The sequence below is a fragment of the Leiobunum rupestre genome, chromosome 9 (genome assembly GCF_980474605.1).
Source record: "Leiobunum rupestre chromosome 9, qqLeiRupe1.1.hap1, whole genome shotgun sequence".
Lineage (NCBI taxonomy): Eukaryota > Metazoa > Arthropoda > Arachnida > Opiliones > Sclerosomatidae > Leiobunum > Leiobunum rupestre.
The window spans coordinates 15,469,919-15,582,644 of record NC_143392.1 but is presented as its reverse complement, the minus strand read 5'-3'; the positions used below and the strand labels follow the sequence as shown (position 1 = coordinate 15,582,644).

At 35.0% G+C, this 112,726-nt stretch overlaps 2 protein-coding genes across 4 annotated transcripts; one reads left to right on the top strand and one right to left on the bottom strand.

Moving 5' to 3' along the window:
• The first annotated feature begins 37,328 nt into the window (after window positions 1-37,328).
• On the top strand, window positions 37,329-55,664 carry LOC149926642 (uncharacterized). 3 transcript variants are annotated; one of them, XM_090159448.1, is made up of 22 exons: window positions 37,329-37,516; window positions 37,579-37,645; window positions 37,722-37,804; window positions 39,983-40,084; window positions 41,746-41,916; window positions 42,318-42,395; window positions 43,372-43,451; window positions 43,707-43,815; window positions 43,938-44,015; window positions 45,034-45,120; window positions 45,239-45,364; window positions 45,893-46,164; window positions 47,171-47,220; window positions 47,349-47,421; window positions 47,664-47,745; window positions 48,065-48,309; window positions 49,015-49,129; window positions 49,652-49,840; window positions 52,763-52,862; window positions 53,194-53,300; window positions 53,367-53,490; window positions 55,047-55,664. In XM_090159448.1, exons 1-22 carry the CDS (start codon window positions 37,391-37,393, stop codon window positions 55,181-55,183), a joined length of 2,601 nt encoding a protein of 866 aa, XP_090015574.1. In that variant the 5' UTR covers window positions 37,329-37,390; the 3' UTR covers window positions 55,184-55,664. The 3 variants fall into 3 exon arrangements, 2 of the variants coding, with proteins under 2 accessions (XP_090015574.1, XP_090015575.1); XR_016474120.1 differs by lacking the exons at window positions 53,194-53,300; window positions 53,367-53,490; window positions 55,047-55,664 and having other exon boundaries at window positions 49,652-49,918; window positions 52,763-52,850; XM_090159449.1 differs by lacking the exons at window positions 52,763-52,862; window positions 53,194-53,300; window positions 53,367-53,490; window positions 55,047-55,664 and having other exon boundaries at window positions 49,618-49,834.
• A 1,512-nt stretch (window positions 55,665-57,176) lies between these two features.
• On the bottom strand, window positions 57,177-102,670 carry LOC149926641 (protocadherin Fat 3-like). Its single transcript, XM_090158108.1, has 43 exons — window positions 102,577-102,670; window positions 83,459-83,685; window positions 83,326-83,382; window positions 83,148-83,243; window positions 82,962-83,057; window positions 82,652-82,771; window positions 81,265-81,393; window positions 78,929-79,138; window positions 75,651-75,824; window positions 75,349-75,483; window positions 74,104-74,274; window positions 72,680-72,891; window positions 72,487-72,616; window positions 72,156-72,241; window positions 71,605-71,689; window positions 71,404-71,532; window positions 70,170-70,982; window positions 69,320-69,422; window positions 69,093-69,220; window positions 68,850-68,974; window positions 68,496-68,674; window positions 68,151-68,389; window positions 67,817-68,000; window positions 67,549-67,688; window positions 65,818-67,395; window positions 65,491-65,748; window positions 65,208-65,426; window positions 64,904-65,128; window positions 64,370-64,676; window positions 63,677-63,795; window positions 63,394-63,597; window positions 62,876-62,974; window positions 62,662-62,778; window positions 61,809-62,520; window positions 61,397-61,735; window positions 61,066-61,323; window positions 60,537-60,995; window positions 60,076-60,461; window positions 59,839-60,011; window positions 59,384-59,647; window positions 59,164-59,322; window positions 58,072-58,257; window positions 57,177-57,957 (listed from the first exon to the last, which is right to left on the bottom strand). The coding sequence occupies exons 1-43, from the start codon at window positions 102,650-102,652 to the stop codon at window positions 57,873-57,875; spliced, it is 10,191 nt and encodes a 3,396-aa protein (XP_090014234.1). The 5' UTR covers window positions 102,653-102,670; the 3' UTR covers window positions 57,177-57,872.
• Window positions 102,671-112,726: the final 10,056 nt, after the last annotated feature.

Genomic DNA, 112,726 nt, shown 5'->3' with positions numbered 1-112,726 from the left:
TCTTATTTAAAACTGAAAACTTAATTATTTGTGTGATAATAAGAGTATTGAGTTCTTTATATGACCTACATTAGCTGTGGGTTAATTAAATTTCTGCTCTTGTAATAATAATAATAATAATTAGCTAGACTAATACCCAAGGCACCACCATAGGCCTAAGTGACCGAGTGACTTTTATTGCCAGTATGTTATACTGCGTAGGAGAGTGGTGGAAAACCCGTCATGCCACGCGAACCAACAGCGCCCTACACCTACTATTAGCGATAACATCAACCAGTTTTTATTGAAAGGGGAAACAGAAGATTTCGCGGAAAACCCCTATAACCAGATTCCCTCGCGTTGAAGTACCACGAACGACGCAAAAAGCAGTTTTTCGATAATATTAAATCTGAAAACGTTAATATGCTTTGGACCCATTCGACCGAAATCCCATTCGTTCGAAAACGAATTAACATTGAGTCCCAATCGATCGAAAATAGCCAAATTGTGCGGTTTACAGCCCAATTTTGCACCTAACCTAATCTAGCCTATAACTACCTCCAAGTGACATCGTGGAACCCCAAGCAGAAGTAAAAAAACCAAATAAAAAGTCCCAAAGAACCGAATCCGCTTTTCGGCTATATTTCGGAAACATATTGAATTCGGTCGAATGGGATTTGGATCGAATGGGAATATACCGTTAAGATAACCGAAATTCTTCACCCAACGAGATATGTTGGGTCCAAAATGTTCCCCATGCCAGCGAATCACTCAAATCGCAATTCGGGACCAATGTTCCGCTAATATTTACCAGTTAAATCAGGGCGGCAAACCGTAAACGGTTGAAGTCACTCACCATTTCGCGGTCACAGCAACAAACCACTGGGCGAGTGTTGGGGAGAAATCCACCCTCCGCGCCGCCTGGCGTTATTCCTCGCGCCTCCTTTCTTTTCGAAGCACCCCACGACAGTTCATCCAAACAGTAAAACTAGAGAAAACACAATCGCGCGCACCACTCTCACCGTCTGGCTGGTCCTTCTCTTTCTCTCGGAGTGTGGAGAGTCTCTAGCTACCTCTCGGAGTCTGCCTGCGAAGAGCGCCTCGCACCTAGCGCCCCGCACCGGCAAGAAACGGAACCACCGGGAATATAAGTCTCCTCTGATCGAGGGAGCCTCCCTTTTATAGAACTAAAGTATCTCATTTTTGGAGGAAAGCGCAATCTTGTCCCGACCCTGCCGACTACTTTCACCTGACCCTCTCCGCCCCGACTTTATCACGCAAAAATAGTTTAAAGGCCTAATAGGGAATTTGCAGACCGACGAAAACAATTTCGAATACTGTAAAGCCAGGTTCACACTTACCCTTCAATCGCTTCGTTTTGGTTCAGGAGGCAACTCGTCCAAGTTGCTTCGCTTAAAATCGCTTTCGAAACGACAAGGCGGGGAAGTAAAATTGCTCGTATTTTCCAAAATAATGGGAATAAAATTCTAAATAATGTCAAATAATATTACTGTATGTATAGTAAACATGATTAACTAATTGTTTTGGGCTAGGAGCAACAAACACAAGGAGAACGCAGCCAGCCGTTAAACGCGCTAACGCAGTGTTGTATACAAATTTCATCGGACGAGCCCTTACACTGAGCGTTTTACGGAAAGGGGGAAGACAATTTCGTGATTTTCCCCTTCCGACGGCAGCAGGCGCTAAAGCGTCTAACCAATCAAAACTGTACACTCTGTTTGAAAAGTCTTCGACAGCTGAAATTTTTGCCCTCTTTTTAATTCTGCTAAAAAACTATAATAGATAGCTCGATGAAACCAATTGCAACTTTTATTTATTTTCCAATATCTTTCGTTATTTATCGGTTTCGTCCGCCAAAAATTAATAGTTTGGCGGGAACCGTCGAAACTCATTTTTGACAACTGTTTAAATATTGGTTCTACGGCACTGACTCGCGCGTTTTTGAATTCACAATGGTCGGTTCATATTTAGAAAGTGGAAAAATTATCCCTCTACAACCAACGGTTGAGAAGTTATAGCGTTTCCAAACTTTCCTCGAAACTAGGAAACAGCTAAAATTCATCAAGCGATTATAAATAACGCAACTTCGATGACAATTTGGAAACGCGATAACTTCTCAACCGTTGGTTGTAGAGGGATAATTTTTCCACTTTCTAAATATGAACCGACCATTGTGAATTCAAAAACGCGCGAGTCAGTGCCGTAGAACCAATATTTAAACAGTTGTCAAAATGAGTTTCGACGGTTCCCGCCAAACTATTAATTTTTGGCGGACGAAACCGATAAATAACGAAAGATATTGGAAAATAAATAAAAGTTTCAATTGGTGTCATCGAGCTATCTATTATAGTTTTCTAGCAGAATTAAAAAGAGGGCAAAAATTTCAGCTGTCGAAGACTTTTCAAACAGAGTGTACACGAGAAAATAGACGACTTTTGACTGGTTGCGTTCTCCTTTTGTAGGGTGCTGTGTTTGTTGCTCCTAGGAGCAAATTAGACTTAACACTTTTAATGAAAATTTATGTACTTCCGCGCAATTAGAGTTACACAATGAATTTTTGAACATATCTTCAACTTTCCAAAAAAAAATTGTATTTACAAAATTGACGGCTTTTAAAATTCATTTTGTGCGTCAAAATACCTCTACATGTTATGGGCAAAAAAGCACGCACAGAAGGCTGTGTGCCCAAGACATGTACCTGTAGTGTCGCGCGCTAAAACGTCATTTCAAAATCCGTCAATTTTTATCATAATTTGAAATGCCGTTGAGCCTTGGCTATAAGTGAACCGGGGTGAAGCGATTTCGCACGTGTGTGAATCCAGAATGATGTCGGCGGTCAAATCTGGCATTCAAACCGATCTAAACTGGGTTATAAGCTCTAGTGTGACCGTGGCTTTCGAAATCTATTTTTATATATGGTATATTTTGAAGCCTGGTTTCGTTACTGAACGGTCAAACTAAAACGGGAGATGCGGGGTGATTTAGGTCGGGTCAGCATCGCGTAGTAGCGATTGGAAGAGCCTTAAACCTTATCGAAAAATACGTTTCACTAGATACTGTTTTCTTATTGAAGACCAATAAGAAAGTATTTTCAGCTACAGGGGAGGTCGTTTTTTTTGGTTCTATTTTCATTTTGGAAAAAGGGGAAAAAACCATTTCCCGTACGTTAAAGATATCGAGAAATTCGCAATATCTTTGAGCGATTCTCTCTAGCAACAATTTAACTTTAAAATTGATGGAATTCCCCGAAGACAGAATCGTCTAAAGTATAAAATGGAATGCCTGGGGTGTCTCCGGATATTCAACGAACCTTTGAAGAAAAAAAGATTGGCACGGTGGTACGCGTACTTATTAGCATGACTCGAGGGGACTTCAAAGGTTGCCTTTTTAACTTTACTTTACAGGTAAACGCCAATGTTAAGTATATATCATATAGACAGAAGTATAATAATAATAATAATAATCAACTGGGCTCATACCCAAGGAACAACTATAAGGCCCAAGTCATCCAGCGACTTGTATTGCCATTAATTCAGGTGGCCGGATTAAATTGCGTAAGATGGTGGTGGCAAACCCTTCATGACCACCAGGGGCGTAGGAACGTTCTAGAAGTTGGAGGGGGCAAAGAAAAACGAAAAGTGGTCTGGAGAATGGTTTTGAATTTTTAATGGGGTGTAGCTTCTCCGAATGCATGTGTACGGTTTACTATAATGTAAATGGGCGGGAAAAGACTGAAATTTAAACACAGTTGAGGTTCTATAAACTGTATATGCTTTTAAAATGATAATTTGAGCCTTTTGAAAATTTCAACTGACCAAAATGTTGGAGGGGGCAATAACATTAGTTACCCCTCCCAACATAATTCTAGGGAGGGTGCATTGCCCCCCCTGCCCCTCCCGGTTCCTACGCCCCTGATGACCACACGAGCCAACAGCTCCCTACACTAATTAACTATTACCGTTAACCTCAACAAGTTTTTAAGGTTGGGGAAACCGAAGAGCTCGAGGGAAAACCCCTTAAAACAGTGGGGAGAGAACTTTCAAACTCAATGCGGAAGGAGCTGTTTCGAGTTTTCACCCAGTGCCACAAGCTAGGATCGAACCCAGCTCCTCTTCCTGCGAGGCAAAGTGCTAACCACTTTACCCCCACTAGTCTGTGACTACTAAAATAAATTTAGATAGGAGGCTCACTAGTCAGGCTGGATAGTAAGAAAAATATCCTTAGGTCTGACCCTGAACATTAGCCTCTGATATCGTACTAGTTACTTTTTAATCACAAAACGTAAACATAGATGGCGTTTCTCCGTATGAAAGAGTAGCCCCAAAAGTCAAAGCAGACGAACTTTCGCTACAATGTACGCGAAATTATCCGCAGTTTCTTATTCTTAGGTATTGATTCTTACTAAAATTATTACATCTGAAAATTTAGTCTTCAATTAAGTAAATTTACCAAAATAGTTTAAATTTAACATTTTACAGCACCAGGTGGAGTAATATCCGTGGAACCAGATGTCGATAATGTGGGGAAGTATGAAACGTTCCGTAGAGTCAATTGTAAAAATCGCGTACATGAACGTTTCTCCATAAAGAACATAATTCACTCGAGAGCTATGGTCTTTGTGATGGACTAGCAGCTGCTTGTGATGTCAGCCGCGAAAGTAGTGGCGTCTGACCTTCAGCCGGGGTTTGAAAAAATGGCGGCGACTATTTCTTCCCAGTTTGACCCAGAACTTCAATCAAAACTAGTACAAACAACTGTAAAATAGTATGTATTGTTGAAAAGAGATCATATTTGTGTATGTCCCGAAATAACACAACTCCCCAAGAAAAAGAGGAAATGCGAAGAAAAACTTGCGTTAAATTTAAGCCTTGGTCATAATAAAGCTACTACACATTTCTTAGTTTCAATTTTCATTCAAAGATATATTTCTTAAAGTAATTGTAATATAATATCTACCATCATTTAAATTACTTTATTTACTAATCGAAACCGCTCTCTATAAACTATTAACATGTTTATAGGAGATATTAACGTCACAAAAGTTAGAAACTTATGCTGCTATACCAATTTTTTCTTCTATTCTAATTTTTTATATTTACCTTGCGTTGATGACTCGAGGCAGTACTTCCAAATGGGTTAAGAGATATTTTGTCATAATTACTTAAAAAATTAAGGCTTAGAAAGAAGGACTGTCAGGTCTAAGTTTTCCCTTTGGAAAGTTGAAGATATGTTCAAAAATTCATTGTGTAACTCTAATTGCGTGGAAGTACATAAATTTTCTTTAAAAGTGTTAAGTATAATGTGCTCCTCTATAACTTAAATCACCTTATTTATATCCATAATATCACAATTAATCACTGCACTACACTCTTCCATGTAAAAGCAACTTCAAGTCTCCTCAATGGTGTATTTTTCTCGACGGACCTTGAAGTCTCCCCAGAGTAGACAACCTAGGCAACATCAAATATTATAGCAAACGATACAGACCGCTTTACCGCGTATGAATAATACAAGCAGTAAATCGCTGTAACTCTATACGCGTAGCTCAACGACGAAATAGGGCGAAACTTTGGGCTATTTTCATACTTCCCACCATTATCCACATCTGGTGGAACATATTCGGTTGAAATGTTCCATTTAAATAAATAAATAATCAGCTAGGCTAATACCCAAGGCACCACCTTAGCTGGATACTTCTCTCGTAAGTGCTAGATTATAGACTTCTGATATAAAGAAATGTTTACGTTCGTACTTATAACTTTTCTAACGGCATCTTAAAAGTAATATCTCAATCCTTAAAAATTTGGCAAACCTTTTGTAAAATGACACCCGTACTTACAAGGAGACATCCCGAAGTGTAACCCAGCGATTTTGTTCAAACTCGGGGGATTGGTAAACCTTCGTGTATCATGAAAAATCCTAAAGGGAATTTATTCAATGGGCAACCGTTTTGCCATGGCAACGAAAAATATTTTTGCAAAAACAAAAAATTTAAATTTTCCCATTGAAAATAACATGGGATTCAGACCGATTCCTAGCCCCCCCCCCCCCTGTGAAACATTTTAACAAATTTCAAAAATTCGAAAATGCCAAAAATATAAAAAATTGACAAAAAAAACGTCAAAACTGATCAACTTTTGATCAATTTGAGGTCAAAATCCCATGTTTTTTTCAATGGGAAAATTTAATATTTTGTGTTGTCAAAAACATTTTTCGTTGCCATGGCAAAACGGTTGCCCATTGAATAAATCCCCTTTAGGATTTTTCATGATACATGAAGGGCTACCAATCCCCCGAGTTTGAACAAAATCGGTGGGTTACACTTCGGGATGTCTCCTTGTTAGTGTCCTAATCGATCTCAATCTCTGATAAATTCCACACGTTCAATCGCAATACCATTATAAATATTCATAATAAAATCTCAGAGAATTCCAAAAGTTAAAAAAGAACTGAAGAGAAATTTCCAGAGTATTAACGTCGATTTCAAATTACTAGTGTTTTTAATAAAGAGCAAAGAGAGATAGTACACCATCAGATTCCCGAATCCTCTACTCGGAGAGAGGGGAGAAATAGCATTCAGAAAAAGTTCAATAGGCAGCCACGCCACATATGCAAAAATCTCTCGGCGTGTTCGGTTGGCTCTCGAGGGACTCTTTATTGAAAATTCCGGCGCATTCAGTGTGGACGAATCGGTTCGGCTCGGAGGAGAGCTTTTTTCCCCGCGATTAAAGGGGCAGCGAGAATAATAGAGGCTTCTTCTCTATACGAAGCTGATGCTTGGAACAAAGGACTAAACTCGGAAAAACTGGGCTCCGAAGCCAGCAGAAATTCGGCTTATCTCGATCTCGTTCGGAAGTCTTATGCTAAAGAGAAACCCAACGACCATAGTGGAAAAGCGTCTAAGAGATTGAATGTAGGTGTACACTATATATGGACAATTCCAAGACGCGAAATGTAGATTAGTACGTAGTGTGTATGGGGACCGTAAACTCAACATCCTTCGAATAATGCAAAGGGTACGCCAATGTAGACTTTACATTATTCATGTCAAAGTTCTACTGCTCTATGTTTTAACCTTGAATTTATCTACCATAAGTGTGCCAGTTAGTCAGTGAAGTTAGAGATAATGTATTTATATTAGTGTTGTTAATTTTCCGGAAATATAAAATGCGGAAAATTTTCCAGGAAAATAAAATTTGAAATATAATAAAATAAATTACTCTATTAGGATTTTTAATTTTTTAAACTTTTTATCGATATAAAATGTCTAATATCAGTAAACATATTACAAAACATTAATAGTGTTACATTGTTAATCAGGGTAAACTAGTCTAGAGGGTTAGTTTTACTTTTAGATTCGAAGAAATGATGCGAAAATGCCGCTTTATTTAAATTTGCCAACAATATATTAGACTAATCATGGAATGAAAACTTTTCTATTTTTTTCAGAAAATGCGGAAAAGTTTCTGGAAAAAAGGCCTCGGTCATTTTCCGACTTACAACTAATTTATTTCGAATTAGGGGGAAATAATGACTGTGGTGAGATTTTTTTTAGCTTCGTTTCCAATCCCTTTCAAACTCTAAGAAATTAAATCAGCCCTAAAATTGACACGCCGATGAAAATTGGAGAAAATCGGATCGCCATTATCCTTAAATATAAATAAATACATTCTTTGCATAGATGCGTATGGAGTGGTGAGGAATTTACGTCACACCCAATAGGATAAGTGTCTCAGGCTGTGCGAGTAGTGGTTTTATGCCATCGAGTCAGGTTTCGAGTATTAATACATTTTTCATCGGGTAGTCGAGTCGGACAATATTTTAATCGAGTAGGGTTGTCGAGTATTCGATTATTTCAAAATTTTCCTGGTTTGAGTAGTCAAGTAGTCAGAAAAACCCGTTCGGGTACTTAATCGACGAGTTCTATTAAGAAAAATTTAAAATAGCCTACTAGTTACTATTTAAATGGATTTTGGGTAATTATTTCTGAAATCGACAGGGTTTGTTGCTCGATAGTGGCGGATTTCAACCAAACTTTTTTGTGGGTTTATATAGAAATGTATAAAGCACGTGGGCCCTAATTGAAAAATTTCAAAAGTTATGAATTTTGGTATTGGTTTTTTAAATACGAAATTTGGTATCCCAGGCTAAAAGGAACATCTAAAGTCGATATTGAGGTCAATTTATTTATAGATGTTATAGTTTTTGCAATATGAGCTCATTAGGGGGGTAGTACTTGATGTTTGATTCGGAAAAAGGGTCAACTGGAAATTCATTAAATATTTTAGCTAAAAGCCTACTGATAGAGAGAAAATATACGTTAAAATACAATTGATGGTATCTCAATTATTAAGGTCTGAATCAAACATCAAGTACTACCCCCTAATGAGCTCATATTGCAAAAACTATAACATCTATAAAAATATTGACCTCCATATCGACTTTAGATGGTCCTTTTAGCCTGGTATACCAAATTTCGTATTTAAAAAAACCAATACCAATTGAGATTTTCAATATAATATGAAGACAGTGCGCAAAATCTATTCAAAAAAAGTCAAATTTGAAAAATTCATAACTTTTGAAATTTTTCAATTAGGGCCCACGTGCTTCATACATTTCTATATAAACCCACAAAAATGTTTGGTTGAAATCCGCCACTATCGAGCAACAAACCCTGTCGATTTCAGAAATAATTACTCTTTTAGGTAACAATTAACAAGTTAAAAAAGATAAAAATAATTAATCAGCCTGTTTTTCTACCCGGGCGACTGGCTATGACAAAGAGATTATTGTCGAGTATCCGACGAGTGGTCGATTACCCGAATATTGTCGGTGGGAAAAACAATTCGGCGAGTTTTACATGTGGTTTATTCGAGTATTCGAGTACCTGATTCAAAATTATAAACTTATGTTTTGCAAATGAACACTTGTGTGTAACATAATTATAAACGTATGTTTTGCAAATGAACACTTGTGTGAAACATAATTATAAACTTATGTTTTGCAAATGAACACTTTTGTGAAACATAATTATAAACTTATATTTTGCAAATGAACACTTGTGTGAAACATAATTATAAACTTATATTTTGCAAAATGAACACTTGTGTGAAACATAATTATAAACTTATGTTTTGCAAATGAACACTTTTGTGAAACATAATTATAAACTTATGTTTTGCAAATGAACACTTGTGTGAAACATAGTTATAAACTTATGTTTTGCAAATGAACACTTGTGTGAAACATAATTATAAACTTATGTTTTGCAAATGAACACTTGTGTGAAACATAATTATAAACTTATGGATTAGATTGACTACTTTACTCCGCCTATGTTTCGTAACGGCTCATTTCTCAATTTTGTTACTCGTCAAAAATAGCTTAACACATCGTTTCCACAAAGTACTAAAATAATTTAACTGAATATTAGGTTTTAATATTGCCATAAGCCAGCAAGATATCTTCTTTGAAAGATTAAAATGACTTCTTCATTGGAGATTTAGGCTAGGCTAAAACTGAAGAGAATAGTGATTTGGAATTCTTTTTATAATATTGAACGGCTCCTAGAAAAGCCTGCAGAGCGCCTTTCGAATCGATAGGGCTAATACGCGTATAGCCCTGGCGATCGGGTTTAGCCGCCCGACGAAAAAGCCCTAATAGAAGTGGATGTCCTAAAGGCAGTTTCCCTAAAAGCCCCTTAAAATGAAGTCGCTTTCTTTGAGGAAGGAACTGTAAAAGTGGTAAGACCTTCGTATAAACTATGTTGTGGTAATAGTTCCAGACTAATCCTCGAATTATACTTTTACCAGAAGTTAATAATACATCTCTTACGAGATAAGTATTAATCTACAAAATTCTTGCAGGCTCCAATTGATTTTTCCAAAACGTTTGGGATGAAAAAATAGTGTAAAATAAGGTTTAACGATAGTTGAGTACAGGGGCGTAGGAACGTTCTAGAAAATGGAGGGAAACCAAAAGGGGTCTGGAGAATGGTTTTGAATTTTTAATGGAGTGTAGCTTCTCCGAATGCATGTGCACTTTTTACTACTATGTAAATTGGCGGGAAAAGACTGAAATTTAAACACAATTGAGGTTCTATAAGCTTTTTATGCTTTTAAAATGATAATTTGAGCCTTGCGAAGATTTCAACTGACCAAAACGTTGGAGGGGGCAATAACATTATTTGCCCCTCCCAGCAAAATTCTTGCCCCCCCCTGGTTCCTACGCCCCTGGTTGAGTATCCCTGCGCCGTGATAGCCTAGAATATTATAAATTTCTGATATATTCAGTTGCAACCTTAGAAAATGGTAAAATTCTTATAAGAATATCATTTTTAAATAATACCAGAAGTTTATAATATACTAGCTCCGTATAAGTTAGAATCCGCCATAGATCTAACGTTAACAGCGATTTATCCCATAAAATATCAGACCCAGTATACGTAAAGGCTCGTGACGCTCGTCCAATGAAATTCGTACACAACCCTTCGTTAGCGTGTTTAAAGGCTAGCTGCGTTCTCCTTGTGTTTGTTTCTTTTAGCTGGCACGTAGAGTGGAGCTAGCCCTAACGACGCTTGTTTTCAATTGGTGTTTTTATAAATTAACGTGGCCTTCTTGTTTGAATGTAGGTATTACGTCACAGCTTTAACTTTGGTAATATTACGAGCGCGCGCTGAGAGCGCGAGAAACCTCGGATTTTAAAGCATAGAAATCTAATAGGTAACTAGAATGCTGCCGCCTACGGCCGAGCTTGACGCCAGTTCGCCTTGATCCTTCAGTCAATGAGAGGCCGTAGAGTGGTTCCGCCAAGGAGGATAATAATCCTCCTTGGTTCCGCGTAACTATAGCGGGAGCTAGGTGAGGTCATTCTCTCTGGTGACATTAAATTCTTGGCAGAACCACTCTTTGAGCTCTGATTGGCTGAGATCTGGCTATCGTCTGCCATGGCGTTTGGTCCATTTGCCAGTTACACGGCAGCATTCTAGTTACCTATGAGATTTCTATGTTTTAAAGTGACGATACCTGAGAGCAATAGTCAAGTAAGTCGAGATACGTGACTATTGAAAGAAATTCAAAATAAGAATCCTCGAGTGATTTTAAATTAAGGTGACTCACTACAAAATTTTCAATATATATTTTCACTCTTTTTTTTATCAATTTTTATTATTAGATTACCATTGTTATTATGATAGATTTCGAACTTCAAACTGTTTTTTTCTCAAATAGGGGTTTACAGACTCGCGTGACTCTTGCTCTAAGGTCAAAAAACTCAAAACTATTCTAATAGCAACATAAAAACCAATGACGTCACCTGATACGAATTTTCCAGGTTTTAAACATTTTGTATTAATTTTAAAAGTCGTGTTACTTAATTTCAATCGCGATTTATATTTTAAAGGTTTTTATTGTCGTGGTGTTTTATTTTGAATTGAACTTAACCCGGTATTTAGTGTTATTTCGAAGAAATCTCTATATACAGTTGTAGTTTATAATCGGTTGAAACTAGTTGTTAGTTATCATGAAAATTACGTCATAATTAATTCTGAAACTAAGCCTCAACGATTTAAAATGCCACGTAAGAAAAAATCCAGCACCCCTTCTGTTACTTCCAAAAAACCAATTTACACAGTGTGATCCAAAACCTACATCAACAAAACAAATTCAACATGACAACTCTGAGTTTTAGAGAAACAGTTAAAACTAAAGATGTGTCTACGGAACCATTAGATTTTCAACCACTCCGGGTTGAAAGCACTCTATCGGAAGTTATAACTAAAATACCCCGGAAAATTGTCAACCATATTAATTTAATATCTTGATAAAATAACTATAAATAAGAAAAATAACCTTTACATACCTTTTTCCAAGTTCTAATATATCGCCAAGGCCTACTACGACTTATCTAAATCCTAGAGGTCGGGGATGGTTAACTTTTATTCAATAGATAAAGCTCTCAAACTTATTCGTAAAACGTTTTGATCAAGTAATTTATATTTCTGTATTATCCGATTAATTTTTTGATAAATTTGTAAAATTAATCGGAAAAACGACGTTTTTTTCGATAAAAAGCTGAAATTTTCCGAATAATACATGTTTTTTAATCATTTTCCGAAATATTAACCGGTAAATGTCTTTGTTTACATTTTTCCCCGAAAAAATCAATTTAAACGTGGATAATGATTAACCGTCCCCGACCTCTACTAAATCCCGGGGGTCTGCTAAAAAAACGATCCATTAACCAATCGCCTTCCGTTAGAGGATTTTTTTTTGGCTCATCGCCACTACTTTTCTTATGTACCTAGTAAAGTGGCCGAGAAAGTCACGTGATCGTTGTAGCCGCGTTACCGAACTATTTCCATCCGCGCGAAAGGGGGAAATTACATGGCGCACGAAAATTCTAAGTAGTATACTTTTTGTTTCATTTATATACTTCTGAAAGAACCATTTTACACGGACGTTGAGTCGGCGATGGGTTTGTTGGTTGGTGAAATCCTTGATTTGGGGGAAGTTTAAACGAAGTATCTAATGTGTCAACATTTTGGTAGAATATTTTATTCATTTCAATATGAACGGGTATTGTCGTAAAATATTTTAAATTTTATCTCTTCGCGACAACTCGCGTTAGGCCTAACGAGCTTCGATCCTGTCGTTGAAACGAAACCGGATTTCACAGGCAAGATCATATTTTCGCCGTCAGATGGCGACACGCCGCGACTTCGACGTCTCGGGAAAAATCACCGTTGATGTACGATTCTAACGTATAGGAAGCCTGTATATTATTAACTTATGATAATACACTTTATCTACCCAAATTGAGATGAATAGAAACTACAACCAGTCAAATTCTAAATTTATATTGATTTCTTTGGTAAAATTATTCTTGAAATACTTTCCTAAAGTTGCAGCTGAGTAAAAGGAAAATGTCAAGCTCATGATTTTACGTATATTTTATTATTTTTGTCCTAAAACGCCTGTAGAAGTGTTTCACTTACATTACATCAATGTACTAAGAGAAGCTACCCTCTAAGGAAAATACGCGCGATAAATAACAAACATAGATTTTTCAGTCAGGTTTTCGTTGCGTTTTACGCCGTATTTATGCATAGCAATTAATTATGAATATCACGATGAGTTGAAAGAATCCTATAAAACTAGGTTAACATAATTAACTGTCGTACAACGAACGTAAAAAAAGGCAAAAATTGGGAAAAAATTCGTTTTAAAAGATTTAAAAATATTCCGTCTTTTAGGCTCAGGCCATTTTCCTCGCGTTATCGTACGCAATCCGGGACCTTCAAACAACCAGCGCGCTCAATCATAAATAAATCGTCCTCTGGCAAACTTTAGGATGACACTACTCTAGGTTATGGCCTCTTTCGAAAATAGTCTCTCTTTTCTAGCGGAAGCTTTCGAGGTCTAGCTCGGATCTATTTATAATGTCAACTTAGGAGATTTCCGAAATACACGGACACGAGTGTAGAGCTCTAAGCCGACGCTAGACTACTAAATAATCAATCAGTTTTTTACGTACGGGTAAAGATTACCACAGCGCACGGTACGAGTAGACCTTCCGTGTACGGTGATTTATTTTTATAAAGCAACATTCGACGACAAGCGAGGTGGACGCCTCTTTACCATAAAAGTAATTTTTCGAGTAGCTCGCTCTGACATTTCGCGTCTCTTTATAAAATGGACTAAGGCTCTTTCAAAGGATAAATTCCCATTTTGGAAGACAAGGAGAGGAGACGCTATATACAGCGGATTAGAAATTTACTCCCGACTATTCTTCGTGTTCAATCGACGAGAAAAATAAATTAAAAATTTAAGCAATAACAAAAAAAAGTGGGTGACAAGGGCAGCCTGTTTAATTATTCCACGCTCGGAGGCCAGGTCCAGAGACCTAGAGATCAGGATGAATAATTCATAAGCGAAATAAACCAATCTCTACAACTTTTCAAGAAAGAAGGAGAGAGAAGCCTGGTTGGTTCTGACACCGAAACAAAATTGAATAAAGTCCTTAAAAGCTGTTCTGTGTTACCGGATGTCGAACGTCGAATTAGGAGACTTCCAAATTGAACGATTAAGCTACTTAGATAGCGCTAAGGAAAATAATTCTTAACTTTCCTAGTTCAAAGTCTCTTTAAAATATCTTTGGTCAATTACGATTAACCTTGAAAAATTTAATCCGAGTCCGTGACGAAGAACAAACCTTGACAATTAGATAAAATTTTGGGTTATGGCAAGTAAAACTAAATAAAGAAGGATAGACAAAGCTGGACAATTAGATAAAATTCTGGGGTATGGCAAGTGAAACTAAATAAAGAAGGATAGACAAAGCTGGATAATTAGATAAAATCCTGGGGTATGGCAAGTGAAACTAAATAAAGAAGGATAGACAAAGCTGGAAAATTAGATAAAATCCTGGGGTATGCCAAGTGAAACTAAATAAAGAAGGATAGACAAAGCTGGAAAATTAGATAAAATCCTGGGGTATGGCAAGTGAAACTAAATAAAGAAGGATAGACAAAGCCGGAAAATTAGATAAAATCCTGGGGTATGGCAAGTGAAACTAAATAAAGAAGGATACACAAAGCTGGATAATTAGATAAAATCCTGGGGTATGGCAAGTGAAACTAAATAAAGAAGGATAGACAAAGCTGGATAATTAGATAAAATCCTGGGGTATGGCAAGTTAAACTAAATAAAGAAGGATAGACAAAGCTGGACAATTAGATAAAATCCTGGGGTACGGCAAGTTAAACTAAATAAAGAAGGATAGACAAAGATGGACAATTAGATAAAATCCTGGGTTATGGCAAGTAAAACTAAATAAAGAAGGATAGACAAAGCTGGACAATTAGATAAAATCCTGGGGTATGGCAAGTAAAACTAAATAAAGAAGGATAGACAAAGCAGGACAATTAGATAAAATCCTGGGGTATGGCAAGTAAAACTAAATAAAGAAGGATAGACAAAGCTGGACAATTAGATAAAATCCTGGGGTATGGCAAGTAAAACTAAATAAAGAAGGATAGACAAAGCTGGACAATTAGATAAAATCCTGGGGTATGGTAAATAAACTTTAATCAGGAAGGATGGACAAAACTGGACAAATTGATGCTTTGTGAAGTCCCTCGAAAACAAGCCTGGACACTGGTCTATAGGACCCCGCGAATCTTCGATTGGCGATTCAAATCCGAAAATTTTCCCAAACACGCTATTCAATTCATAAATAAATATGTTATACTTAGACCCGAGATGTGTTTCATCGTACTTCGAATATCGAATCGAATCTTTATTGTTTGGAATTCTCGAACCTCAAATATCAAATCAGATTCGATTCGAGAAATGCTTAAGAAGCGAATGCTTGATTCGTAAGCCCGATTTATGATAATCGAATTGAATCTAATCGTCTAATCATACGGCCCTGAGTATCAGCAGTATTCGAGAAAGTCGAATATATAATCTAATTTAGAATGAAATGCAAATCGAATATTAAACAAATTTGACCAATTTCTATATGAATTGTATATTCGAATAATGAATAAATTTCCATCGAATCGAATATCGAGCCGAATCGAAGATTCATTCGCAACGCACCAATTTCGATAACAAAATTGTCTAGGGTAAATGTAGAATTAAGCCCAGTTCACACTACACACTTAATTGAAACCAACTAATTGTAAGCAAGAAAATTGTACATTATGAACAGAAAAAGTTTGAACAATGGTGACAATTTTTCTGTTCACACTATACAATTAATTGGGCCACTTAATTGAAACCAACTAATTGTAAGCAAGAAAATTGTACAATGTGAACAGAAAAAGTTGGAACAATGGTGACAATTTTCCTGTTCACACTATTCAATTTTCTTGCTTACAATTAGTTGGTTTCAATTAAGTGGCCCAATTAATTGTATAGTGTTAACTGGGCTTTATAGCGTTGATATACGTAAACGGGAAATTTTTATATTTTTATAGGCGTAATATTGAAAACCAATTACAAAAGACATTTTCATTTGTTTATTAAGGTGGTTATACTTACAAAAGAGTACGCTGCACATCAATGGTCTTTAAAAACCTGACTGTAGCACAAGGTATTAACCAAACACGCATATCGCAGTGACAAGCTGTCTCGAATCTACACCTAAAGTGGTTTAGTTTCAACATTGCCAAGTTGAATTTGTTCGAGTCAGTCACGGGTATTGATTTCCTTCGATACAACGTGTAGCCCTTTTTATCAGATATATAATAATTGTTTAATTTTACTACGCTTCGTTTTGTCGTGCTTAAAGTCGAGAAAATTTCTAGTCAAGGTTATTTCTGTAAAAATTATCAACAGACGTTATCTGCGCAATCTTATGGAACTACGTCGCATTTGTGGAGTCACTTGAAACGAAAACACGCGGACCAATATTAAAATGGCAAAGTAGAAAAGGTTTATAAAGAGGTAACGTCCTTATTCAACCAAATATTAAGGCGGGTTTCTACTTTAAGCGTTGAAAAAAAATTGCTGTCTGCTGAAGACAAGGCAAAGTTTGATAAAGCCGTTCTAAACTACGTGGTACGCTTTGAAGCTGTCGCTGGAAGTGGTTTTGAGCGATTATGATCAAAACTTACAAAAAGCCAATACATTCCTCTACATCACACCACACTGTCTCGAAGGCTAGGCGACATTAGAATTGACCCGGAGAAGAAACTCCAGTCATCTCTGAAGACTGCTATTGGAAATTCACGCTTATCAATCACGTTCAAGTAACAACGGAAGAAACTATTTAGTTATCACCGGCAGTAAATCAGCACCAAGGATTGGCTCTTGTCTTCCAAATGCATTTCGGTGTATTCAATCAAAATTCAATTCAATATTCGACTTTCACCTAATGGACACTTTTGCTATTTTATGCTCAATTAAGGGACCTCGAAGAGATAAATTGCTATGGCAAAACAGATGAACTAACAGTATCGGGGTAAAAAGACTTGATTAATTTGTAGTTTTTTAAATTAAGTATTGTTTTATCTGTGAAAATTCAAAGTAATAATACTTGCTATATCCTAGTAACAAAGCATATTTCATTGGGTTCTTAGAGCAACCTAAAATGCTCTTGTGCCAAATGCCTTTCCAATAGAGAAACAAATTTAGAAATACTCAATATGACCCTGACCCCATAGAATAATTTAGGCCTTGCACAGAAGAGCTACGTCTCACGTGCCCCATACACGTTATAATGCCCTGGCTTAACCTGTCTATCCAGCTCAACAAATCGAGTTAATTAAGCTCCGTTTTCGATCAAGATTAAAGTAGTAATAAAATTCATCAGAAGAATCTTTTGTTAAATTCTTAATTCTATCGCGGTTTCGCGATAGCGAATTTTTATCTGCATCGACGATGTGACGATAGTCTGAGAAGAAAATACTAGACAAAGGCTTAAGCAATTCAGATAATATACTTATATATCACCAAGAATAAATTTATTTCTTATTATTTAGAATGACGACGAAGGGGGAAGAAAAACTATCACCGGCGTGTGCTTCAATGGGGTCGGAAGACATCAGTTTTAACTGGAACCAATGATATTCCGGGCAGGATGGATTTTTAAGAAGTGTACATAGTGGCTTAAAGCTAGGAGCACCAAACACAAGGAGAACGCAGCTAGCGTTTAAACACGCTAACGCAGTGTTGTGTACAAATTTCATTCGTCTAGCCTTTACGCCGAACGTTTAACGGGAGGGGGGAAGACAATTTCCAAATTTTCCCCTTTCGACGGCACCAGGCGCTAAGGCGTCTAGCCAATGGAAACTGTCCACAAGGAAATGCACGACTTTTGACGGGTTGCGATCTCCTTGTGTGGGGTGTTGTGTTTGTTGCTCCTAGCTTAAAGGAACTATAAACTGTAATATTTCGGTTCCAATATTGTCCGCTGCCTCATATGGCTTTAGTAGTTTATTGCGGAAGACAACCCCTAAATTTTCGGAAATTATATTTACATTTAAATTAAAATGCTTTAAGCGTTGTGTAACAAAAGAAGAATCGCTACGAGTAAGCATTTGCAAATATATCCATTTGCGTCTAGACAATGCTTACAGCAATAAAAAGGAGCGTTTCGGTGTAGTTCAGAGAACTTCCAACACTATATTTGTCGCAATGTTTACATAGTTTTCCGAAAATGCCTAGAACTTGTATTTTCTAATTGAACTGTACTAGTTTTATTTATTTGAATATCATTTTGTCAGTTTTGTTACTGGAAAAGACATCAATAATTATTTGCGGAATCTCAACTCGGGTTGCAACAAACAATTTGTAAGCATACGTACTAGCTACGTTGTCCCAGAATAGGATTGGTTGAATTTTCAATCACGAGGTACAAAAGGGGAGGTTTTTGCTAATCTGGGAAAATTGTAAACTAACCGTGGGCGTGGCCAAGATTTTGGTTATTAAAAATTTGATTTGTCACCGGATGTATGGCAAAGTGATTGGGATGCACTATGTAGTTGAAAAAGTGCTGCTTTCGGTAAAAAATCCTATTAGGTGGTTATATTGTGATAAGTAACAAGTTAATATTGTTCCTAGTGAACAGGGTGATTACTAAAGCGTTGTAATTAATATTTTGTGGTAGAGTTTCTCTTCCGCTGTTAAAGATTAGTGCCCTGATTGTGTTAATGGACCGGGTGATTGAGTGGTTGTTGTGCGTTTTTAATATACAGGGTGATTCAGATATTGGTTTTAATATACAGAGTGATTCAGATATTGGTTTTAATATACAGAGTGATTCAGATATTGTTATTAATATACAGGGTGATTGAGATATTGTTTTTAATATACAGTGTGATTGAAATAATGTTTATAATATACAGGGTGATTCATATATTGTTTTTAATACACAGGGTGATCAGATATTGTTTTTAATATACAGAGTGATTCATATATTGTTTTTAATATACAGGGATATTCAGATATTATTTTTAATATACAGGGTGATTAAGATATGATTTTTAATATACAGGGTGGTTGATAAAAACGCTCCTGTTCGACAAAATCCCTCTGAGGTTATTATAATACGTTTATAAAGGTAATGCACATTATTTAAAATCTGTTCAATTTTAAATTTAATGTTTAAAATATATTTAATAAATCGGGGGGATTTTGTGTACTCAAATGTCCGTGACATCTTGTTCTCAGTAATATGCTACACCAATTAAATTCTACTGAAACGGCAATTGTCCTATGTAGGTTAATATAGTGATTTTTGTTCAAGATTTTGGGTAATAGGAGACTTCGAAAATGATTTGGCTCGAATTTTTTATTCACACTAAAAATAAATTCTCAAATCTGAATAAAATTCAAATTAAAAAAAATACTAACTCACTATTGCCAAATATTTCCAATAAATAATCGAAATTGTTTTTCGTAAATACTTCGGTTTCTTTATATTTTAATTATTAATCAAAGAATTTCCAGTTTATTCAGATAGGAGGAAAATAATTTTCGAGCTAAGTATCTCTTATTCGTATTTGAGAATATTTAAATTGGAACACAGTTATTCCTTAGGTTTTAAAACTCTGCTTATCTCATTACTATTTGGTTGGTATTTTCTGAAGCGTCAACAATTAAGTCGATTTTCAAAATATATCTGAGGTAGTCTAAATGAAGATAGTATATTTCAAAATATAGTAAGTTTATAACTGAACTTTTTACAAAATCAACGAGAAATAGTTAATTAACTATTTATAATGGTTTGTATAAAACTATAACCGTTAAATGAGTATGATTTTGATCACCAATCCACTATTTATCCAGACAACTAGGTTGGCAGGTTTGCCAGAGAATCCTTTTTTTTAGTATCTCTGTTTCATGAAAAATCGGGCCAAACCGACTGCCTCTCTATACACAAAAGTAAATAACCACATAAGTAGTGTTTTATAGAATGGTCTATTGTTAAATTTACTATTTATCCGTCAACTAAAATCGGTAGTTTTAATTTATTGGTAGTATTAAATGTAAGACAAACGTTTACATAAATTCATTATGGTCGTAAAGTTTTCGTTCAATGAAGTTAATGACTTCGGCAGATAAAAATGAGTCAAGTGCAACTTTCAATTGGGTTTCAAACGAAGTTATTACTTTCGGTCATTTTGGGAGCTTCTCGGATAATTAACTTTGTCGTCATCCCCGTCCTAGTGTCCTTATCGGCGCCACAACTCCGTCCTTTCTCTTTTGTTTCAAGGACCTGCCTTCCCAAAGACCAGACGAATCCACTCTCTCTCTCGTTCTATCTAATTCCAGTATTGTTACGGAAAATAGACCCTAATCACGGCCAAAACGCGAATCCCCGATGGAAAGAGATTGAATGGCCTACTAAAAGATAAGAGTGGATTTCCAGATGCTTTTTTAAATGAACGAATAGATGTCTGGGAATAATTGAAGATTGAATTCAATAAAAATGGTAATTTATACTAGATAACTCGCGGTTATTTTAATGTTGACGATTCTTATCGGCTTACAGAGATTTATTTCAAATTTAAGTCGTACTTTAAAATTTTAACGATAACGGGTTGATTAAAAATAGATTTGCCTAATTCGTATCTAATGAAAATGTTTATATACCAAAGGAGGGGATGCAGTAGCACAGTGTTTCAAAGAGCCCAAATTTTGGCCAAAATTAGAAAATATTTTATTACAAATAGTTTTTACATTTTACAAATAATATTTACATTTTACAAATAGTTTTTACATTTTACAAATAATATTTACATTTTACAAATAATATTTATATTTTACAAATAATATTTATATTTTACAAATAATATATACATTTTACAAATAATATTTACATCTTCCAAAAAAATTTACATCTTACCAATAAGATTTACATCTTACCAATAAGATTTACATCTTACCAATAAGATTTACATCTTACCAATAAGATTTACATCTTACCAATAAGATTTACATCTTACCAATAAGATTTACATCTTACCAATAAGATTTACATCTTACCAATAAGATTTACATCTTACCAATAAGATTTACATCTTACCAATAAGATTTACATCTTACCAATAAGATTTACATCTTACCAATAATATTTACATCTTACCAATAATATTTACATCTTACAGTGTGTCAGAATTTATAGCCCGGTGTACCTAGTAACAGAGACCATACCACCGGAGGACTATCATCATAGTGCCCTACGCCAGCGTCCACCTAGCCCGGACAGGTGACAAATCCAGCATGGGTAGTAGTACCCTACTACTGATGGTAGCCCCTTTGACGCAAGCCACTCAACCTAGCAGAAGGGGCAGCAATGGGCGGACCAATCCCCACTTCGCACACAATCACATCTGACAAATAATATTTATATCTGACAAATAATATTTATATCTGACAAATAATATTTATATCTGACAAATAATATTTATATCTGACAAATAATATTTATATCTGACAAATAATATTTATATCTGACAAATAATATTTATATCTGACAAATAATATTTATATCTGACAAATAATATTTATATCTGACAAATAATATTTATATCTGACAAATAATATTTATATCTGACACATAATATTTATATCTGACAAATAATATTTATATCTGACAAATAATATTTATATCTGACAAATAATATTTATATCTGACAAATAATATTTATATCTGACAAATAATATTTATATCTGACAAATAATATTTATATCTGACAAATAATATTTATATCTGACAAATAATATTTATATCTGACAAATAATATTTATATCTGACAAATAATATTTATATCTGACAAATAATATTTATATCTGACAAATAATATTTATATCTGACAAATAATATTTATATCTGACAAATAATATTTATATCTGACAAATAATATTTATATCTGACAAATAATATTTATATCTGACAAATAATATTTATATCTGACAAATAATATTTATATCTGACAAATAATATTTATATCTGACAAATAATATTTATATCTGACAAATAATATTTATATCTGACAAATAATATTTATATCTGACAAATAATATTTATATCTGACAAATAATATTTATATCTGGCAAATAATATTTATATCTGACAAATAATATTTATATCTGACAAATAATATTTATATCTGACAAATAATATTTATATCTGACAAATAATATTTATATCTGACAAATAATATTTATATCTGACAAATAATATTTATATCTGACAAATAATATTTATATCTGACAAATAATATTTATATCTGACAAATAATATTTATATCTGACAAATAATATTTATATCTGACAAATAATATTTATATCTGACAAATAATATTTATAACTGACAAATAATATTTATATCTGACAAATAATATTTATATCTGACAAATAATATTTATATCTGACAAATAATATTTATATCTGACAAATAATATTTATATCTGACAAATAATATTTATATCTGACAAATAATATTTATATCTGACAAATAATATTTATATCTGACAAATAATATTTATATCTGACAAATAATATTTATATCTGACAAATAATATTTATATCTGACAAATAATATTTATATCTGACAAATAATATTTATATCTGACAAATAATATTTATATCTGACAAATAATATTTATATCTGACAAATAATATTTATATCTGACAAATAATATTTATATCTGACAAATAATATTTATAACTGACAAATAATATTTATATCTGACAAATAATATTTATATCTGACAAATAATATTTATATCTGACAAATAATATTTATATCTGACAAATAATATTTATATCTGACAAATAATATTTATATCTGACAAATAATATTTATATCTGGCAAATAATATTTATATCTGGCAAATAATATTTATATCTGACAAATAATATTTATATCTGACAAATAATATTTATATCTGACAAATAATATTTATATCTGGCAAATAATATTTATATCTGGCAAATAATATTTATATCTGGCAAATAATATTTATATCTGACAAATAATATTTATATCTGACAAATAATATTTATATCTGACAAATAATATTTATATCTGACAAATAATATTTATATCTGACAAATAATATTTATATCTGACAAATAATATTTATATCTGACAAATAATATTTATATCTGACAAATAATATTTATATCTGACAAATAATATTTATATCTGACAAATAATATTTATATCTGACAAATAATATTTATATCTGACAAATAATATTTATATCTGACAAATAATATTTATATCTGACAAATAATATTTATATCTGGCAAATAATATTTATATCTGACAAATAATATTTATATCTGACAAATAATATTTATATCTGACAAATAATATTTATATCTGACAAATAATATTTATATCTGACAAATAATATTTATATCTGACAAATAATATTTATATCTGACAAATAATATTTATATCTGACAAATAATATTTATATCTGGCAAATAATATTTATATCTGGCAAATAATATTTATATCTGACAAATAATATTTATATCTGACAAATAATATTTATATCTGACAAATAATATTTATATCTGGCAAATAATATTTATATCTGGCAAATAATATTTATATCTGGCAAATAATATTTATATCTGACAAATAATATTTATATCTGACAAATAATATTTATATCTGACAAATAATATTTATATCTGACAAATAATATTTATATCTGACAAATAATATTTATAACTGACAAATAATATTTATATCTGACAAATAATATTTATATCTGACAAATAATATTTATATCTGACAAATAATATTTATATCTGACAAATAATATTTATATCTGACAAATAATATTTATATCTGACAAATAATATTTATATCTGACAAATAATATTTATATCTGACAAATAATATTTATATCTGACAAATAATATTTATATCTGGCAAATAATATTTATATCTGGCAAATAATATTTATATCTGGCAAATAATATTTATATCTGACAAATAATATTTATATCTGACAAATAATATTTATATCTGACAAATAATATTTATATCTGGCAAATAATATTTATATCTGACAAATAATATTTATATCTGACAAATAATATTTATATCTGACAAATAATATTTATATCTGACAAATAATATTTATATCTGACAAATAATATTTATATCTGACAAATAATATTTATATCTGACAAATAATATTTATATCTGACAAATAATATTTATATCTGACAAATAATATTTATATCTGACAAATAATATTTATATCTGACAAATAATATTTATATCTGACAAATAATATTTATATCTGACAAATAATATTTATATCTGACAAATAATATTTATATCTGACAAATAATATTTATATCTGACAAATAATATTTATATCTGACAAATAATATTTATATCTGACAAATAATATTTATATCTGACAAATAATATTTATATCTGACAAATAATATTTATATCTGACAAATAATATTTATATCTGACAAATAATATTTATATCTGACAAATAATATTTATATCTGACAAATAATATTTATATCTGGCAAATAATATTTATATCTGGCAAATAATATTTATATCTGGCAAATAATATTTATATCTGGCAAATAATATTTATATCTGGCAAATAATATTTATATCTGACAAATAATATTTATATCTGACAAATAATATTTATATCTGACAAATAATATTTATATCTGACAAATAATATTTATATCTGACAAATAATATTTATATCTGACAAATAATATTTATATCTGACAAATAATATTTATATCTGACAAATAATATTTATATCTGACAAATAATATTTATATCTGACAAATAATATTTATATCTGACAAATAATATTTATATCTGACAAATAATATTTATATCTGACAAATAATATTTATATCTGACAAATAATATTTATATCTGACAAATAATATTTATATCTGGCAAATAATATTTATATCTGACAAATAATATTTATATCTGACAAATAATATTTATATCTGACAAATAATATTTATATCTGACAAATAATATTTATATCTGACAAATAATATTTATATCTGACAAATAATATTTATATCTGACAAATAATATTTATATCTGACAAATAATATTTATATCTGGCAAATAATATTTATATCTGGCAAATAATATTTATATCTGACAAATAATATTTATATCTGACAAATAATATTTATATCTGACAAATAATATTTATATCTGGCAAATAATATTTATATCTGACAAATAATATTTATATCTGACAAATAATATTTATATCTGACAAATAATATTTATATCTGACAAATAATATTTATATCTGACAAATAATATTTATATCTGACAAATAATATTTATATCTGACAAATAATATTTATATCTGACAAATAATATTTATATCTGACAAATAATATTTATATCTGACAAATAATATTTATATCTGACAAATAATATTTATATCTGACAAATAATATTTATATCTGACAAATAATATTTATATCTGACAAATAATATTTATATCTGACAAATAATATTTATATCTGACAAATAATATTTATATCTGACAAATAATATTTATATCTGACAAATAATATTTATATCTGACAAATAATATTTATATCTGACAAATAATATTTATATCTGACAAATAATATTTATATCTGACAAATAATATTTATATCTGACAAATAATATTTATATCTGACAAATAATATTTATATCTGGCAAATAATATTTATATCTGGCAAATAATATTTATATCTGGCAAATAATATTTATATCTGGCAAATAATATTTATATCTGGCAAATAATATTTATATCTGACAAATAATATTTATATCTGACAAATAATATTTATATCTGACAAATAATATTTATATCTGACAAATAATATTTATATCTGACAAATAATATTTATATCTGACAAATAATATTTATATCTGACAAATAATATTTATATCTGACAAATAATATTTATATCTGACAAATAATATTTATATCTGACAAATAATATTTATATCTGACAAATAATATTTATATCTGACAAATAATATTTATATCTGACAAATAATATTTATATCTGACAAATAATATTTATATCTGACAAATAATATTTATATCTGGCAAATAATATTTATATCTGACAAATAATATTTATATCTGACAAATAATATTTATATCTGACAAATAATATTTATATCTGACAAATAATATTTATATCTGACAAATAATATTTATATCTGACAAATAATATTTATATCTGACAAATAATATTTATATCTGACAAATAATATTTATATCTGGCAAATAATATTTATATCTGGCAAATAATATTTATATCTGACAAATAATATTTATATCTGACAAATAATATTTATATCTGACAAATAATATTTATATCTGGCAAATAATATTTATATCTGGCAAATAATATTTATATCTGGCAAATAATATTTATATCTGACAAATAATATTTATATCTGACAAATAATATTTATATCTGACAAATAATATTTATATCTGACAAATAATATTTATATCTGACAAATAATATTTATATCTGACAAATAATATTTATAACTGACAAATAATATTTATATCTGACAAATAATATTTATATCTGACAAATAATATTTATATCTGACAAATAATATTTATATCTGACAAATAATATTTATATCTGACAAATAATATTTATATCTGACAAATAATATTTATATCTGACAAATAATATTTATATCTGACAAATAATATTTATATCTGACAAATAATATTTATATCTGGCAAATAATATTTATATCTGACAAATAATATTTATATCTGACAAATAATATTTATATCTGGCAAATAATATTTATATCTGACAAATAATATTTATATCTGACAAATAATATTTATATCTGACAAATAATATTTATATCTGACAAATAATATTTATATCTGACAAATAATATTTATATCTGACAAATAATATTTATATCTGACAAATAATATTTATATCTGACAAATAATATTTATATCTGACAAATAATATTTATATCTGACAAATAATATTTATATCTGACAAATAATATTTATATCTGACAAATAATATTTATATCTGACAAATAATATTTATATCTGACAAATAATATTTATATCTGACAAATAATATTTATATCTGACAAATAATATTTATATCTGACAAATAATATTTATATCTGACAAATAATATTTATATCTGACAAATAATATTTATATCTGACAAATAATATTTATATCTGACAAATAATATTTATATCTGACAAATAATATTTATATCTGACAAATAATATTTATATCTGACAAATAATATTTATATCTGACAAATAATATTTATATCTGGCAAATAATATTTATATCTGGCAAATAATATTTATATCTGGCAAATAATATTTATATCTGGCAAATAATATTTATATCTGGCAAATAATATTTATATCTGACAAATAATATTTATATCTGACAAATAATATTTATATCTGACAAATAATATTTATATCTGACAAATAATATTTATATCTGACAAATAATATTTATATCTGACAAATAATATTTATATCTGACAAATAATATTTATATCTGACAAATAATATTTATATCTGACAAATAATATTTATATCTGACAAATAATATTTATATCTGACAAATAATATTTATATCTGACAAATAATATTTATATCTGACAAATAATATTTATATCTGACAAATAATATTTATATCTGACAAATAATATTTATATCTGACAAATAATATTTATATCTGACAAATAATATTTATATCTGACAAATAATATTTATATCTGACAAATAATATTTATATCTGACAAATAATATTTATATCTGACAAATAATATTTATATCTGACAAATAATATTTATATCTGACAAATAATATTTATATCTGACAAATAATATTTATATCTGACAAATAATATTTATATCTGACAAATAATATTTATATCTGACAAATAATATTTATATCTGACAAATAATATTTATATCTGACAAATAATATTTATATCTGACAAATAATATTTATATCTGACAAATAATATTTATATCTGACAAATAATATTTATATCTGACAAATAATATTTATATCTGACAAATAATATTTATATCTGACAAATAATATTTATATCTGACAAATAATATTTATATCTGGCAAATAATATTTATATCTGACAAATAATATTTATATCTGACAAATAATATTTATATCTGACAAATAATATTTATATCTGACAAATAATATTTATATCTGACAAATAATATTTATATCTGACAAATAATATTTATATCTGACAAATAATATTTATATCTGACAAATAATATTTATATCTGACAAATAATATTTATATCTGACAAATAATATTTATATCTGACAAATAATATTTATATCTGACAAATAATATTTATAACTGACAAATAATATTTATATCTGACAAATAATATTTATATCTGACAAATAATATTTATATCTGACAAATAATATTTATATCTGACAAATAATATTTATATCTGACAAATAATATTTATATCTGGCAAATAATATTTATATCTGGCAAATAATATTTATATCTGACAAATAATATTTATATCTGACAAATAATATTTATATCTGACAAATAATATTTATACCTGGCAAATAATATTTATATCTGGCAAATAATATTTATATCTGACAAATAATATTTATATCTGACAAATAATATTTATATCTGACAAATAATATTTATATCTGACAAATAATATTTATATCTGACAAATAATATTTATATCTGACAAATAATATTTATATCTGACAAATAATATTTATATCTGACAAATAATATTTATATCTGACAAATAATATTTATATCTGACAAATAATATTTATATCTGACAAATAATATTTATATCTGACAAATAATATTTATATCTGACAAATAATATTTATATCTGACAAATAATATTTATATCTGACAAATAATATTTATATCTGACAAATAATATTTATATCTGACAAATAATATTTATATCTGACAAATAATTATATCTGACAAATAATATTTATATCTGACAAATAATATTTATATCTGGCAAATAATATTTATATCTGGCAAATAATATTTATATCTGACAAATAATATTTATATCTGACAAATAATATTTATATCTGACAAATAATATTTATATCTGGCAAATAATATTTATATCTGGCAAATAATATTTATATCTGGCAAATAATATTTATATCTGGCAAATAATATTTATATCTGGCAAATAATATTTATATCTGACAAATAATATTTATATCTGACAAATAATATTTATATCTGACAAATAATATTTATATCTGACAAATAATATTTATATCTGACAAATAATATTTATATCTGACAAATAATATTTATAACTGACAAATAATATTTATATCTGACAAATAATATTTATATCTGACAAATAATATTTATATCTGACAAATAATATTTATATCTGACAAATAATATTTATATCTGACAAATAATATTTATATCTGACAAATAATATTTATATCTGACAAATAATATTTATATCTGACAAATAATATTTATATCTGACAAATAATATTTATATCTGGCAAATAATATTTATATCTGGCAAATAATATTTATATCTGACAAATAATATTTATATCTGACAAATAATATTTATATCTGACAAATAATATTTATATCTGGCAAATAATATTTATATCTGACAAATAATATTTATATCTGACAAATAATATTTATATCTGACAAATAATATTTATATCTGACAAATAATATTTATATCTGACAAATAATATTTATATCTGACAAATAATATTTATATCTGACAAATAATATTTATATCTGACAAATAATATTTATATCTGACAAATAATATTTATATCTGACAAATAATATTTATATCTGACAAATAATATTTATATCTGACAAATAATATTTATATCTGACAAATAATATTTATATCTGACAAATAATATTTATATCTGACAAATAATATTTATATCTGACAAATAATATTTATATCTGACAAATAATATTTATATCTGACAAATAATATTTATATCTGACAAATAATATTTATATCTGACAAATAATATTTATATCTGACAAATAATATTTATATCTGACAAATAATATTTATATCTGACAAATAATATTTATATCTGACAAATAATATTTATATCTGACAAATAATATTTATATCTGGCAAATAATTTTTATATCTGGCAAATAATATTTATATCTGGCAAATAATATTTATATCTGGCAAATAATATTTATATCTGGCAAATAATATTTATATCTGACAAATAATATTTATATCTGACAAATAATATTTATATCTGACAAATAATATTTATATCTGACAAATAATATTTATATCTGACAAATAATATTTATATCTGACAAATAATATTTATATCTGACAAATAATATTTATATCTGACAAATAATATTTATATCTGACAAATAATATTTATATCTGACAAATAATATTTATATCTGACAAATAATATTTATATCTGACAAATAATATTTATATCTGACAAATAATATTTATATCTGACAAATAATATTTATATCTGACAAATAATATTTATATCTGACAAATAATATTTATATCTGACAAATAATATTTATATCTGACAAATAATATTTATATCTGACAAATAATATTTATATCTGACAAATAATATTTATAACTGACAAATAATATTTATAACTGACAAATAATATTTATATCTGACAAATAATATTTATATCTGACAAATAATATTTATATCTGACAAATAATATTTATATCTGACAAATAATATTTATATCTGGCAAATAATATTTATATCTGGCAAATAATATTTATATCTGACAAATAATATTTATATCTGACAAATAATATTTATATCTGACAAATAATATTTATATCTGGCAAATAATATTTATATCTGGCAAATAATATTTATATCTGACAAATAATATTTATATCTGACAAATAATATTTATATCTGACAAATAATATTTATATCTGACAAATAATATTTATATCTGACAAATAATATTTATATCTGACAAATAATATTTATATCTGACAAATAATATTTATATCTGACAAATAATATTTATATCTGACAAATAATATTTATATCTGACAAATAATATTTATATCTGACAAATAATATTTATATCTGACAAATAATATTTATATCTGACAAATAATATTTATATCTGACAAATAATATTTATATCTGACAAATAATATTTATATCTGACAAATAATATTTATATCTGACAAATAATATTTATATCTGACAAATAATATTTATATCTGACAAATAATATTTATAACTGACAAATAATATTTATATCTGACAAATAATATTTATATCTGACAAATAATATTTATATCTGACAAATAATATTTATATCTGGCAAATAATATTTATATCTGGCAAATAATATTTATATCTGACAAATAATATTTATATCTGACAAATAATATTTATATCTGACAAATAATATTTATATCTGGCAAATAATATTTATATCTGGCAAATAATATTTATATCTGACAAATAATATTTATATCTGACAAATAATATTTATATCTGACAAATAATATTTATATCTGACAAATAATATTTATATCTGACAAATAATATTTATATCTGACAAATAATATTTATATCTGACAAATAATATTTATATCTGACAAATAATATTTATAACTGACAAATAATATTTATATCTGACAAATAATATTTATATCTGACAAATAATATTTATATCTGACAAATAATATTTATATCTGGCAAATAATATTTATATCTGGCAAATAATATTTATATCTGACAAATAATATTTATATCTGACAAATAATATTTATATCTGACAAATAATATTTATATCTGGCAAATAATATTTATATCTGGCAAATAATATTTATATCTGACAAATAATATTTATATCTGACAAATAATATTTATATCTGACAAATAATATTTATATCTGACAAATAATATTTATATCTGACAAATAATATTTATATCTGACAAATAATATTTATATCTGACAAATAATATTTATATCTGACAAATAATATTTATATCTGACAAATAATATTTATATCTGACAAATAATATTTATATCTGACAAATAATATTTATATCTGACAAATAATATTTATATCTGACAAATAATATTTATATCTGGCAAATAATATTTATATCTGACAAATAATATTTATATCTGACAAATAATATTTATATCTGACAAATAATATTTATATCTGACAAATAATATTTATATCTGACAAATAATATTTATATCTGACAAATAATATTTATATCTGACAAATAATATTTATATCTGACAAATAATATTTATATCTGACAAATAATATTTATATCTGACAAATAATATTTATATCTGGCAAATAATATTTATATCTGGCAAATAATATTTATATCTGACAAATAATATTTATATCTGACAAATAATATTTATATCTGACAAATAATATTTATATCTGGCAAATAATATTTATATCTGGCAAATAATATTTATATCTGGCAAATAATATTTATATCTGACAAATAATATTTATATCTGACAAATAATATTTATATCTGACAAATAATATTTATATCTGACAAATAATATTTATATCTGACAAATAATATTTATATCTGACAAATAATATTTATAACTGACAAATAATATTTATATCTGACAAATAATATTTATATCTGACAAATAATATTTATATCTGACAAATAATATTTATATCTGACAAATAATATTTATATCTGACAAATAATATTTATATCTGACAAATAATATTTATATCTGACAAATAATATTTATATCTGACAAATAATATTTATATCTGACAAATAATATTTATATCTGGCAAATAATATTTATATCTGGCAAATAATATTTATATCTGACAAATAATATTTATATCTGACAAATAATATTTATATCTGACAAATAATATTTATATCTGGCAAATAATATTTATATCTGACAAATAATATTTATATCTGACAAATAATATTTATATCTGACAAATAATATTTATATCTGACAAATAATATTTATATCTGACAAATAATATTTATATCTGACAAATAATATTTATATCTGACAAATAATATTTATATCTGACAAATAATATTTATATCTGACAAATAATATTTATATCTGACAAATAATATTTATATCTGACAAATAATATTTATATCTGACAAATAATATTTATATCTGACAAATAATATTTATATCTGACAAATAATATTTATATCTGACAAATAATATTTATATCTGACAAATAATATTTATATCTGACAAATAATATTTATATCTGACAAATAATATTTATATCTGACAAATAATATTTATATCTGACAAATAATATTTATATCTGACAAATAATATTTATATCTGACAAATAATATTTATATCTGACAAATAATATTTATATCTGACACATAATATTTATATCTGACAAATAATATTTATATCTGACAAATAATATTTATATCTGACAAATAATATTTATATCTGACAAATAATATTTATATCTGACAAATAATATTTATATCTGACAAATAATATTTATATCTGACAAATAATATTTATATCTGACACATAATATTTATATCTGACAAATAATATTTATATCTGACAAATAATATTTATCTGACAAATAATATTTATATCTGACAAATAATATTTATATCTGACAAATAATATTTATATCTGACAAATAATATTTATATCTGACAAATAATATTTATATCTGACAAATAATATTTATATCTGACAAATAATATTTATATCTGACAAATAATATTTATATCTGACAAATAATATTTATATCTGACACATAATATTTATATCTGACAAATAATATTTATATCTGACAAATAATATTTATATCTGACAAATAATATTTATATCTGACAAATAATATTTATATCTGACAAATAATATTTATATCTGACAAATAATATTTATATCTGACAAATAATATTTATATCTGACAAATAATATTTATATCTGACAAATAATATTTATATCTGACAAATAATATTTATATCTGACAAATAATATTTATATCTGACAAATAATATTTATATCTGACAAATAATATTTATATCTGACAAATAATATTTATATCTGACAAATAATATTTATATCTGACACATAATATTTATATCTGACAAATAATATTTATATCTGACAAATAATATTTATATCTGACAAATAATATTTATATCTGACAAATAATATTTATATCTGACAAATAATATTTATATCTGACAAATAATATTTATATCTGACAAATAATATTTATATCTGACAAATAATATTTATATCTGACAAATAATATTTATATCTGACAAATAATATTTATATCTGACAAATAATATTTATATCTGACAAATAATATTTATATCTGGCAAATAATATTTACATATTTGTAATAAGGGAAAAATGGAGAGTGACGCAGCAGAAAAAGTTTTAAGCTGCGACCTCTAGCGGTGAAGTTAATTTCCCTGGTGTCATTCGATAGATCTTAGCTAATTTAGAACGTGGAAAACAATTCACAGTTACAAGTTATTTCAAAGAATAGCTACAACTAGTTTAAGGGTTGGAAAAAGCCATTTGATAGCATGTTAACACGCGATTTTTTCAGAGAGCAGCGTGTAGATAACTATAATTTTTTCAATGTTTATTAGTTAACGTTATAATTAGGTTGCTACGGGAAACTTAAAAAAAATTAAATGGACTAATTGTAACGTTAACTTATAAACGTTTGAAAAAAATATAGTTATCCACATGCGTATCTCGGAATAAATAAATAAATGCTACAAAATAGCTTTTTCCAACCCTTAAACTAGTTGTAACTATTGTTTGAAACGAATGGCTGTTAATTTTTACACGTTCTAAATTAGCTAATATCTATCGCATGAAACCAACGACAACTCTGTGCTCCTTCAGGGAAAGTAACTTCACCGCTAGGGGTCACAGCTAAAAACCTTTGGTTCTGCATCACTGTCCATTATTTCCTTATTATCAAAATGTACATAATATTGTAACGGACCATTTTTTTAATTTTTGCCAAAATTTGGGCTCTTTGAAACACTGTGAGTCGGTGTCACGCAAAAAAAATTATAAATAATCTCTAACTTTTTGATTCCCTTTTACACTAATTAATTTATTATCATTTTCAACTTCAAAACTCGATTCTTGAAAATAAAGGAACTTGGCATAAATAAAATCATTGTACGGCTTAGCACACTTCTGGTAGTTCAATAATGAACTTTTGGCATTTGCTATTGTGTTTATCGCTTCACCGTTAAAAAACAATTAATAATAATTGGAAACAAATGGGTTCAAGGCAGAATACTGAAATTCACATTAATGCCTATTTCGTTGTTTTGGAGCCCTGTCAAAACATTTTATGATCCATGTTCATACGACATTTTTGACTCATTAAAACCCTGTATAGGTGATCAAATACACTTACGAGGGCACCGAATGTTATGGTATATATAACACTTACAATAACTACTTAACCTTTAATAAAAGGAACACTTCTTTGAAAGTTCGCCAATTATTATTTAAAGGGAATATAACCTCAGGTTTTAGGTGTGGAACACCAAACTTCGACCATTTCCCGCTCAATCCTATGACTTTAGATATTTTTGGTGCTGTTTAGTGACTTCCCGCCAAAATTGTTTACATAAAAAAGCATTAAAAACATAAAAAACGACTTGAGGTTATATTCCTTTTAATTATTATTATTACTATTACTATTATTATTACTATTATTATTATTACTATTATTATTATTATTATTATTATTATTATTATTATTATTATTATTATTATTATTATTTAAAGGGAATATAACCTCAAGTCGTTTTATACATTTTTTTATGCTTTTTTATGTAAACAATTTTGGCGGGAAGTCACTAAACAGCGCCAAAAATATCTAAAGTCATAGGAGGGAGCGGGAAATGGTCGAAGTTTGGTGTTCCACACCTAAAACCTGAGGTTATATTCCCTTTAATTTCTGCTATAATCTATAACCTAAAATTTTAGACTTTTCATATCGTACTCCGAAATGGTCGCGTCACGTCGTTAAGTAGACAAACCAACCAAAACTTTGAGATCTATAATTTTTATAAAATAATACAGATTAAATATAGAAGCACATTTTTAAAGAGATAATAGAAAACAAGTGTCTGAATATATTAAATGTCAAACAAATCTCAATTAATCTTATCTGTAATATTTCTGAAATATTTTTATTCGCCATATCTCTGTTTATAATATAATTGATTTAAACACGTTTGTATTGGTAAGTACTTTATTTTTTAAAGAGAGGGATAATTCTATGTAAAATAACAAGGGGTTTCAAAAATAGGTGAAAATTTATTTATCTCAGGAGAGATTTCTTCGTCTATGCCGCTACTGAACTGCGACTGGGACTAAAATTTTGTTAATATTTAAAGGGGAACGGCCAAGCTTTTCCAAATATGGCCTTATTTCCGTATCAAAAGATTAACAAGACGTTCAATATACACGTACCTTTTTTTTGTCTTGAAAAAATAGCTTTTGGTTGAAAAGAAAAATAACGCCAAGTATTTGGGTTTGAATTTTCGCCGCCATCTTAGGGGCTGCCGCCAGCGCCCTAACCTCGTATGAGCGATTTGCGAAATATCCTAACTTTTAAAATCGCGCAATTTAGGCTTAGGTCTCTTATAACTGGAACGCGCCGCGCGTGCGAAACATATTTTACGCGTCTTCAGCAACGCGCTCTTTTACGTTGTTTTTCTGTCTCACCGACTTCTCACCAGGTGTCGCGGCGGACGCGCGCTTTTCGATTTCCCGAAATTTCTTTATTTTATTAAAAATTAACCACTCAATATTTTTTGATGCGGTTTTCGCCATAAATTTTAGTTTTTTATGGGCTATAGGGCTATTTAACTGGTTAAAGCTTGACCGTTCCCCTTTAATTAAATTTAAACTTACTCTTAACTAAATATCCGCAAAACAATTAAGACGATAGACTTACGTTAAAACGATCGCTAAACCCGACCAACGCAATCTCAATTTCTAGAAAATTCATTTAACCTTATCAAACTGATTGGAAAATTACCATTTCCTCGTTAAATGCCGCTAACTCTTATCGCTTTTCTTTAGTTAATCGAGAATAAACTGCTGATTGGGTTGGGGGGGGGGGAAAATAATTCGCTGAACGTCAATTTGAAGAAGACATTCATTCACCCAGAGTTCGTTAACAGGTCTGGAGATTAGATATTTTGATAGGCTCGTAGGAATCGAGTATAATCCTAAGCCATGCGGTTGGCCCCTAGGGAGACGGACGCCTTGCTAACGCACCAAGCCGGATTCTTGAGTCAGAAAAGGTTGGCCCGAGGATTAAGACTGAATTACCCTGAGACGGTAGCGTTAATCGCGTCCCAAGTAGGTCAAATTAGCGGCTGTAAGATGGCGCAAAATAGTTAACTTTCACTTCGGTCATTAAGATTCAAGAATTTGCCAGAGATGGACAAACCGTGGCTAGACTTATGGATGTTGGACGACAATTACTGGGTATGACGCGTGATTTTGATACTCTAAATAAGTTTCAATTCGTTTTATCATTTGAAACAAATCGTTGAATATTAAGGAAGCAGACAAGTTATGGCGGGCGTTTCGGACATGATCGAAGAAGTGCAAGTGGAAGCTACCTTTCCCGATGGAACTAAACTAGTATAATCACGAGTTGATAGTATATTTCTTACGAGATAGTATCTATCTCCCTATTCTGCTAGTGGTATTAGATCGAAACACGCAACTTCTCGAGTTCCACTTATGTTTCGAAATAAAAAAATAGTACTTCATTATAGTGATTTTCTACAACCATAACAAAATAAAAATATCAGACAGGTTAAGCCAAGTTTCACCTACACGTTTTCTAGGGGTGGCTTAACCCGTCTATTCTTAGTCATGGCCATTTTAACATTTTGATCCTTGATTACGATTCCAAGGCTTGACGAAAAAAAGGTTTCATTTTCGTTCATTTGGAACTTGTCCCGAGCAAGGTTACGGGTTTAATTTTCGTACATTTGGAACCTGCCCCGAGTAAGGTTACGGGTTTAAATTTCGTTCATTTGGAACCTACCCCGAGCAAGGTTACGGGTTTAATTTTCGTTCATTTGGAACCTGCCCCGGCAAGGTTACGGGTTTAAATTTCGTTCATTTGGAACCTGCCCCGGCAAGGTTACGCGTTTCATTTTAATAGGTTATACAGTGGCGCCGCCAGGATTTTTTCCCACGTAGGCACTACAATTTGGGGCCCCCTCTTGCCCACCAATTTTTTATATATTTACCTTAACCATAAGTAACATAATACACATAAGTATGACACTACCTATTTACCTAATGCATTTTTTAAATAATGGTCTGTTTCGCCATTGTAAATTATTATGTGACTAAAGACTAATATCTCGGCGAATTCCTCTTAGTCTTTGGAAATCGCCGAGTGATACAGCCAAGGCCCATTAAAAATTGAAATTCTTTCAAAAATGTAAATAACGCTTACTATGTGTGAAAATATTTATGCATTATTATATATGGAGATAAAAAACTATTATAAGCTTTAAACATTAGCTAGTTATTTTCGAATTTAAAACATGTGTTTTCGCTGGTATGAATAACCATCTTAAACAATACTACTAAAATAACTAACTAAGTTACTTGGTCAAGTTATATACAGGGTGATTGAATCGTCAGTACAGAAATTTCTGGTGGTTGTAGGGGATGAGCTGAGAAGTATGCAGGTTTTGTCGCGTTTCTCTGCGACGAGTTTAAAGAGGGCTAGAGGGCTTCAAAGTTTGACCTACTACCCCCTGGAAGTAGGCTGCTGTATGTACGCACCCACGAAGCAGGAAAAAAAAATTTCAGGGCTTATTACCTACCCATACGAAACTATCACTATAGTGGACTCAAAATATCGTTTAATAGATCCAGATTGGCTCTTAATTAGAGTCTCTTCCATTTTGCGTTTTCTCCGCTTTGGAAACCAGACGGGGTTTTTCTCAAACTCATTTTAAACTAGGTTGTCTCAAACGAGGTCTCAAAATTAATTTAATCCTACACTATTTTACAATATTTATATGTATATAATTCAACTATGATCGCGAGTTCTAAATTGCTGCTTTATCGTACGAAAACAGACTGGAAAATGAAGATATATGAAAATGGTTAAGGGTTTTTTAGAAATAGGCTCTATAAACCTAAAAACAGACTGTTAACAAAAAAGAGAAAGTGAGTCACCCTTTTTTTTGAAATAATACACTACATGTCTACATCTCTGCCACTGACGGTCATTTCAAAATAGTCGTCAAAATATAGCGAAGAGAACTATATACAAGCCTTAAATCTAAACACAAGATAGCTTGTTGTTTGTTCATTTTTATCTCTGTCGTACCTGTGCGATTTCGTGTTTCGTCTAGCCACGCGCGTAACTCCCCCTCAGCGGGAGGAGAAGTGACAGCCGCGTAAGGTACCCGTTCCGTTTTTGCTTACGCGCTTACCCCCAGGTATTATACAATGGGTATTATCCTTTTTAAATGGAGTAAATATAAACCCATAAAATATGTGCAATAGATGATAGTCACAAGTTTGATATTTTTCAGCAATTTCTCTAAGGAAAATTAACCAATATGAAAATATAGGGCCCCCTTTTTTTAATAAATTTGGGGGCCCCTCTAGTTTTCCACGTAGGCACGTGCCTACTCGTGCCTATTGCTGGCGGCGCCACTGAGGTTATAGATAGATACTTCCGTTGTAAGAGATAAATTATACACTTCTGGAACGTAATTAACCTTTCGAATAACGCGTCATATCGATCCTGGTGAATAATTAACTTGTCAAATCATTTCAAAGGTAACAGTTCACACTCCCATCGCTTTAGAAGATGGCAATCTGACGTTGGCACTTTACGGCAGTTTCCTTCCGATCCCGAACCTCGCAGTTTTTGATAATTACGTAAGTTCGAATAACTTTTTCCCTTCAAATTGTAATACATTGGAGAAAATATGATCGAAGGTCGAATTTAATATAGTATATACAGGGTTTCCACTAAAAAGCGATCCAGAGCTAATAATCGAATAGCTATTTTTCGTAGGAATTTGATATTTTGATATCGCATAGCACGCGCAGGACGTCAATAGATGATACTAAACTCAATGACCTTGAACCATGTCCTGAAGGTCATTCAAAATCTATCTCAATAACCGTTAGGCTTAGAGACTCGGTTTCATTTAGAAAGGTATACGCCATCGCATTTTATGCCCAAGTAACACTGAATCGATGTAAATTAGCCAAAAGGAAGCCATCAAAAGAAACATAAAAATCAAGAAGATCATGAATAAAAATGTCCAAGAGATCATGGTTAGGTGTTAATAATTTAGAAAGTACTTCTGCTACGGCCTAGAAATTTCAGGAAAAATTAACTCTGGTACGATATCTTAAGGCTATTAAAATTCGGTTGACCTTAAACCATGTCTTCAAGGTCATTCAAAATGTATCTCGAAAACCTTTAGGTTTGGAACGTCGGTTCCAATTCGAAAAGTGTGCGTTATCACTTTTTAGATCCTAATTGATTTCCACCGACCTATTTTGAGCTTAAGTTAACTAAATTTTTACGTTGGTAATTATTCGGTGTTGGTCCATTTGATTGAAAAATATGTGATCGACAGTCGATCATAATACGTTACAATTGATCGAAATTCCATTTGATCGAATCCCATTTGTCATTTGTTTCATAAGATCGAACCTTCAAATGATCGAATACTATTTGATCGAATTCAAAAGTATTTATAGTACCAGTTGGTATGTTTTTATTTTACTGAATGGCAATATGAAGTGCAGAAGGAATAATTAATTGCTTAAGTGCAGAAGGAATAATGATGGAATAATTCATTGCTTTAACTGTATTAAGCCACAGAGATGAAGAGATTTTTACTTTATACACTATATGATGGAATTTTTTATGACATCGACGATAACGGCCCGTTGTTTTTGATATATATATAAATAGGGTCAAGTCAGGTTAGGTTAGGTTAGGTTGATGTACGCGATTTACTCCCAAAAACTAGTAGTTTTACCCTACAGTAGCGTTCGATCAAATTTCGTTCGATCAAATGCCATTCGATCAAATGCCATTCGCTCAAATGGAAATTCGATCAAATGGGACCCGTTCGATCATTTGGGAATCGATCAAATAGACTCAAACCAATTATTCATTGAACATTTTAATTTATCACCTTCTTGTTTTGGGTGTTTATATTGTCGGCTTACTATTGGCCAATGTACATCGGTTGACATAAAATGCGATGGCACACACCTTTCTAATTGAAAGTCTCTAAGCCCAACGGTTTCATGATAGTTTTTGAATGACCTTGAAAATATGATTCAAGGTCATTAAGTTTTTTTTATCATCTAAAGACCCAGTGCACGTGGTATATGCGATCTGAAAATATCCAATTCCTCGGAAAAATATCTTTTCGATTATTAGCTCTGGATCGTTTTTTAGTGGACACCCTGTATAATCTCGAGCGGAGGGTACAAGAACAGCTGTTATCGTAGTTTCTCTCTAAACTCTTTTCTTGGCCAATCTAATTTTCTATTTTTGCGCTCTTAACAAGGATCGAAGTTTGGATAAAAAGGAGCAGAGTTCCTTCGCCGACCTACTTGAGAAAGAGACTTCCGCTCCGGGAGATCTATTGGGCAGCGCGAACCCCGAGCCAATTGTCCTGAACCGTGGACGCCGGACTCTGGAATTGACCGTCACCAGTATTTGCGACCGACCCATTCAGGTTGGACGCGTTGCGGAAACCTTTCTCTTATTACCTACACACGCGATTATCGCGTTCCTCTTCAAAGAATACCTTTATATGTTCGCTTTTGTCGAGCTCACACCCACACGCGCGTTTAGTTAACTTATTTACATCAAAGTACGCCGATCCCCGCAACAACGAAGGCGCGAACTAAATCCTAATAACTAAACCTCGCGTCTACCCGTATCGATCCGGAGGACATTTTTAATCAACTTTAATGAAAGTTCCGTATAGCCGTTTCCCTACGGGGACACTACGCTAAGTTCCTGGCATTCCTAGGCCCCAGTTAACAACCCGACCCCACCCGAGAGCTCGAACCCCGAATCCTGACATCTCTTTTAATAGGCGCAAAATGTTTTCTATTTGGCATCCGCGCGCAGGTTGGAAGTCATTATCACTTCATCGAGACGAATAAAGCATTAATCTTCGACCGGAAAAAGGCCTACGGCATGAGATTAGTAAGCAACAATGGCGACAGTGGCGTAGCTATCATAGAGCTGGGCGGTGCGGTGCACCGGGGTCCCATAGCGCAGGGGGGCCCCTAAAATTCGGGAAATGCACGTATTTATTTAACGTGAATACTTCGACGCTTCGTCACGCCGCTAACTGAAACTGCAGCAAAATATGATATTGATCCCCAATTTCAAGTAAAACGGCAGAGAAAAGTTAAAACACATTTTGACGAATTAGCTTCTGACCACCGATTCGAAAAAAATTGAAGATATTTTTAAAGTTACCATTTTCAATAATGTCTTAGATATTTTGATATCTCAAGTAGATCGGAGTTTTACTGGTATGAGAGACATATGTAACCCGTTTGATTTTCTAACGCCAAAGGTTTTAGTAGATATCGACGAAACAGTTTTATTACAAAAATATGATCAATTTCAGTGAAAATATTCTGATATAATAGGACCAAATTTTCGCTTCAATTTCTCAATGTTTACCATTTGCTTCTACCTGAATTAACCGAACCGTGGACTGTTCAACAATTATAAGGAAATTCGGAGTTCTTGAATGCGACGTTACACGGTTACAGAAGTGTTTACTGCAATGTTATTATTTCACACTATACCTGTACCTTCTGCAACAGCTGAAGGATCTTTCAGCAAAGAAAAAATAATTAAAAGTTATCTGCGGAATAGTCTGGGACAAAATCGGCTTTGCCATTTATCATTAATAGCAATCGAGAACAAGTTATTGGTAATTTTTCAAACATAAAAGCGCACAAAAGATTGTAAGTTTTCATTTAAAACATTTTTAAATAGAAAAATAAAAGATTTCTCATTATCTATTTTTTTGGAAACATATTGGTTAGGGGGCCCATTTGTTTTTTTTTGCACCGGGGCCCCTTGCCCTTTAGCTACGCCACTGAATGGCGATGAACTCAGACGTAACTGAAACTCCTATCCGAATGCTTTTTAATTTTTTCAGAATATTCCCGCTGGCACAGCCGTTCGTTTGGAACCTGGAGAGACAAAGAAGGTTGCTTTGGTCGAAATATCTGGCAATAAGTAATAATAGAAAATATAGAGAAACTAGGATGGAAGATGCTGGGAAGGGTGGAGAACCGCGTCCTATTTTATTTCTCCCTCTTCTCCGCTATCCATAACTGGTCTCCCCGTAACCGTACCTTATACCGGGGCGGCCAAAAGGCCTCTTGGGAAATCAATACCAGTAGTAGTAGTAGGCTATATATACCAAAGTTTCTTCTCCCGCCTCCGCTCCCCTTGTTTTTCTTTTTCACTTTCCGCGCGACCGAAAAACAGAAAAGTGTTCGGAGGAAATGGCCTGTGCGATGGACGCATCAATAATACAAATCTGGCTCTGACTATGGAAAAAATCAAGAGCAAGGGCTTCGGAAACAGACACGAACCGGTACGAGCTAACTTATACCACCGACATTTGAATTTATTGGAAATTCTTTTTTTCCATTTACACCCCGCGAGATGAATTTGAGCGAAAAAAAATGACTGAAACACGGATTTTCTATTTGTCAGGAGACGAGTGACGGATCGGCCTACGTCATGAGTCGCTTCTTGTACGCCAGGAGCTATGGACCCACCGTTGGAGACCGGGTACGAATTACGCGTCTCTTTTAAGGCTACACTCTTAAAAAAAGGTGTATTTTCAAACCTTTAAGGGTTTTTTCTTGTCCCATATTTAACACCTTTACAGGTTTATAAAGGATGTTATTCTACACCTTAAAAAGCAGTTTTCCTGCTATTGTGTTTATTTACACTGTTTGGGATGCTTATGTCCTCCGTTTTGTCTCCTTTGTTATACCCTTCAGGGTTATTATCTACTCCCTTTAGGGTACAAGACTACTCCTTTTAGGGTACCAAACGACTCCCTTCAGGGTGTTACACTACCCCCTTAAGGGTTCTATAATACTCCCTTTAAAGTTTTAAACTACTCCCTTTAAGGTTCTAAACTATTGCCTTAAGGGTGCTACAATACTCCCTTTAAAGTGTCAAAATGCTCCTTTTAGGGTACTAAACTACTGCCTTAAGGGAGCTACACCCTACCAGGTGTTAAATCACACTATTTGCGGGGTAATATAACACCCTTTATACACCTTTTCAAGTTTTTAATTTGGGACTATAAAAATCCCTTTAGGGCGTTAAAAATTAACATTAAAGAGTGTTTTTTTACAGATATTACACCCTTAATATACGATTAAAAAACCCCTTTTTTTAAGAGCGTATCTGGGAAGTTTTAGATATGAAACTTTAGTCGAATTTTCCTACAACCTTTGATTATAACGTGTTGGAAATCTCCATTAAGGATTGAACTAACGCCCTAATCGCAATCTTGGCAAACTTAAAAAGCGCTTCGCTAAGCCGTCCAAATAGCAATCCGAATTTCTATAATTTTACCTGGAAATGTCGAGGCATCGCGTCAGATATTCCGAGGGGGGAGTCAGATATGATTAATTTTTGGTCCAAGCGAAAGAGTGCTTTCATCAAAGGTTTCGGAGAACACGTAGAGTTCCGGCGAAAAGGTAGCTAATGCGAAAAGGTCGTTCATTAAGTATAAGCCCGCAGTCTGGCTTCATTAAGCTGAACTCACTGAGCTCTCTCTTATCTCGGCCAGGTCAGATTGGGCGACACTACGCTGGTGATTGAAGTGGAGAAAGACTACTGCGTGTACGGGGACGAGTGCAAATTCGGCGGAGGAAAGGTCGGTATTGATCATTAACGAAGTCCGGCCAGAGAGCGAACACTCTCTCAGCCGAAAATATGACTAAATTCGAGAGATAGCGAGCACCACGCGCACGTCCTCTAATCAAATTTTCCAGGTAATCAGAGAAGGGATGGGTCAACAAAGTCAAGTATCGTGTCACCAAGTTTTGGACACCGTCATCACCAATGCCCTGATCGTCGACGCTGTCTTGGGGATCGTCAAAGCTGACGTTGGCATAAAAGTATACGCCGGTACAACGGTATCTTCCCATTGCGCCGAATCCCATTCGACCGAATTCCGCCAAGGTTTTTGGTGAAATTAGCCAAAAGGCGGGTTTTGTATTTTTCTAATCGACCGACGCAATATTCACAATTGAGCGACCGCAAAAAAAGTTTTTCTTTCTACTCCTTTGGACTTTTTATGGAAGCGTTTTAATATATTTTTAAGTCTGTTAGGTTAGGTTGGGTTACACTGCATGCTGTTCTGACAGATGCTGAAACGGATAAAACCGAATCCTAAGCCCGGATAAGTGCGGGTTTTTCGGTCGAATGGGACAATCCCACTAGACCGAATCCTAAATCCGCCAAAGTGCGGCTTTTTCGGTCGAATGGGACAATCCCATTAGACCGAATCCTAAATCCGCCAAAGTGCGGCTTTTTCGGTCGAATGGGATTGGGTTCGGTCGAATGGGATTCGGTGCAATGGAACAGATTCGGTACAACTGCCAACAATAACCCCCTACAAAAACGGTCAATTTGTTTTGTTCTAGGGAAATTTAATAGTGGGCATTGGAAAGGCTGGCAACCCTGACGTGATGGAGGGTGTGGATCCCAATCTGGTCATCGGAACCGGAACCGAGGTCATCGCTGGAGAGAATATGATACTGACCGCCGGTGCCATAGACGCGCACGTGCATTTCATATGTCCGCAATTAGTTCGGGAAGCGATCGCCTCTGGTGTCACGACTTTATTCGGAGGGGGTACCGGACCCGCAGTCGGCACTTGCGCGACTACTTGTTCACCGGGACCGAATCATATCAAGTAGGTTCAACCGGAAGTAAATGATATATGTCTTATGAGAGGCTATAAATATGGAACACGTAAATTCGCGACCTTTAAGCAATGACCAATGGATGCGATTTTCAGGCCAATTTGCTTATCGCGGTTGAAAATTTATCGCGCCGCTATTGCACTGACCATAAGTAACATAATAAACATAACTATGGCACAGAACGAATTCAGTTAATGATAGTCTGTCGTGGAGTGATTGCGAAATAGGAAATTTCCGAACAGGAAACTCGTCCCTTCCTACTTTTTCCGTTGGCAAAATAGTTGGTTAGTTTGATGGCGAGAAATACGAGCGTACACGCGTTTAGGTATGAAATTCGAAAATAACTAACTTCTGAAATGGAGCCAGTGTTTATAATAGTTATATTCCAAAAGTAAGCGTTGTTTACAACTTTGAAAGCATTTCAATTACCAATAGGCCTTGGCTGGTCCGTCGTAAAGGCTTCCGGTGGACCGTCGGCTATTTTCCGGGCATCCTCCAAATGCTAGGAGCAGTTCGCGGAGAGTTATGGTTTACGTTGTCATTGGCAAAACAGACTGTCCTTAAAAATTCGCATTGGGTGAATAAGAAGTGTCATACTTATGTTTATTATGTTACTTATGCACTGACTAACAATGTGAAATGAAGAATTGACTACGTTGGGATAACAGTTAGGTTACGTCATCCTTGGAAAACGTGTACGGATAACTTGTAGGGTTGTATAGACGTAGCTTGATTGCGTACAATCTTAACTACTACAAGTTATCCTTACAAGCTTTCGAGAGGTGTCCTTAACCTGTTTATTTATGCTTTCCTTCCGAAAAGTAATTTGAAAAAACAACGGAAGCCTGCGAAGCTAAAAGTGACTACTTCCCTCTTAAGAAATATATTATATACTTCTGGTACGAGTTATAATCGCGGATGTAAATCCAGAAACCAAATGCGGTCTAGACGACTAATATTTGAGTTTCCTAATAAACTTGAAACCGAATAATATAGGTACATGATCCAGAGCACGGACGAATTTCCGTTGAATTTCGCCTTTACCGGTAAAGAAAAACTATTATAAAAAGGGGTTTTTCCATAAAATATTTTCATCTACGTCTCTCCTCCACGTAACTGCATCACCGTCTACCGACGACTCCGCTTTCGGGGAATTCCAAAACCTCGACCTCAGGTAAAGGCAACACGTCCCAGTCAGAAGGTCTCAGCCGGGAATTGGTCGAGCAAATAGAAGCCGGAGCTATCGGGTTCGTTTTCTTCCGTATATTTCCCCCAAAACTATCTCTCGTTCGACTCTTCTCCCAAGCCTCCCATATTCGATATCCTCACTTTTGATTAAACTTTCCCGTCGTTGAGAACAGAGAAACGACATTAGGATAAAACATTGATTTTTCCTAGCTTTACTTTTCTTTCCCTTTTTTTTTAATTTAGTATTTTTTTTTCTCCAATTTATTTTTTTTTCTCTATTGGGAAAAAAAAAATCTTTTAGTTTGAAATTGCACGAAGATTGGGGGACAACACCAGCGGCGATCGATTGCGCCCTGCGAGTGGCCGACGAGTACGACGTTCAGGTAATACCAGTGGGACGGGCGGTCGGGGATTAAATGACTTTAAACGAGATCTAGTTAACCCCGTTTCCCGTCGCGTCTTTGGTCCGTTCGTCGAGAACGCGCCGAAGGAAGACGCTGGGTTAGATCAACCGCGATCCAATTAAAATCGATCGTTCCCTTTGGGATATTCCAAAATAACTCTCCCTAAACAGCTACACCCGCGAACCACTCGATATCTTAGAGAATTTCCAGGCCTCGAAGTAGGCTTGTTAAGGATTTAGAGTGGAAATCCAAATATTTCCGTTAAACCATAGAGCTCTACAACTTTATAATTCAAAAGGTAATGATCCATACGGACACCCTGAACGAATCCGGCTGCGTAGAGGAAACCATAGAAGCCATTGGCGGTCGGACCATCCACACCTACCACAGCGAGGGCGCCGGGGGAGGACACGCGCCGGACATTCTCAAAATATGCGGGGAACCCAACGTCCTACCTTCCTCGACTAACCCAACCAGACCCTTCACCTATAACACCATGGAAGAGCACGTTGATATGCTAATGGTCTGTCACCATTTGGATAAGTACGTCTAGAGCAAAATACGCCAACTTCTAATAGCGTCTTCCATTTGATTTCTTTCGAGAGCTCTAGATCGCTCTGATCAACATTTTATGTTCCATTTGCGTGCTTGGATCCGCTTTGATCAAGTTTGGCGTGCTCGGATCGGCTTTGATCAAGTTTCGCGTGCTCGGATTGGCTTTGATCAAGTTTCGCGTGCTCGGATCTGCTTTGATCAAGTTTCGCGTGCTCGGATATGCTTTGATCAAGTTTCGCGTGTTCGGATCTGCTTTGATCAAGTTTCGCGTGCTCGGATCTGCTTTGATCAAGTTTCGCGTGTTCCATTTCCCGCTCTCAGGTGCTCGGATCTGCTTTGATCAAGTTTCGCGTGTTCCATTTCCCGCTCTCAGGTGCTTCGAGAACGCCCAAAACTGCTCTGCCGATTTCGACAGATCAACGGATCGAGATCGACATCGGAGCAAATTTTTCCGTGTTCCTTTTAGATTTTTTGGCAAAATGACAGACCAAGATGTGAAAATTCAAATTACTAGTAGATGTTCCATTAGCGGTTTTACTCTTTCCGATCGGGGCGAGATCTTTGACGTCAGAGACAGATTCGGAGCGAATCTCGAGCAATCAAATGGAAAACGCTATAACTTAACGCAGGAGACATGACTAGGAGTTCACAGCCGGGCGCTCCTGCTTATGAGATATCTTTAAATGGTCACAGAAATCTCAAAGAGGACGTCGCCTTTGCTGAATCCCGTATTCGAGCGGAGACAATCGCCGCCGAGGACATTCTGCACGACATGGGTGCTATTAGCATGATTTCCTCCGATTCGCAGGTAAAACAAAAGGAAATACCGAGCGGGGGCGTCGTACGTAACATTGAGATAAATCGGTTTAGTAGCGGGGATCGATCACTCCAAAAGGGACTCTTTGGTTATTTATACCCATAAACAGCGCATTTATACGGAGAAAGGACCTTTCTCTGACAATGGGAAGGACTGTCAGAGGGAGGTGTTGGGGCTTAGATGGTCAATATATCTTAGGCCCGGCTCGCTTTAAGAGATACGATAGGTTCGGCCCTTCTTTAAAGCATTAGCAGAGTCGCGTGTTCGCGCTCAATAAGAAGACACGAAATTCCGAATCCAGCCCACGTTGTTCCTACTTTTTAGAAATTGCCACCAAAGCGTCCACCCTAGCTTTAAAACCCGTACACCACTCGAACTTCTTAAAGATTGGGGCCAAAATCAATAATTTTCTTTTGGGGGGAAAAACCCTCGAAGAAACTGGGTCTTTACTTTTAATTCGCTTTTATTTTGTTTTAAAGTTTTCTCCCGTTCTTTTATCTTTCTCCGCAAAAGGCAATGGGCCGAATTGGAGAAGTAATAACAAGAACGTGGCAAACCGCGGATAAAATGAAAAAGGTCAGAGGTCGACTCGCCCAGGAAAAGGGCCGGAATGACAATTGGAGGGTACGCCGTTACGTGGCCAAGTACACCACCAACGTGGCAATTAGCAACGGGATGGCCGACCTAATTGGATCTGTTGAAGTACGGTGAAACCTTTGAAATATTTCCGATTCATCGCGGTACCGTTTACCGCTCGACTCTCATCGTCGTCTTTAAAAGGCCAGCGCTTAGATTGCGAAGTGCGTTTTCTAGTTTTCATTCCCAGTCTTTAAGTGCATCGCTATAGAATTATCAGAAAATGGAAGGTTTGTGTACGCAGTTTGAAAGTTTAGTTGCGCCTTATTAATTTATTTTGTTGTCGCCATTTACGTTCGTATTTTAACGCCATCTCTATTTTAATATTTTCGAAAAATGGTGTAGGATTCTTAAATCGTTTGAAAGTTAAAAGCACGTAACATTAATTATGAGATTTTTGGTTTAGAAGAGTTGTTTAAATTCTATGATGAATAGTACCAATGGGGCTGTTCACAAATTACGTAACGCAGAAAAACCACTTTTTGGACTACCCCCTCCCCCTCGTAACAAAAAGTAACAAATGGAAAGACCCCTCTTCTCAAATTACGTAACAAATATCGACCCCCCCCCCCTTATATAATTTTAGTACGTAACAACTAATATGCTGGCAATAAAGTACAATAAGATCAGGTACTACATTTTATTTGTAATTTACATTTGAAATTACAACTGTATTTTTATGCAACACTTTAATACCCACGGGTTTTATTGTGGTGTCTTATTTGGGAACGCTTTTCCGTAAGCAGATATGAGGGACATAAATTTCCATTTTTAACAATGAAAAATCAATCTAAACTGAGGAAAAAATTAAAAACTTTAAAATTTACGTGGTAGATCTGGACTAATCGTTCTCGCACCTTTGTCCATCCCTCTAGCGGGGGGAAATAGGCGAAACTGTAGATCAAGGTGATATGAAACTCTTTTAAAGGAAAATTACACCCTAATTTAATGTTAGGTTCCTTGAAAAGGCCGTTCAAATAGCAATATACTAGTATATTCGAAAAAATTATAAATCATTCATAATTTTAAAATTAATTATTTTCGAATCGAAAATTGAGAACTAGGGTAGCGCCATTTTTTGAAAGCGCTCGTAGCTTCATGCGTGCTGACGGACGGACGTTATGGCGACGCCATCTCATTGGCTAAGAGAGAGACTCGTGAGAGAGGAATATTTTTTAGTTGAAATTTATTTACGTGAGACGTAGATGATGGAAGAGCGGGGGTCGCTTGACCTCCGCTAGTAGTGTCAGGTAAAGTTTTTTTTTTATATCGCAGTCGGCTCTCTGAGCAGACGAACCTTCAAATGTAAACAGACAGAGACGTGCATGATACTTGTTGGAAATGAACGGCGCTCGAGTAATAGTTCGAACCAGAATACTCCCAGGCCGAATTAAATAATAGGCAAGTTGATCAAACTAATCGTTTAGAAATAAATTTGGATGTTGACGATATAAAAAGGCACTGTAACTGCAACAATTGTGTAGCGCCGTGGCTAAGCCTCGGCTTAGAAGCAGAAGAATTAAGGGGCCTAATTGTTCAAAATGACTTAGAATCTGGTCTTGTTTGTTGTCAAACTATACGAAATGCTAGAAGAGCTATGCGGGAAGTGTCTGAAGATACTGGTAAAAACATAAATTGTATTATAGACCATGAAGACTTCGCATCGGTTGGTCTTAATAGAGGAGTATTGATAACTAATTACAGAGGTTATTATCACCTAAGGAGACATGGACAACCTACTAGAGTATTAACAAATAGGTATGGTACTACTAAAATAATTTCGTATAGTTTGACAACAAACAAGACCAGATTCTAAGTCATTTTGAACAATTAGGCCCCTTAATTCTTCTGCTTCTAAGCCGAGGCTTAGCCACGGCGCTACACAATTGTTGCAGTTACAGTGCCTTTTTAAATCGTCAACATCCAAATTTATTTCTAAACGATTAGTTTGATCAACTTGCCTATTATTTAATTCGACCTGGGAATATTCTGGTTCGAACTATTACTCGAGCGCAGTTCATTTCGAACAAGTATCATGCACGTCTCTGTCTGTTTACATTTGAAGGTTCGTCTGCTCAGAGAGCCGACTGCGATATAAAAAAAACTTTACCTGACACTACTAGCGGAGGTCAAGCGACCCCCGCTCTTCCATCATCAACTAAAAAATATTCCTCTCTCACGAGTCTCTCTCTTAGCCAATGAGATGGCGTCGCCATAACGTCCGTCAGCACACATGAAGCTACGAGCGCTTTCAAAAAATGGCGCTACCCTAGTTCTCAATTTTCGATTCGAAAATAATTAATTTTAAAATTAGGAATGATTTATAATTTTTTTCGAATATACTAGTATATTGCTATTTGAACGGCCTTTTCAAGGAACCTAACATTAAATTAGGGTGTAATTTTCCTTTAAACGTGAGTAAGCCAATGAAAATGCTTATGTTTTTAATAATTGCGACTGTTTCTGAAAGTTATGAAAATTTTATTCTACGATGTTAAAAATAAGATGTGTTACGTAACATTTTAGTCGACCCTCCCTCCCCCACGTAACAATTCGTAACGCTTGAACCAACCCCCCCTCCCCCCTACCGCGTTACGTAATTTGTGAACAGCCCCAATGGAGAAATAGCTTCACAAATTAATAAATATTAAGATATTAAATTTTTCGATTTCTCGCACCCTTTTCTTTCAAATTAAATTAAATTATACTAAATTGTAAATTAATATTTTTCAAAAGGATCACCGAAAATTACATGGTTTTTGCTTCCACACGACGTAAGCAAAACGCGATTAAAAGAGTTATTTTCCAAAATTGAAAATATTTTTCGTTAATATTATATTTTCCGAACCAAAATCTTAAATTTTTTTAACTTCGGTACGTGAAAATGTTTTAAGCGCCTTGCCAAAAGCGCGGCATTTTTGTCGCAATCTTTACGCGGTATAGGATTGGGGAATTTAATCCAGGTTTAATAGAAAGTATTTGTCACAGATCGGAAAGATGGCAGATTTAGTTCTCTGGAAACCCGCCTTTTTCGGGGCCAAACCGGAGATGGTCATTAAGGGTGGTCAAATTGCCTGGGCTCAAATGGGTAGGTGAACGGCGTCTCGCGGGTTTAGTCGCTCGTCGCAATTCCCGGTGGTGTCGAACGACGAACAGGGTGGAAGGCGGGGACGGAGACGTTCGAGAATCGCCACTATGGACTGGGGTTTTGCTAGACGGATCGGTGGTCACTTGATACGGTACAAATCTCCGGGGGACCTCTAGCACCCTCGCTTTTAAGGGTTTAGTGTCGAATGACCCTCGATCCACCGACAGCGACTACGCCGCGAGCAGATATCGATCTACGAGTAATAAAAATAGCTCCCTACTCACTGAGTATTTTTCTTTCTTCTCCGGGTCTCGGCGCATCCCTCTTTCAGGTATGGCCAACTCTTCCGTGCCGACTCCGCAGCCCGTGAAGCAGCGCAAAATGTTCGGCGCGTACGGCAAATGCGTCGCCAACAACTCCCTGCTCTTCGTCTCTCAAGTAACGAAGTTGAAACGAACCGAAAAATTGACTTCTCCTTTCATCACGCCACTTCCTTTTTCGTAGTTATCTCTCGATAGAAAGAGCGTCGAACAGTACGGAATTTCCAAAAGGCCAGTGGCGATACGCGGTTGCAGAAATATCTCCAAAAAAGACATGATTCTCAACGACTACTTGCCAAACTTACACGGTAAACGCCGTTTCATAATCTAACGCGCTTGATCTTTCAAAACACTCGCTTAGTTGAAAACACTCTTCTAATTTCAAATTCTAATTCCGCTTGCACTAATCTTCCTTATATCAAAAGTATATAATAAGTATTTCGCGAGAAAAGTATTAATCTAGGCCGATAAAATGCAACGTCCAGTTTTCGATGAGAAAGATTTTCCGACATCACAGCTTAATTTTAACACGTAACGATGTGGAATGTAAAAGTTAAATTTTCCATGGAGTGGACTTATTTATAACTATATTTTCCGATTAAATAGATTTTAGAAATAATGATAACAGCGTATTTCGACCCTCACTGCTTCGAGCAATAAGAAGGTGAATACTTCTTTAAGAAATAAATTATATAATTTTGGATGTACCTATCAACGTGTCATAGAAAGTGGGTTTATCTTCCAAAACACCGTAACTCGCTTTACGCTACAGAAACTAGAAGTGCGACTAATTTCAAATTCTAATTCGTTAAGGGCCTTAAGACTTTGTTTCCAATAGCCCAAAAACTCGACGATGGTGAGCGTTGACGCAAAATATTGTGCAATGCTTAGTTTCCTCTATCCCGCGTCATACTGTATTTTTCTTTACGTGCGTCAAAACGATTGTACGTCCCAATGTTGAGCTAGTAGAAACCAAGCTTTGAGCGTAAAGGCTACTTTTCACTAAAGCAATAATGGCATGACGGTGACTGTCGACGCAAAAAAATGTATTAGGCCTAACCGAGATTTATTGCGTCGACGTGCGTTTCGGTCCTAGGGAAAACCAACCTTAAGCCTTGGTTTCCACTAGCGCGCGTCATGGTGCGGTTTTCAACTTTGTTAGCCTTGGTTTCCATTAGCACATGTAACGGTATGGTTTTCAACATTGTTAACCTTGGTTTCCACTAGCACATCTAACGGCGTGTTTCCAACTTTGTTAGCCTTGGTTTCCACTACCACGCGTAACGGTGTGGTTTTCAACTTTGTTAGCCTTGGTTTCCACTAACGGCCATAACGGTGCGGTTTTCAACTTCCTTAGCCTTGGTTTCCACTAGATGCTCAAATGTTTTGACGCCTAAAGCCAAATGCATTACGAAGCACGCGATAATGGAAACCAAGCATTACACACCCTTTTTTTTGGCATACAAAACATTATAACGCGTGCCATATATAATATTATAACACCTGCTAGTGGAAGGTGAGCTTAAAGGCCAAATTTCCCTATGGCTAAAATGCCTCGATGGTGAACATAGACGCAAAAAAATTGTATTAGGCCTAACGGGATTTTTTTGCGTCCTTATACCTACCAGTACCGCGTTTTCTCTTCATTCGAAAGCAGTTATTTATTTAGATTGTTTTTACTTGCGGCTTAATTTCCGAAACCTTCCGTTCCGCTTGGTCCAAGAAAAATTCGGTTCTCCGTCGTCCCGTTTTGTTTAATTAGGCGGCCTGGCCAACCATTTTTAATCCGATTAAGCGGACGAAGTAAATTAGTTCTTTTCTTTTGTTCCATTTCCATCTCTGTCTCACTCTTTTCCTCCGGCAGTCGATCCCGAGAAGTACCACGTGAAACTGGTCGAGACGCACCTGCATCCGGACGGCACCAGCACCGTCGAAGAGAGCTACTTATCTTGTCCACCCGCGAAGTGTCTTTCTTTGGCGCAACGCTACTTTCTTTTCTAATAATTAACGTTGTTTTCTCTGGCGAACTCGCTCGGTGCTAATCTCCGTTAATCGCGTTAAAACGTGTTAAAAGGAAGATGAAAAAGAAAAAGCGTTTCCCGTTAATTACCGTGAATAACTTACAAACTTTGGAGTCTTTTCAACTGATCGAGCTAGCACACATTTTGGGATAATTAATGACTCTCGTTAAAAACGCTAAGCCTTTTGACAAATTCAAAAATATCTCTTTACACGGTTTCCATTCTAAATAAACAGTGGGTGTTTTACTTTAAACCTTTAGAATTTATACTAAAAAAAATAAAATCTTTTTAAATGTTAAAATATTTTGAGAGCTTGTTTATGCTTGGAATTGTACTTTTAAAAAGGTTGGCAACAGCGTTTGAGATTTCAGGCATTTTTAAGCCAGCCTCTCTAATAAAATCACGTGACTACCATATCACAGCCAACTTCGATTCGGTAACTCCATAGAAATAGAAATGAGACTAGATTGGGGTGAGATGTACGAGTTAGAAGGCTGCCATGAGATTGGAATCGCCAGTATTCTTTGTGGGAGCACGCCATCTATTTAAAAAAAATTAAAGTTTCAATTGTTTTTAATAGATGGCGCACTCCTGCGTGAATTAGTAGCGATTCCACTCTCATGGCAGCCTTCTAGCTTGCCCATTTTCCTTGAGACTACTGGACAGCGCAGTGGTTCTAGTCTCATTTCTATTTCTATGGGTAACTCATGTTCATAGTTGGCCGTGCTACGGTAACTAATTAACTTTTACAAGATGTTTTAAATAATAATAATTGATAAATCGAAATTGAAACCGCCATTAGAAAAATAAAATGAATAATAGTAATTAATTCTTAGGATAAATGGCGTTGCCGTGCTCCACAAAGTCACGTGACCACCAACTTTTCCACCCCCCTGGACATTATAGTTTCGCCTATTTGAACAAACTTGATGCCGCTGTAGTCAAGTTTTGACCACCTAGCCGCACGACAGTTGAGCAAAATTCCTTAAGCACTTGAAGTGGTTAACCTTAAGCTTACTGTGTCAAATAAACCGGTCCCAGATTCTTGGTAATTGATTTAAGTTCTTCTCATAACAGAGCAGACAAAATCTCATAGTTTTTTTAATTTGTAGGATCAAGAATGTATTTTTTTTTTTTTTAGAAGCTCGTTATGAGCGATTGTAACGGGTGGGACAATTCAGTCCGCTCGTCCATTTGATTAATCAGGTGCGAGATATGTGTTACGGCCACGCCAACGGGGGGATACTTGGGGATAGGGTTGGGACACCCGTGGCGGAAGTATGACAACCACCCGTTGGGGGATTAGTGGTCGTCCTCACACGGCCATCCACAAACTCTGCCTCCCGGACGCCTGGGATTACAGGAGTGAGCCACTACTCCCGGCAATGTATTTATTTATACTCAGGGAGAATGAATATGTCGAGATTATTTTTAGCATTTCTCCAATTCCACCCGTTGGAGCCCCCGGTATGCCCCTCCGCTTTAATAAAATCAAATAATACTGCAATCTCATTGGTTCTTAAAAATTACGTTTTTCGACGCGATTAACGCTGCTGCGAGGACGCAAAAAATAAAACCTCCTCCTTTCCCCCCCCCCCCTTAGCGTGACGGGGTTAGGGCCTCAACGTGTCCGTCGATAGTCTCGACATATTCATTCTCCCTGAGTATAAATAAGTACATTCTTGGTAGGATCAATAGTTGATTTTATAAAATGTCTTTACGCTTGCCCAGCTTGTTGAAATGTTGCCCTGGAATAGTTCAGCCAATGTCTAAGAATGAGTTTATAAGCTCTTTAGTGGGAGAGAAAACGGATCCACAGCTGAAGCGGGGAGGCAACATTTCAACAAGATGACCAAGGTTATTTTATAAAAAGAACTATTTGATTTTAAAAATTAAAATAATAATTAAATAAAAATAAAAATAACCTGATTTATGAAATAAGGTTACAATAGTCTTAGAAATAATAGAAATATTTTAATAATGGACACATATTTACAAAAACAAGGAATTTTCCTTTCGTACAAAAATATTGGTAATAGTTCGGGGTTAGCGTAATTGTCGAAGTAATCGCGAGTTCGTTATTACTGGCGCGTTAAATACATCGCGTTTGTCACCATTTTGTTTTATAAGAAAATGCATCACTATATCACGCCACATTTCCAAATTGGGAACTCTTCATTATTGTTCATTATAAAAATTACCTATGTGAGTTCCTTACCAGAGACGCTATATTTATATTATAAAAACGTTTTGTTTTCTCGACTATTTTTATAAAAAAAAACTCGTTACTTTTGAGGATTCTTCGGAATGGGGCAGAGTTGGCAATTGAGCAAGTCATACACAGTTTATTTTCTTTACCACATCCTTGGTCCTCTTCAAGACGACACGGTAAAAATTAATTATACGCGTTAGGGAGTGTTGGAGCTAAGGGTGTTGGGGCTTGGGGTTGAAAATGATAAAACAAAACTCCGCGACGAGTTGGGGGGCTTGGGGGTCACAAAAAGGACGGACGGACGAAGGCACCGGGAAGGAAAATATAATGAGATTCCTATCATCGCGTTTTGTTAATTAAGTTAATTGCGTTTGGGCGAGGAAGGGGGATAAAAACGTAACTCTTTATTTCTCAATGGAGCGGAATAAAAAGAAATATAAAAATAGGGGGGTGGGGATTAAAGCTCGGTGACTGGTTTCCTGCTTCTGGAGTGTCGGGATGACCAACTGGTGAAAGCCGAACTCTTGGAAAAGCCAGTTCCACTAATAGATGAGCAAAGAATGAAGGAGATTGTTGTTAATAAATTATCGTCGTGATTCGCCAGCTCATTTCCACCACCAAATGAAACAGCTCATGCGGAAGTAATCGGAACTTACATAGAGTCCACTCCGTCCCGCATATCGTACCAGTTATTGGTATCGTTCTTGTTGTACCTTTCGAACTGGGACGCCCTTGACGCGTTTATGGACGAGGCGCCGTCGGGTGCCATCATGTGACGCGACTTCTTGTTGTTCTTTTTCAAAGAATTGTCGTCGTTTAAGCTATCACTGTATTCGCCACTACTGTCATACCAACAACAAGTAGTACGTGTTAGTCAAAGATTACGCTTACTTAGATGTAGCATAGGTATATAATTGTGCTCCATAAGCGTGTCAGTTAGTTTATATAATTGTGGAGTGTCGTTAAAGTACTAGCTCCTCTAGTGAGATAAATACGCATCTTTAAGAGATTATAATATTCAACGCGTTCTTTACGAGATACCCCAAAACATTTAGGTACTATCTGCTCAACAAACCACTAACAAGGAGACGACCCGAGGTGGAACTCACCGATTTTGTTCAAACTCGGGGGTTTGGTAGACCTTCATGTATCTTGAATAACCCTAAAGGGAAATGTCTCCATAAACAACCGTTTTGCCATGGAAACCAAAAATGTTTTTGACAACACAAAATGGAAATTTTCCCATTGAAAATAACATGGGAATCTTAACAATTTTTAAAAATTTTAATTTTTGAAAATGCTTAAAATAGAAAATATAAATAAAAAAATAATGAAATAGTTAGAAATTAATTAAAATTTTTAAAGGGGTATACCCTTAAAACTGGTCAGATTCCCATGTTATTTTCAATGGGAAAATTTCTGTTTTGTGTTGTCAAAAACATTTTTGGTTGCCATGGCAAAACGGTTGCCCATTGAATAAATTCCCTTTAGGGTTGTTCAGAAATACTAGAGGTTATATAACCCTAAAAACCAAATCGTTACGCAGTTGTCCGCCAGTCCTACGCCTCGGCACGGCTTCCTATGAAGAGGAGGCAAAGAGCGCGTATTAGGCTTAATGACCTAGTCACTCTAGAAAATGGCTTTCATACTTAGTAATATAGCACGCGGAAGATACGTAACTGACACGCTTATAGGAAAAATAATTATAAATTTATGACAGAGGTCATAAAGTTAGGCTGAACACTTACCCTGGCACTTCACCGTTAGCGTATGTGGCGCTTATATGTGAAATGGAACCGTTTTGTTTTCGACTTCCATACGGGTTACCCACTGTTTTACCCATCAGCGGGTTCTTAATGTTGTAGAGCCTTTGCTGCTCCCACGTCTTTTGATGACGCCTCTGTCTCCTGCGAATGGAACAGTTACAACGGATGCACTCTTTATTTCTTAGGGTTTTGAGTAACGTACCTCTTTTTGCAAGTGGTACAGAGTAAAGTGATGCCCAAAACGGCGCCTAGGAATATGACGCTGCTCAAGGCGATAATGGCCATTTCTGTAGCTCCCATTTGACTGATTTTCTCTTGAACCGACACTCCCTGAATACGCAGAATTCGGAAAGCTTCCAGCTTCTCGACGATGACTTGAGAGTTTTCGCGGAACATGCTAAGTAACACTTCCGTGTCCACGATTTCGTTAGTGTCTTCGTCGACGGCGTACAAGAACAAATCGGTACTGCAACGAAAAATAGTTTAATAATGGGACCCTTTGGAGAATTTACAGTATTAAGGGTTGGATTTTCATTATGGCTGAAACGGTGAGCGCTGACGCAAAAATATTGTATTAGGCCTAACAAAGATATTTTGCGTCGTTGCTCATTGTCGCTTAGGCCTTAGTGAAAACCAGGCCTTAGAATTAAGACTTACGATTCAGGGTCTTCGGAGTCACCTTCATGGTGAGGTTCCAGCTTGGCAGCCATTACTTTGTACCCGGTTAAAGAACTGAGGAATCCAACTATTTCCTTAATATGGTGTTCAATAATCAATGGCTCGCGGCCAGCTACGAACAAGACTAAGCGCGTTTCGGGCAGTACATATACCTGTGGACCAAACACAAGTCGACGTAAATAAGGGAATCTAAGTAGAACTTTGAGCAGTACTTACGAAAACATTAGCGACTGCCGTATTTCCATTTTCACTGCCTTCTCGATCCGTGGCCTTGACGTCGAAGCTGTAGACGTGGCCACCATCCAAAGAGAAGGTGATCATGGATCTGATAATGCCATTGACGGGGTCAATGTGGAATTTCAACGAAGCGTCGTCGTCTTTGCGAATGATATCGTATCTCAAGGCGGCATTCAGACCAATGTCAGAATCGTGGGCGGCAACTTTAGATACTTGGTATCCGAAAGTGGCCTCCAGAGGAACGGCAGCGACAACGGGCTTACCGCGGTTTTCAAAGACGGGTGGGTTGTCGTTTTCGTCAGCGACGTTGATGAGAACCAACGCTTCGTCGAAAGCCAATGGTTGGTCAGTGAGATTTCGTTTTACTATAGGAGAAAATATTACTAAATTTTTTTCCTACCAATTTCATGATGGTACAATGAGAAACAAGTTTAATTTACCACTTTCAACATCCCTTCCATAACGTTTCCTACTCAGGTTTTCAACGCGAACTTTGAGGGAGTATTTGTCTCGCTTTTCGCGATCTAGACTGGCAGTAACCGAGATGCGTCCGCTTTCCGGTTCAACGATAAAGAGACCGTTGTAATCGGATCCAACAATGCTGTAGGCGACTCGACGATGGGCCGTTTCATCCGTAGCGTTCAAGTCCAAAATGACCAGAGGAGCTAATTGATTTTCGGCCACATTGACTTCGTACATTCGTACCGGGAACAATCTGACTCCGTGTCCAGTTCCAATTAAGATATTGACCTCAGCCGTGTCGGACCTTGGTGGGTCGCTATCGTCCACAGCTTTTACCATTAAGCGGTAATGACTCTTTTGAAGACTGTCCAATGGTTTTATCAACCTAACCTGTCCCGTGCCGCGTTCAATTTCGAAAGTATCAACTTGATCCGTGTCTAAATAATGGAGTTTGATGTTAGATACATTTCTTATACGATGCAATTGTAATGGAAAAATGGTACTTACTCGTTAAGAAGTATTTGAAGTTTCCTTGTCCGGCGTCTAAGGTATAAACTGATTCTCCAACATGAGTGTTTTCAGCTAATTCGATAGTGTAAACCGATTTTGGGAAATCGGGTAAAGCGTCATTTGTGTCAGCTACGGTAACCCACAATTTGGCGGTAGCGCTAAGGCTTGGGGAACCGTGATCGTAGGCTATCACAGTCATATTATAGAACGCTTGTTCTTCGTAGTCCAAAGTGGACAAAGTCCAGACCGTACCATCTATAAATGAGATATTGATTAGATACTTATAAAAGCTTATTCACTCTTTTGATTTAAATAAAATGTAACCAACCTTTGCTGTCAATGTAAAATTTATTCTGATGTCCATTTCCTAATCGGTAGAAAACTTGTCCATTGGCACCGGAATCTGGATCAAATGCCGTGATTTGAGTGACTTTATGACCCGGATCTAAGTTTTCGGGTACGTGAGCCAAGTAGGGATCGGTAAAGAATTTAGGTACTTCGTCGTTAATGTCTTCAACATCGATTCTAACTTCAACGGTTGAATTGAGAGGCGGTTCACCATTGTCCAAGGCCATAACCTTAAACCTGAAGGCCGCGACCTTTTCCCTATCAACTACTCCAGTTGCAAACAGCTCTCCAGTATGCACGTCAATGCTGAATGGGAATTCTATAGAAATAATTATGGTCAAAATAGAACTCAAAATAGAACCCTAAAAATAAGTAATGTTGGGAAAACTTACTCTTATCAGAGGTGACTATGGTGGCATAATCAATTTTTCCATTGCGGCCCGTATCTTCATCTATAGCGTGTACCACGCCCACTTTGTAGCGGCCTCCTTGGGTGTAATTTCCTTCTTGTACGGTGAACCTATAGTCGGCTCTTTCGAACTTGGGTCTGTGGTCGTTGATGTCAACCACAGTGACGTTAACGGTCGTAAAACTGGCCAAACCATGTCCATCAATGGCCGAAATGTTAAGTAGGTGCCAGATACTAGGTTGAAGAGTGGCGACGACAAAGATCTCTCCAGTTTCTCGGTCAATTCTCATGTCTCCGGTTCTTCGACCCATAATATTATATTGAACCTTGGAATTTGGACCAGGAGCGTCCCTGTCAATGGCTTTGACCTCCGCTATTCTGGTGCCTGGTCGAGCCGTTTCCGGTAGTAGTACGTGCAAGGGTCCGTGTTGGAAGGCGGGTGCGTTATCGTTTTCGTCATCAACGGTGATAATCAGATCGGCCGTCGAACTAAGATTTCCTCGGTCGGTGGCCACTACTTTGAGCTTGTAAGTCTCTTTGGATTCTCTATCTAGGATCAAAGAAGGATCTCTGGGAGTGTAGACCACGACACCTGTATCAAAGACGGAGAAAATTTCGCTTCCTGGGCCGACTAAGGAATAGCGTATAATTGAATTATTCCCGCTGTCGTTGTCAACGGCGGAGACAGCTGGCACCTATATATAAAAAAGAGTGAAAGAGGGAAAAAAGAATTTTCAGATAACTTTATTCAGAGACGCGTTCTTCGTTTTCTCTTGTCACTTTTCTAGACACGTTCTAACTTGGTTTTTTTATATATAAAATAAAAGTCTATTTACGAGTGTCACGGCTGAGCCCGGTGGTGAATTTTCCTTAATATTTCCCTTGAAGTTTTGCATAAATTTGGGGATTTCGTCGTTAACGTCCAAAACTTCAACTGTCACCTCACTGACGCTCTACGCGAAATGAACAGAACCAGAGGGATTTAATGAGATATCTTTCCCTAAGATTAACGCGACAGCCTCTACAGCCCAACATGTGTATGTAGCTTACCACTCTAGTTGACGGCCGTTTCTCTTCCAACATAACGGTGAAAGTGTGCAAGCTTCTCTTTTCCCTGTCCAAACCAGTTTTGGTATAGATTATACCATCCTACGAAAATTCAAGTTATTAGAAATATACGTAACACCAGAAGAAAATAGGGGGAAGTACGCTTCTAGTCAGCTTTGGAAAGGCGTCACTTTTCACGAATTTTCGCGCCAAAACGGTTTGGCGGGAAATCGCGGATGAATACATCGTTTAAAAAATCAATTTTTCTTAAATAGAACAATTGTAACATAATGTCCTTCTCATTCTCTGCTAATTGAGCTAAGGCGTATTTGCTTTCGTCGTTTATAGCCGAGTTGAATCAAAACAAAAGTGGAACTACTTTTTCAGTTTGGTTTATTATGCGTAAAAAGGCATTTTCGTGGGTCACACGACGACTTCTATGGCTCAAAGCTACAGATACGTACTTCCCCTATTTTCTTCTGGTAACACGTTTCTGAATTTTTTAAAATTAAATAGCGTACCCGAGTAATGTTGAATAAACTTCGCACGTCCGTGTTAACGATGGTGTATCTCATTTGACTATTGGCGCGAGTTCTTCTGGGTTTCAATTCCACCTGACCTACGACGGCACCGGCTACGTTTTCGGGTACTTGGAATTTGTAATGGAGTTTGTTAAATCGTGGGTCTCTTTCTTCGGCTTCTCGAACGAAAACTTTAAGGATGGCCTAGAAATGAATATCACCATTTATAACTCGATATTCTATGGTCAAAGCAAAGAGATAAGATGGAAATCGAAATACATACCGTGTTTTTCCATAGACCGTCAAAGGCTTCTATTGGTACGGTAAACTCCTGGTTGACGGAAATATCGAGTTGACGTGTGACGTTTACGGAACCAGTTACGGGGTCCAACGCAAATGGTACTACAATTGGTAATTAAGGTTTTAGTAAACGATTGTACTAACAAGGAGACGACCCGAGGTGTAACACACCGAATTTGTTCAAATTCGGGGGTTTGGTAGACCTTCATGTAACTTGATAAACCCCAAAGGGAAATGTCTCCATAGGCAACCATTTTGCCATGGCAACCAAAAATGTTTTTGACAACACAAAATGGAAATTTTCCCATAGAAAATAACATGGGAATCTGACCAATATTAAAGGTAAAAAAACATTTAATTTTTGAAAATGCTAAGAATAGAAAATATAAATAAGAAAATAATGAAAAAGTTTTAAGTTGATTAAAATCTTTACAGGGGGGTGGGTACCCTTACATTTGGTCAGATTCCCATGTTATATTCAATGGGAAAATTTCCATTTTGTATTGTCAAAAACATTTTTGGTTGCCATGGCAAAACGGTTGCCTATGGAGACATTTCCCTTTAGGGTGTTTCAAGTTACATGAAGGTCTACCAAACTCCCGAGTTTGAACCAAATCGGTGCGTTACACCTCGGGTCGTCTCCTTGTAAGTAAGACACGACAACAAAGAGACTTACTATTTCCAGATCTCCTTCCGAAACCGTAAGTTAAGTTCGTTTTGGTGGCTGTGTCGGGATCGGTTGCCTTCACAGTTTCGATGATGCTGCCAATGGGTACGCTTTCGGAAACAATCGAATAGTATTCGTCCTTCTCAAATTTGGGTGGACTGTCGTTGATATCGTGAATGACAACTGCTACGGTGGCAGAACCAGTTTTGGGTGGAGTTCCCATATCCCTAGCGGCTACCACAACTACGTGGATGGGCGAATTAGGAACATTGTACTTTTCACGATCCAACTCTTTTGATACTGTCAAGATAGCTTGCTATAAATTGGAATTTAAAATTTAATATTGTTGTAGAAAGAATGCTTTCTGATATTAAGAATAAGGGAAGGTGGATATTCTAAACCCATCTTTGTATACTTTGTAGGGAAAATTCGTCTACTTTCGATTATTCGTGACTTTGTCACATAGACGATCACCTGTACTTATGTTATTGTCCCATATTCTTAAGTTGTAGTAGTCAACATGATTGATATTCTAAAACTTACGCCGTGTTTATCAACTCCCAATTTGAACTGTCGGTCAGAATTTCCATCGGCAATGTAAACCTCTAGCTGACGATTCACCCCTTCGTCGTTATCCACAATGGGCAAGTGAATGGACGCACCCACACTAGACGGACCTTCAGTCACATTCAGAATGAAAGTTTTGTTAAGGAAAGTCGGTTTCCAGTCGTTCTCGTCTTGAATAGCGATGTGTACGTTCGCTAAACCCTAAAAATTGAGATCACCAAATTTATTTACTAAATTTCGAATGAAGATTTATTTTACGCTGTGAGTAAGAAATGCTTACAGTGTTATTGGCGCTATCAACGGCTATAACCTGCAGTCTGAATGCCGGTGTCTTTTCCCGATCTGGAGAGACGTTCACGGACAAAACCCCGGTTCGTTCTTCTAAGACGAACTGATTATTATCGTTTCCGAGAACAAGGAAATATTTCAGTTTTTTATTATCGAGTTCGTCTTTATCAGTTGCCTTTAAGTGGACAACTACATGTCCGACGGGTGAGTTCTGAAATTGTTTATTTAAAAATTTAAAAATATATAAAAAAAAGGGTTAAAGTTGAAATAATTACCTCTTTCAACTGCACAATATAGTCATTCTTCTCGAAAATCGGAGAGTTGTCATTGACGTCTTCAACGTACACTCTGACTCTACTGCTGCCAGTACATCTCCCGTTGGATGCGGTGACTGTGATAGTGTAAAACCCTTGAAGGACTGGAGACATGGCGTCCCTGTCCAAAGGATTTTTAATTCTCATAGATACGTTTACAGTTCTGTGGTCAATTACGAAGTTGTCGTTGGAGTTGTCTTCGGTAATTTGGTAGTTCAACTGCAATTAAGGAGTATTTTGATTTGAATATCATCTTAGCAACAGAGCATGGGTATTTTTAATACTTACACTAGTAAACTGTTGAGGTTCATCCACAGCTATATTATGCAGCACTATGGCATCGGGAGGCGTATTTTCTCGTACCATCGAGTAATACTCGGTGAATGGAAACTTGGGACATCTACTGTTAGTATCCTTGAGCGTGACCGCAACTCCGGCCGTGGATCTGCGTCTAGGGTCCAGTCTGTTATAGGCGGTGACTAGAAAATGTTGTAATGGTTCGGCAGCCGCCGTGATCTTCGAGGTAGCCGTGATGCGACCAGAATTTAAATCGATAGCGAACTTCTGAACTGGATATCCGTAAGCGTCGGAAATATTATAAGCGACTGGACTTCCATTTGGCACGGTGGCTCTGGTTTCCAAAATAGTCGATCCGGCTTCGATAAGACCATCCATATTGATATGATATTGTGGAGCGCTGAAAACCGGAGTTGGTTCGTCGATACTGTCCTTGTACACCTCTACGGCAACGTCCATCGTACTCGAAAGAGGCGGGTTACCACCGTCCGAAGCGACAATGTGAATGGTTTCGATGACTGGCGCCAAAGGTTGAACGGCGAATATTTGTCCAGTTTTAGGGTTAATGGCAAAAAGACCACTAGGAGGTACCAGACTATAAGTGACGTCGTTATGACCGTTTGTGACACTATCTTTATCAATGGCTTGAATGGTATAAATGACTTCGCTTTGGGAGGTGGATTGAGGTACTCTGAGGACGGACGGAGTGGCCAAGAATTCCGGAGCGTTGTCATTGCGGTCGATCACGGTCACTTGAACGAGAGCCGTCGAGAATTGAGTATCTCTGGCTTCGTCTCGGGCTTCAACTACGAGTTCTAAGTACTTTGTGGTTTCGTAATCCAAAGGCGTGACTAGAGTTATTTTGCCTTTGGTAGGGTCAATCCTGAAAGCTTCCCGGTTTGTGGCTCTCGCTATCCTATAAACCACTTTGCCATTCTTTCCAGAGTCGGGATCTGAAGCTTTAACGGTGACCAATCCGATGTTGGACTTGTTCTCGTCAACGAACACGGAATAAACGAAGGCGTTGAACTTGGGCGGTTGATTTTCGGTATTGGAAACACGGACGACCAACATGGTTTTGGCAATATTGGAAACGGCTCCGTGATCTTGAGCGAAAACCTCCATTTCGAAAGTTTTGTTCAGACTGAAATTATCCGGAAGCGTCGAGGCCAATCTCACCAAACCGGTCTTAGGGTCAATATCGAAAGCTCCGTGAGTATTTTTAATCCAGTAAGTGACGTCACCATTGTTACTGGAATCGGGGTCAGCGGCGTGGATTTGAATGATGGAGCGACCTGGTTGGGACGTATGAGGTATGCTGACGACGTATCGGTTATTCTCGAATTTTGGTGGATTGTCGTTCTCATCCAAAACGTCGATACTGATGGAGGCCAGCGTTTCGAATTTTCCATCGGAAGCCAAAATTGAAAAGTCGTATTTATCCTTCTGTTCTCTATCTAAAACCGTCTTGGTGCAGACGTCACCGGTCTTGGAATCGACCAAAAACGGAAGACTGCCTTCCATGAAGTACTTAATCACGTCATTGGTGTCCCCGCTATCGGCTACGACCTATAATAAAACCCCGAAGATGATTAACATCCAAACCGGATCGAGTCTAATCAGGCGGAAACCCCGTATAATCTACTTCGAAATAAGCGTCTACGAAGCGATACCTCCCCTTAGTAACCAATAGCTATACGTAAAAAATAAATCCATTCGTACTTTGAGGAAGCAATGGCCAGCGGGAAGATTCTCTATCAAGGACGCGGAATAAACGGATTTTTGGAACATCGGAGCGTGGTCGTTGGTATCGAGAACGTCCACCTGAACTAAGGCTATCCCCGAGAGAGGGTTGAGATGAGCTAAGATGAGAAACGAAAGAAAAGGAAAGCTCTTTTATATCATGTCTCTTCCGAAACGTGCTCTTTTCTCTTTGACGCGCACGGACACGAGATAGGGATGGGAAAAGAGAAGAGGTGAAAATGCTTACAGTCGCGAGCTTGAACCACCAAGACGTATTTCTTTTTCTTGTCGTAGTCTATTCTCGATCCCATTCCCGGAGTTACGAAGATCTCTCCGGTGCCATTGTTAATGGTGAAAACACCGTCGTCATTGCCGTTCGATATACTGTACGAGATCACATTCTCTTGAAGATCCAAGTCCGTGGCCACCACCTTCGAGATAATAGAGAAGGAGGAGAAAGGATCACCTTTTTATTCTTTTATCGGGTATAAAAGTTATCGGGGGCCAAGCCCGGCTCTCTTCTTTTATTCATCGCGTCGAAAAAAAAAGGAATGAGAACTTTAGCGGAAGGAATAACTTACTTTAACAACAACTTTATTGCTCTCTTCTTTCTCCTTGACGACACCTTTATACTCGGAATTAGTGAAGCTGGGAGCGTAGTCGTTCGTCTCGCGAACTCGCACCACGACTTGCACCCCGAGACTGTTGTTCTGGGGTTGACCATCGTCGGTGGCCCGGACCACGAATTTGTATTGCAGTTTGGCAGGCAAATCTTTCTTGACGTAAAGGCGACCGGTGGTGTCTTCGATGGCGAAGAAATCTAATAAGAATAATAAGGGAACGCGTTAGCCAGGAATAAACGTAATAAACGCAAAAATAAAATCGCGGTAATTTTTTTACGAGAAGCTAAGGTTTAAGAATATTACCGGCATCGTCTCCTGTTAAGCTGTAAAAGACATTATTGCCATCCGCGTCGAAGGCTTTGACCTCGCCTACGCGGGTGTTTCTGATGGCGTTCTCCTGCACCCAAAATTGATACGGCAGGCCAACAAATTCGGGACTGTATTCGTTGATGTTTTGAACTTTTATCTTAACGGTGGCGGATCTGAAAAAGACGGACGAGGTTTTCTTTAATCTTTTGTTTTATTGTTTTCTCTTCGGAGCGTTTCCTTCCCACCCAGAATAACCTTGATCCTAACTCGTCTACTTTTCTTTAGGTATATAATCTTCTTATAAATAAAAAAAGAGAGAAAGACGGAGAAAAGTGATTTAAAACTGACCCCGTTCTCTGAGGATTTCCTTTGTCGGTTGCCATAACTACAAAAACGTGTTCGTTTCGTTTTTCGTAATCCAGAGGGCTCAGAAGAGTGAGGGCTCCTGATGTCCCATTGACTTGGAAAGCGGTCTGTTTCGAATGGAAGGGCTTTATTATATATCTCGCTATTATAATCCCATCAAAGTGTATAAAGGTTTTCATCCGTTCTTATTCCGAAGACAAACAATGAAAAGTCCGTCCTTCTTACTTTGGTGGTGTTTATGTAGTATCTGTCGATTCGCCCGTTATTGCCAAAATCAATATCTCGTGCTCGGAAGAAAGCCGGTAGTTCCGTTCCTACAGGTAAACTCTCGGGGAGTTCCAGAGCGTATTCCTCTGCAAAGATTCAACGCGGATTAGGCGAGGGTGTCACGGACGGGAAAGATTGATACGTTCTCGCGTCGGGAATCGAGGATAAAGTAAAAAGAAACCTACGTTCGTCAAACACTGGCTTGTTGTCGTTGACGTCTTCAATGTCCACGATGATCGGTACGCTCGAGTTGTAAGAGTTGATGGATAGGTTGTCTCGAGCGTAAGCCTAAAGATTTGGAAAACCGTTTAGGAGTGACCAACGGGAATTTAGTTCGGTCAATGTTAGTTTGTTGTCTTATCAGTTGGTATTATAGGAATTGTAAAGACTTTGTCCCAAATAGATATTTTTTAGTTTTTTAGTTATCAATTTGTTGATCGAGTAGTTAAGGGCAATAAGTTTATAATTATTTTTCCACGAAGTGTGTCTTTGGCATCGTAAATGTTTACTGAGGGCTTTATTAATAATCAGCTAGGCTAATACCGAAGGCACCACCTTAGGCCCAAGTCATCTAGCGACTTTTAAAGCCATTAATTCAGGGTTACACGTAGAAGGTGGTGGCAAGCTCTTTATGCCACGCGAGCCAAAAGCTCCCTACACTTACTATTACCGTTAAGCTCAACAAGTTTTTATGGAAAGGGGAAACAGAAGTACTCAGGAAAATATCCATTTAACTTGTGGGGAGAGAACTTGCAAGCTCAATGCAGAAGCACTAACTCCGAGTTTTCACCCAGTGTCACAAGCTGGGATCGAACCCGGCTCCTCTTTCTACCAGGAGAAAGTGCTAACCACTCTGCAAGCCCACCTTTATAGAATGACCAAATATTTTTGGTGGATTTTAGTTTAAGACGTTAAGGCTACAACGAGCTCTTTGCCTCTTCGAACAGAGAACCTAAGTGACACTCTTATGGAATATAGTTATAAACTTACGTTGTATTCTGAATTTTGAAATTATTAGATATGGTTTACACTTACTTTCATTCTGAATGAAGTCTGGTTGGCAGGGTAGTCCCTATCGACCGTGTCCATCAGAACTAATTCTCCAGTTTTCGGGTTCATCCAGAATTTCTTCAGTTCGTTACCTTCGCCAATCCAGAAGGTCACATCTTGTTCTTTGGAAACCCGGTGAGGGTTAGTGGCGTTCAAGATACCCACGGTGATACTTCGAGGCGCGTTTTCTGGAATTCGGAAATGGTAGGTTTGTCGTTCGAAAACGACTTGTTCGTCGTTAATATCTTCCACTCTGACGACCAAGGTGACAACTGGGTTGGACAAGGCTGCCGCGTCTGGTCCTTGGAACAATCTTATGTTGCGAGCGGCCACGTGCAAGACGTACTGCTTGCGAACTTCGTAATCTAGACGACTTGTAGTGAAGACTATACCGCTGTTCTCGTCTATGCCGAATAACTTGTCTTCGTTACCACCAACGATGGCGTACTTGATAACGGCGTTATCGTCGGAGTCGAAGTCTTTCGCCGTCAGTTGGAAGACTTTGTACGGTGGCTCTTTCTCTTCCGGCACGACGGCCTCAAAGGTATCGTTTTCGAAAACAGGAACGTTGTCGTTAATGTCTTCGACATTGATAACGACCGACGAAGTACCGCTGAGTTGAGGGATACCGCTGTCGAAAGCCACGACGATCAGATTCAATTTGGCTTCCCTTTCCCTGTCCAATCGTCTTCTGGTTATAATATTGCCTCTATCGTCGATAAGTACCGCGTCGTTTGCTTGGTCACCAACCAAGGTGTACCTCACAACTGAATTCTTGCCGGAATCTCTATCTTTAGCCTAAAAATGAAAGTAATTTCGATTAAAACAGCTAGTGTTGTAAGTCGGAAATAGACCGAGGCCTTTTTTCCGGAAAATTTTCCGTATTTTTCCGAAAAAAATAAAGTTTTCATTCCATGATTAGTCTAATATATTGTTTCCAACTTTAAATAAACTGGCATTTTCACCTAATTTTTTTGAATCTAAACCTCTAGACCAGTTTAAACTGATTAACAATGTAACACTATTAATGTTTTGTAGTATATTTACTGATATTAGACTTTTTATATCGGTAAAAAGTTAAAAACATTCCTTAAAAAGTAATTTATGTTTCAATTTTGTATTTTTATGATTTGCGGAAAATTTTCCCAATTTTGTTTCCGGAAAATTAACAACATTAAAAACAACCCAAAGGGTCAACTAAAGGTCAAAGTCAACTTACCAAAACGGTTCCAACGGTCAAATTCTCTTTCATTTCCTCAACAACGGAGAAATTATAATGTGGTGCGGAAAATTTAGGCCTATTGTCGTTGATATCGATTACCCTGATTGTCAGGGGTGAAACGGCGGTCTGAATAAAGAAAAGTTAATTATATTCACCGCGATGGGAACTTTTTTTCATACGCCGAAATAGGAAACTTACATTGACCCCGTCGGAAGCCTGTATAAGAAGGTCGTAAGAGTTCCGTAATTCGTAGTCCAGGACGGCGGCGGTGGAAACCAAACCCCTAAATTAATTACAAAGTCAAGGTTACCGTATATGCCGATATTTGGGCGTATAAAAACGCCCCGGGCTGTCATCCTCTAAACCCCGTCTTATCTAACATCATTTTATGGTACGGGAGGTGGTGGGGGGGGGGGGGATTAAGTGATCATCCTCAATATAATTTAGGACCATTTCCTCGTTTTTTGGAACCCAAGTAAAGCTTTTTAAGAAGGGCGTTTCACCTTGCCCAAAAATTATCGCAACCTAAAGCTTTAGGGCATTTAACTAAAATATAAAAATAAGGCAATATTTTCAAGAACAGATAACGGTAAAAAAAATGTTTTATTAGCGTAATCACCTTAAGGTGATCTTTAATCGTGGATCAAGTAAATTATGGAGAAAGAAAACCAGGTTTTCGTGTTGGTATATTTATATTTCTTATTATCCTCTTTTATCCTCTAAAAATGGATTTATTTAAAGAAACTCACGTGTAATTGTTCATATGGAAAAGCTTCTCGTCATTGCCGGCAACGATGGAATAGTCCAAGACGGTATCGGAGTCGGGATCTCTCGCCTGAGGACGTGAAACAATCATTTGTTTAGACACTCTACGCCACTTATCTAAATGGCTTTGCTTATAGGAAATCTCATACGAGCCCCGCGGCTTTATATTTCGGACGTATCGAGGGACTAATTTCTCGCAATTAGAAGGCACGCGCGGACCTACTGACACATTGAAACACGCTATCGTCGGATCAATAATTATTGATAGATGGAACGTGGAAGAAGGGGTATGATTAGGAAGGGTTCTCGACTTACCGTGATTTGATAAACCGGAGCTCCAGGTGGTAAAGACTCCCCGACGTACGCGATGAATGGCGGGTTAAGGAATTGAGGAGGATTGTTGTTGACGTCCGTCACGTTGATATGGACGACAGCGACGGAGGTTCTATCGACGGGAAGAATTGGTTACACCGAAAGGGGTGAGATCGCTTTTGTCGGCTCGTCTTACCTTCTTTCGGATGGAATTTCGGCCATGTCAGTGGCTTTGACGAAGAAAGTGTAGTTGGCCGGTTTGACGCGCATATTGGCGAACGCTTCCATGATGAAGACGGCGCCATCCTGGGGGGACACGTCGAATGGGGCGGTTTGACTCAAAGTGTCGTTTTGTTTGAAGTACGTGATGCGACCGTTGTCGCCCAAATCAGGATCCACGGCGTTTAACTGCAACAGTTGAAAATTAAAATTATTTCAATTCAAGCCGGAGATTGACCACTTATATACAATGACAGTGGTGGCTCTAACAAAGAGGCCCCAATATACTACGAAAGGGTGCCCAAAATATTTAAAATATGCGAAAACCTTTGTGGATAACTTTTAAATTCCTTACAATTCTATTATAATGTAATTTATTACAGGAAGCGTAGAAATTTAAATTTTATATTAAATATATTTTCTTAATAATAAAAAGGTACAACGTTATTTCAAGTTCACAAAAATATTTTATTTAAAAACATATAAATAATAAATAAAATATTTTTGTGCACTTGAAATAACGTTGAATACCTACCTTTTTATTAGTATATTTGCGCAAGTTAAAGCAAAAAATTTTAACCTTTTCTAAAAAATATATATATTTTCTTAGTTTTAAGAAGCCTTAAAAAATAAAAGTTGTGAGCCCCACGTACCTTAAAAAAATCTGGGGCCGACACTGTCAAACGGGACTCGTACTAAAAATATTCGCCATTATTTATCTGTTTATGTAAACTTTTAGGGTGCCTTTTAAATAATCTTAAGTATATTATTTTTCGTAATAATTCTTATAATATTCAATATTTTAATTAATTTATTAATAACTTCCAAAGTTCTTATTCGTATATAATTCGTATAACATTCAATATTTTAATTAATTATTAATTTATTAAGAAATTCCAAAGTTCTTATTCGTATATAATTCGTATAATATTCAATATTTAATTTAATTATTAATTTATTAAGAAATTCCAAAGTTCTTATTCGTATATAATTCGTATAATATTCAATATTTTAATTAATTATTAATTTATTAAGAAATTCCAAAGTTCTTATTCGTATATAATTCGTAAAATATTTCATAATTTTATTAATTATTAATTTATTAAAAACTCCAGAACTTCCAAAGTTCTTATTCGTATATAATTCGTAAAATATTTCATAATTTTATTAATTATTAATTTATTAAAATCTCCAGAACTTCCAAAGTTCTTATTCGTATATAATTCGTATAATATTCAATATTTTAACAAAATATTAATTTAAAAGCAAGATTATAGAAACTGACAACAGATGTAGCATTACTCGACTTTTAATTAAGAATTTATCTATGGAAATATATAATAATATTACGAGTCCCTTTGGATATAAGTGATCCGAGGACTAAAGGTCGAAGAAACTTACCCGTCCAACGACAGTTCCTGGCAAGTCGGTTTCGATAACCCGGAATGTGTACACGCTGTTTGGTTTGAACTCCGGATTGTTGTCGTTCGCGTCCAGCAAATGAATCTCAACGGTCGTGCTACTCGATTTGGCATTGGGGTTGACGTTTGGCCTTCTTTCAAGAGCGCGAACCTAAACCAACGCCAGATATAAAATAAGACTTAGAGCCGTTATTTCATTTAAACGTAAGAAACGGGTCTTATAAAAATAAGCCTCGAAATAAGCTGACTTATTTGACGTCATAATATTCGTGATTCAACCGCGAGGTATCTCTTTTCGAAAATCCTTATTACAAAGGGTTTGTAAGTGTATCTTATAAATGAGTAATTGTTGCTCAACAGATACGCTCAAAAATAAAATAAATTGTAGCCTATTTTTCTACATTTGAAAAAAAAACGAGTTTCCAACGAAACAATTACTTTTGCTTCCTTCTAGAATTCAAAACCCGTATAAAAATAAAATGCAAATTTAACTCTCGCGCAAGACGAGCGAACGATCCATTAGGCCGAGTGCGAAAGAAAAGGTTGGAGGAATTCTTTTCCAACTCTTAAAAGTGGAAGCGAACATCGGTTGGCGGGAAACGAAACCCATTTATTTGTGTACTAACACGGCTCATTTTTCACCGGCTGCAGGCTGGACTAGAGCCCTCGCTGACCACCAACGGTAATTACCCTCCCCCGTTCGCGTACCGGGTAATTTATTCTATACTCGAAATACGATAAATCTTACGATGCTACTTAGACACTTAAAACTATAAATTATATCTGCCGTGTATCGGAAACGCTATTTTATGGCGCAATAAAAATTAAGGACGTCCTAAATTTAAGAACGCCGTTAGTACAAATATTTGTTGGCCTAAGGTTGAATAAAATGTAACTGATAAGGGATTTTTGGGTAAGATCCCAAAACAAAAATTATGAGTAACTGTGATATTATTAGTAATAATTATCAGCTAGGCTAATACCCAAGGCATCATCTTAGGCCCAAGTCATTTAGCGACTTTTAATGCCTTTAAACAGGTAGCCGGGTTACAATGCGTAGGAGGGTGGTGGCAAGCCCTTCATGCACTACACTAACTATTACCGCTAACCTCTACAAGTTGTTATGGAACTCAGGAAAAAACCCATAAACCAGTGGGGAGAAAACTCACAAACTCTACGCGGAAGTATAGTAGGCCTAGCAGTGTGTAGATTCATTTTTATATACCTTCATAGATATGTAATCTTTGGTCTCTCTGTCTAGCTTGTTGGGGTCTTTGACACTGATCCATCCACCGGTTGGATCGATTTTAAACGCGCCTGTACTGTCTTCCAGTTGATAGACAAATTTAGAATTTTCCCCCTGCGGAAAAAAAGTGATAAAAATAAAGTAAGAAATGAATTGGAAATATATGACAGTTGTCAATTTTAAGTATATGGGAAGAAAGAATTGGAATTTAAATAATAGATGAAGGGTGGACGGGGTTTTTAGGAGGCGGAATCCAGACGGTTTATTCGTCTTCGACGTACTTGATCGGCGTCGACGGCGAAGACTTGTACGACTGTGAAGCCCGGAGGCAAATTTTCCATAACGGTGATGTTGTAAGTGTCAAATTCGAATTGGGGCATGTTGTCGTTGATATCGTTGATGTTAACATGGATGCGTGCCAGTGCGTATCGAAGAGGGTTGTCCATTTGCGTCGCCTGGAAAAAGACAAAATGCTTAAAATTAGAACTTTTGAAGCCCATTCCGAGTCTTATCGAGCGTGACAAAATTTCGCGGTGACAACGACTCCCAGATCCTGTTCGCGAATAATATCTTACGTAGTATAATTACCATAAGTAATTACCATAAGTATGACCAATTACATTTTTCTTACAACCACCTTTTTTTGCCACTAAGAAATTTAGCAAATCAATAGCTCAGAAATTTTATGTTATTTTTAAGTTTATTTTTTCCTTTAAGCAGACAAAATCAAATTTAAAATACGACATAATTTGCTTAGGGTTAGCTTTTTGGTCTCTTTTCATTATGGAATATTCTACCTATACGCGTATTCTATCACTCTTTGCAATGCAGTTCATAGGTGGTTCTTATTAACTTAAAATCAAATTTAGCCTAGCTAATAATAATCAGAATATGGAGGTTGAAATTCATAAACTTCATTATGACTGCAGAGATAATTTAGGTCTTAAATCTGAAAGATATTACAATTAAAGAAGAGACGCATATTCAATAATCAATTAGAAGTTCCGATCAAATTATTCATAATTATTTTTCCATTTTACCGTTAGTTTTCATTTTCAAAGCATTTTCCTCAAATTGATTTTATTCCCGGAAGTAAAGTTCAAGAAATCTCTATTTAAATATTTTTACGCGTCCCCGTGAAGATAGGATGTAATAAACAATTTACATTAGTGTCACACTAATTATCAATACATTACTTAGGATAGTATCTCAATATATTTCCGGGTGCATCCAATTGGGGAAACATAACTGAAATTTCATTACGGAAAAAAGTGAAAAGTTTTCTAAGGATTTTTGTAATCTTACAAATATCAAAAGGAAACGAAGAAATATTTAAATAGGACATGATATTTCGCATAATGAACTACGTTTAAGTTGACTTTAATTGTGAAGCTGAATTTCTAGCTTTCGTAGAAAAAATACAAACATTGACAACAAGTTAAAATATTCCCAATACCATCTTGATAACAACTTAAAGATCTAAAGTCTTTGAAAAGTAAACTTATCAGAAAGTTAAAACCCGGTCTGTCCTTGGCTTAATTTGAAAAAATCCATCGAATATATTTAAACCTTTTAAATTAAGTGTCTGTCCCACCCAAACCCGCATTAACCTTAAATAAAGTAAAACTTCGAGTTAAGTCGGTCAGAACAAATTCGAAACAATAAATAAGTTATGAAAAATCAATAGCTCGTGTAACTATCGTCAATCATAACTCCTACGTACCCAAGAACCTAAATTTCATATTTATTTTCGTAAATTCCCGTCGTAAATTTCAAACCTTAGAAACAATGGTTTTTCTCAGTTAAGAGTGAGAAATAACGCGTGCCACTTTAGGCTCCAACGTCTAAGCGAGATTACATTCTACAACACGACTCGAGAAAAGAGAGGAGTTAGCTCGCGATGATGAACTGTACATAAAGTGCGCCGCGGGCCATCTAGCTTCCTTCTCTCCTTTTTGATTCATTCGCGAAAGTTGGGATGGCGTAAAAAAAGAAGAAAGATATTAAAAACCGTCAGAGATAAAAGAGAAAAAAGATGCAAGCGGGAGACGCCAAACTAGTAGATCCGGTGATGACCAAAGTTAAGGAGAATTCTAGCCACGAAAAAAACGTCTTTGACCCACTTTTCGCGAAATCCACTATCTTTTTCCCCCTATATACGCCTTTCTGAACGCCACCAAGTGGGATGAATCGGTATAGATACCACCGCGCGCCGGAGTGAAATAAGTACCCAAAACTTGAGGGAACCGTTGAAGGTGGGTAAAAGGGTGAAGTTTGCGTCTCGAATTAAACGTAGCCGTAAAATATCGGCGATGTCAAAGGTCGCGAACGAAAGTGCCACCCCATTGGTTCCTTTTAAATCAACGGAAACGTACATTCTTAACTGATGGAATGTGGTTTTTCTTCTCCAGTCGCTCAAACTAGATTTTACCCGAAGAATACGCGATTAAGAAACTTACCGTGTGTAATTCAATTTTAAAAGATTTACGTAATGTATGTTTCGTTGAGTTCAAATCTTTTGTTTCGACTAACTAAGGGTCACCGTTACATCAAAGTAACGCTACGATAAGCGTTTACTTTATTATTAATAGTAAAATAACTTCATCATCGTGATTTAAGATGGTATTAATTTAAAAAAATGGGTCATCTTGTGTGTGCGTTTTTAAAACCATTCTCGTTATTTCACCCACGTACCTCCCTACACGGAAAATGTTAATTTTGATGATATGAAAAATAAGACCGCAAAGAGGTAGAAACATTATCGACGTCCTTCGATATAAATCCCCGCATATCTGTCTCCTGTATCAACCGTTGAATTTTAGTTTTAAGTCGTTTGCAGCGTTGCCAGCTTGATCGACTAGCTTTATCGTACCAGCAACAGTAAATTATCGTTTTCTGTTCAGAATTATCGTACCCTTCAAAAATTTTATATTTAAAAAAACATTTTCCTTATGAACGATATTGTTGCAAATTATGGGTATGGTTTTTAGTTTAATTAACAATATACAGGGTGTTTCAAAAGGTTATGCAAATATTTTAAGGAGTTGTAGGGGGTGAGTTGAGAAGTATGCCTGTTTTGTTCCCCATTTTCCTACGATGAGTGAAAAGAGTGCCAGATAGCTTCAAAGTATGGCCTACTAGCCCCTGGAAGTAGGCTGCGACAAGTGCAAAAACAAGCAGCAGGGACTTTAAATACTGTTTAAGTTTACTTTTTTACGCTGGTTGCCTCGAGTTGTTTACCAAGTCCTTTTTTACCAATCACACGAACCCAAACCTTAATGTTCTCGTTTCCCTGCTGCTTTGTTTTGCGCTTGTTGCAGCCTACTTCCAGGGGCTAGTAGGCCACTGCATATGCTTGCCAGACTTGTGCGCAAAGTACCTCGATATTAGCTTATTTGGATGGAATTATCGCACAATTGACGTCACCGTACGCTCTGCTATAGTACATCGTACAGACGTTCAATTTATCGTACAAAACGATAATTATCATACGGGTTGGCAACGCTGGTCGTTTGCATATCGTAGGTTGGTAGTGCCGGTATAAAAACAAGAGCGTTACCTGAATCTGTAGGATGATGGTTGGGCTGGGCAGGGATTCCAAATCCAATTCCTTCACCAAATACAGATCACCCGTCTGCTCGTGCAATTCGAAGATTCCCTTGTCATTGCCTAATATGATGTTGTATCGCAAACGAGCGTTGATGCCACTGTCTTGATCGAAAGCGTGAATTCGAGGGTGCGTCGCCACTTGTTGTCTTATCGTGGCACCCTGAAATTTCGAACGAATCGAACGTTAGAAGTTATTGTCACGTTTTTGTACGTTTCATTGTTTGATTTCAAAAGGTAACTTATTCTTAAAAAAACGTTCGCTACATAAATAATAATGAAAACCCGGAAACAGAAGCCAAATGAAATAATATAACGGGAACAAATAACCATAAAAAATTTGTTTATTAAGTTTCAGAGATGGGCAGAGTTCCCAGTAGGACACGCTCAAATTAAATATTTTTCCCCGTTCCATCCTAATCTTGTACACTAATCACACGCTTCTTGAAGAATCCCACACTTCTACCATGAAATAGGCCTAAAGATCTATCTAAAAACACAATAACAAAACAGTCTATAAAGTTCCGTAGGTTGCCAAAGGCGGAAGAAAAATCCGTTATTTTAAAAGGGTGTTTTCCCGCTTTTTAACTTCAAATCTACGTTCGCGAAACTTAATTTCGAAGTAAAGGCTAACTTGGAAATCATTGCCTTTTTCCTCGCTGTCTCGGCGCAACGCGACCAAGACCAGAAAGAAGCCAAATTTAAGGGCGTCTACCGGTTTATCTTGATATTACGTATACCACGTCTTTTTACTTTCAATTTTTGAATGTGAAAGAGCGAGAGTAGTGTGGGTTGGTTATCTCAATCGAGGTCGCGAATCATTAGATTTTTTTAGACGACTTTTCTTAAGGAACATAAAAAAATCAGAAGTAGGCTTAATAAGAAGGAATGATGAAAATGCACCGTTAGGTCTAATCTAAAAAGATTTGGAAAAAACTCCGCGGAAAGAAATTGCAAGGAGAACGTGTTGTGCATTAGTAATGAATTGATCTCGGCAATTCTGGATCTTGGAAACTTATGTACGCTTTTTATTCTCCAGTTTTGCTTTCCATAAACCTAACTTTGAAAGTCTATAGTAGAGGGAATGCTCAATTTTTTGTTCACTTAAAGGAGCTACTATGATTATTAGTTTGAATTGATATTGTAATTTGAGTAGTTGATTAAAGCGGAAAAGTTACCAATGAAAGTAATTAAATGCGCTTCTTTTAGCTCGTGGTTATCATTAAACCTTTCACGTTCATTCTGATTAAAACATAGACTATTTCCATAAGTGTTCCATTTTGGGTATGACGTCAATGCTACGTCACTTCACACATAATAATCAGCTAAGCTAATACCCAAGGCACCACCCTAAGCCCAAGTCATCTAGCGACATTTATTGCATTTAACATAATTAAAGGCTTATGCGTTTCCCTAATACACTTACAAGGAGACATCCCGAAGTGTAACCCACCGATTTTGTTCAAACTCGGGGGATTGGAAGACCTTCATGTATCATGAAAAATCCTAAAGGGAATTTATTCAATGGGCAACCGTTTTGCCATGGCAACGAAAGATGTTTTTGACAACACAAAATATTAAATTTTCCCATTGAAAATAACATGGGATTTTGATCTCAAATTGATCAAAAGGTGATCAATTTTGATTTTTTTTTGTAAATTTTTATCTATTTTTTCTATTTTTGGCATTTTCGAAATTTTGAAATTTGTTAAAATGTTCTTAGGAATCGGTCAGAATCCCATGTTATTTTCAATGGGAAAATTTTCATTTGTTGTTGTCAAAAACCATTTTCGTTGCCATGGCAAAACGGTTGCCCATTGAATAAATTCCCTACAGGATTTTTTAAGTTACATGAAGGTCTACCAATCCCCCGAGTTTGAACAAAATCGGTGGGTTACACTTCGGGATGTCTCCTTGTTAGAAGTCGTATTTTTCTTAAATAACCCTTTTTGCACGTAGTTCTATGGTTTCAATTGCTTCTAAATTTCTAAATAACATCAATTTCCATTATTAAAAGTCCTTATAAAATCCGAAATCTTAAATCGAAAAGCCAAGGTATAGCGCTGCGTTCGTATAAAGGAGATTCTATCAATAACTTAAAAAGCTCGGGTTAAGAGCGTACCCGATTTCTTTCATTGACTAGACGTACGTGGCCCAAACCAATCTCGAGATATCCTTCGAATGTTGTGGACCGGCATAGTTTCGTAAAGGACTAATGCAATTTGTTGCTTGATGTTTGTGTTAGGGTTTTTTTTTGTTCGTAGTCAGGAATAATAAAAATAGACCAACCGAAACGACCAGCGATTCGGATACGTTGGCCTTGTAGACTTCGCTGGTAAAGAGTGGATTTTGGTCATCGGCGTCTCGGACTCGGATGGTCATCTTCGTTACGGAGGATAGCACCGGACTTCCATGATCCTATAATACCACAAAAAATGAATACGCGTTTAAGTACGCTTACAAACTACAAAAAAAAACGGATATAAAATGGGTTATTTGGGTAGAAAACCACAAGTTCCGTTACGGACAACTTTGTAAGGAATACTATCTTCGTGCTAGTAAATCATTCAAATTTTTATCGAAATTTGCAACTTCATAACGTTGATTGTGACAAATGAAAAGCTACCCTATACGCGTGAGTTTCAAAGTGGCGTGGAACGGCTAGATTAACACGCGGAAATCGTAAAAGGCACTCAGGCAAATCTTAACATTTTTTTCCTTTTCAAATTCACTTCTTCCGTCATGCAACAATTACGAGCTGAAAAACGAACTGTGTCTCTCTCTGTGGTTGGCCTATAGACGTTGTCTTCTCTCTCTCTCTCTCTGGGATATGGGCTAAAGGGAACCGCTTGTCTTTGTATTCCTAAACAATGGTCGTAGAGACAATTATGATGCCATTAAAGTCTTAAGCACCGGAGTCTCTTTTTATTATAAAGTCCCCTGTCTCGGTTGGAAATGGATAAATTAAAAACCTTGAAGAAGGGTTAATAAGAAGTATCTTTTGATAACAATCAACTGAGAGTTATACACTTTCTGTTTCAAATACCGGATAACGTATTATTCACGCGTAATTAGAAACGCGGTAATTACGGTAGTTGGCGCGCACTTTTTCTCTCTCTCTTAAGTACATTAATCAACAACAACCGTAATCTATAAATCATTTAAAAAAGAGGACATTAATTTCGAAACATTGTCATGGAAATTTATTAAAAACCTCGTGAAAGTCCCAACAGAAGAACTTTTCGGTATATTTAATTATCATTTTAAGGAATCTAGTCGGTGAGACAAAAGATTTCCGTGCGGAAAATTTCAACAATTCAAGAAAAATTAACCTTTATGAAATGGAAAAAATAGCCTTGAATACAACATCGCTAACGCGTTTACCTAAAAGGCCTACACCTAAACTTTATATTTTTCCATTGAAAATAAAACTGGAACGAACAAGGTTAAGTGGGCGGGTTTTGGGAAAATTCTCGCCTTTCATGGCCAGGAAGGGAACTCTTCATTAGAAATTATTTCTTTATCTTATGAACGAATTTTGAACGCGACTAAAATGGAAGAGAAGAAATCGACACTTTTTATCCGATCTAGAGTCGGAAATTCGAAATTCCGATTGAAAATCCAATAACAAGGGGAAAACTTTTTTTTCAGTCAGTCGCGTCGTAACGAAGCTTACTTTGGCTTGTAGTTGTAGTTGGAACTCGCGGACACCGTGATCGTAATCCAAAGGCTTGTTGACAACCAGAATTCCGTCTATTGGATCGGACAGCACGAAGGAGTTGTTCCCGTTTCCACCCTACGCGAATAATACGAAAAAGAAACGAAGCTTTTAGACGAGCTATTTTATTTGTTTGGCGCGTGGTGTCAGAGAACCGTTAGCTAAAAAGGAGTTAGGACTATACTATCTATTTTAGTTTCTGATTGTAGCGTTGACACGTTCCGGATAAGAAAATAGTTGGCGGTGACGTATAGTCACCTTTACTTACCACTATGGAATAGGTGACGTCGGAGTTGGCAGTATTGGGTTTATCGCGATCCAGGGCTCGGATCCCACGGAATACCGTTAAGCCAACAGGCGTCAGCTATCAAAGGAAACGTGTTTCAGTTTTACAAGAAAAAAACCCAACGATGGTCAGGAAATTAGGTTAGTAAAGCGACAAAATATTAAATACCTCGTCGACGTCCAAGTGATACGGAGTATTTTGGAATTCCGGGGCGTGGTCGTTGATGTCTTGAATGTAGACGGTAACTGGAAGAAAGGCTTCTTCCTGTATTTGAGACAGAAAAAAAAATTAAGTGGGATGGCAAAAATAATGGGTCTTCTTTATAGAATTTATTGGTATAGCGTACCGTGCCACTTCCTCCTCGACATGTTAACTTGAATTTCAGGACACTCTGAGGATCGTGCTGGAATGAGTTGGAAAAGACGCGGTTCAAGAAATTTGTTGCAATTTATGGTTATTTGCGAAAATAGAGCAATTACAGAATCGACTAAGTCCTCTAAGGATTTGGCTATTTTAATGGCCACAGTCTTGTCGTCGACATCTTGGAATTTGAAGTAGTTGATGTCGCTGAGACTGTTGTCGACGGCTTCGAGCTTAAACTCGTTTCGAGGATAGACTTGCACTTTGAACACCTCTTCGTCAACTTTTATATTTTCGGCTACCCGTTCGAACCTTCGATTTTCACCCAATGGATAGAAATGGCATGCTACAAAGAGACAAATTTGGAAAATTATGCAAATGGTATGATAAATTTTAGGTTCAGGCCTGATACTGAGTCACTTTTCTCACTTAAAATCACTTTTTTTTAAAACCTGTCACTAAAAGTCCATTTTCCCAAAATTAGTTATTATTTATTTCTTTTTCGAATTTTTAGATTTCCTTAGCATTGAACGTTAGAAAACTGTCTTATAACCCTTTTTTTACAAATAATAAAACAAAATCAAACTCCGTTCACTTTAAATTTTTTTAATTTTTGAAAAGCCCGCCATTTACTTTAATAATTTGCCCATTTTGGCGCTGCGGTACTTGAGAAGCTCCGGGAGAGGGGGTGTAATAAAAGGTACGTCTGCTTATTTGATTTCGCGGGTATTCCGTGTAAACACTTGTTAGGCCTATAGCTAGCCAAATAAAGAACAGGTATGTTTAAAAATAGTTAATTCAAAAGAAAATAGATAAACAAATCTAGTCTAATTTCGTTTTTTCTAAAAAAAAGTGATACAAAAGGCAATAAAACAGTATTTTTTGTTCCCACTTTTGGTAGATTTACAGTCACTATTTAGTCACTTTTAAAAAAAATTTAGTCAATAAACTCACTGAACTCTACTGTGCAAGTGAGTATCAGCCCTGAAGTTATAATAATCAGCTAGGCTAATACCCAAGGCACCACCTTAGGCCTAAGTCATCGTGCGACTTTTGAAGCCCTTAATTCAGGTGGCCGGGTTACAATGCGTAGGAGGGTGGTGGCAAGCACTGCATGCCACGAGATCGAGCCAACAGCTCCCTACACTAACTATTACCGTTAACCTAGACAAGTTTTTATGGTAGGGGAAACCGAAGAACTCGTGGGAAAACCCCTTAAACCAGTGGGGAGAGAACTTGCAAACTCAACGCAGAAGGAGTTGTTCCGAGTTTTCACCCAGAATTATCATATAGTTTTTTAAAGCAAGTACTTGTACATATTATAACCGATAATTAGCTCCAAAAACAACCAAACAAATTAATTAAAAGCAGCGAAATTAATTGAAAAATCAAATTATTTAAAAAAATATAATTGCCAATTGTAAAAAATTTAATTTAAATTTGCAAATTTTTGCGTACTGTATTTGACAGTATTCACTTTTGACTGTTTGTTACTGTTTTAACAGCATGAATTTATTATAAAGTTATAATTTTAAACGTTTCATTTTACGTAAAAGAACAAAATGGTACAAAATGGAAACCTAGTTAAACCACAATATTAAGGTAATCATAAAAGATCTTAAAAAGGATAACTTCATATTTTTTTCTAAAACGGTAGTATAAAAAGAGATTTTATATATAAATATATTGTATCTTTAAAACCGCCGTCATCGAAACGAGTACAAGCAGCAACTCGGAAAGATTTATATCTTTTTCAGTCTCGAGATCGGCCCAGTTCCTTTTTTTATCTGAGCCCTCAAAAATGGATCTAAAATAAGGTAGCACTCCAATATTCCAAAGCGTACGGAAAATCTCCTTCATTGGGGTAGTAAGCCTTAAGCTTCTCTTTTCAAATATACTTGGCGATCAAGAGGCGTATAAAGAAAGCCCAATTTCTATTAAAAGCCTGGAAGAAGCCAGGAAGCGATATAGAATGGATTTTTGTTATTCCGTTTTTCTTCAGAAGCGACCAGGTACTAGAGTCTCGATTTTCCTAAAAAATCGATTTGTAAATTATGCTTTGAGATGCTTTCACCTAAATATATTGATAAACATATTGGTAATCAAATCAAGACGGTGGGAGATCGGATTCGATAAGTACGAAGAGGAGAATGGAAAGATGATATTTTCCCAGCGAAGCGAATGGATGTTGAAACGCACTCGTCTTGGCGAAATCGCCGGAGCGAGTAATGAGTGGTTTTCAAATAAGCGACTAAATTAGGAGGAAAATAAAGCTTCCGGTTTGTTTGTCTAATCAATTCAAAGGGTTGCTTCGATTTTACGGGAAGTACTTCAATAGTTTATTTCTAGGGTTTAGCCATTTTAACGAGTGTACTCGAAAATAAAATTTTCGTCCAAAGTTATTTTAGTGGTACTTTTAAAGAATATTTAAAAATGCTTATCAAAGATTGTTGATTTATATTGAATGGTCGATTCCCATTGTTTGGGGGATTGTTGAGAAACGTTATACCGCGAAGTTCGTGTTTCAGGCTACATAGGATCTTCGGAGAATCAAATGATGCTAGAGCAGATAACACGAGACTGTAACGTAATCGGATTTCGATGTTACGACAACTTCTATTCTTTACTTAAGAATGGAGATATTTCAGAGGCCAATACAAGTGTGGTTCGGCTCGAAAATTGAATGCGCTAGCATAATGGTATTGAAATTTGGGCTAATTACTTGTAAGCTCGTGTCATTTAAGCTAAATAAAACCCCGTAACTGGTCAAAACAATTCAATACAAAGCATGTTCATCCGATGCTTCGCTTATAAAGACTGGAAATTAGTACTACCAGAAGTATATAATATATGCATCCTCCTATATTAATTTGAAACATGTATGGTCCCAGTGATTTATGAAAACACATTTCGGAAGTTTAAATCTAGGAGCAGCAAACACAGCACCCCACACAAGGAGAACGCAACCCGTCAGAAGTCGTGCATTTTCTTGTGTACAGTTTTCATTGGTTAGACGCTTTAGCGCCTGCTGCCGTCGGAAGGGGAAAATTCAGAAATTGTCTTCCCCTTTCCGTAAAACGTCCAGCGTAAAGGCTCGTCCAATGAAATTTGTACACGACACTCCGTTAGCGTGTTTAAAGGCTAGCTGCGTTCTCCTTGTGTTTGTTGCTCCTAGTTTAAATATATATATATATATAGGGATTTATTTAAACTATTTAATAGACGCTCAAATTAAACCTATTCAGTGTTTTTCCTAGAAGTAGTAATACAGAGAGCCAGGAAATATAAAAGCGTGATATTTTAAAACGGGCGCTGCTAAATATTTCAAAATAGAAGGGCTCGTTCAATTTCGCAGAAAAAAAAACACTTTCGCCTTACAAATAAAACTAACATTAGCACGTGACTATCTTTTTCAGCGACTCGCGCATGCGTGTAGGGGAGGAAAGGAAAAGAGAGAGCGACATTTATTGAAGCGCCTATTGAAGAATAAATAAGTAGTGTAATTTTTATATTTTACATCGTCAAGCGTAGTATTACACGTGTTTAATTTTGAGCCGCATTGCGGTGTATGCTTCCGCGTTTGGTGGGAAAATATCTTTAGCCCGCGATGGTACATGTTTCTCGTATGAATTATATTATATATTTCTGGTACTACCAAATCCGCCTATATATATATAAAAACGTTAAAAGTTATAATACATAAAAGGGAAAATAATTTACATTAGACATTAGTAGGTCAAGAAAATGTAAAAATCGTGAGATAAAATTAGCGCGTTAAACATCAACCAAGGCGAAAAATACCCCAACAAATCTACACATATACGAATACAAAAAAATGGAAAATAATGACAGTTATTTTATCCTCTAGACATTCACTCTATAATGACGATTTTTTTTATAGAAAAAACTGAAGACCGACGCTTCTTTACGATTGTGGGTAAATTCTTTTGAAGAAAGCTAAAATATTTCAACCTTAAAAAGTAATCAACTCATTTCATCCATTACGAAAAATCAAGATTAATATTCTTTTGGTCGCCATTATCACCTATTCCTTTCCTCAACAATGAAATATCATGACCTAAATGATGCGAGAAGCTTACGAAGACACGTGAAAGAGCAAAGCGCTCGAATACAACAACGGCGGATTTTTTTCGAGCCCTTGAAATTTGAAAGAAAAAAAATGAATTCAGGCAAGGTAAATCTTATAAGAACCGTAAATTCGAATTCCCATCTTGTGCCAAATTTTAAATTGGAACAATAATTAGATCAGATCTACCGATGGAGATATTTGCGAGACACATTATTGTTATTCACCCGATGCGGTTTAGATAAAAGTGATTTAAAATCGGCATTTTAAAATATTCGAAACGTTTTAAATGGAAAATACTTCGGTACCGATTGCCAAGAATCCGTGTTGAGAATTTGAAGGAACATTACCGCGTAGCGTTAGACGCGCAAACCGGATCATTTTATTTTATGGTAATGTATATTAATGACAGTATAGATGGTATAATTAAAATTCGGAGAATGTCTTTATAACTTCTGCTTTCGTTTCTTCAATTCTTTAAAACAGTCACGGTGTAATTATTTCATAAATTGAATATGGATTAAGTAATTTAACCGGTATATGGATTGCGCTTTAAAAGGCAGGGTTTGGGTAAAATCTACCGGGATTTCGGTGATGGATGTACGGCAGGTGACAAGGAAGCACGTGGTGATTTGTAATGAAATACAGAAGTTTGCTCTACATCCTTGATTTTAATAGATTATATTACATCGGCAGAATGCAAATTGTTTCCAATAAAGATAAAATTTGTCGGGAACAAGGAAAAAATGAAAATTTTGTTATCGAAATTTACACGTGGATTTCATACAGTAAGTAAGTAATTTGATACGATCTGAAATGTAGATTCTACAGACTTCAAAAAGTCTTTAGAAAGTCTATAGGGTTTTCGATATTTTACAGAGTGCTCTATAAATTTTTCTGTAGAACTGGTTTCACAATTTCAATTGGTTTAAAAAAATATACAGAAATTTATTAAGATTCTATAGAATTACAATTTTAATGAATTTATACAGACAACAATAGGTGTTTCTATAAAATAAAACAATAAAAATTTTAAGTATTAAAGCAGTTATTTAAGTGCTTTACTTGCGCGCGAGTTTTTCACGCGGGTTTCAAAATCCGAAAGGTCTCGCGACTGCAGCGCGTACTCTCTACCTTCAAGAGCTACAGTTAAGTGACGTGGACAAAACATTATCACATGACCTCCCGTATTTTATAGAAACACCTTAGATAAATATATCTTTGAGCTTACAGATTAGGTTACTGATGTCAGTCAAAACCTAGAACCGGATATAGTAAACTAATAGTTATATTCTACAAAGATTCTTACTTTTGTGGTATTGCTAAATTCTTTAACAAATAACAAATCATTTAATCTATAGTGCAACTTAAATACTACTATGGATGAAGGATCTAAATAAGCAAAACATTTAATCTCATTAAAACCGAAAACTTAATTAGTCATTTGAGTTTCGCAAATAATATATTTTAACATTATTATGTCCTTAGCAAATAAATTAATGAGAGTGGAAATTAAACTGTTTGAAAGAATTCGATTAGCGTGGCGCAAAAAGGAACTGAAAACAGAAATTAGAAAAATAAAGGTTAAACTATTTGTCGAGGAATTTCCAACTTAACGCGTGAAATGATTAGGGAAACTAATTATCTAGGGTACGGGGAGGGGAATAGGGGGTTTGCAAGGGTATATACAATTAGTAAACGGCCCTTGAATAATTGCCGAATCAAATTTACGAATGCGCGGTTTCCAATATCGATATTTCATTTAGAATTAATATCAGGGACAGAATAAATTATTTATCCGTTGCCGGAAGCGAACGTTATTATAATGCTGATCAAAATTCAGCGGGTAATTGTATTAAGCAGACTTTGAATTAAGAGATAGAGAGTGGAAGACCGGTATCTTTGGGCGAGATATACCGGTATGGGTATTATTGAACTTTATTATAAAGGAATTTTAAACGTATTTTGATTTAGAAGAACATTAAAAAAAAGTTGTGAATCTAGTAAAGTAACCTATAACTTTATCTATCTAGACTTTGAGGAGTTTCATACAAGTTTATGGCATTATTTTGATTTTAATGTGGTTTTTAGAATGTAAATTATGACCCTTGCGCCGATAGCGAAGCTATTAGTATAGAATTCGGTGTACTTTGTCCAGAATGCATTTGGATTTACCCGAGGGTTCGATTTTGGGTATATTAGTTGACCGCTTTGTTAACATTAAATTCGTACTAATTTCTTATCGAAACAAGGTGGCAAAGTTTAAACAAATGGGAATTAAAAACCTATAAGACCAAGTTTGTCTGATTTATAAATTAATTTGATCAAATATTTTTTTAATCGTTGATTTAAATCGACTATGTAAATACATAAAAAATGAAAAAAAGTAGTTTTTGATTTGATTCAAATTCAGAGCTCACTAAATTACAAGTAGTAATTAAATTTAATTAAGATTAAATAAATATTTAGTTTACATTACCGCTGAATGCAAATTATGAAATAAATTTGCCAAAATGTCAAGAAAATCCCAAAATCAATTTAAATGAAATAAAAATAAAAATATTGTTTTTGATTTAAATAAAATCAGCAGCTCTTGTATAAGACAAACCAAAATATATAGTTAAGGGGGAAGACTACTGTGGCCATTGTCTACTTTCGCGCTATTTCAAGCTGAACTCTTTTAATTTGGTATTTTAACTTATAAAATTAATATTTACGTGTAGAACAGCCTCTTTTTTAGTGCCTAAAATAATTTTTACAATTTTAAATTTAAAAGTAATTAAGTTATTACGTTTTAATTCGAACCCCCGGAGCTAAACAAGTTGGGTAAGCGCTCAAACTACCCTTTAGTTCGAACCTTATATCTCGTTAACTATTAATATTAGAATTATCAAAACTATTTTAAGCACTAGACGAAGGTTCAGCCCAATAAGAAAAACATAATTCAATTATGTGATCGTTAAAACAGAAACTTTCAGCTTGAACGCAAAAGAGGCTTTTACCGTATTCTTGCCCCTTAAGCCTTTGAAACAGTCAAATTGCTTATTTTCAACGCCACTTGAAATTTGACTATAAACATAAGTATAGCTACGGAAGAGAAAAAAAAATAAATAAAAGGAAAAATATTCTCCGTCATAAAAGCGTGTGAAAATTATCGGCTTCTAAAATTACACCCACGCAAATTTCGCGGGAAAAAATATTGTCCATTAAAACTACGAATTTTTTCCCCAATAGTAAAAGCTATTTTGAAAGTTACTCGCAATGTGTTTAACCTCAAAAGTCGTACCGACCACGAAACTTAACTAATCGAAAGGGCAAAAGCGGTGAGAGTTAAAACCCCATAAAGGCGGCAGTTAGAATCGTCGGGGGTTCGAAGGGGGTTCGAAGGGGGTCCCGGAAGGGTTACAAAAGAGGGAGGGGTCCCTTCGAGTGATTAATGAGATTTAGATCCCGATTTAGTGGATGGACGATGGCGCAGCAGCGTCCGTTAACGATGCGAAGTAAACGTACGAGTCTCTCCGTCGAATCATTATTAAGAAAAGGGAAATGACTGCGGAACTGAATGATCAAGAGCTTAATTGCTGCCAACCAAATAAACCATTCTAGCGGATGGCTGGAGGCTTGATGAGCGCCATCTATATACGCATTTTTCGCTACGCATTACGTCAAAGTCAAATTCGCCTGTAAATGCGCGGCATTTTCCATTTATGTACCGCGATAAGTACATTTTCAGATAGCTCAAATTTTACTCAACGCGTTATCGTATTCAGTGAAACAAGAAGTACCGTAGCGGTACGACACGGAGTTCAAGACCATCTAATTAGGACCGAAAAGAGAGGGGAAGACAGTACAAATTATAAGTGCCCGGCTTTGAGCAAACAAAGTACACTCAGGGGCGGACTTAGGCATGGTTTTTATGGGCTGCAGCCTAGGGTCCCATTCAATCTAAAAGCCCCCTTCACGATCAAAATATAAATAAAAACCATTTAAATTAAAAATTTAAAAGGGGTAAAATAAAAGAAATTTTTTACAAAATGGTGAATTAGTCGTCACGACTAACCCAAAGTTGTGTAGGCCACAAACAGTGTTAGTACAGTGGACCCAAAGTTACTCTCTATCATGGGCCCTGCATCTATCTATAATTCTAAATGATTAACCTGTGTCCATTTTTTTCGAAATATGCGCGTACCACTGGCATATAATGGTAAATAACAGTAATTTCGTAGATAATGAAAAATAAAGGTAAATATTGTGGAAAGGAAAAGAAAAATTGGTTAATACCACGTAATCATTCATAAACAGTGGGAAAATGAAAATTTTGTCTTTTAAAATTTTTGCACGTAATTTTTATTTTTATATCTCACGTCACAATGAATAATTGACAAATATCAATTTAAATTTTATTTCAAAATAATTATTGGTTAATTTAATATTCACCATTTTCTACCATATTTACCACTTATCGTATTTTATACCATAACGTTATTGGCCATTATTTAGCGCACAATTTACCACCCGTTTAAATACTACACTTCACCAACTGTTTAATATTCAATATGCTAGGAAAAATAACTTTTCCTTACATATCAAACCGTTAAAACAATAAGAAATGTACTCCAAAAGATCTATTTTTATAAAATAGCTTATGAATAATATTTCCGAAAGATAATCGGAACCTAAGGCTTCGTGTCGCCTCTCTGTTCCTTTTTGTCAGCCAAAAATGAGAGAGTGCGCGGAAGCATCCTCCAGTGAAGCGTGATGCGTGCAGCAACGCCACCAGATTCATAAAGACCGTAAGAAGGAGAAGATACATTTTGATATTTCCCTGGTCTACTTCTCTCCGCAGTTCCTGCTTCTGCCAACCGTATCAGAGGCCTATTTTAGGCTACTATTTTTACAAACACGTACATTATTGAACCCAACTTTCCCCGCGAAATACTTCCAAAAAGAAGCGTAAATGAGATACGTTAAAACGCTTAAAATAGTGAGATATGTTCATTATAATATATATTTTTATTGGAACATTTCAAAGGCTAAACTTAGCACTGAAGTTTAGAAACACGCATCTCTTTTTCTAAAGGTCGGTGATGGTTAACTTTTACTCAATAGATAAACCTCTCAAAATTATTCGTAAAACGTTTTGATCAAGTAATTTATATTTCGGTATTATCCGATGAATTTTTTGATAAATTTGTAAAATTAATCGGAAAAACGACGTTGTTTTCGATAAAAAGCTCAAATTTTACGAATAATACATGTTTTTTAATCATTTTCCGAAACATTAACCGGTAAATTTCTTTGTTTACATTTTTTCCCCGAAAAAAATCAATTTAATCATGGATAATGATTAACCGTCCCCGACCTCTATCTTTTTCTCAGTTGTTTATTTGATATCTTGCTTTGATTTCTATAAAACAACCCTAACGAAAATGACTTGATAAAATGTCCAATTTTGAATCTATATAACACCAGTTTGAATCAAATTCTGTTTGGGAATAAGTATATAAATATAACATATCGATTAAGTTGAATTTGCATATGCCCAATTTGGGATATATTTTTGGAATCAAATTTGATCCACCATTTTTGAAAGGGTCGTTAAGAACAAACAGGTCATTTCAAAGACGCGCTAGTAATATCATAATTGTGGTGTTTATTTAAAGGAAGTACCCTTTGTTTAGTTAAAAACTGTATTTAGAACTGCGACATTGGAAGGTATTTGCGCTCACGGCCCAGTTATAAATAAAGTTTTTACTTCAGTTCCTTATATACAATTATGACATTAAAATATTTGTGCAAATTTCAACGTCAGTAATGTCAAATATTTGAGCATATTCGAGAAGAATCCACGAAGAAAAGCGTACTTAATATCAAAACCCAAATTCCATCGCGAGCGGCGAACAATCATTTATTAGCCACACATTCCTGGAATTAGTCACGACTCGGACCCGGTGAAATATATTGGTCAATAGGTCCCTGGGGAAAACGAAAGGATTGGAATCCACGCCTGCTCAGCGTGAGGTGCCTTTTACGCGTATCAATTTGAAGAATTATCAAGGAAGCCGAAAAGGTATATCGGTATTACGCGAGACGAGCAAACTTTCGCCAAATTTTCTTTTTTCTCTCATCAACATATTTGATATATACCCCGCTTTTGATATTTGGCCCAACAGTCAAAACTTGGATAGCTCGAAGGTATTCTGTAAAACCTGACAAACGCTGAATACGAGGCACTCCCAAAAACCCGCGCGTCGAAGAGAAATTCAATAGGATTTAGGAACGCGGTCAACAAAATAACGCGTAAAGAATATTGGAAACCCCTTTCTCTACGCGCCGCGCGCAATTTTAATTTCCCTTTCGTAGCTTAGTTCAAACGAAAACTTCGCAGCCTTGCTCGGAGCAAAACAGGAATTTACCTTTTTTTTAAAATTGCGCCTCCAATTTTGGTTAGCCCAGTTTGTAAAACGCCATAAGTATTATTAAATTCATTGGACTCTTGATATTTATAGCTACGTACGCTTTCAAAAGCCCGTTTTCCGAAAATACCGTTTCATTTAGCGAAACGCGAAACGCACTTCATTTACTTTAAGTACGAGGGAAAATGAAGCGGTGTAAATATAGAAAGTGATTCTTTTTCGCGGTTATTCGCGGAACGTGATCGCCGCTTTTATATATACCGGTGACGAGATATAGTTAAGCCTTGGGCGACTTAGGCCTCGTCCAGAACGCGTCCGAAATATAGTATGACTACTCTGAGATATCTCTATAAATATAAAAGCTTGTCTACTTCGTCAGATATATTTACACGGTCGGGTAACGTTGTCGTCGGATTGAGAGGAACACGAAAAACCAATTAAATAAAAATCGGGAATCCTTTGTTGGAAGAAAAATGAAAGAGTTATTCGACCCCCTTTTATGCTTTCCCCCTTTTTGGGTCCCACCAGTTTCGAAACTCCTACTTCATAAAAACGCCTTTTATCGCGAATCAAAATCTTAAAATAACTCGAGCGATAAAAAGCTTTATAAGACGCTAAAAAAAATAAGATTCATTTCTGGCAAATTATTTCCACAATGGAATAAGCTACTAAAATGAATGGCTGCTACTAAAATGAATGGTTTCTTGAATACGGATACAGCACGAGGAAAGTACAAATATATATAAACACTTAAACGGGGAGCTAAAAGGTAAACAATCCACTAAAACGGAATATGGTAAAACTTTTAGAGGTAAATGAAACCCAAAGCCATCGAACCTGAAAAGGGTGGTAATTACAGGCACCCAAAACCTCAAATCAATAATAATATGCATCATTTTACACGATAAACCAGGCGACTTAAGGAATTTTTAGTTCAGTTTCGTTACAGTCGTTCGATTCGTCATAGAACTGAGAGTCCGAGTGTCGGTACCGCGGCACGTATGGAATGCGCCCACGAATGATCAAATTTCTTTTCGCGGGAAATATAAGACACGTTCGAAAGTCCCCCACCTTTGGGTGTGGTCTATTGTACAGCGACTGAAATCTCAACGGAAAAAATGTATACATATAATAGGTTATTAAAAATTTAACGGCTAACGGTGGGCAAGCGCGTAACGAGAAACCCATGTACCCAAAAATTCCATTTTGAAAGAGTTAGCGACCGAACGGAATTGGGTACCCTACAATTAACAGTTCGATAATTTTTAATAGAAAATTGGGGATAAGAGTTTCCGTTTTGGAGTGTAAATATATTGTTTTTTAACGTGTCACTGAACTCGAATTCGTACCAGAATTTGTATCTCTTCGAAACTTCAACAGGGGTTATTAAGATTGGGCACGCCTCGTATCATTTACGCGAATACTTAAAAAATACAGCCCAGCCCAACAAACGCATTATACAAGTCACTAGAAAGATAAATTCGTAAAAACAATGTTAACTGAGATTGAAAGCGTTGAGGGAAGAAGGCCGCCAATAGCCTTCGATGGTAGTAACAGGTAAGGGTGAGTCTTCTAGTATAATAAAGTGATTGCCTAACGTTTAGGGCATTTTGGACGTTTTTTCTTCTTAATTTAGGCCATACACACAGATGCCCGCTGAACTTGTTTCGCGGTAACTGTGAAATCACGACTCGAAACGTCAAGGAAGGTCGTGGGAGGGTACAGTTTACTAGCGTAACTTCTTTCAAACTTACTGCACTGACCTATAAGCGATTTCGATAGTGAAACGATTTACTTTTGAAAGTAAGTTTGAGCTAACAGCCCTGATTTTTACCGCTCTCAGTTATTTAAACAAACAAAGGGGTAGCTTTTTTGCAGGGAGGGGGCACGAAATATTTAATAAGGTAAGGGAATTTTCCCACCTTTTCAATTTTTGAGAATCGGTTATATCTTACGAAATAGCGACGTTGAAGAATAACTGCCAATTAGGTGGTATATATGTCAGCGTGAAAATTCTTTTCTTTTAACGAAGTGTCCGAAATTCCGCGTCAAGAAGGATTTTATTTCTATAGCCCGTTGAAAGAAAACAATGAAGATATATATATTGGAATATTTTTCTTCATTTATTGTTTCGCTTGACGTACATTTCATTCGTGGATACGCTAATTAGTGGCTCGAGAATGTGAGAAAAAATGGAACGTTTACTTTCTTATAGATGGCAAGTTTAAGGAACTTGTTTTGGGAAATCTCGCTTTCAATCAATAGGTTAATGTTTTGGGGATAAATATTTACAAAAATATATTGAAGCTAAGTGTTTTGAAGAATATAATTGGTCTAAAGGAAATATCTTTAACAAAAATTATCTAACACAAAGGCATTCTATACAGGTATTTTACATAGTGGTTGGAGTGGTTAGCACTCTCATCTGGCTTGTTGCACTCTGGGCCGGATTAAGACTTTATGGGGCCCTAGGCCCAAGTTAATTTTGGTGCCCCCTTTCAATTCCTCAATTTATAATTGAGAAATGGAAGGAAAATTCATTTTGCTGCCAGATTTAGTATGTCGTCAGGGGCTATACGGCAGTCCGTCAGAGAATGTGACAATCAAACGTTTTTGGTTCATAGGGGTGGACGCATTTACTAAAATTACTCTGGAAAATATTTTGTGAAAAGCAAATGATTAAAGTTTTGTACTTTTATTTTTTCCGAACCCTTTTGGTGCCCCTTGTAGGCTTGGTGCCCTAGGCCCAGGCCTATTCGGCCTATTGGTTAATCCGGCCCTGGTGGCACTGGGTGAAAACTCGGAACAACTCTTTCAGCGTGGAGATTGCAAGTTCTCTTCTCTAAAGGGGTTTTCCTCGAGTTTTGGATTTACCCTTTCCATAAGAGCTTTTTGAGGTTAACGGTAATATAGTTAGTGTAGGAAGCTGTTGGCTCGCGTGGCATAAAGGGCTGATCACCACCCTCCTATACGCAGTATAACCCGGCCGCTCGAGTTGATAGCATTAAAAGTCACTCGATAACTTTGGTTTAAGGTGGGGCCTTGGGTATTAGCTTAGCTGATTATTATTATAAAAACAACTAATGATTAATTTAATTTCCGTTTTTCATTTCTTATTTAGATTACGTCCCTCCTAGATCGATCAAGAACTGTATAAGAAAAAATCTATTCTAAGTTTTATTTTTTAATTTATTTTTGCGCATTTAGAACGCGTGATACCAGTATAGCTCGCCTTTGAAATAAATATATTAAATTTATCAACAAAGTTTTAATGTGAAGACTTAATAATCGAAAATAGTCGTTCTTGCAGTGAAATGTAATTTCTGTTTTGCGTGATATCTTTATGTATTGAGTGTCAGATTAACTAATTATTTTGCAGAATTATCGGGTATTATAATAGGCTCAAAATGTTCTGTGTTTTTGTGCTTTGTCCAAACTTGACACTTATCCAAAAAAGTAGAAATTTTATCAATAAATCAATTTTCTTTCCTGTGGAGGTTTGGGTTCAATAATAATAATTAGCTAGGCTAATACTGCGACTTACAATGCCATTAATTCATGTGGACGGGTTACAGATGAGTAGGATGGTGGTGCCCAGCCCTTCATACCACGTGAACCAACAGCTCACTACACTAACTATTTTATGGAAGGGGAAACCGAAGAACTCGGGGGAAAACCCCTTAAACCAGTGGGGAGAGAACTTGCAAACTCAACGAGGAAGGAGTTGTTCCGAGTTTTCACCCAGTGCCACAAGCTGGGATCGCACCCGGCTCCTCTTGCTGCGAGGCGAAAGTGCTAATTACGGAAAATCTATAACATACTTATCAAAAACGCCAATTAAATATTTTTTTAAATAGTTTGTTTGGCACGGAATTTTATTTAGAAATTTAATAATAGTTTCGTCATCGTTTATCTGGTATCAGCTGTTAAACATCTCACCAAGTCCACATTAAAAGTGGATCGATCTTTTCTCGCTAGTCCCATCCCAGTTACTTACTTTCTAAAAGTATATTTATGAACGATATTTAAAAAATTACATCTATGTCTTACAGCAATGACAGTGAAAAAGCAGCCTTAAGATATATACTCTCAGAGAGTACACGCATCCGGTCTCCACAAATATCAGTTTCATCTAAAAAGGGGGAAGGGGGGCCCAGCGGATAGTTTATATTTTCTTCTAAACGTACTTCTGTCTAGCTCGCTTTAAAATGAAATATTAAGTTCATTTATAGCGAAGAAAAAAATAAATGTACAAGGCTGATAATAAATTATTTTCAAATCAAAGCAGCGAAATATATTTTACGAAATGAAAACTAGAAATATTCTCGTTTGGAGAGATAGCGTTTTTTTATCCACGGGGTACTTAAAGAATTAATTGACGGAGTTGTTTCAGAAACGGATGCGGTATATATTTTTGGTAAGAGGTACAAAAATACACTCCCCTCTCCGAACTTCTTAGCTCGAATATAGCCCAGTGGGTGTTCTATTCGAAGCGGATTGTCCCCATTCGAGGTAAAAAGGACCTCTTTAAAGTTCCGAGATAAAAGTAACAGCAATCCAATTACCAAATCTTTTAACATTATATCTCTCCGCGTTCGCGTAATCCTTTGTTAGCGAGTCTCTATATCGAACAACGCCATCTAGGAACTATTTTAACTACCTCTTTTAAAAATATATAAATTGCTTTTGTATCGCCTTTAAACAATTACCCATTATGAATTATCCTATAATGATATTCACGGGGAAAGTCGAGAAATTATTAATAACCACGATTTTTCCGTTTTATTTTTAATTTATAATACCTGAATATAGGAGTTATTTTAATTGTATTTACAAAAGCGTAAACTGGAAAGGAAAATTATTTTTAATTGCTTTTAAACGTTCATAATTTAAGTTGGAAGTATTTTTCGTATCTATCGCGTTTTATTTTATTCGCAAAGGTTGTAAATTTAGACGGGGCTTTGGGGGTTTTATCTTGTCAAGTTGAGATAGCTATGTGGGTATTAACTCTATAGATTCTAGATTCGCTTGAATAGCCGAGTATTTAGAAGAAATTCTACCCGAAGATCATTTCCTCTTGCTAATGTCTAAGGTCATATCAATTGAGGTCTTTCGACTGAAAAAAAAAAGAGTTTCTTAAAACAACAGAGACTGTAAGAACGACGTTATCCGATAAAATACGAAAATGTTAATTTTTTTTACAGTTCTTAACGAAAATATTGGCAGTTTTTCCCGCTTTAAAATCGCGCGGGGAAAAAACTGAATCAATTCGGGACAATCTGATAACTTTAGGTTTTTATTAGAGTATTTGCTCTCGATAAAATAAGGCGAAAATATTTAGGTTTCAGTGTTTATCGATATAATATCTCCACGTTTAAATACCTGTCACCCTTTCAAATAATTTAAATCCAATTTAATTTCGATGGAATAAGAACGCGAAAAGCAAAACAATAAATTTCAATTTTATTGCCTCTTTCAAAACACGGTTCAGAATAATTTTCGACTAATCCCAATAATGTAAAATAGAGAGGTTAAGCCATGGCTCGAAAACGTGTACCGGGAACTTTTCGGTGTGTAGATGTACCTCTGTGGGTACAATACGTACCATTTACAAAATTACCTATACACGTTTTTTGAACATTGCATTAACCTCTCTATTATTAGGGAATTCTAGAGGTCGGGGACGGTTAATCATTATCCATATTTAAATTGATTTTTTTCGGGGGAAAAATTTAAACAAAGAAATTTACCGGTTAATATTTCGGAAAATGATTAAAAAACATGTATTATTATTAATTTACAAATTTATCAAAAAAATAATCGTATAATACAGAAATATAAATTACTCGATCAAAACGTTTTACGAATAATTTTGAGAGCTTTATCTATTGAATAAAAGTTAAATATACTTTAAAATTCGATAATATTTTAATAATTTTTAATATTTTCGTGTTCAAATTTAATAATATTTAAACAATTCTTAATATTTTCGTGTTAAAATTCAACAATAATTAAACAATTCTTAATATTTTCCTGTTAAAATTCAATAATATTTAAACAATTTTTTATATTTTTGTGTTAAAATTCAAACGTATTTTAATAATTTTTTTTATTTTCGTGTTAAAATTCCATAATATTTTAATAGATTTTTAATATTTTCGTGTTAAAATTCAATAATATTTTAATAATTTTTAATATTTTCCTTTTAATGTTATTATATGTCGCTAGCTAAATAATCGCGATAATTTTTAGATTGCTTACAGTCAAACGTGGACTCGTGTCATCGAGAAAAAACATTTCGTTACTTTAGTTTTAAAAAGTCGTAACTTTACCTATAATGTAACCCAAATTACGACTTTTTTCAACTAAAGTGTCGATTTTTCTTTTATAATAATAATAATCAGCTATGCTAATACCCAAGACACCACCATCTATCGACTTTTAATGCCATTAGTTCAGGTCGCCGGGTTATACTGCGTAGGAGAGTGGTGGCAAGCTCTTCGTGCCACGCGAGCATGACATTTACTATTACCGTTAACCTCTACAAGTTTTTATTTAAAAGGGAAATCAAACATCGTGGAAAACCCCTTTAATCAGTTTAAATACTGCTTGACTTAAATTGAAATATTTATTCACTTTCTGGCAAAAGATGGCGTTGTACATCACTAACGGTATTGGCTCCTTTAATTTAATAAAGGAAAATATCACTATAGTGTTCCGTAGCGCCATCTTTTGCATAGAAAATATAAAAATCGTTTATTCCCATTCGACCGAAATCCCATTCGACCGAATCCCATTCGACCGAATCCCATTCGACCGAAAGAATTTTAAAATGTAGCCCAATTGGCGGGGTGATTTGGTATTTTATTTATAAGGTATGTACTATCGAAGATCCATGTTTAGGTTAGGTTAGGTTAGGTTAGAGTTGGTTAAGTTTACTATTTCAGTTTTGGTTCAGTTACTTTTCTTGACTAGGTGAAGATAAAAATATAATTCATGCTCATTCCATTTTATTTTCAAATAAATGCATAGTACAAGGATATTAAAATGGCTATCCGCTCCATTGCAAACGACTTCAGTAACTAAATTGAAAACATAGCAAAAGCCAATTTATATAGCAGCGTTCGGTCGAATGAGACACATAAAAGCATTCGGTCGAATGGGACACATAAAAACCGCACGTTTCGGCGGAATTTGGTCGAATGGGACACCTCAAAAACTGCCTTCGGTCGAATGGGATTTCGGTCGAATGGGACTAAAGCATAAAAATATCCCTTATTATAAAATATAGTACTGGAAAACTTAAGTGTAATGTTTTTAAGATAATAAAGAAATTTAACGTACATATCAGCTAATACCAAAGGAAACTACTAGCCAATTACCGGTAACTGTCCAAGCGCGGGTCAACCGGATTCGAGGTAGGGGTGCAGGTGGTAGCCATTGCTATAATTAGTTTTTTAATAGAGGATATCGATTTAAGAAATAAGGGCAAAAAGACCGATAGGAGGAATAATTTAATAGATATCATCTTCGTCCTAGTTAGAAGATCTCCACGTTTTTCGTTATAAAATCACGTCTTGGCTCCGTTTTCGCGATTCGCTCGAGAAACGATAACTATCTCAATACTGGGGTGTATCACGTTGCCGGATGACCGTAACAATATATTTTGGAAAGTTAAAAAAATGTATCGAATATCGTGAGCGAACAATGGGAGCTAATAAGGGTTCCCCTTTATTTCAATTTTGCTAATGAATTTATATTCGGAAAACGCCGGAGAACCGGTTTCGACCGAAAGGGGTAATGCCGGCACCGGTTGTATCCGAAAATGCAGTTGGCCTCGATACTTTTTAATGACCGGCAGAAGACGTGAATTTAGCACCAAGGTCAACTTCGGAGTTCAAAGGGTAAAGGGATTAAGCAGCTGAACCATTCAGAATCTGCGGGAATTTGATGGGTTAGAAAGTTTCATCGAATAATGGCTTTAAACGTCACTCGTTGACTTAGGCCTAAGGTGGGGCCTTGGATATTAGCCTAGCTGATTATTATTATTATTATTATTATTAAGGTGTTTCCATAAAATTAAACCATAAGAAAATTAAATTTTAAAATGTTTTTATCCGCGTTACGGGCTTAAACTTTTCGTACTTTATTGCCACTCGCGTTTCGCACGTGGACTTCAAATTTCAAAATCTTCATCGACTCGAGCGCTTCATAATAATTATAGAAAATCATTTACATGACATCCCGTATTTTATAGAAACACCTATTGGGGGATCTTAAAATTCATTTTGCGCGTGAAAATACTCCGCCATGTTAGGGTATAAAAGCAGGTAAATAAGCCTGCTATGCCTCATAATGTAAAGGTACTGTCACGCGCAAAAACGTAATGTTGAAATCGGTCAATTAGCCATCAGATATAAAGTTAATTAATTATAAATGATCTATCCTCACGAAATTAAAACTTAGAGCAAGAACCTGCAGTAACCCCACTGTCTCGCCAGATGTTAAGTTAGAAGTTAAGAATAAATTTAAAATATAACTCAATTTCTTTTCATGGTCATACTTCAAGCACGGCCGAAATGACATGTAATTTAAGTCACGACCTAAATATACCTTATGCCATCGAAAACTCTAGGAAGATAATCAGAATAACAATTCTTCAAATCAGGAAGAGTTTGCGTCACAGAAAAAACAACAACAACACAATAGAAAAAAGAAGGGTATAGATTCTTACCTTGGCAGTTGACCGTGGCGAAGATGACCACAAGCAGGAAGAAAGTGGAAGTGACCAGCACTTCTGGACGCTCCATTTAAGAGCCTTTGTGGATTCGGGACGATATCCTTCAAGCTCATCAGCCGCTACGACACTTCCTCATGATTCCTGTCGTGCCAAACAATAAAAACGGGGAAATTAGAACCCACGGTACTCCGTCAAACGCGCTTAACGACAGTCGCACCAATTAAAAACAATCGTTTAAGAATAAATACCGCACGGCTAATTACTCTTTCGAGCGTTCACTCCAGTATATCGTAGATAAAACAAAACTAACCCTAATTTCTTGAAAAAGTAACGAAGATTCCCTCCATTATTAGAGCGCGAAACAAAAGGATCCAAAATACACGCAAACAGACGGAAAACAAATATTTGTTTATCGAAGTCTACAGAAACCGGTAGCCCGAGTAAAAACCGCGACAGTCGTCAACGCGCTCTCCCGGTTTCGATATTTTCTTTATGGCGCGTGAATGGGTTAGTGGCGTGTGTCACGCCGGTATAGTTTGGTTTACAATCCAAGGAACTTCAGTGCACCCCGTCTCTCCACCCAAAACTCGCGGAGTGAACTGAAAACCGGGGCAACCACGGAACGGGACGTGAAGAGGGAGAGTGACTACGAAAAATGAGGACATAAAAGAGCCCCGTGCACCCCCTCTTCCACGGCACTCTATTTTTGACGCACAAAACTGACTCACTGATATTCAATACACTGTGGCTCCCGTCCTCATCCGTAAACACCCCTCTTGGTGTTCTCAGTCTGGCGTACTTAACCCCCCTAATAACCGTCTATACCGTAGACTGTGGTAATCAAGAACAGATGGGGACATACCACGTGTACCCTTGAATATTAGGGTGAATGGTAGAGCGCTTCGTTACCTACGGGTGACATTTGGAGTGGAAATCAGCGGGTGACGAAAGCGTTTCTTATTGCCTTCCATGTTTAACTTCCTGTTTAGTTCTATATATAATTTTACACCCTCAAATCGTCGTCCAATCTAGGTTCTAGGAAGCTCTAAAAGATATGGAATTTACCTAAATACGTCGAAAATTGAATTTGCAAAAAGAGCGATTCGTCAAAATTATACGAAAGAGACTGTCAATATTTTAAACAAGGTAGCAATCATTTTGTATCTAGGCCCTTAGTCGCGTTGCAATACGGGATAATTTTGACAAACAAAATATCCGTCTGTAATTTAGAATTCACCAAAATGACGTACTTAGTTCGTTCCCAGGATAAGAACGAAACATATTTACAAGAAGAATTAAGGATATACAATTGACAAAGGAAACCTTGAAGTACCAGGTACCGGTTTTTATACGTATTTTCCTACACGACTGAGGTTGATGAATTACGCGCGTACCACTGCTACCATTTCCAAAATATTATTGTCCAGCTAACAAAGACTCTAAATTAAAATTCGTTACGTGAGAATTAAAATTGAACGGAGGGTAACGGTTGATTAACTTGGACATTACCAATAAGTCACGACTAATAAAGAAAAAAGTAGGGTGCTTAATATAATTTCTCGCCACCAGGGGGAGTGCAGACACGATAGACGCGAGGGAGCCGTTACGCTCCACTTGCCATGGTCCACTGCGGATTGCGAAGTGGGTTCGAAATCCCGTTGTATCAATACTTCCTAACTAACAGGGTTCAACTCGTAATACAGTAAATTACGCGAAATTCTAGGTTAGAAGTTTCGATATCTTAGCGACATTCTGATGATGGTTAGCCAAGCGAATTTAATTAATATCTTTTTATCTTCGGTGTCGGACTTGTGATTATATTTCGCATATGGGTCATCACACCCGCTCATTTCTTTCGATTACAGGGGCCCAGAAGAAATTATTAAGAACCTAATAGTTGGTTTACGTTTACGAAAACGTTTAAAAAGCAATTTCGTGATCACAAAAAGGATAACGGGATTTTTTCAATAAATATATTTTTCATACATTATTTCGCGAGAGTTAAGTAGGATTCTCAGTCGTAAGGAAAGTAAAAGTTTTTGATTGCTGGTAATTTTATACGAAGGTCATTAGGATCGAAACTAAAATGAGGAATTAGAAAATTTAGGTAAAAGTTAAATATTAAGTAAATGATGGGTTTGAAATTAATTTTCTTCAAGTAGATTTTAATCAATAACAAATATAATAATTTTAGATGGAAAACAACAGCATTATTTATTAAAAAAGGCCAAAATTGAATAAAAGTATGTCATTCTTTATACATTTCGTGCTTTATACACATTTAATTCAACCAATTAAGACAAATCATTACCGGTATAATTAAATTTAAAATGATAATCAACCGCATAGTTTATAAAATTAAAAGATTGAAAAATTTAGGTTATTGAATATTAGGCAGATCAAAATAGGAATATTAAACTCTTCATGTAGTGGCTCAAGGATATTCAGGTAGGCAGGTAATCTGATATCTGATCTACCATTTTTATTTCCTCGCGAATCAAAACGCAATTGGTATCTGAGAATCTGTTGGAAGTACTATTCTTAAGAAGTTAAGCTTGTGGCGCTGGGTGAAAACTCGCGAAATTTCCTTCCGCGTTGAGTTTGCAAGTTTACCCCCCACTGGTTAAAGAGGTTTTCCCTCGAGTTCTTCGGGTTCCCCCTTTCCATAATTATTTGTAGATGTTAACGGTAATAGTAATAATAATAATAATAATAATAATCAGCTAGGCTAATCACCCAAGGCATAACCTTAGGCCCAAGTCATCAAGCGACTTATAAAGCCATTAATTCAGGTGGCCAGGTTACAATGCCTAGGAGGGTGTTGGCTAGCCCTTCATGCCACGCGAGCCAACAGCTCCCTACACTAACTATTACCGTTAACCTCAACAAATTTTTGTGGAAGGGGAACCTCACTACAATCCTACGCGTAAAGGTCACTCGATGACTTGGGCCTAAGATGTTGCCTTGGTAGAATAGCCTAGTTGATTGTTATTATTCTCGCGAAATATTTCGGGCTTTAAGCTAATTTCTGAGACAAATTATGACAAATCGATATATTTAATAAACTATCAAAGAAAACCATCTGTTCTCTGCACTATTCAAGATCGATATATCATGTACCCAAAAAATCAAATAATTTGGCGTATCAATTTCGAAACTTCCTCTTTGTAAAAGAAACCAATTATAAATAATTGAAACGTTCTTCAATGACATTCCTATAGGAAAAATAGACGTACAGGTATAGCGAGCACCTAACTAAATAGAAGGAAACGAGGGTATCGAATGGTATTTTCGTAATTACAAAAAATAGTGGGCCTCCCCGTGCTTCTCAATGTCAATATCACGGAATCTCCGTTCGACCAATACACCTCGGGAAAAAGAATCTTTACTATCTCACGATGAGGAAGCTAAAAAAATAACATTTCTCGTTTGATTCAATTTACTTTTGACACCGAGAGATCCCGGCCGAGTAACAAGTAAACGAGAAAAAAGAGCTCACTTCTTCTCTTTAATGCGCTAGAGTGGTTTCTCGGGAGTGCCCAGGATGTTATTATCGCCAAGTGCATTAAAAATTAATATCTGATTTAAGGCATAGCAGATACATATACAGGGTGTTTCAAAAGGTTATGCAAAATTTGAAGGAGTTGTAGGGGGTGAGTTGAGAAGTATGCCTGTTTTTTCCCCCATTTTCCTACGATGAGTTAAAAGAGCGCCAGAGAGCTTCAAAGTGTGGCCTACTAGCCCCTGGAAGTAGGCTGCGACAAGCGCAAAACCAAGCAGCGGGGAAATGCGAACATTAAGGTTTGGGTTCGTGTGATAGGTAAAAAAGGACTTTGTAAACAAATCGAGGTAACCAGGGTAAAAAAGTAAACTTAAACAGTATTTAAAGTCCCTGCTGCTTGGTTTTGCGCTTGTTGCAGCCTACTTTCAAGGGCTAGTAGGACACATTTTGAAGCTCTCTGGCGCTCTTTTCACTCATCGTAGGGAAATGGGGAAAACAGGCATATTCTCAACTCACCCCCTACAACTCCTTCAAATTTTTGCATGACCTTTTGAAACACCCTGTATGTTGTTTTTGGGAAATCCCCGAACCTCACCCAGGATTACCGTTAAGTAGAGGAGGTACAGAAAATTGAAAGGTAACAGAGAATATGCAGGCAGTAGCCAGTTGGTCTCGTGATTCCCTAGTTAGAAACCACGCCCACCCGCCTTTCCGCGCGCAATCTTTCCCCCTTTCTGCCGGTAAGGGGGGAAGACATTTCAGTTTGATCGCACGCTCTCCCTCCTAGTAGGCGGAAAATATCTCCGTGGGATCATGAAAACAGATAGGTTAAGGTTGTCTCTATTCACGTGATTACATTCTTGACAGAAGTAATTCGTTTAGCTATGAGGATTACAGATAAAAAGAGCAGTTTCATTTTAAAAGCCAAAATAACTTTAACCGGTTTCAATTTAATTTTCGGCCTCTCCAAGGTTAGGACTTTTTTATATATCCCTTAAAATACCATTTCAAAATTGTAACCGACGAAACCAGAAAATGAGTATTATTTTAGTTTGTTAATAAGACAGAGTGTGGTATTTACTTTTAAAAATTTGGATGTTAAAAATCCTAGCATTTTTAAATATTACGTGACTGAATATTTATGTAACTGGTTTTTTAGAGTCGTGGAGAGTGATTATAAAAAGTAGATTCATGACAGGTTTCTCATAAGTGTACAAGCAGATATAACGATATTTTTTGGTTATTTTGTTAAGTTTAGATGAAATAGATTTTTATATAAAACTGAACTTGGTCATATGCTAATTTGTATAGTAAAATTTATTTAGCGAATACATTATTAATCTTACTAAACACAACCATTTTAAAACTATACATTCATACAAATACTAATTACGTACTTAAAAGAAATAATGACAAAAAAGCATATTTAATATATTTAATAAGGTAAAATATAACGTTGTTACATTTAAATCATATATTATCTAAATTTTATGATAAATTCTATAGAAATATCTACGGGATTGACCAAATTATTTTGATAAAAAAATATAACACAACATAAAACACTTATGAGAGCAAAATATATAATTTAAGTTATCCCTGTACGCTAATGTGAAGAAATTGAAGAACGTTAAATAGGTCAACGGTATTTTGTAAAGAAAAAATACTCACTTACGCAACCCACAAAAATTCAATCATTAAACAAAGCTTATAACGAACTAAGAGTTCGTGACTTCATACAAGGTAGTATAATAGCCCGGGAATTGCACATTTTCACGTAACTAAAAAGCATCTTCTATGTTTTTGTTGAAAATATATTCATTGAAAAGGGTTAAAAGATACAAGAAAATATACCAAAAATCCGCGATAAAATAAAGTTAGGCAAATTCACACGCTCAATAAAAACTAGTGAAGATTCACTTAACGCGTGATTTCCTATTTAGAGTAATGTAATTTGTTTAAGAATCTTCTACCTTGAAGAAATAGTAACGTAACAAACGCTGGGGAAAAAGCTACTGAACAACAAAAATTCGCTACTCGTACAGTTTAAAAAATAAAATATCGAATACAAAATTATACCGTATCTTAACATATAATAAATAATAAAAGTTGTTTTTAAATACTGTCATAAAGTCGGTATGAAAGCATGATTAATACGTTAAATTTTTTCTCTTTCAACCGTGTTATTTAATATAAGAATTTTCCGTTAATTTTTCCCGAAATGCTTCAGATGATTATACGCTTCTTTAGCTTCAAATACGCACGAAATATCACTTAACCCAATCAACGTAGCTATCAACGATAAAGTACTATGGAATATACGATCGAAAACTATAATTATACCGTAAAAATTATTATCTAATAGTGTTTTCCACTGTACAATTGACATATATCAAGAAAGTTTTTTTACGAATCCAATTAAGAAATTTGGAGGAAGACATTATGGCTATCGAAATAATTAAGTTCAATGGAAAAACTCATTTAAATTCCGAACCGATTTTAACTAGGATGTAAAACGCGCTGGATTTCAAAGTGTAAAATCGATTTTGAAAAACTGGGCATTGATTCGCCATCCTTAATACTGTCAAGTTACTTCGCGTAAAATTGGCTCTTCTTCGAAGGCTTAATGAATATTTCTAAATTTATAATTACACGTTGAGGATCTTTATGAAACTCACCCAGCAAAAATGGGAACGAGCTAGAAGATGAACCAATTGCATTTTAATTTGGAACTAAATATGCGCTTCTGTTTTCTAACCAGTCGTTATGAGCGAAATGCAAAAAAAAACAATGAACTGGATTTGTCATTTAATTATAATATAGGCACGCAGTTTTCAGTCGGCTTTACGAATTGGTAAGCCACTATTAATTAACCCCTAATTAAGGTTTAGAACACCTTCGTACATCGAGGCAATGGTAATTTGCCATACAGTTTCCTCTAAAACAATTACATTTTTTTTAATTGTACGAAATTGTATCAAATCATAATTTTAATTAATGTTCTAATTTACGATTACAATTGAAACATTTAATGGGTCAACTACCAAATTGAATTAAATTAATTTCCTTAAGCGCTCTTGATACAAAAAATTAAAAACCCACCCCACTGTCGTTAAATTATTCAAACTAGTTTTTTTTATAACGGTACTTAATAATTTCTATAAATAAATCTAAATAAAACCGAAATAGTAAAATTAGATTTACGTGTGTAATTTACAAACAACGGGATATCTTAAAAGAATAAATATGCAACGGTGTTATACGCGTATAAAATATACATCTCGGATGATAGAAAACACATTTCTTTTCCTCAACCAAATAAAAATTAAAAACAAGTTTCCCGAGAAAGAAAAAGGTTGACACGGCCGGTGACCTTAATTGTCTCGCAGGCAAAGAAATCGGTATTGTTTCGGGTTCCTTATATAATAACCTCGGATACGTATTAGCGTGAACTACATAACGCGCATCGGTCACTTTGAAAAATGCTCTTACACTCTTAATAGGACCTAGATTCACCTTTAATTAAGCGCCACCGAGTATTTTAACAAACAGCGACCCCTATATTGCGCGGGAGAAATAATTGGTGGTTGGTACAGCGCCTAAATATTGCCTAATATGTATTATAAAAAAAACCGCGATTGTAAACAAAAATCGTCCATGCCTGAATTTTTGTGTCTTTGAGCAAAACAGTGTGAAACCAGGCGTAATTTTTATACTTATTAAAATTCTAACCTTAAAACTAGATACCAAACCAAACGAAATTTGATTGTACGTTAAAATTTATTTACAAAAAATGCTAATCCACGTAGTCTTTACTGTTTTAAGAATAGCCTCTATTTAAATAATATTTCCCAAGTAAGTCCGTAGAAAGGCGTCAAACGTTCTGGGTCAGCGGCGAGTAGAAACTTAGAAAGTTTATGAGACTCGGCGTTTCATTTTCAAAAGCAGGGTATATTTGGGAATTCTAGGAAGGCGACGAACCCGAACGAATGTTCCCGAAAAAACACCCCCCAAAGGAAGGTTGCGCGTAGGAGGTTTAGATTCCATGGTTACCAGGCGCGGGCGTTCGGTACGCGGCGGAGGTCACTCAGGAATATGGCTCGTAAACAACGTATCTTCGAAGGCGTCGGTAACTAAAGGATTAAAAGGGCTGGAGACGAAAGAGAAGGCTAATGAGTACGGACTGCTATCCCGAGTAATTATCGAACTCTTCAGGCGGAAAGAGTGGGTTGAAAGCGCGCCAAAGACAACGGATGGACCCGCCCTTCTCTCCGCAACGGCGGTGGTACGGCGTGGAAAGTAAGAGGCCAGTAGCTAAGTATTCAAGACCATGGCTCGAGAGAGAGAAAAGGAAAGTATGGGCGATGTCTACGTACTTCAACCCTTTTCAAATTTACTATTTGAACCTCTCGACCACTTTTCTCATTTCTCTCGAAGACGTGAACGCCTGACACCTTACGACCAAAGAAAACGAACCTGATTTCCGTCGAAAGGTTTACTCAACCACCTAATTGGAAAAGAGAGCGAGGATTTCTAGTATAGGGGATAAATCTTTTTTGAAATGTTTGTGCTTTGTTCTGACGTGCTAACTAACGATGTTTCTCCGAAAAATTCTAAATTTTAGAAATATATGCTCTAATGTACTTTTCTTTGCTGCCTACCGTTTGGTGTAATTTTGTAACAAAGTTTTTTTTGATTAACTTAAACAAATGTCGATAGGCACCTCGAAAATATTTAGTTTTGTACAAAATAAATTTTATTAAATTTAATAATACGCTTCTTGATCCTATTTAGCTTAGATCAAAGAGTAGTAAATTTTCGCAATTTCAAAACCTAACCCATGATTTTGTATAAAGTACTTTTTGCTAATTTAATAAGCTTCTTGGTCCTTTTTAGCTTAGATCAAAGTGTAGTATATTTTCGCAATTTCAAAACGAAACAGATGACTTTGTATAAAATCTTTTTTTGGTAATTTAATAAGTTTCTTGATCGTTTTTAGCTTAGATCAAAGTGTAGTATCTGTTCACGAACGTATATTTTTGTAATATAATAATAACTTTCTCCGTAATTTAGCTAAGATCAAAGTGTAGTATTTTTCATTATTAGACATATTTCACGTGTACACCTTAAAATTAGATCTATACATACTCGCTTGACCCAATTACTGTATCGTAGATTCAACAAAGTCCTAGTTATATTAGCTTTAGAGGAGCATGTGATATTTAATGCATATATGTAATGGCAAGGTAAATATTAAGGCACTCTAGTAATGAGCGGCTATTAGATAAAATATTGTCTATCGTTGAAAATTCAAAGAATTAACCTTATATTCGGCTTAATGTATACGTTTGTTTACAATCAGTCTAGGTTTAATTTGTGACTGATTAACATTCTTAATGGACTTTTACTAAGAGTCTAAATATTAAGAGAATGTGAGGTAGTTTGAAACGGAGATCTGGTATTTAGAACTTAGAATATACAGGGTGTTTCAAAGAGTTATGCAAAATTTTAATTATTTGTAGGGGTGAGTTGAGAAGTTTGCCTGTATTTTCCCCCATTTTCCTACGATGAGTTAAAAGAGCGCCAGAGAGCTTCAAAGTGTGGCTTACTAGCCCCTGGAAGTAGGCTGAAACAAGTGCAACACCAAGCAGCAGGGAAACGCGATCATTAAGGTTTGGGTTCGTGTGATAGGTAAAAAAGGACTTTGAAAACAAATCGAGGCAACCAGCGTAAAAAAGTAAACTTTAACAGTATTTAAAGTCCCTGCTGCTTGCTTTTACGCTTGTTGCAGCCTACTAGGCCACACTTTGAAGCTCTATGTCGCTCTTTTAACTCATCATAGGATAATGGGGGAAAAAACCGGCATACTTCTCAACTAACCCCCTACAACTCCTTCAAAATTTTGCACAACCTTTTGAAACACCCTGTATACCTATAGCTAAAATGAAAGGAATTTTTTATTGCTATAAATATTGCAATATATTTATTTATACGAAGATACTTAAGTATCATTTAAGCCGATATCAGGTAGAGACATCATTATGAAAATGTCATTTTTTATGGCGCATAATAAGAGGTGGGATAGGAACTGTCGCCAGAGCAACGAAGTCACCGTTAATGTCCTTTCCTAAATAAAATCAAGTACCATAACCGAGTATCGGAGCTAGCAGACCTTACCTTGTAATTCTATCAAAGGTGGGAATTACCCGAAGTTGTTGTACATTTAGTACCTTTCAGGGAAGCGGGTGGAAAATAGGACGCGAAATCCGCGGAAGACAAGACCACCTTTAAATGCCTATCTCGAAGAAGTTTAAACGGTCGCGTTTCTAAAACCATCCTAAAACATACTTTAACAGCGCTCGAATTTTGTTCGTTACCTTTCGCGAGCTGATCTAAATACGTACGCCCACGCCGTTGGAAATACGAGAGCCCCATTTAAAGACTTCGAGACGGGAACTTATACAAAATGTATCCTTACGCCAGTTACGCTTAATCAGGCGATTATTATTCGATAAACAATTTAAGAGGATATAAGGATATAAGGAATCGAAATTATTTAAATTAGCGTGGTTTACTGGGACAAATTTTAATGAGGTGTAATGGAAAAAAATAACTTCACACGTCTTTAGAACCAAAGACGTT

Coding starts and splice junctions, on each gene's coding strand:
- LOC149926642 (XM_090159448.1), top strand. CDS start 37,391: ATGCGGTTGGCCCCTAGGGAGACGGACGCCTTGCTAACGCACCAAGCC. Junction 40,085..41,745: donor TCGCAGTTTTTGATAATTAC/GTAAGTTCGAAT, acceptor GCTCTTAACAAG/GATCGAAGTTTGGATAAAAA. Junction 43,816..43,937: donor TCGGAAACAGACACGAACCG/GTACGAGCTAAC, acceptor TCTATTTGTCAG/GAGACGAGTGACGGATCGGC.
- LOC149926641 (XM_090158108.1), bottom strand. CDS start 102,652: ATGGAGCGTCCAGAAGTGCTGGTCACTTCCACTTTCTTCCTGCTTGTG. Junction 79,139..81,264: donor CCGAATCGCTGGTCGTTTCG/GTTGGTCTATTT, acceptor TCGAAATTTCAG/GGTGCCACGATAAGACAACA. Junction 68,390..68,495: donor CTTAACAGGAGACGATGCCG/GTAATATTCTTA, acceptor TATTCTTATTAG/ATTTCTTCGCCATCGAAGAC.